Source organism: Tenrec ecaudatus, chromosome 3 (assembly GCF_050624435.1).
Source record: "Tenrec ecaudatus isolate mTenEca1 chromosome 3, mTenEca1.hap1, whole genome shotgun sequence".
Lineage (NCBI taxonomy): Eukaryota > Metazoa > Chordata > Mammalia > Afrosoricida > Tenrecidae > Tenrec > Tenrec ecaudatus.
Window position 1 is genome coordinate 148,825,956 of NC_134532.1, and position 144,179 is coordinate 148,970,134.

Sequence of the window (144,179 nt, forward strand, 5' to 3'; positions counted from 1 at the left end):
AAAAGAATTTTGGAGGCAGATAATATTTTTTTAAGGAGGCAGATAATCTTAAATTTACGTTTTTCATCATGTAATTTTCCACACTTAATCATTTTTAAATGAGATAGGGTGGTAGGGAGAATGTGTACACATAGCAGGCCCTCAGTAAGTTGTTCGTGTTAGTGATTCATTTGCATTTGTGCTGGTCACCTACCCTGCGTATAGTCTCAGCATGTCTGTCTGGATCATTTTAGCCACGTGGGAGTTCTAAATTAACATTGCAGCTCCTGAAAACTGTATTTTCACTTTTCAAGTGGCAGGTGTGTATACCTGACTTAAATGAAGGTCTTTTTCTGGCCTTATTTCCTTGCTTTGTTTAGCTTAGTGTTGCATCTTCTCCTTCTACATGTATCCATTTTACAGGCCGTAAATCTTGTTTGTGTTACCTCTGATTAACTTCCAGTGGCTTATTGAAGTAATTCATTTAATATCATTACACTTTTACATTATTGTAGGTACTGTTAAAAAGAATATGTTCCCCTGCTCTCGGAAACGTTAAACAAGGGCCCAAAGCCCTATAAAAGGAAGTGAGTTTGTTTGTTTTTAAGGAGCTGTGAGCAGGCCAGCAGGGGCTCTTCCAGCCTCATTTGGTCTGTACCACAAGCAATTGAAAGGTCTTGAGTTTGAGTAGGGAATGCACAGCATCGGCAAGATACCTGTTTGGAATTGTTACTAGCTACAAATTAAATTTGAGAATAAGAATTGGGAGTTAACCATATAAAAAGGATGTTGCAGTATTTCATTCAAGAACTATGATGAACTTAGATTTCCATGGTGGTGGTGCTAGGAATCTTTAAAAAATGGTCACCCACTAGACTGCAGGTGATCCAGAAGAGTCTATTCCCATAAGTCAACCCATAGATGATTCTTAGAAGTTCCTCCGTGTGTGGGGGTGTGTGTCCAATGTTCTTAGTTTTTTAGTTATTTGTGGTACTATGATAGATGAATGAGAGATGAGGTCTGTTCATAAAAAGATTTAAAATTGCAGACACTCTGTGTAGATTTACAGCCTCTGGAATAAGACTTCGTCTCAGACACGACATCATCAGGAGACTCCACTATCATCCTTGCCAAAGTGGAGGGCCAGTGGAAAATGAAGACCCTCCAGATGTCTAGAGAACAGTGGGTGCAACAATGGGTTCGGGCATTACACTGACACTAGTGTAGGACAGGACAGTATTTCTGTTACAGAGACAAACGGTCACTAAGGTTTGGACCTGACTTAACATGAGTCAGAGTCAACTTGATTGCCGTGACATTTAATCAGGAAGTAAGTTGGGAGCTATAGATAGAATGCTAACTCACAGGATTATATCGGCCTACCTTGAAGGAAATACAGTCAATGCAACTATTTAAATTGATGCACCAACCACAAAAGCTAGTGAGGAAAAAATTGTATTCACACGTCTTCAGTTAGAAATTAGTCAAACATGCAATCAAGATGCGTAGATGCATTGATAACTATTGGTGATTGACATGGAAAAGTTGGAAACAGAGTAAAGAGCAGGAGTTTGAAAATATGGATGTGGCCAAATGATCATCGGACAGAATTTGTAAGATTAATGACATTCACAGCCAGTACAGTTTTTCAACCCAAGGCAAGTACACAGATGGACTTCTCCAGAAGGGAATACACAAAAATCAAATGGACTTCATCTGTGGGAAGAGATGGTGGAGAAGCTTAATGTTGGCAGCTAAAACCAGCGGCTTTACTGTGGAACAGACCGTTAATTGCTCATATTCGCAGGAGTACCAGAAAAACCAACTTTTTTCAAAGCTTTTTTTTTAAATTTTACAAAACCATATTATCACCTTCAAAGTACTCCCCATTACAATTAATACATTTGTCAAATCAGTGATTCCATTCTTGGAAACATTTTTCAAACTCATGATGGCTGATAGCACAGCCCTCGTTTTTTTCTTCACCTCTTCTACATAAATCACTGTCCTTTATGTCCCTCTGCACTTATGGAAGTGAAGTCACAAGGAGTGAGGTCAGGTGAGTAAGGTGCGTAGGGCAAGAGAAGCATGCTTTTTTTTTTTGCCAAAATCTGCTGCACTGAGATGGCTGCTTGAGCAGGTGCATTATTGTGGTGGCAAAACTAGGCCCCCGTCTGCCACAAATTAGCCCTTTTTTGTTGCACAGGTACACAATTTTCGGAACCTCTAAATAGAAATCGATTAACAGTCTGACCTGGTGAAACAAACTAAATGCACTACCAGTTGGCAATTCTTCCATTCAGGAAGTTGAAAGACATCCAGAACATGGTTTGTCATCAATCAGCATTTCACTTTTTTGAAAGGAGAAAAGCACACATACACTCGCGTTTTCTCCATAGTGCTGTCCTTGTAAGCTGTGCTGCTTAACATCACAACAGTTTCTGTGGCATATTTTTCCTGAGCAGGAAACAAAATTTCACAGCTACATACATGCAGTTCTCTTACATCGGCCATCACACACAAAAAAATGAGGTTTGAAGAGAAACTGCTTTTATGAAAAAAAGTACTGTAACCAGAGAGAACCTTCCCAGCCAATGCCACTGGGTGCATTAACTCAGAGTGAGTTGCAGGATGCTCTCTTGGTAGGGAAAATGCATACTAGGAAACTCGGTGCAATTGCTCGGCGCGATTCTGGTTTGGGAGGGACAACCCCCTTGTTCAGGTTAAAGCTGAAAATTAAGACGTTGAGCCTGTCTTGCTTGAATTTTGAGAGCATCTTCAAGAATATTAGAGTTGACACAGTAAACACTAATGATAGAGGACCCGAGGAGTTGTCAGAGGACAAAAACTTCATAAAATGTGGATGTCAGAAGAGACTCAAACTTGACCTTATTCCTAGAGTAGCAAAAGCAAGTAGAAGAAATGAAGTCAAAGATCCAAATGGAAAATCTCAAAGGGCAGCTTGAGAAGACAAAATATTACAGTGGCATATGCAGAGACCTAGAATTAGAAAACTATAAAGGAAGGGGACGCTATATCCTGAAGAACAAGAAAAACTCAAGCTTCAAATAGCAGTATTGAAAGATTGTGTGGGTAAAATATTAAATGGTGCAGGAAGCATCAAAAGCTGAACACAGAATCACTGTACCCGAACGTCAACATCCCATTTCAGGCAGCAGATAAGCAAGAACCAATGGTGCTGAATGAAGAAGTTCAAGCTGCCCTGAAGGTAATAGCCAAAAAACAAGACTCCAGGAACTGATAGGATAACCATTGAAATGTTTCAGCAAGCTGATGAAGTACTGAAAGCACTCACATGCCTATGCCAGGAAATTTGGAAGAATATGGCCAACTGACTGGAAGAAATTTATATTCCAAAGAAAGATGGCTCAACAGAATTTTCAAAGTAAAGAACAATATCAAATTTTGCTGAAGACCATGAACAACAGTTGCAGCAGTACATTGACAGAGCTGCCAGTGGTTCTGGCTGGGTTCAGGAGTGCTAACCTCAAATGGAGCTTGGCCCAAAGCAGAGAATACCAGGAAAATGTTTGTGTTTTATTCACTTCACAAAGGCATCTGTGTGGATCATAACAAACTGGATATCCTTGAGAAGACATTAGTTCATTATGCTTATGAGGAACTGGTACATGGTTCAAGAGAGTTTAAACAGAACAAGGGAATACTGCATGGTTTGAAATCAGACAGGGTTGGATCCTCTAACCATACTTACTCGGTCTAGCAAGTAATCAGAGGCTGGCTTATATGAAAAGCAATGCAGCAGTTTAACTATTGAAAAAGTAAGGCTGTTACTTTGGCACTAAATAGGCAGGTGCACTTGATCCAAGTGATGGTTTGGTTTGGTTTTGAACTAGATCTATGTGTGGGAACTGCGCAAAGCCAAGACAATGGTATTTTCAATTGCCTCGTGCAAGTGAAAGTTGGACATTGAATAAGGAGGACTGAAGAATCAATGCATTTGAATTGTAGTGCTGGCAAAGAATGTTGCAGGTGTGGACTGCTAAATGGACAGACATCTGTTTTGAAAGAAGTATAGCCAGTATGTACACTGTGAACATATTGTCAGAAGAGACTAGTCCTTGGAGAAAGACATCATGCTTGGTAAAGTAGAGGGGCATCAAAAGAGAGGAAGATCCTCAGGGGGATGGACGGCCACAATGAGCTCAGGCACAGCTGGTAACCCGGTGCATTTTGTTCTGTTAGGCATAGGGTCACTATAGGTCAGAACTAACTCCATGGTACCTAACAATTAGGAAGCAAGCTCTAAATAAGGCACAGTTTGATACTCAGGAAAAATGAAATAGCATTTGAATAGTGGGAGTATACAAATTGAGAAAATGTTGTCTTGCTATTTTATAAGAAATACCTTTTAATCTGATAACCCTATTAAATATGTCTTGTCGCTTTAAAAATATATATATCGCTTAAAAGATGGAACGGAAATGCACATGCTCCCAGATTTGTAATAGTGGTTGTGGAAGTAAACAGATGTCATAAATTTCCATGGAAAGTGAATTGTTAAGTAGAAAGATGTTTCATGAGACATGTGAGCAGAAGGTGACTTATTAGCAAATAGGGTTGTTTTAAAGTAGAGAATACTAGTAGATTGAAGGTGCTCCTTTAGTTTGGATTTTACTCTTGTAATAGGACTATAGAGACCTCAACGGCAAAGTGATATCTGAATTTGGGCAGAGATGTTCAGTAACAGCGATGGCGGCTTAGACTGGTGAAAAGGTGAGCAGCAGTGGTCAGATAGTACACATTTGGAAGATAAAACAAAACTTGCTTTTATATTGGATTTGGAGTGTGATGGACACACTCAAGGATGACTTTAGCATTTTTATGCAATTTGGATGGAAGGCGGTAGATATCCTTTAAGAGGAAAGGATTGAGTATGGAGGAAAGTACATTGTTTTAGGTATGTCAAGGCTAAACATGAAAAACAAGTTAAATGTCTGGGATTTCTAGGGAGCACTCATTGCTGTGAGTGGTGAGTATAGATAGTTCTTTATAGCTATTGGAGTAGGTGAGACTGTACAGAAGAGAGACTGAAGACTGAGTTCTCAGATACTTCCAACATTTAATATTCTGGAACAGAAAAACATGACAAACCTGGCAAATACTGGTGTCATGTGAAAGATAAGTTTCAAGTCTGCAGAAAACAATAGGCATGCCAGATGTGGGCAGAATAAAACTGCCCCTATGAGTTTCCCAGAATGTAACTCTTTAGGGGAGTAGAAAGCCTCATCTTTCTTCCCCAGAACAGCGGGTGGATTTGAACTGCTGACCTTGGGGTTAGCAGTCCAACTCGAAATCACTTTGCCAGCAGGGCTCCTTATTAGTCATTTAGGACTCCAAATATGGAGGCTCAACTGTCAACGCATGGATTCAAGATCACGTTGGTGTTAACTGTAAAGGAAAGAGAGCATGGGGTCTTGAGCAGGAGATTTTTATAAACCAGGAATGCGAATGGTACACATTCTCATAGTCCATTGGTTTAAAGTCAGTCATCTGATCACCCCTAGCTATAATAGAGGTTGCAAAAAGAAAGTCATGCATGCATTCAGGAAGGAGGAAAAGATCCAGCTTACGACGAGCAGATGGCAATCTACCACAGATGGCTTTGGCAGATGTGGTCATAGTTGCTTCTGGCAAAATGTTAAATTGAATGATTTAAGACTGAAAGCTCATGAGAGGTCTGGAGATAAGAAAAAGGACTATTGAATATAGACTTTTCTGTAGTTTTGCTATCAAGATGAATTGGGAAATGTGGAGGTTGAGGGTGCTGAGAAACTGCAGAAAGGTTTTAATAAGTGGCATGCTACCTGTACCAAAAACATAGAATATTTTGTTTTCAAGATTTGAGTACAATGTTCACACCATCCTGATATAGATGTAAGAAAAAATAGAAACTGCCACCATGTCAATTCTGACTCAGAGCAACCCTATTGGACAGTGTAGAACTTCCCCTATTGGTTTAGGTAACTAACTCTTTACAGGAATAGAAAGCGTCGTTTTTCAGATGTTGACCTTCAGTATAAGTGGGATATTGTGATTTATTGTTAGACGCCATCAAGTCTGTTTCAATCCATGGCGATTTTATGCACAACAGAACAAAACCCTGTCTGGTCCTATGAAATACACTTGTTCTTATGCTTGAGCCCATTGTTGCAGCTATCGGGTTAATGCATTTTGAGGGCCTCTCTCTATTCTCAGACCCTCTGCTTTACCAAACACAATGTCCTTCTCCAGAGACTGGCCTCTCCTGACAACATGGCCAAAGTATATACGATGAATTCTCACCATCCTTGCCTCGAAGGAGCGCTCTGGCCATGCTTCTTCCAGGATAGATCAGTTTGTCCTCTTAGCAGGCCATAGTACTTTCAATATTCTTCTCCAGCATAACAATTCAAATGCATCCATTCTTCTACAGTCTTCCTTATTCAGTGTCCAACTTTCACTTGCATATGAGGCAATGGAAAATACTGTGGCTTGGGTCAGACCCTTCTTAGTCCTCAAAATAACATCTTTGCTTTTCAATACTCTAAATAGATCTTGTGCCATAGATTTACCTAACACAATCTCTTTTGATCTCTTGACTGCTGCTTCCATGAGGATTGATTGTGGATCCGAGTAAGACAGAATCCTTGACAACATCACCCTTTTCTCCATTTATCATGATGCTATCGATTGATGTAGTTGTGAGGATTTTGTAGTTCTCTATACTGAGTTGTAATCCATACTGTAGACTGCAATTCTTGATTTTCATCAACAAGAGCTTCAAGCCCTCCTCCCTTTCACCACGCAAGGTTGTGTCATCTGCATATCTCAGGTTGTTAGTAAGCCTTCCTTCGGTCTTGATGCCACATTCTTCTTTATATAAATCAGCTTCTCTGATGATTTGCTCAGCATACGGATTAAGTAAGCATGGTGAGAAGACAACTCTGTCAGACAAGTTTTCTGATTTAATCTTATTTATTTTTAAGTATTCTGATTTTAAACCATGCAGTTAGAACAACTGCAGTTTGATCCATTTTCAAGTTCCACATGAGCACAATAAAGTGCTCTGGAAATGTCCCAGAATTCCCATTCTTCGCAAGGTTATCCATAATTTGTATGATCCACACAATCACCTTGGCATAGTCAATAAAACACAAACAAATACAAACATAAATAAAACTAAAACATCTTTCTGGTATTCTCTGCTTTCAGCCAAGATCCATCTGACATCAGCAATAATATCCATTGTTCCACATCCTCTCTGAATTAAATTGTAGTTTAGGTTTCCAAATTGTTACTGTCCAGCGGTATGAACCTGCAGTGAGTGATGACCTGCAGAAAAAGAGTGGCCAGTGAACTGATGATCCGAAAGCAAATTTTATTTCCAAAGTACAGTTTTATATATAATAAGGCAAGGGTACATAGCTTTCACAGTGTGATAATAACATTGTGATAAAACTGCTCTAAGATAGGCTGGATGAACAATCAGGAGGAGAAAACGGGACCAACAGTTCCAGGGGGTCATGGGGGAAGTGAGGGGGAAAGTAGTGGTGTTAACAAACCCAGGGACAAGGGAACAACAAGTGATCCAAATTGGTGGTGAGGGGGGTGTAGGAGGCCTGGTAGGCACGATCAAGGGCAATGTAACCAAGAGGAATTACTGAAACCCAAATGAAGACTGAGCATGATAGGGGACAAGAGAAAAGTCAAAGGAAATAGAGGAAAGAGGAGGAAGAGGGCATTTATAGAGGTCTAAATAAAGGCATGCACATATGTAAAATATATATATGAGGATGGGGAAATAGATCTATGTGCATATATTTATAGGTTTATTATTAAGGTAGCAGATGGACATTGGGCCTCCGCTCAAGTACTTCCTCCATGCAAGAATACTTTCTTCTATTAAATTGGCATTCTATGATGCTCACCTTCCTGACACAATCACTGAAGACAAAGTGGGTGAATAAGCAAATGTGAAGAAAGCTGATGGTGCCCAACTACCAAAAGATATAGCATCTGGGGTCTTAAAGGCTTGAAAGTAAACAAGTATCTATCTAGCTCAGAATCAACAAAGCCAACATGGAAGAAGGACGCCAGCCTGCATGATCACGAAGTGCCAAAGGGACCACAAAGTGCCAAAGGCTTCAAAAGAACAAAAAATCATCATTGTGTGCTCACCTCCCTGATACGATCACTTGAGACAAATGGGTGCATTAGCAAATATGGAGAAGAAAGCTGATGGTGCCTGGCTATCAAAAGATATAGTTTCCGGGGTCTTCAAGGTTTTAAGGTAAACAAGTGGCCACCTAACTCAGAAGTCCACATGGAAGAAGCACACCAGCCTGTGTGATCATGAGGTGTCAAAGGAATCAGGTATCAGGCATCATCAGAACAAAAAAATCATATCACTGTGAATGAAGGGGGAGTGCGGAGTGGAGACCCAAAGCCCATTTGTAGGCCACTGGACATCCCCTTACAGATGGGTGTCCAGGAGGAGACGAGCCAGTCAGGGTGCGATGTAGCAACGATGAAAAACACAACTTTCCTCTAGTTCCTAAATGTTCCCTCCCCCCGCTACTCTCATGATCCCAATTCTCCCTCGCAAGTCTGGCTGGACCAGAGGATGTCCACTGGTACAGCTAGGAACTGGAAACAGGGAATCCAGGGCGGATGACCACTTCAGGGCCAGTGGTGTGAGTGTAGATACTGGGAGGGTGGAGGGAAGGTGAGATGAAAAGAGGGAACTGATTACAGGTATCTACATATAACCTCCTCCCTGGGGGACGGACAACAGAAAAGTGGGTGAAGGGTTCATGAGGGAGGGGAAAATGAGCTGATGCCAGGGGCTTGGGTGGAGAGCAAATGTTTTGAGAATGATGAGGGCAATGAATGTACAAGTGTGATTTACACAATTGATGTCTGTATGGATTGTGATGAGAGTTGTATGAGCCCCTAATAAAATGATTTTAAAAAAACTGCTCTAAGCACAATTCCTTGCAACTAATCTTAACAAATGCATCTGTGTTTTCAGTTTACTCATTGCATCTTGGAATTTTGGAAAACATCCTAAGGACACAGTGTCTTTAAGCACCCCAGAGGTCACCACTACACTTAAGATTCAGTGATTATAATTCCCCATTAAAAAATTTATAGTTAATGCCGAAGAGCTAAAAAAGCAGCTATTTGCTGAAGCTGTGGTTTTTCTAAAAAGCTGCAGGGTACAGAGCAGAACTTTTGGCTAAGCTGAACTTTTGGCAAACTTGGGATCATCCCACTCATCCCACCCTCTTCTGCCCTTATTACAAACCTATAACAATTTCACCCCGAACAATTCTAACATCTTTATCACCTAAACAATGGTTCTCAACCTGTGGGTCGCGACCCCTGAGGGGGTTGAACGACCTGTTCACAGGGGTCGCCAGATTCATAACAATAGCAAAATTACAGTTATGAAGTAGCCACAAAAATAATTTCATGGTTGGGCTCTCCACAACATGAGGAACTGTATGAAAGGGTCATGGCATTAGGAAGGTTGAGAACCACTGACCTAGAACAATTCCAACTTCCTTATCACCTTCTTCATCACACCATCATCACATCCTGATCACATTTCTTATCACATTCCTTATCTTTCTTCACTGGTTTGGGGAGCATACTGAGTTTTCTGACTCAGTTTGACTTGCTCGTGCACAAACTTTAACTCCTTCCTTCTGCGTGGGTCTGCCTAACAATTCCAGTTTTGTTTGCATCAAACCAACAGTCTTCCTCTAGGGCTACATAGAAACCACGTTGTCAGTCTGTAACAGGCGGAGGCGCCAAGGGCTGAGGATTCCGTCACTCTTAGAGCTACTAAAAGGGGCACTAACATGGGAGTGGTTCTGCGAGATAGGGCGCTTCCAGCGACTGCCCAGGTGTTCTCTTCCTTCTGTCTCCCTAAATAGGTGCACTTGGGGGGTTATCAGAACTAATATGCACAGCTCAGAGTACTTGTTTGGGTTGAAAATAGGGACATGCAGACAAGGGGTGAGCCCTGAGGTGCAAGCAAACCAGGTAGTAGTGGGACTTTAAATGGGGAAAGGCAGGAGAGCCACCCACCCAGCGCTGGCCTCTAGCGTTAATTTAGCTAGTCTCCTTTATGGTCTGATTCATCCTTTCAACTTGCCCAGATCTCTGAGGGTGATGGGCACTGTGTAATTTCCAATTTGTGCCTACAATTTTCCTTAATGTTTGTCTAGTTTTAGCAACAAATCCGGGTCCACTGTCTGACCTCCTACCTGAGCAGTCACTTTTCTTGGCGGGGAATACTTCTTACCCTGGAAAAAGTGTCTACAAAAACTGACAAATACCTATAATTCCATTGTCCTGGTTTAATCTATTAAATTCTACTTTCCAGTGCTTTCCTACCTCACATCCTCATTTTCTGGTCCCAACAGGGTTTGGAGACTAGGCAGGTCAAGCGTTTACTTGCAGGCAACTTGACAGGCACTCTCACCACTTCTGCTGTCTTGACGAGCTGGGGGTGGGGAGCGAAATAATCTAATTGGACTATTCCTGCCAGTGTGCTACAGTCTAGATGAGTATAGGTGTGCAGGTGCTTCTTGAGCCTTTTACTTTCCCTTTCTGGGAAACTGTCTGTAGTCAGGCAGCCAGGACCAGGTCCATTCTTAAAGCTGTAGCTCAGGCTGCTTCATCTGCCTTTCAGTTGCCTAGGGCCACTGGGTCTGTTCCTCTTTGAGGTCCATGGCAATGCATACAGACACGTACCCAGGTGGCTTCTAAGAGCTGCAAAATTTCTCCTTTATTTTTAATTTCAGTCCTGTCTGCGGTCAGTAAGCGTCTTTCCTTAACTTTTAAAGGGACAGGGTACTGATGGATTGCCGCTGGGCTTGCTCCGGGGTTTAGCTGAACCAAAACTGGAGCATGTGGGCTGCAAGCCCAGTGGAGTTATCTTCTCCAAACTCCAGGGACTTCAGCCAATAGTCTTCCCTCATATGCTCCAGAGGAAGGCTCGGTGACTGTCAAGAGGTAACTGTCTTTCAAGGGAAGAGTCAGAGTCTCCCCAGGGAGCTTCTTCTTTGGGCCCACCCAGTGCTATTTGGGGATGATCTGCCTGAAAGCCGATCACTCCCGTAAACTTAGTCCAAGAGAAAGTTTCTAATTTGCCTGTTGCTCCTTGAATGGTAGCCTTCTTTTTGCTGATGGAGCCTGCTGCTTCGTGGAGGACCGAGTAGGTGCCCTGTGTCGACAAGGAACGTGACAGGCCCGTGCCCCATGGACTTCATGGGGACAGTGGTGCTCCGACCTCCTCATTCCGGTTCTAAGACTGGCATGGGTAGACTCTCCATCCAGCAGGGCTGATTTCTGCTCTGAGGTCATTTTGAGCAGTTGGACTCCCAGTGTTCCTCTTTTCAATTAGCACGTTGGTTCTTGCCTAGTGGTTTTCATGTATTCTGTCTGTTCTGCCTGCCTGGCCCTATATGGGGGTCTAGTCTCCCTATAATCATGGCGAGGATCCTGGCCATTGCTTTGGCTTGCCTCTTTTCTGCTGGGTTTCTATGGTTATAAGTCTTCCTGCTATTTCTAATATTTCCTCCTGCAAACCCTTCTAGTTTCTATAACTTTTTCCTGATGTTTGGTGAGGCTTGGGACACAAAAGCTACTTAATGGCCTTGCGATTATCTGGTACTTCCGGGTCTAGAGGGGGCTAGCCGGTAGGTAGGCATCGAACAACCTCTCTAAATAAGATGTTGGGCTCTCATCCTTGCCGTGGATTTTACTAGTTACTTTGGACAAGTGGGACGGCATGTTGCCTCTCGGAGACCACTCATCAGAGTCCAGCGGCAGGCGAGGAGGCATTCCCTACCTTGAGGGTGGTTTGGGTCCCAATGAGGACTGCGCAAGGGGAAAGCAGATTCCATCTGCTGGGCTCAGTCTCGGTCGCCCGTCTGCTCCCATGACCTGTTAGTGGCTCTCCCTGTGAATGCGACCGTGCTCCTCGGCTGCAAGGAGAGTTTGGAGTAGTTGTTGACGATCATCCCACGTTGGCTGGGGGATTTTTGACTCCACAAGATCATAGCACAGGGTGATGTCGATGAGTTGGTCTGGATGTTAGGCTTTTCCACGTTTTTAACCTAAAATGAAAGCTCGAACCGGGCGACAGAGAGAGATGAAAAGTTCCTCCAGAGGACCAGGTCAAAGAATGGTCAATCATAACAGGGGACCATGATTAACTTTCTCTCCACAAGAGGCAGCCCTTTCTTTTCTTACGAGGCCAGTGGGCCAGCATGAGATTGAATGGGGTGGACTGATGTTTTCCTTGGGTCGATCCCATACCTACAGCAGAAAAAAATGATGGCCACAAGAGACACTAAAACACAGAAGAGAAAGTGTACGGACAAACAGCACAGGCGCCTCAGAGCCCTTTAGCTGCTTTCCACGGGTCTTCTAGTGCACGTGTAGACGCCCCGCACTAGTATGGATAGCTTTCTGTTCTTCTGCCGAGTCGACGCCCGCAAAGGCTTAGTTACAGCATCTGCTGCAGTACTGCCTGTGGCCAAAGGTCTCGGGAGGCCTGAATGGGCCGAGATGTGGGTGATAAGCAGGAGGCGGTGATGCTGGCGCAATAGCATTGCAGATATGATTCCGAATGGAAAACAGGCTTGTCCTGGGACCCTTTCAACACAGAAGTACTAAGTCAAGTTACAGCATACAGACAATTGGACAATATGTAAAGCAAAAGGATTATTATTTAAAATGACTCCCGGGGATAGGTGGTAAAGGCTGAGGGAATAATCTCACTCAAATTCTTATGCCTTCATTTTTCAAGTTCACATAATCTATTTCATATTCATGTAGAGAAAGAAGCACAAGCCTTTCTCAATATTTTATTTAGTTCTAACTCAAGTTTCGTCATCAAGGGTGCCTTCATCTGGAAACCAGGCATTAAACTGTCGGATTACTTCCATACAGTCAATAATCCTATTTCTAGAAACAGACCTCCCTGGTTTTTTAACATATGGTAGATAAGTCCGGGAAAAGCCCCAATCTTTCCTTGGGAATTCTTCACGGAGTCACTGCGCCACAACCTTCCCCCCCTTAGGGACGCCATCACTCCTTAATGCAATTCCAGGCGGCTGATGGCCCCGTCAGGTTCCTGTTTTAGGGGCCAGGTCGTTACTGTCCAGCAGTATGGACCTGCAGCGAGTGATAACCTGCAGAAAAAGAGTGGCCAGTGAACTGATGATCCAAAGGCAAATTTCATTTCCAAAGTACAGTTTTATAGATTCATGAGGCAAGGGTGCATGGCATGCATAGTGTAGCAATAACATCGTGATAAAATTGCTCTAAGCACAAACAATTCCTTGGGACTAATCTTAACAAATGCAGCTGTGTTCTCAGTTTACTCACTGCATCTCAGAGTTTGGGAAAGTATTCTAAGGACACAGTGTCTTTAAGTACCCCAGAGAATCACCAATACACTTCAGTTAAAAGCAAAAACAAAAAACCCAGTTTTAATGTATTAATGAAGTTTTGAAATTAACTGTTGGGAACAGAATTAATACTCCTATGGCAAGGACCTTGCCATCAAAGAGGCAGACTTCAACATGAGTCAGGTCAGCCTGCTCTTCCTGAAGCTTCTGCCACCATGAATCACTACCTGGGCAGCTCTGGTCAACTGGCTTGTGTTCTAGCAACTGATCTTCTTAGGCACACCTGGAATCGTGAGATTGATTGGTAGACTTCTCAAGTACCCCGTGGGAGTCCTGGGTTCACTTTATCAGTCAGTAGAGGCTTGTGTGTTGCTATGATGATGAACAGGTTCCAGCGGAGCTTTCAGACGAAGATGGACTAGGAAGAAAGACCTGGCGATCTGTCGGAGAAGCAGCCAATCAAAATCTTATGAATCACAACAGTCCAATCTGCAACTGATCTAGGGACCTGTTTTTCCCATGATGAAAGATGCCTGGCCAGGAAGTGTTTGCCTTAGCTGTGCACAGGCCATCTCAATGGCAGATAACAACAGCAACTCCAACAACCAAACTCGCTGCAATCGAGCCGATGCTGCCTCTTAGCCACCCTCTAAGTTATGGTAGAACTGCCCCCTGTGAATTTCCGGCACTTTACCTCTTTATGGGAGTAGAAAGTCTCATCTTTCTCCCTTGGAGTGGCTGGTGGTTTCCAAATGCTGACCCTGCAGCCTAATGTAAAAACACTACACCACTAGCAACAAGGGATATAAATCCAATATTTGTAGCTCTTAGGAGCCCTGGTGGCACAGTAGGTAACACATTAGGCTGCTTACCAAAGTGAGCCGTTCTATACCAGCCACTGTGCAAAAGGAAGAGGAGGCTTTCTGTCTCCATAAGGACTTAGAATCTCACAAACCCAAAGGGGCAGTTCTACTTGGTCCTATAGGTCTGCTCCAAGTCAAAAACATTATCACTGGGTAGGCACTGGTAACAAAGAGCAGCCTGAATGTGATGAAGATTTGGATGATGTTGAAGTAATAGAAGAAGAAATGCTCGTTTTTATAAAAAGCATATTGGCTGGCTGTTAGGTGAGAACAATCCTTGGATTCTTGCAATCCTCAGGAAAGACTTGATGATCAGAAAGAGACACTGAAAGGATACGTTTAAAGCTAGCCCATGGTAGTTAATAGACAACCAGATGTTCAAGTTAAATGTGTACCGATAGGAGATTTCATCCAAAGTGGCTGATTAGGTACACACACTACCCAGCCCCTCTATAACAAGGATGGTAGAGACCAAATGAAACACGGATGATGATTCTGGGTCCCTGAGCTTTAGAGAAAAAGAAAAGTGAAGTGAATACTGACTGGGAGAATAAGCAGAACAAAAATGGCAAGAGAGGAGACAGATGGAGCAGGCAAGTTGTCAGGCGTCCTGACAATGGGGTCATTCTGAACTTGGCCAGCAGTGTGTGATCAGGACAGCAATCTGAATGATAATTAGCTCCACTCATCCAAGACAACACAAGTGCCCTCAGCCTGGCGACCAGAAAGTTTGAGCCCACACCTGTTGCCCACACCTTCTTGGTGACCAGAAGCATGGCCAACCCCACCCTCGTCCATCCATGGCTGGTGGCCACCTAAACCAGCCTCCCCAACCCACCCCGGCCACACCACACTCACAGTCCCAAGGTGTGCCCTTATGGATTGGGCGCTAGGTGTATGCGACACTCACATCTGGAAGCAAATGAACTGTCTAATCAGAACAGCAGAATGCACAGTACCACATGGGTGACCTGTCCCCAGTCACCCTGAGCAGGCAAAAGTTCCGTAATTACCCACCCTACTGCTCCCTGGGCCCAAAATAGTTCATTCCAGGAACAGGCACTCTGACCCTAGTCACCCTCTGAGCTGGCACGAATTCTGATCTCCTTCAAGATCTGGTGCCCTGACAGGAGCACCGTCTAGGACTGAGTGTCCTCCCTCTTCACCCTCCCTCATCCCCACTTGTAATCTCCTTGGTTGGCAGAGCCAGTCCAATATCCTGACCCCACGGTAGGGGCGTACAGAGAAAACTGGTGGGGACAGGGTCAGCACCCTCTGCCAAACCTGTATTCTCCTTCTTAATTTTTCCCTTTCCTTACTTCCCATTCCCACCCCACCCCCATTTCCTGCTCTGCTTCCTTTTTCCTTTCCTTTTAGTGTCTTTTTCATGTGTCCCTTTTTTCTCTTAGTTTTTTTTCTCTATTATTTCTCTTCCTCTTTCCTAGTTTTATTTTCTTATTTCCTTTTTCTCTTCTCTTGTTCTTGTTTCTTCTCCATTGTTTTTTCTTTTTGGTTACTGTGTTAGGCAAGGCTCTCTAGAGAAGAAAAACCAGTGATACTTGTAGGAGATTTATATTAAGAAAGGGCTCACACCGTTGTAGAGTGGCTAAGTCCAGTCCAGGCCATGTCTGTGGGTCAGGTGTAAACTGAAGACTTATCCTGACTCCTGAAGCTACAGGGGCTAAGGAACAGGAAGCAAGAAAATAAAGCAGAAAGACCACACAGGCTGAGGGATGCCGAGCTGAATGAATCAGTTCCGCTGAATAAAGCCAAGTGCAGCAGTCAATGGCTCTTTGATTGGCAGGCCACATAACAGGAAGTTGGTGAACCAGATGCTGGATCGGGATCCAGCAATAGAAGTGAGGTACCTTCTGCATGCTTTCAATCTTCTGCTAAGAGTAGGCCACACCCTGAATCAAACCTCCAATTGTATTGAATAAAACCTCCTTCAACTGTGACCAGATTAACAGTTTGGCTGCTTCACAGAAGATGCCCCTGTAGAGTTGACCACATTATGGTAGATTCTATCATGGGAGAATTCTGGCCCACCCAAGTTGACATAAAGCCTAACTATCACACACCATGCCTTGTCAAGGTAGCAAATGTACACATCTCCTTAAACCACACTTAGTCTCTAATTAAAGGCATTAATAAAGTCGTGCTTGGACCTAACATGATACAACTAATACACATACAACCAAAGATACACCAACGTCATTTCCATTATATTTTATATATGAATAAAACAAAAATATCTGATGAATGCATACAAGTAGGAATTACTTCTTTCTTTCTTTTTTTTTACATTTTATTAGGGGCTCATACAACTCTTATCATAATCCATACATATACATACATCAATTGTATAAAGCACATCCGTACATTCTTTGCCCTAATCATTTTCAAAGCATCTGCTCTCCACCCAAGCCCTTTGCATCAGGTCCTCTTTTTTTTTCCCCCTCCCTACCCTTTCCCCCCTCCCTCATGTGCCCTTGGTAATTTATACCTCGTTATTTTGTCATATCTTGCCCTATCCGGCGTCTCCCTTCCCCCTCTTCTCTGCCGTCCATCTCCCAGGGAGGAGGTCACATGTGGATCCTTGTAATCAGTTCCCCCTTGCCAACCCACTCTCCCTCCAGGAATTACTTCTAACAATCACAGTCCTCATGTCTGCAGCTGGTCAGGCGGCTGTAGCTGCTATTTAGAACTAACTTCTTCCACTACCCATCCATATTCCCTTTGCCCTCAGCAAGGACCTTGATTGGTCATGGTTCTTTCCCTGGTGGGGTGACCCCAACTTTATTCCCAAAGAGTCTGGGCCATTAATAATAAATAGAATTATGTTCCTATAGTTTAACATTCACTTTAATCACAGAACATCTCAAGAATTCCAGACATGTTCTACTTTTAAAAAAATCACGTTATTGGGGCTCGTACAGCTCTTATCACAATCCATACATCTATCCATGTGTCGAGCACATTTATACATTTATTGCCATTATCATTGTCAAAATATTTTCTTTCTACTTGAGCCCTTAGTATCAGCTCCTCATTTCCCCCCTCCCTCCCATTCCTCACTTCCCCTCCCCCCTTCAAGAACCCTTGAAATTTAACCTTTTTTTTTTTCATGTCTTACACTGACAGATGTCTCCCTCCACCCACTTTTCTGTTGTCCATTCCCCTGGGAGGGGGTTATAGATAGATCATTGTTATCAGTTCCTCCAATCTCCCCCCACCTTTCCCTTACCCTCCTGGTATGGTTCTTCTCAATATTGGTCCTGAGGAGTTTATCTGTCCTAGATTCCCTGTGTTTCCAGGTCTTATCTGTTCCCTGTGTACATGCTCTAGTCTAGCCAGATTTGTAAGGTAGAATTGAGGTCATGATAGGAGGGGGGGGAGGGGGAAGAGGAAGCATTAAAGAACTAGAGGAAAGTTGTATGTTTCATCGGTGCTATACTGCACCCTGACTGGATTGTCTCTTCCTTGTGACCCTTCTATAAAGGGATGTCCAATTACCTACAAATAGACTTTGGGTCTCCACTCTGCACTTTCCCTTATTCACATAAATATGATTTTTTTGTTCTGGGTCTCCTGATGCCTGATATCTGATCCTATTGACACCTCGTGGTCACACAGGCTGGTGTGCTTCTTCCATATGGGCTTTATTGCTTCTCAGTTAGATAGCCGCTTGTTTATCTTCAAGCCTTTAAGACCCCAGATGCTGTGTCTTTTGATAGCTGGGTACCATCAGCCTTCTTCACCACATTTGCTTATGTACCCACTTTGTCTTCAATGATCGTGCCAGGAAGGTGAGCATCATGGAATGCCAGGTTAATAGAACAAAATGTTCTTGCATTGAGGGAGTACTTGAGTAGAGGCCCAGTGTCCAACTATTACCTTAACATTCTTACTTACCTCCATTAGACAACACCAATCCAGTTTTCCCTTGGTAACAGTACCAATCAAATCACTCAACACAGTACCATCTTTCTTTACCTGTTGATCCAGTGGCATGAGAAGTCCACAGTGACCAGGAGGCAGTCTTAACTTCCAGTTCAATAGAATCAGGGCTGTGTTTCCATGCAGGACTATTACTCTCTTTGAAAGTAAGGTCTTGACTGTAGCATAGGGTTGCAGGGACAGGAAGCAAAAATGTTGAGAGTGGATCATTAGGAGTAATAGTGATGTCACTCCAATTTCCACCCCTTGGTTTCTAGACCCATGGATTCTAGATACTAGAGAAGTAGCACCATAGATTGGACATTGGCTTAGAGAATATACAGCCTCCTGGAAAGACTGCAAGGTCACAACCATGCAAGGTGTTGCCACCTAGTTTGTGTCATAATTGTGTTGTTGGAAGTTCTTTCTATCTTTCTATTAACCTAGATGCTTCAGAATGATGGGGAACGTGGTGTGGTGGTTGCATAATCTGGTGTCAACTTGTTGAGGGGTGGAATCTAGCCTGTCAATCAGGTTGCAGCTTTATGACCTTATTTGGAGACACTTAAGAGAAAAATAGCTCACTGGAGGTAGGACACAGGGAGTAGCTGGGAAAAGACATTCCTGTGGAGAAGACCCATGGAGCTATGCTAGAGCCTTGGAGCTGCAGGAGCCACGTGGAGACTCCTGCCAGCACTGAGGTGCTTCCACTGCCACTGGATCCACAAGAATTTCCACCCACTGACCTGTGATCTTCCTGCATTTGGTGTCATTACATTTGTTGCATGAGTCTGAAGAGGAATTTATAGATTGGTATCGGTCATATGGGCTAATATCAGACATGAATTTGATCTGGGCTGGGTTGTTTTCTCAATATTCAATTGCTTTTATATATAAAGCCCTTTCTTATACCCATATGAGTGTCTATGAATTTGTTTCTCTAGTCTACCTGGACTAACATACGTGGTAACATCAGTGGATTTCATGGTTATGGCCCGATTGCTACACTTCATTTGCTATGAGGTGTGTCCCTTGATTTGAGGCAATGTTGTTCATGATACCATTTCGGCAGATGAGACTTTCTGTAAGTTCACACATGGCAGAAGCATTGCATGCAGGAAAGGCAAATCCATATTGTGTTACACAGGGTTCTCTATAGAGACAAAACCAGATGATCTCACATATCAAGATTAAGTGTCTATTCCATTAAGAACAAAATACTGACCTTCCCTGATGGAAGTGGTCCTATGTAATCCAGTTGTTGGTTGATCTCCCCAAGGAATAGTCTCAAATCTTGGACTCAGTTTTGGTCTCTGCAGTGGCAGTAGCCATTTCAGTCTTGGTGAGTGGAAACTGAGTACATGCATAACCTCTAACCCTGCCACACTGGCCACATGCACCCATTGGGCAACGATAAGAGTGGCTGGGAAAAGAGAATCACTGTTTTCTACCCAACACATCATCCTGCCCATTTAACTGTAAAGACATTCCTTCTGCAGAGGTAACTCTTTGGAGCATTCACATGACACAAATATCTTCACTTTTTTGGGACCCATTCAGAGAAATCTATCTATATATCTCTTATCTGCACCTCCTTGTTACCAATTGTCCAAACATGCTCCTTCTAAGTCCCTGAACATCTTGCTAAACCACTGGCCACAGCCCAGGAATCTATATTCAAGCTCCACATTCAGCCATTTCTCCTCCCAAACAAGTTGAATGACCTCAAAGTGTACTGCTCAAAGTTCTGCCAATAGGGAAGATTTCCATTCACTACTGTTGTTCAGGGAGGTCATATCATATCATGCAGAACCATTAGCAAACCAAGCACAAGTTTTCTCTTACTCATTTACTGGATCATAAGGAACTCCCCCGAGACCATAGGTACAGACTAGGAGAAAGATGGTGCTGTGATAGAATTGGAGACCAAGGGCATTTGAGCCACTTTCTCATGCAGCTTACTTGTATCTACAGGTCCTGCTCTAGCCTGATTTCATATATACATCCAACTTTATGACTTTGTAGGTCAGGCAACACCCAGTTCATAATGGGCAGCTCAGGCCACGTGGTGAACTGAAGTGGCTCATGGTGAGGTGTTCAGTAGCAAGCCAAAAGTGGATTTTCAAAGGAAGAATAGCCTTCAGAGCATGGCAGAGCTTTGCTCCCAAATCCCAAGGGCCTGTGCTGTGATTCACCAGTAGGGGCCTACCAGACTTTAAACTGCATCTCTACCTGCCATGGATGTCTTAAACACCATTGCGTCAGCTAGATCATATGGCCCAAGTGGAAGAGCTGCTTGCAGGGCAGTCTAGACCTGTTGAAGAACCTTCTCTTCTTCTGGGCCCCACTCAAAACTGACAGCTTTTGAAGTGACTTGACAAATAGACTGGAGTAGCACACCCAAATGAGGTATTTGTTACCTTCAAAATTCAAAGAGGCCCACTAGGCATTGTGCCTTCTTTTTAGTTGTGGGAGGGGCCAGACGCAATAACTTAACCTTCACTTTTGTAGCAATATCTCAACATGTCTGTGGTAGCTACATAATCTGATGTCAACTTGAGACTCAGAGTGAAGGTGTAGAGTTTAGCCTGTCCATCAGGTTGCAACTTTATCTCATTTGGAGAAGCTAAGGAGAAAATAGCCCACTGGAGGCCAGACCCAGACACTCTGCTTTGTCATCCTATTAATGAGCCACATGGAGACATGCTGATGGAGCCCAGAACCCTGGCGTTGGAGGAGCCACATGGAGCCACAGTGCTGAGATGCTTTCACCACCACTGGATCCACAAGACTTTCCACCCACTAGCCTGTGATCATCCTGTATTCTGTGTCATTGCATGTGTTGTGTAAATCTGAAGCGGAATTTACAGACTAGTATTGAACATATTGGCTAATATTGGACTTATGGATTTGATCTGGATTGGGATGGGATGTTTTCATAATATACAATTGCTCTTTGATATAAAGTTCTTTCCTATACATATGTGAATCTCTTTAGATTCGCTTCTCTAGTCTACCCAGACTTAACACAATGTCCCACACCTCTAGACCGCTAGAAATTTCACTGACGTGGAAGGTACTTAATTTTTTGTCAGGTTAATTTCCTGTCTTCTTACACGCAGATGTTTTACCAATACATCTAAAGTAATTGAATTATCTTCCTTATTGAGTCTAATAAGTTTAATGCTATCTATGTAATGGACCTGTGTGGCGTCTTGTGGAAGGGATCAAGGGTCCTGCAGACTGAAGTGTGACTTGGGCTAGAGAATTAATGCAACCCTGAGGGAGAGTTGTGAAAGTATATTGTTGCATTTGTCAGGTAAGGACAAACTACTTCAGGTTGTCCTTTGGGACGTGAATTGAGAAAATGGCATCAGACAGATCAATAGTTGATACCGTTAGGCAGATAGGCAGGGATGGGATGTCCATTGACACATGCCCAGGAGAGCTAAGCATAGAACAAAAGCCTAGGTTTTCCCACTGGTGGGCATGGATGGGCATTAAACCTGGATCAGCCCACCTGGACCAGGTGATTGCAATTCAGCCAATGGGGTCGTCCACCATGCCTCCCCCTGCAATCCTTGAAAAGGCAGGAGCCAGGGGGGGAGAGAGAGAGAGGAAACAAAAGGAACTGGGGAGAGAACTTGAGAGAGAACTAGAGATGGACTTTTTGGAGGAAAACTTGGGAGAGAGATCTTTGCGTGACCCCGAGCAGTCTCTGCCAGGCCGCATGGTCGAAAGGAATCCTATGGGTGCCGCGTAAAACCTGAAGCTTCTTTTAACTCTCATTAAGTTCACGTGGATCACAAGCCAGGCTTCAGCGTGAATTCTTTCTCCTGCGGAGCCAAGGACCGAGGTGTAACTCTAGCCTGGAGAGAGAGATCTTACAATACCAGGTATCAGGAAAAACATTACTTTGCTCAAACAACAAAACTTCATCTGGAACCATTGGAGTCAGCACTTGATTTAGTTTATGATAATCTACTGTCATTCTCCAAGATCCATCACATTTTTTGCACTGGCCGAATAGGAGAGTTAAATGGGGATGTAATGAGAATCACCACCACCCCTGCATTCTTCAAATTCTTGATGATGGCACTAATCCCTGCAATCCCCTCAGGAATGCAGTATTGCGTTTGACTCATTATTCTCCCAAATAGAGTCAGTCTATCTAATAATGCATTATAAAACTGGAGACACTATTACAGTGTGGTTGCCCACTGTGATACAAACTTGAGCTCATACTACATGAATAACTTGACCTCCATACACTCCCACTCTGACTGTTGGGCCTTCAAAATGTTTGAGTCTCCTGCAATTAGTGTCAATGCAGAACCATTGTTCAGTAATCCCGCCTAAATCTGATTATTTCCTTTTCTTCAATGAACAGTCACACCTGTGAAAAGCCACAAATCTATTTGGGCAAGACTAAGACAGTATAGTGGTGGTCTAATGAGGCATAGTGGGGGTTCTTCAAAGGAATCCAGCCTCCTCTCCATTCAAGGGGTGGTGGATCCCTAAATTAGCTTAAATCTGGAAATTGAGTGAGGGGTTGTGACTATCAGTTCTGGCAATTTGAGTGAGACTGCCATTCGCCTGATCTGGAATTATCCTGCTTATATAGATCAAGTAACTCTTTAGTAGGTTTACCATCTGTTTAATTCATACGGTCACCTTACCTAAGTAGCCAACACCATAGGTTCACATGAGCCAGGGCTATTCTATTACTACTTTGACTCTGCTGTCCATTACAAGAACCATGCCCACCTTGTGCTGCCACTTGGCGCCTATTCCCCTAGGTTCCAATTAGCTCCATATCAGGCAAGTGTCTTAATTCAATTAGGGTAGTTTTCACCCTCAAGCCTGGCTGAGATAAAATAGTGATCACAAGAGTCTTCAGAAATGTTGAGGCTCCCCTGACAAATTTGCTTATTACTGTTTTGGTAAAAGCTCTGTTCTTAGGGCACTCCATTTGTGGGTCTATGGGTTTATCCTGAAAATTCATTCTAATATGCAAATTTTCCTATACTTTTAGATACCTTCTATAGTATACTAAGGTAGGTCTGGTACTTCAACTTGACTTAATGTAGGCCATTTCATAATCTAGGCTTCAGTAAAACAACCAAATGAAGTATTAGATCCTCTCCTGTTGAAATACTGAATGAGGAATCTGTGCATAGTAGGGCCATATCAATAAACTCAGATTTATCTAAGCTTATATTCCTTGCACTATTATCCCACACTCTTAGTAACCATTCCCATACATAGTTAACATGTATCTATACATATTAGAAGACACTAGCAGTTCTTTAGGGGTATAGTGCACCTGGGCCACCATCTTTACCTTTGGGGACTCACTGTGACTTAAGTTTAGTTATATGTCTAGAAGCAATAGTGGGTGGTAAGGATGTTTCCTGAGAACTTGCAGCAATATCTTATAAGGCAATGGTTCTCAACCTTCCTAATGCTGAGACCCTTTAATACAGTTCCTCATGTTGTGGTGACCCACCAACCATAAAATTATTTTCTTTTTTCCCCCATAAAATTATTTTCGTTGCTACTTCACAACTGTAATTTTGCTACTATTATGAATCGGGCAACCCCTGTGAAAGGGTTGTTTGCCAAAGGGGTCGCAATTCACAGGTTACAAACCGCTGTTATAAGGCATCTGCCTCAAGGCAGTGCTCCACATGCAGCTTCTGATATCCTATTAATAGGAATAGTTGTGTTCATAGCGCGTGTGGGTAGGTGGGGGAATAATGGTTTTATTGACAATGGATTAATCTTTTCAGATGGGTGGTGTGGCACTGGTGGCTAAAGTAGCTCAAGGGAACCTAGGGACTCAGTATCTCCATCTTCAGCCCATATTTACAATTATTCATTAGGGAAATAACATGTTATATACAATTCAGGACCTGAAACGCTCAGGATGACACAGCTCTCTTCAGGCAGGACAGTCTCTTCTAATCCATGTCTAGAGGTAGGTCTATTTCATGTCATTGGCCTCTCAGCCACACGGGCCTTTGGCCTCTGCCCTCCTCCGATAATGTTACAAAGCTCTTTTAAGGATGCCACTCTGCCACAAGCCTCAGCCTGAAGTACCTGAAGGTATTCAGTTCTAGCTCTATAGGACAGCAAACCTAGCCCCTCTTTCTACTGCACAGTGCCTGGTGGGTTTGAACTGCTGACTTTGTGATTAGCAGTCCATCACTTAACCACGATGCCACCATAGTGCTAATACTATAGCCTATCGGTGTAACAAAATGAGGTATGGCCCCTTCCAACTTGATCATAGTTAAGGCTATAGTCTAAATGCTATATCAAGACCTCAATCTTGGATTGGCAAAATAATTTTATTCTTTACATACCCGGATTCTAAGTTTGGTCTTCAATATTACAGATTAAGGAACTAGATTTTAAGCAATTTGGACAAGGTGACCCATCATTGGAAAATGAATTCATGGTAACTAAACTCACAAAAGATTATAAACCAGAATGTTTATTTCTTGGTATTGGGGAAGGAATTAATCCCTTGACCTTTTGGATTTCCGCAAATCTTTACCGTTGCTGAAAGCCTCATCTTTCTCTCATGGAGGGGCTGGTTGTTTCTAGCTGTTGATCCTGGGGTTGGCATCCCCATGCGCATCCATCCGCGTTGCCATTAAAGCTCTTGGTCACATGTAAAGCAAGCTTTAAAACTTGAACTCCCTAACCTCACCTCACTCTATTTTGCTGTCATCCTTCAGTATCACACATCTCATCGAGTTCCCTAATGGTCTGACTTCCTTTCTCACTTCACTGGTGCCCTCTCAAGTTGTGGGCTGCTAACCACAAGGTCAGCAGTTCGAAACAGCCAGCCGTTCTGCGGTAGAAAGATGAGGTTTTCTACTCCCCTGAAGAGTTAGAGTCTGGGAAACTATAGGGGCAGTTTTATCCGGCCCTATAGGGTCACTGTGAATGGAAACGACTTGATTTTTGATAGCAGTGAGTTTTCCCCTTAGCTATACCCAAAAGTGATTCTTTACTATCAGCGTCCAGGCTGTTTCCCATGTCCTCCACCTATCTCCGTTCACACGTTCTCACCTGCAAATCATCGCCTAGACTGTCACCCTACTTTCCTCTCTGGCCTTTACAGACTTCACCGCCCAGACAGAAAAGGGAGTGTGGAATCTGAGTCAGGCTGGGAAGTTCTCCGGTCGGGGAGCCCGGGGTCCATCCTCCACTCCAGCGGGGAAGTTGTGAGGACTCTCCTTCACGTATTTGCATCATCGTCCCCTCTCCTTTGCTTCCAGCGCAAGGAAATCACCACCATCTTCCCCTCCTCGGGAGGGCCACAATCCCGGGGACTTCTCCCCGAGAATTCTTCCTTACTTGAGGAGGGGAGTGCGTGCGGATGCCGCAGTCGGCTCTGTCAGGGCTCTGTCGCGAAGCGCAACCGGGACGGAACTCCAGGTGAAGGGGGCGGAGTGGTTGGCGCTAAGCCAATCCTAGCCCCTGACAACAGGGTCCAGCCAATCAGAACAAAGAAGGCCTGGCACCCGAGGGGCGGGCCCTGGCGGGCTAAGACCCGCCCTCTTGCAGCTCGGTGGCCAACGCCTTCGCCGTGGCTGGCTGGCGCGCGCTGGTTCCCGGACTCCCAGGACTGGGCACCTTGCGGCCCGGGAGGCAGTGCCCTCGGCCCTCAGCTGATCTCTCTCCAGGCCCAGCCTTCCCAGGTGTTGGCGCCTGCCGCGGGGCTGGGTCTCTCTCCAGAGACTTTTGTGCCTATGGTTGCAGACGGAGGGCGGCCGTTGCCTTGACGACGACAGCATGCGGCCCGCGGTCCTCGGAAGTGAGAGCCTGCGGGGGGCCGAGGCCCCTCGGCGTCCCAGTCCGCTTCACCCGGGACCCGCGACTGTGCCCGCCCAGGAGACCACCACAGCTCTGGCACAGCGAGTTGGCTAGTCAGCATCTTTCAGGCCAGCGTGCGAGATGCACTCACCTCAAATGTATTTCCAAGTTGAAAACCTTTGGGTCTTTCCAGAAGAATTTTAAAGAAACAGTAAGTAGCGTACGCTTGTGCGTTTTTTACCTTGTAAAAAGCTTCCATCATCTCCATGCGTTCTCTATTTCGATTTGAATCTATGCCTAACAAAATAAGAAAAGAACCATTTCCCATGTCGATTGTCAAGTCACTCTTGCTGACTGGACCCCATGCTGCGGCTTCTATGGTTTCCAAAAGTGGCACGTTTCCAATTGGCCGGGCCCCTTCTTCGTTGACATTGGCCATCTTGGCTTTCCAGAGTAGAGGGCATGGAAAGTTCGAGTTGATGAGTAACTGTCTCAGGAAGCCAGGGCCTTGTGGACTGTGAGATGTGGGAGGCATTGGTGGCCTGTGGCCCTGGAAATGGCAGGTGTGTGTCATGTGAGTCCTGCTGTGCAGTTGCCAACTGGCTTGATGCAAGTTTGTCTTATACTTCCGAACACCTGAGACATGCTCAAGGTTCATTTTGTATTTTCACATATTGAGGGCACTCCTATAAATGGTTTTAAATGACCCCCATAAAGATCCCATTATTTTTGCCCATAGGATGATCAGTGACGTGGAATCAGTTGGGACTGCTGATGTTTCCGGTTAGCGACCAAATGCTCAATCACTGAGCCATTTGGACTCCTGATCTAGATTAGGTCTTCTCACCACCATGAAGTCAGTGCTGGCCTGTATCAGTCTGAGAATGTTTGCAGGAGTAGAAAGCTCAGTCTTTCTCCCACGGAGAAAGGTGCTGGTGGTTTTGAACTACCGACCATGTGCATCATAGCCCAACACATAACCACTACATCATCAGGGCTCCTTCAGTTAGAGCCTAGTCCTTGTTGAAACCAACAGTCCAAATGGAAGTGGGTGGGGGAGGAGAGAGGAAAGGGAAATTAGAATTATATTGATTTTTAATACAAATTTTTATTAAAAATATAATGGCAGAAGTTAAAATATAAAATATATGGAAAGTTAGTGTTGGAGGACACCATTCTGAAAACAAGCCAGATTCGAACCTTATATAAAACTAGTAGTAAAATCTGAAATGGTTTAATTTCCCTTTTTTCCTACCGAGTCAGTCTTCTAGTTCTCCATGTGTATCTATATGCATAAATAAAAATAGAGTACAAGTGTTGAAATATGTATGGAATACATTAGGTTATCATGGTTTGCTAGAACAAAGAATTTGTTTTGTGTTTGCCAACCATGTGCCTATAGGGAAGGCAAATAAAACATAACAATCTGAGTAAACTATTTTCAGGTTACCATAAGTACCATGTTAATAGGCAAAACATTTCTTCTTTCCTAGTTTTGTGAATGAGTGTTTTTACAATTCAACTATGACTCATCATTTGACTATATAGTATCAACAGACTGACATTTCCCCACTCAAAACCTTTAAAACCATATGGAATTAATAGCAATTATTTTTTTCTTGCAAAAGTCAATTTCAAAATCAGAAATTATGAATGAAGGTGAAGTTTAATGCCTTTAATATAGTATGGCAATAAAATTTTATAAATTAAAATCTTTATTTGGACTGAAATAATTATTTTATCAAAACATAGAGCAAAAAGATTGCTTACTCTCCATCAATCATTAGTAAAGCAAAAAGATTCTATTAGGGTTACTTTTGTTCAAGAAGTGCCACCTGATGGAATAATTTTAAACAAAATTAAAATGGTTATATTTATTGTGAGCAATCATTAACAGGATTTTTGTATTTAGTAATACTTATATTTAATTTTAATAATCTGTTTATATTTTTATGGTAGTATCACTGCTATATTGTAAGTTATATAGCAATTCAATTATTTATCATCTTAAGGAAAGTAGAACTTATGTAATCAAGGATTCTAAGTGTAAGTTGGTAAGTGATAATTTTATGGATAAATATTTTCCTCCATTGAGTAAAAAAATGTATAAAAATGTTCAACTTTAATTTACATCTGGTATTAAAAATTAAATTAAATTTCATTAAGGTAAAATTCAACTGGGCCTTTTTTTTACCTTTGAGTGAACAGGGATTATGCTTTACTAATGTTAACTGTAATGATTTCATATTGATAATTTAATAATTGAGTGTTTCTTTATCTTAATTAAAATAAAAATTTATTAATATAACCTTTAATAATGCAAATGCAAAGTTAATTACTTCAATTACATTTCCCTTTTTTATTAAATGTGCATAAATATTTTTTAAATGTTGGTTTGAAAAGAGAATAAGGAATTGTAAGTCACCAGTAAATAGCGATTGTTCTTAAAATGGAAAACAAACAAGAAATAATTTGCTGGAAGAATCGAGGGAATTAATATACCCAACCTTGTTAACCTTGTGTTTTAGTTTTCACAGTAAGAAAAATTTCTACTGGTTTTGATTTAAAATGGAAAAATATGAGAACCTAGGATTGGTTGGAGAAGGGAGCTATGGAATGGTGATGAAGTGTAGGAATAAAGATACTGGAAGAATCGTGGCCATCAAAAAGTTCTTAGAAAGTGATGATGACAAAATGGTTAAAAAAATTGCTATGCGAGAAATCAAGTTATTAAAGGTAAGTAAATGCATACATCGAGTTGAAAATATTAGTGGTTTCTTGATCAAGAGTGTCAGTTTTATTTTCATAACAAGGTATAGATTTATTTTTCAGCAATAAGGAGATATAAAATGTCCATGTGTGTGTATTTATTTCTTGAGAGTAAACATGACCATAAAAGTTACTATGTGTCTGGGTTGGGAGTCACAATAAGACCAACCCCGTGTTCAGTAATTGCCTAGTAGGACTCGTAAAACTCCATATCTGGTTGTACTTATGGCTATTACTTATTATATTGGAATATGTAAAGGAAGATCTGAGGAAACGACATAAACCTTTCAGAGTCTTGTCTTTGTGGCGTCACACAGGATGAATTTAATTACCCCAGATATTAAGTGAGATGTTGTGTACCAAGGAAACTCATGGGCATTAGGCGTTCAGGGTTTTTGTCATGAGTTGGTCACATAGGCACCTTGTGTCTGTTGTTTTGGGCTCTCAATTGATTCTGACTGAGAGATCCTATGCACAGCAAAACATGGCCCAGTCCTGTGCCATCTTACAATTGTTGTTAAGCTTGAGCACATTATTACAGCCACTGTGTCAATGCATCTGGTTGAGAGCCTTCCTTTGTGTGCTGCTCTCCCTCCCCTTGTCCTGTCCCAGGAACTGAGCTCTGCTGACAGTATGTCCAAATTCTTAGGTCTTCCTTCTTCAGTGCCCAGCTTTCACATGCATCTGAGGGAACTGAAAGTACTTTGGCTTAGGCCATGCACGCCTTAGTCCTCAAAAGGACACCTTCATGTTTTAGCACTTTAAAGAAGTCTTGTGCAACAGGTTTGCCAACTGCAATATGCCTTTTGATTTTCTGTCTGCTGCTTCTGTGAGCATTGATGGAGGATCCAAGCAAAATGAGATCCTACGAAACTTCAGTCTTTCCATTTATCTTGTTGCTGTCTATCCGTCCAATTGTGAGGAGTTTGGTTTTCTTCACACTGAATTGCATCCTAACGATTACAGCCTTTGATTTTCCTCAACAAGTACTTCAAGTCCTCTTCATTTTTCAGCAAGGTGTGTCATTTGCATGTCGATGGTTGTTTATAGACTTTCCTCTAATCCTGATACCATTCTATTTCTTTGCTTATTTGTTCAACATGCAGACTGAATAGGTATGTTGAAAGGATACAACCCTGACCTAGAATCCTGATTTTAAATCACCCAACATTCCCTTGTTCCATTGTCATTCTAATACAGGTTCTTTATGAGCACAATTAAGTATTCGGAAACTCCCATTCTTAATGCTATCCATAGTTTGTTATTATCCACACAATTGAATGTCTTTGCATAGTCAATAAAATACAAGTAAACAGATTCTCTGCTTTAAGGTAAGTTCCATCTGACATCAGCAGTGATATATCCCTCATTCCGTTACTTCTTTTGAATTTCTGACAGTTCCCTGTTGATGTACTGCTATATACATTTTTAAAGTATCTTCAACAAAATTTTATTTGCATGTGTTATTAAAGATATTATTAGATAATTTCTGTATTCTTTTGAGTCACTTTTTTTTTGAATAGGCACAGATACGGATCTCTTCCAGTTGGCTTGGTAGCTACCTTCCAGGCATAGATGAGTGACTGCTTGCTTCTGGGCTTTATCAACTTGTTGAAACATTTAAATGGATATTCTTTCGGTTCCTGGATGCTTGTTTTTTACTAATGCCTTCAGTACAGCTGGGATTTATTTACATTGGTTCTGCACCACATGCTTGCTCCCTTTTGAAATAATTGCTTGCCAACCAATTATTTTTAGTAGAGCGACCTTGTGTATTCCTTCCATCATCTTTGATGCTTCCATAAACATTCAGTATTTGCCCATAGAATCCTTGAATGTTGAAACATGAGGCTTGAATTTTTTCTTTATTTCTGTCAGCTTGAGATATGCTAAGTGTGTTCTTCCTTTGTGCTACAGATCATTGCACATTTCATAATAATACTTGGTCTTCTTTAGTTGCCTTCTGAAATATTGTTCAGCTCCTTTACTTCCTCATTTCTTCCAATATCTTTAGCTACTGTACTTTCAAGAGCAAGTTTCAGAGTCATATCAGACATCCACTTTGGTCTTTGCTTTATTTTCTGTCATTTTAATGACCTTTTGCTTTTTTCATGTGTTACATTCCTAATGTCATTGCACAACTCACAGGTAGGTCTTCAGTCATTAGTGTTCATTATGCTTGAGATGTTCTCCAAATTCAGGTGAGATATATTCCAGGTTGTAATTAGACCCTTGTAATTGGATTTGTTTTAATTTTCTTCACCTTCAACTTGAACTTGTGTATAAGCAATTGATGGTTTGTTTCACAGTTGACTCCTGGCCTGGTTTTGGCTGGTAATATTGAGATTTTGTGTGTGTCTTCCCACAGATGTAGTTAATTTGATTCCTGTATTCCATCTGGTGAAGTCCATGTATGTAATTGCTGTTTATGTTGCTGGAAAAAATGTATTCACAATGAAAAAGTCTTGCAAAATTCCGTCATATAATCTCCAGCTTTGTTTCAATTCACCAAGACCATATTTTCCAACTACTGATCCTTTCTCTGTTTCCAACTTTTGCATTTCAATTGCCAGTGATTATCAATGCCTCCTGAATGCAAGTTTGATCAATTTCAGACTGGAGAAGTTGGCAGAATCCTTCAATTTGTCCAGCATTGACTTTAGTGGTTGATACTTAAAACTGTATTAGCTGAACTTTCTTGTAGGTATATATTATCCTATTGCAGATAGCATTGTACTTTAAGACAGATCTTAAAATATTCTCTTTGATGATTAATGTGACACCATTCCTCTTGAATTTGTCCCACCTTCAATCTAGAATCTATCTAAACTCCAGACTGTTCGAAGGAAAACAAGTGTTCAGCATTCATCAGATTGTTTGAACAAAGAACCGGTCTTTTCTGTTTTGGGAATGACAAGAATGCCCACGAAATCTAGGTTTCACTTTGCTATCAGGTTGTTCTTAATATTCTAGTCGCAAGCCTACCATGCCAACTTCTCTCTCTCTCATCAGTTTCACCAGAAGTTCTATCAATGCTGCTTATCTTTAGTTATACTAATAATGTTTGGCTCTTTGGTTCTTCTCTTTTGTATATTTGTTCTCTAATTTCTTAATTGTGTTATTTTTCCCCCAGCTTACTTTGGGTAGACTTATTTTGCTGTTCTTTTCCCTAATTTGTTGGCATGATACTAATTTTAATAATTTACAATTTCTCCTCCCCTCCTATATATGCATTTAAGGCTATATCTATATATATTTCCCTCTAAAAACCAGGAATTTTTATATTTGGTTTAAAATATGTTCACATTTCCATAATATTTTTTTAAATTCCTAGGTTATTTTAAAGTATCTTTCTTAATTTCCAAAGACATGAAATTGTCTAGTTATTCCTCCCTTGTTTCTTTATTTGTAATGAGTATATACTGTGTAAAATTTTATTTATTTAAATTTTTTGGAAACTTATTTTTTTGGTTTAGTGGATAGTCAATTAAAAAAAATGTCCTGAATGATTGAAAAGTGTCTATGGATGTTCACTCAGTCAGGATTGTCAATTGTGTTGTAAAAATCTTATAAATTGTTTATTTTTTAACCTAGTTAATTTTTAGTGATATTTTTAATGCTTATTCTATCCAGTACTGAGAAGCAATATGTGGAAATCTTCCACGGTGATTACGATTTTGTTTACGTTCATCTTACACTGAATGTTTAATTGTACAGATACTCGCTCACTGCCATTGAACTAACTGACAGCGATCCTGTAGGACAGGGTGAAACTGCCTTGTGAGTTTCTGAGTCTGTTACACCTTGTGGAAGTCGAAAGGCCCACATTTCTTCCTAGAAGCAGTTGGTGGTTTTGAACTACCTACCTTGTGGTTAGCAGCCCAACTCAGAACTGCTACGCCACTAGGGCTCCTTTAACTTTTTATGTAACAAGGCCATCTTATTAATATATTTAGCATGATTATAGTTTCCTATATAATCAAACATTTTATCATCTTACAATAATCCTTTTTATCATATAATTTTTTTAGTCTTAACGTCTTTTTTTGTCAAAAACAAATAAGGCTGCATCGGTTTTCATTTTGTTTAATAGTTACATGATATATATTTTCTAATTATTTTATTTTCAAGTTTTCTGACTCCTTATTTAAAAGTGTCTTTAATGCGAATCATGTATTGATTTTTTTTATTAGAATACTTCATTCACTTTAATGTAATTTCTTATGTATTTGTATTTAAATCTTCTATCTTAATATGGATACTGTATTTTTTTAAAAAAGGAGCTGATCTCAAGGGCTCAATGGAAAGTAAATGTCCAGAAAAGTGATGGAATATACGTATGAATATGTTGGATATAATTGATGTATGGATTGTAACAAGAGTTCGAAGAGCCCCCAATAATATGATTATAAATTTAAAAATACATATATATTTATAGATACCATATATACTCGAGTGAGTATAAGCTGACCCGAATATCAGCCGAGGTACCTAATTTTACTACAAAAACTGCATAAGAATGTGCTGAAAACTCAGCTTATACATGAGAATATAGGGTGAGGAGCCCTGGTGGTGTAGTGACTATGTGCTGGGCTGTGATATGCATAGGTCAGCAGTTTGAAACCACCAGCAGCCCAGTGGGAGAAAGACTGGTCTTTCTACTCCTGTAACAGTTCCAGTCTTGGAAACCCACAGAGGGTAACTATGCGTCAGCACTGACTCGATGACAGTTTGGTTTGGGTTTATCTTAATATATGCTGTTTGTTTTACTGGTTTTGTATTTTTCTCTTACTCACTTTGGATTGGTTACATTTTTTGTTCATTTATTTCTCAACAATATTTTAGAAATTATGACTGTATAAATAAACATTGTAAATCTTTTTAGTGATTTTTCTAGAAATATGTTAATATCTATTATTATTCAATGCTTGTATCCTTCTCTAAAATAATTGAAAGGCTTCTAATACTTTAACTGTTATCTCTTTATATGCTGAAATTGTCATGTATTAACCACAGATAGACATATATATATAAATTTGTATGTGCAGGTATAATTTACATTTTTTATTTTCTACCTTCTTTGTTCTCCACTCATTTCTGCAGCTCAGGCCATTTGTTTGGCATCTATTTAGTTCTTTTTGAAGCCTATCATCCAGAATTTCCTTTTATGATGTTCTACCATAGATACAACTTTTAGTTTGTGTGAAGGTATCCGTATATTTCTGTCACTCCTGAAAGATATATATTTTTTTCTCAGAATAATGAGGGCTTCTTGAGGAGCCAAGTCTTTGTCCAATTGGTGCTTTCCTTTAAATCGAGTCAAGTTTGGTCTCATATGTTTGGGGGGCTTTGTAGTTAGGTGCCTATATGTTTATAATTAAAAAAAAAACATTTTATTGAGGCTATGTTTATAATTATTACATCATCTTGCTGGATGTAGCTTTCCAACAATAATATATATTGTCCTTCTTTGTATATTGTAATTCTTTTTCCATAGACAGTCTATCTTTTTCAGATAAGAAAATAGCTACTCCACCTCTGTTTTGATATTCTTTTGCATGGACTATCTTTTTCCATTTTACGATCTAAAGTTAATCTCTTGTCATCAGGATAAAGTTGAATAAAGTTGTGATCAGGATAAAATTGAATAAAGTTGTGATAATAATTTATCACAAAATACATTTTTATATATTGTGTGCCAATTAATCTAAAATTATAATATTTACTTATACATTTAGTTGTGGCAAAGTCTTTATAAGTTGTGCTGCTAACTGCAGGGTTAGCAGTTCAAAACCACCAGCCAGCAATTTGAGGTTTTCTGTTCTCACAAAGAATTACAGTCTTGAAAAATGAGGAGCTGATGCCAGGGGCTTATGCGGAGAACTGTTTTGAGAATGATGAGGGCAATGAATGTACAAATGTGCTTTACACGATTGATGTATGTATGGATTGTGATAAGAATTGTATGAGCCCCCAACAAAATAATTAAAAAAAAATAAAACTGTTACAATTTTTCCAACAACAAAAAAGAATTACGGTCTTGGTAACTCACAGGGACAATTCTGTGCTCTCCTGTGGCATTGCTATGAGTCAGAAATAGCACTGTGGCAGTGAGTAAACAATATATATCTCAAAACTACAATAACACTGCCTTTTTATTACCTGTGTATTTTTCTTTCCCAGTGTTCTTTATTTCTTCTTATGACTTTTAAGTTGACATTTAGGGTCTTTTTATTTCAGAATCCTTGGGTAGTGCCAATAGTTAATGCACTTGGCTGTTTCCTGAAAGGTTGGAAGCTTGAGTTCACCCAGAGGTACCTTGGAAAAATGACCTGCTAATCTATTTCAGAAAAATCAACCATTGAAAACTATCGAGCATAATCCTACTGTGGACACCCTAAGTCAATTAAAAGTCAATTGACTCTATAGCAACTTACCTTTTAATTTCATCCTCATAACACCTCCTTTAGTATTTTTTAATTGGGCAGATCTACTGATAACTAACTCCCTTAGCTTTGTTTATATGACAATTAGTTAATTTCCCCTTCATCCTTAAAGGATGGTTTTGCCAGATAGAGAATTCTTAGTTAACAGTCTGTTTTTCTTTTAGCATATTAAATATGTTATTTCACTGCTTCTTGATTTAATTATTTCTAATGAGAAATAAGCTGTAAATCTTATTGAGGATTCCTTGTATGATATGATTTGCTTTTCTCTTTGTCTTTGGTTTTCAACAATTTAACTGTAATATGATTTTGTGAGGATACCTTTCCATTTAGAATTTTGCTTGGAGTTTGTTCAGCTTCTTGTTTGTGTTTTTTTATATTTTTAATCAAATTACTATTTGGGAAGTTTTCGACTATTATTTTTTTAAATATTTTACACTAATTTCTCCCTCTTTTCCTCTCTCCTTTCTCCTTTCCACCCTTTGATTCTCCCTCCCTCTCTTCCTGCCTCCATATCTCCCTCCTTCTTCTCTGCCCCTTCCATCTGATACGAAAGTGATGCATATGCTGATAGACTTACTTCTGCACACAAATCTTTCAGAAAAAGACAGAGATCACAATTTCTGGTTCCTAATACTGAACCTACCAGTTATTGCTGTATTACTTTGGATAAGTTACTCCACCTCAATGTGTTTTAGTTTTATGATCTGTAAAATAGGATAATAATTATACCTACTTCATATAGTTTTTGTGCTTTGAATAATACCTGGAATATAGTAAGAACTTTTTAAGTATTAGCTATTATTACTTATAATATCATGCTATTTTATTGCTCCTTTAAAATATTTTTCTATATAATCGATATTAGGTAATTTTATAAGGTTTTAATTTTTCTACTATTGGTTACTCTTATATGGTAACATGAAATATTCTCTAACTTTCATAATTATGAAATTTTTATTTTCTTGTTACTCTTATTCATCTACTACCTGATTTTAACCTGTCTCACAGGGTTTCCAAGGCTGTAATCTTTACAGAAGCATATTGCTACATCTTTCTATCACAGAGTAGCTGGTGGAAACCACAAGCCTATTGATTGAGACAATTGCTTAAACCATTGGACCACCATGGGTCTTTACTTATCTTGGTGTATACCATTAAATTCTAAATGCAGTTAGACCTTGATTATTTGAATTTTCAGTTCAAAAGATATTATTTGACAAGGAAATCACCACATACACACTTACCCTGTTTGTCTATTTTCTTCCTTTTTCTATATTTGTTAAAGATCATTTGTACATTGTTGGGCTTAAAGTACACCTACTACTCCCTTATCAACGTGATTGGTTTTAAAATTCAGACTGTTAAGTGAAAATTGGCATTATGCAAACATGAAGGGGACCATACATGGCCACAAACTAGAGGGTGATTACATCATTATATGACTGACAAATCATCCCATTACATAATGGCCAAATTTCATCGTTACAGAACTACCAAACGTCATCATTATAGAGCTGCTAACTCTCATCATTACAGAACTGTAAATTTTCATCTTTATAGACCTGTCATATCACACCATTATGTAACTGCCAAATGGCATTGTATAGATCTGCTAAATTTCATCTAGCTGCGAAGGCACAGAGAATCATGGCCCAGCCAAGTTAACCAGTACCCTTATCCATCTCAGTCAATGCTATTCTTGTCTCACGCTTTGGTGCTGTTACTGCCAGACATGTCATTAATGTGCAACATAGTCAGATAGTAGATTTTTTATTATTATCATGACTGCAAAATGTCAGCTAATAAGAGAGTTGATAAGTTAGAAATCTGTGTATTCACTTTTTATTTTGTAACCATGGTGATTATTTACGTATAAGACTTAGTCCTACATTAAATGTCCTTCCCTACTTAGGCCAAATTTTTTTTCTGTGTTGCATATTAGTTGAATGGAAATTTGTTTGGGTGTAAAGTTTTTGGACCATAATTTCTTCCCTTGTAGATTTTAAATATTATATTCTACTGGTTTCTTTCCCTTTAAAAGTGGCAACAATTTGTTTTCTTTTCTGATGTGTGTCCATCTGCCATCTTTTTTCTATTACTTTCTTACGCTTGTATCTTTGTGTAGATCCAGGGCTGGTTTAACTATCTGTATATTTCTTACTGTCTAACAAAGCGAGCCCCTCCCGGACCAGAGAATCTTGTCCTGGGGCTCGCAAGAATATACTGTGGCTCACAGTAATGTTCCTTAGATCGCAAGCCTGAGTATGGGCTGCATCGTGCTAGCCTTCATTTCTCTGAGACTTGTACTTGCAGGTTTGTTCCTTCCACTCCGCCTCACTGACATTTAATTTCTGGACGATCACTAAATTCAGCCCTTAGTCCTTTGTTGTCCCTTGGCAAGTGGTAGGCATACTTGCACTGGTGGACCATGAATCTTGTTTCCATTATATCAAACAAGGTTCACTTCCCTAGGCCCTTTTAAGGGTATGTCACCAACTTTGGAGGTCTATGCTCTACCAGCTTTGTAGCCACCAGTGATCTCTTGGTATCTTCCAATTTGACCATGACTTATATTTGGCAGCCCCACTTTAAAAAAATAATTTTATTAGGGGCTCTTACAATTCATACATACATACATTGTGTCAAGGACATTTGTACATTTGTTGCCATCATTGTTCTCAAAACATTTTCTTCCTACTTTGGTTTGAGCTCCTCATTTCCCCTCCCCCCCACCCTTAATAATTTATAAATTATTATTTTTTTATGTCTTACACTGTCGGATATCATCTACTTTTCTGTTGTCCATCCCCCAGGGAGGGAATTATATGTAGATCATTGTCATCATTTCCCATTTCTCCCCCACATTACCTTTACCCTCCTGGTATCTCCATTCTCATTATTGGTCTTGATGGGTTTATCAGTCCTGGATTCCCTATGTTTCCAGCTCTGATCTGTACTAGTGTACATCCTCTGGTCTAACTGGATTTGTAATGTCGAATTGGCATCATTATAGGGGAGGAAGCATTAAAGAACTAGAGGAAAGTTGTATGTTTCTTTGGTGCTATACTGCACCCTGACTGACTCGTCCCCTCCCAGTGTGACCCTACTGTAAGGGGATGTCCAGTTGCTTTGGGTCTCCACTCTGCACTTCCCCTCATTCACAATGATTTGAATTTTGTTCTTTGATGCCTGATACCTGATCCCTTCGACACCTTATGATCACACAGGCTGGCGTGCTTCCATGTGGGCTTTGTTGCTTCTCAGCTAGACGTCTGCTTGTTTATCTTCAAGCCTTTAAGACCCCAGACACTGTATCTTTTGATAGCTGGGCACCATTGGCTTCTTCACCACATTTGCTTATGTACCCGCTTTGTCTTCAGCAATCATGTCAGAAAGGTGAGCATCATGGAATGCCAGGTTAATAGAACAAAGTATTCTTGCATTGAGGGAGTACTTGAGTAGAGGCCCAATGTCCATCTGCTACATTAATACTAAACCTATAAATATATGCACATAGATCTATTTCCCCATCCATATATATATATATTTACATATGTACATACCTGTATTTAAACCTCTATAAATGTCCTTTGCCTCCTAGTTCTTTCCTGTATTTCCTTTTCCTTTCCTCTTGTCCCTCTATCATGTTCAGCCTTCATTTGGGTTTCAGTAATTCCTCCCAGTTACATTGCCCTTGATCAAGCCCTACCAGGCCTCCTACATCCTCCTCACTATCGATGTTGGATCACTTGTTGTTCTCTTGTCCCTGGGGTTGTTAACAGTCACTTCCTTTCCCCCCACCACCCTCTCTTCCATGTCCTCCTGGAACCATCGGCCCTGTTGTTTTCTCCTCCAGATTGTTTATCCTGCCTATCTTATCTAGATAGAACTTCAGAGATAATAATATGCACAAAAAATATGACAGAGCAAAACAAAGCGACAAAAGAAAACAAGGACGCACACAAAAAATTAAGAAAGAAAGAAAAGAAATGCTTGTAAATAGTTCAAGGTCTGTTTGTTGACCTTTTAGGAGTGTTTGCTGGTAGAGTCTGATGGGGTGCCATGCCCAGGCCCCACAGTCTATTTTTGGTATTTCCTGGGGTCTTCATTGCTCTGTTCCCCTTGCTGTTGTGTTGCACACCCTTAGTGTTTTGCCTCAATGTGGTGAGCTCAGCTCTGGCGCAATTTCCACACTGTGTCTCCAGTATTGTCCTCCTTGGTGCTATGGGTCAGTGAGGGGCGTCATGTTTCATAGTGAGGCTGGCCCTATGGTCCTCTCTGTGCATTGGCTGCTCTGAGCAGGAATATCGTCCTCAGGGCGTGGTGGGCCATGATGTGTTCCACTATCTCTTCCCCTCCCTTCATTTGCTCCTGTGTACTCTGATCAGACATGTCCCTCTCTCTGAGCCGTAGCTTCAGTGCTGTCCTCTGATTGAATTCTTCTGCAGGGAAGGTGTTCTGTCCACGTAGTTGAGTTTGGGGCCGGCCCCTCAGACCTCTCTATTGGTTCCCTGCTTCATGCTGGTATGTTGCATTCATGTCTTGGAGCACCTGGTTGAAGTTTGGTCCCTCTTTCCCTGTGGAGATATAAACAATACCCTTCCCCTTGGGTGGGTTAGTGCCCTGTGCCCCACTATGCAAGTCTTTTTTTTTTCTTTTTTTGCTCCCCTCCTTTTTAGTTGGCTACCATATTTATCCCTGGATTTGGTCTGGCCCCTGCCATACTACCTGAGCCTCACCCCAGGAATGTTTGTATACAGTAGCTTTCCCCCTATGACTCTTTTGCATTTTTAAGCTTACCTCAGTGGACTCATGTTGTACTTATCCTTTTGTGCTTGGCTTACTTTGGTTAGCAAAATTTCCTCTAGTTCTTCCCATGCAGTGATGTGCTTCATGCATTCATCATAGCTTTTTAGGGACGCGTAGTTCTCTGTTGTATGTATGTACTACCATTTTTTAATCAGTTCGTCTGTTGATATAAATTTGGGTTGTTTTCAACTCCTTGCTATTGTGAACTGTGCCGCGATGAACATTGGAGCACAGATGTCTGGCCGTGGCTTATTTCTTGCGTCTTCTGGGTATATGTCCAGTAGGGGGATTGCTGGGTCATATGGAAGCTCAATTTCCTTCTGTTTCGCCAGATTGATCTCCATCGTGGCTGTACATACTACAGGTCCACCAGCAGTGGATGAGAGTTCCTATCTCACCACAGCCCCTCCAACACTTGTTGCTTTCTGTTGTTTTGAATTGGGCTCTCTTTGAGGGTGTTAGGTGGTATCTCATTGTTGCTTCAATTTGAATATCTCTTATGGTTAAGATGTTTATTGGCCATTCGGATTGGGCAGCCCCACTTTTTATATTGTGGGTAGGGTTTTAGATTCCTCGTAGTTTCATTAAAGATGGAGTTACATTTCCTCTTCTCGTTCTTTTGGTTTGATTATGGTTTCTGAGAGCATAAATGAGTATTATGGTCTCTCAGTTGCTTTTGTTGATGGTGCATAATAGATTGGATTGATTGGATTTCTTTGAAGATGCATAGATATAATCCTAAAAGAGGTATCCTTGTGCTTCAAGATATATTTGGAAATGTCCTTTTTTGACAATGAGCCACAAAAGCTAATGGTGAAAAATTGAAGAATCCTACCATCTTCAGTCAGAAATTGATCAAATGGGAAATAAAAATTTACTGATAATTATTGATGATTGCAATGCAAAAGAGGAAGGAATAGTAGTTGGAAAATATGGCCTTAGTGTTATAAATGAAGGTGGAGATTTCATGATAGAATTTTGCAAGGCCAACAACTTATTCATAGAAAATACCTGTTTTCAATAGCAGAAAATACACATGGACTCCTCCAGATGACATACACAAAAATTAAACTGACTACATTTGGGGGAAGAGATGTTGGAGCAACTCAATGTCAGTAGCTAAAACCAGACAAGTGACTGACTGTGGAACAGATTATCAATTACTCATATGTAAGTTCAGGATAAAACAGGAAAAAAAAAAAAAGAAAACAACCACTAGAGCCAAAATGTGACCTTGAGTCTATTCTATGTGAATTTTATGAACATTTCAAGAACATATTTGATGCCTTAAACACTAAAAGAAGACGTGGTGAACTGTGGGAGAACATTAAGAACATCAATCATGACGAAAACAAAAAGTCATTAGAAAGAAAGAAAAAATCAAAGTGGATGTCAGAAGTGACTCTGACATCATAGACTAGCTAAAGCAAATGCGATAAATGATGGCGTCATAGAGCTGAATAGAAAATTTCAAAGGTCAGCTCAAAAAGACAAAGTAAAATATTATAGTGAAATGTGCAAAGACTTAGAGTTAGAAAACAAACAAACACCCCCACCCACCCACCCAGCGTCCTCCAGGACTTACCCAACAGGCAACGCTTCGCTCTTGGCTCAATATGGCCGGCACGTTCACCATTGCAGCCTCAGGCCGGTGGCTGGATGGCATTTGAAAATGATACTACAACGCTGTGGGGCTCAATAAACTCGGGTTAATGCGAGATGACACAATATATGAGACCGAAGATGTGATAGAAGCCATAAAAAGGCTTCCTGAAAACCTGTATCATGACCGGATGCTTCGCATTAAGAGAGCCTTGGACCTGAGTATGAGGCAATAGATCTTGCCTAAAAAGCAGTGGACAAAATATGAGGACTTGGGGGCATATCTGAAAGAGGTGATTCGGGAGAGAAAAGAGAGAGAAGAATGGGCCAAGAAGTGATCATGTCATTGAAATCTGTGGAGGTAGCTGTCTGGAGAGTACTTTTATGAAGTTGGTTCAACCTGAAGTGTTTAATTTAAAACCTATCCTAGGCTGCAAATGTATTACTTTAAATAAATATGTATTATAATCTTAAAACAAACAAACAAAAGAATAATATGGTTAGCATATCTTAAACTGAAAGAACACAAGAAAAATTTTCTTAAAGAATTTATGGGCATCAGGTCCTCTTTTTTTTCCCCCTCCCTCCCCTTTCCCCCCTCCCTCATGTGCCCTTGGTAATTTATACCTCGTTATTTTGTCATATCTTGCCCTATCCGGAGTCTCCCTTCCCCCCTTCTCTGCTCTCCCTCTCCGAGGGAAGAGGTCACATGTGGATCCTTGTAAAAAAGAGGACCTGATGCAAGGGGCTTAAGTGGAGAGCAAATGCCTTGAGAATGATTGGGGCAGGGAATGTATGGATGTGCTTTATACAATTGATGTATGTATATGTATGGATGGTGATAAGAGTTGTATGAGTCCCTAATAAAATATAAAAAAAGAAAAGAGAAAAAAATGATTAGGGCAAAGACTGTACAGATGTGCTTTATACAATTGATGTATGTATATGTATGAACTGTGATAAGAATTGTTTGAGCCCCTAATAAATTGTTAAAATTAAAAAAAAAAGAATTTATGGGCAATATACTGAATGATGCAGGAAGCATCAAAAGACGATGGAAAGAATACACAGTCACTGTACCAAAAAGAACTGACCAACATTCAACTATTTCAGGAGGTAACCTGAACTAGAACCAATGGTGCTTAAGGAAAAGTTCAAGCTGTACCAAAAGCATTATCCAAAAACAAGGCTTCATGAATTGATGGAATACCAATTGCAATGTTTCAACGAGTTGACTAACCACTGAAGCACTCATTCATCTAAGCTAGGGATTTAGAAGACATCTACTTGGCTAACTGACTGGAAGAGATTCATATTTGTATCCATTCCAAAGAAAGATGCCCCAACAGGAGCTCTGCTCAATTATAGAAAACATCATTGATATCACATGCAGGTAAAATTTTGCTGAAGATCATCTAACAATGGTTTAGGTAGTATATCGGCAGGAAGCTGCCAGAGTTTCAGGCCTGATTTAGAAGAGGAGGTGGAACAAGTAGCATCATTGCTGATGTTAGATGGATCTTGGCTGAAAGCAGAGAATACCAGAAAGACGTTTACTTGTGTTTTATTGACTATAATAAACTATGGATAACCTTGAGAAGAATGAGAATTCCAAAATACTTCAATGTGCTCATGCGGAACTTGTACATGGATCAAGGCAGTTCTAACAGAAGAAGGGAATGTGACATGGTTTAAAATCAGAAAAGGTGTGCAGCAGAGTTGGGTCTTCTCACCATGCTTGCTTTGTCAGAGAAGCAGATTTGTATGAAGAGGATGTGGCATCAGGATGGGAGGAAGGCTTATTAAGACCTGAGATATGCAGACAACACAACTTTGGTTGCTGAGAGAGAGGAGGACTTGGAGCACTTGCTGATGAAAATCAAGAATTGCAGTCTTCAGTGTGAATTACAACTCAATATTAAGAAGATCGATAAATGGAGAAAAGTTTGAAATTGTCAAGGGTTTTATCTTGCTTGGATCCATAATCAATGCATTAGGAAATTCTACTGTACAAGACCTCTTCAGAGTATTGAAAAGCAAGGATGTTACTTTGAGAATCAGGCTGCACCTGATCCAAGCCATGGCATTTTCCATGGCCTCTTATGCACGTGAAAGTTGGACATTGAATAAGGAAGACCGAATAAGAGTTGATGTATTTGAACTGTGGTGCTGGAGAAGAATATTGACAGTACTAGACTGCTGAAAGAACACACCTATCTCAGAAGAAACATGGCCAGAATGCTTCTTACAGGCAAGGACGGCAACACTTCATCTACATAGTTTGGACATACTGCCAGAAGAGATCAGTCCCCAGAGGCACATCATTTTTGTTAGAGAGGCAGAGAAAAGAAGGCCTTAATGAAATGAATTGAAACAGTGGCTGCAGCAATGTACAGGGACAATTATGAAGATGACTGCAGTGTTTTGGTCTGTTGTGCACAAGGTGCTATGGGTCAGAATCGACTGACTCTCTGGCACCTAACAACAGCATGGTCTCTTAATTATCTTCTAGAAGTCATACATGTGGATTTACAATGTATGCTCTTAGGCATTTGCCTTTTTCTATGCTGAGATCTATTTTGGATTGTCACTAATTGTTTGATTGTACAAAAATAATTTTTCTTTTTCTTTTTTCCATAACAGCAACTGAGGCATGAAAATCTGGTGAATCTATTGGAAGTGTGTAAGAAAAAAAAACGATGGTACCTTGTTTTTGAATTTGTTGACCACACAATTCTTGATGACTTGGAACTCTTTCCAAATGGGCTAGACCATGAAACAGTTAAAAAATATTTGTTTCAGATTATTAATGGAATCGGATTTTGTCACAGTCATAATGTAAGTATTTGGTTTAAATGGTTGTTTTGCCAATCTGACTCTCTAGATATCTGTTAATTAATTTAATGAGACTCTCTTGTTTAAAGTTTTGACAGGAAAATAAAACTATTTAATATTGCCAATCTGCAAATGCCAATGTATATTTATTCTCTCCTCAAAACATTTTTTCATTTTTCCCTATTTTTTCAAAACATTTTATTATGAAACTCTTAAGGCATGCCAAAAATTTAAAAGAATATACAATGAGCAGTTCATTAATTAATTTCTATACTTGTTAATGCTTTGGTATTTTTGTTTCAAATTTATTGATCCATTCTTTCATTCATCTATTAATCAGATTTATATATGCTGTGTGTATTGCACACACACACACACATGTAAATGTTAAGTAAATTAGATTTTAGCCCAGTGTGCTTAACGCAGTAAGTAGACACTGATATTTTTCTTATTAGGTAATATTTACTGGGTGAACACACGAATTAAAAAAATTCCTTTTTATTGTGAGTTAGGTTCACATTCCAAGTCGTCATTTTTGTTTTCAACAATTTAAACAGCTTATTAAGCCTCCCAAGAACTTCTCGTGTCCTGCTTTTCCCATCTCCATCTGGTAGAATAGTACCCCCTTCACCCTACTTGCTAGCATCCCGCCTGCTGTTCTCCCTTCCCTTCTTCTCCTTCCCACACCTAGTAACCATGAAGTCTGTTTCTTTTGCTATGAAAAACCTTTATCTTTCTCTTTTATCACAATGGCCTCACACAATATTTTCATTTTGTGATTGACAAACCTTACTTAGTATAATGCCTTCTAAATCCATCTGTATAATGAGATGTTTCACAGTTTGATCATTCTTTTTTGTTCTTTTAAAAATCATCTTATTGGGGACTCATCACAATCCATCCACACATCCATTGTGTCAAGCACAATTGTACATGTGTTGTCATTGTCATTCTCAAAACATTTTCTTTCTACTTGAGCCCTTGATATCAGGGGAAAAACGAGGAGCTTGATCTTTATTCTTTATGGGTGTACAGTATCTCGTGTGTATCTACCAAAGTTTTTGATCCATTCTTTTACTGTTGGCTAACTGAGTTGCTTCCATTTTCTTGCTATCGTGAACAATGCTGCAATAAACAGGAGTGTGCCCATATCTGTTTGTGCTATGTCTCTTTTTACTTCAGAGTATGTACCAAGTGCAGGGATTGCTAGGTCATGTGGTTATTTCTGGTCCCAGTTATTTGAGGAGGATGTGCCGTATCAATTTCCACAGTGGGTGCACAGTTTTATAGTCCCACTAGCAGTGGATGAGGCTCCAGGCTCTCGGCACCCTCGCCAGCATTTATTATTGGCTGGTTTTAAAACATTGCTCTCAGTGCCAGGGTTGGGTGGTGTCTCATCCTTGTTTTGATTTGGAGATGTACTAATTAAAAATATTTTGTCTATTTAAAAATAACATACCAACTCAACCATTTCTCCGTATACCATTCAGGAACAATGATCATATTCTTCGAGTCGTGCACCCATTCTTACCCTCCTTTTCTGAGTGGTTCCTCCTCCATTTACGTAAACTCACTGCCTTTAGATTTCCTGTCTACTCTTTGGAGTTACTGTTGTCAGTTTGAGCCCATCTAGGTAGATCTTAAAGGAGCATAATACTGTAGGCTAGTGGCTCTCAACCTTCCTCACGCCGAGACCCTTTCATACAGTTCCTCGTGTTATGGTGACCCCCCCAGCCACAAAATTATTTTTGTTGCTATTCATAACTGTAAGTTTGCTTCTGTTATGAATCATCATGTAAATATCTGATATGAAGGCTGTATTTTCATTGTTACAAATTGAACATAATTAAAGCATAGTGATTAATCATAAAAACTATGTGATTATAAATTGTGAAATATTTATTTTTAATTCTAAATAAATGAAATTTTGTCTTGAAGCATGGTGTAGCATGAGTAGCAGTCAGGCACACGTTCGTGGGTGTATCTGCATGTGGGCGGATCTACTGGAGGCAGATAGAGGAGTGCTGTCTCCATTCCCAAAGCCATCGGAAATATGTGTTTTCCAGTGGTCTTAGGCAATGCCTGAGACAAGGTTGTTGGACCCCTAAAGGGGTCGTGACCCACAGGTTGAGAACTGCTGCTCTAGGCAGACATTCTTTTCTATTTAAGCTAAATTACTATATATTCGTTTTCTATTCAATAACTTACATACATTTTATATGTATTTATACACATTTTGTTTCACTCCATGGGTTGCAATTTTATAAATCTAACAGCATTTTCTCCACTTCCTCACTGGGTTCTACTTTTCCAATTATCCTTCTTTTTTGTCCCTTCCTGCCTTCTGAGTTTTGTTTTTGGGCAAATGCTGCTCTTTTGTTCTTATATGGCTGATTATACATAGGAGTGCGTTTTTCACTGGTGTTATTATTCATCTTATCAGTCTGTCTCCCTTGATTTATGGTTTACCAAAAATAAAGCACTTTCAGCATTTCGCTTTTAAAAAAATCAGTTGTTTTCCTTTTTAAAATCTGTTCTTTTCCTGCTTTTGGTAGGTGTACTGTGGTTTTGTTTACAAGGGCTACTTGGTTTTGACTATTTCTTCAAGAGAAGCCAATTTTGTTTCTTCTGCCACCAATCCTTTTTCAGTCTTCCATCTTAGGAGAAGGATGAACCTTTCTACTCCCGAGAAGAGTTCAGTGTCAGAAACACAGTTTTGAGTTCTGTCCTGTGTTCTGGGGCCTCTGTGAGTCAGAATTGACTTGCCAGGGAGTATGGTTTGTCTGAAAGTTGATCCCTGAGGGTAGGCTCAGCTCTAGGCTTGCAGAATGTCTAAAGGCCACAGCCTCTAGTGCTCCACCCACCTCTGTCAGACCAGTAAGTCTGGTCTTTTTTCTGATTTTGAATTTTGTTCTACATTTCTTTTCTCCACTGTGACCTCTTATTATGATCCTGATTAGAGCTGTTGGTAGTTGTAGCAAGGCAAACATGTATTTCTTTGGGTCTCAGGGTATTGAAGGCTACCGTTTGCAAGGCGCACAGACCCTTAGACTGATTCTTTCCTCGAGTCTTTTGTTTTCTTCATTCTTCTTTTTCTTCGGATAAGGAGAAACCAATTGCTGCATCTTAGATGACTAGCTTTTACTACTCCAGTTACTACTCACCAAAATGGGATGTAGAACATTATCTTTGTGTACTGTAGGATGCCAATTGACCTATATGTCCTTCAAGACTGTGATGTCAAATTTTCCAATCTAGTGACACAGTCTCAGAAAGGAGAAAAAAAAACCCTGTGGATCTAGTACAATATAAATTTTAGCCTTGCAAAGCCTATGAGGAAGTCTTACCCTTTCATATAGCTTTGGTTTTGAATTGACCCAACAATACACACAAGCCAACACGGTATGACAAACTGACATCAAGAACACAAGAACAGTTTATTAAAGTAGACTGATAATTCTGGTATAGGTGGGAACAATCAACACACGTGTGTGTGTCTCTGTGTATATAAATGCAAATAAACACATACATGAAATATTTGCCTTTTAGAAAATGAAATTAATTTGTTTTCACATGTATTAGTCATCTGTGTATATTTCTTTCTATATATGTGTAAACACTTGAAGGTGATTTAAAAAACTTTTATTGTGAATTAGGTGGGAGTTTACCTATCAGATCATCATTTTTGCATTCAATATCCTGAACAATTTCCAGTCTTCCCCATTTCTTGCCCTAGTCCCTCCCTCACCCCTGTCTTCCCCATCTCCCTCTTTTAGGATACTGTGTTCCACTTCATTCATGATGATTTTTAAAAAATATGAATTATGGTGTCAACACAGACTATTGAAAGTACCGTGAAATACCAAAAAAACAATCAAATCTGTCTTGGAAGAAAGACAGCCAGAATGCTCCTTAGGAGTGAGGATGGTAAGACTTCATCCCATGTACTTTTGCCATGTTGTCAGGGGAGACCGGTCCTGGTAAAGGACATCCTGCCTGGCAAATATGAGAGCAACAAAAAGGAGAAAGACCCCAGAGAGGTGGACTGACACAGCGGTTGCAACAGTGGACTCAAATATAGCCATTGCAACCTGTTTGTGAGCTAGGCTGAGTGAACATATTTAAAAACATATTTGTTTATTTACTGACTTGCTTACTTATGGATGTATGTATTTATTTATCTATCTATTTATTTATTTTGAAGCAACCCAAATCACAGAAGTTTATTTATATAAAATAACCTCAAGAATAACTGGGCCCTAGGCTGACTTCTCCGTATAAAATATTACAGGCAGAGAACTTCGGATAATACTTGGGTCGAACACTTACATATTACAAACTTTGGTCTCTCTGTCTACAATCAATTCCCCCATCCAGTAATTAACAGGCTCTCAGTAGACCCAGCATAAAATATTGACCCTATATTTAACATATGCCTTTCTGTGTTATATAAAAAATATGGAATAAAGGAATTTTGTAAGCAAGCATATACTACCTAGTTCAACAGGAAAAAAATAGTCTCTTTTAAAAAGCTAGTAATTTATTTTAAAATTCCTCAAAATTGATATTTTGCTTTTAAATCTTTGCTCTTTGTTTTCAATCAACTCATGTGCATATGATGACTAGAACATAGAGGGGTCGTTGACAGTTATACAGAGATATAAGATTTATATTTTATTTTATTTTTATTTATTTATTTATTTTTATTTTTTTTTAAGATTTATATTTTAAAATATAATTTCTTACCAATTAGCTTCCAAAGATCTACTTGCCTATATAAAAACATATTTAATGGGACTGTTGTCAATTTAAGTATCACCCAAATAGTATAGGGCATTATTAAGTATTTTAAACCTGTAAACAAGTTTTTACTGAAGTTACTCAGTGTCACCATCTAATTAGGTCATGTTGTTGTTGCTGTTGTTGGGTGCCCTCAATGAGTTCCTATTCAGAGCAATCCTGTGTACAATGAGAGAAACACACCCTAGTCCCCTGTCATCTTCACAGTTGTTTTTATGTTTGAGCCTATGTGGTAACCCTGTGTCAATCATCTCTTTAAGATTCTTCCTCTTTTTTTTTTACCAAGCCTGAGATCCTTTTCTAGGGACCGGTTTCTACTGATGACACGTACGTGAGACAAAGTCACACCAACCTCACTTCTAAGGAACAGTCTAGCTCTACTTCTTCTAAGACAGATGTGTTTCTTCTGAGAGCCTGCCGGACTTTCAGTATCTGTGTCAACAGCATAATTTAAACACTCAAATTCCTCTGCTGTATCCCTTATTCATTGTCCAACTTTCACATGCACGTAAGGCGAATGAAAATACCATGGCTTGGGTCAGGCACAACTTAGCCCCCAAAGTGACATCCTGGCTCTTCAACACTTTGAAGAGGTGTTGTGCAGCAGATTTGTCCAATGCGATGTGTCACTTGTTTCTTGACTCCTGCTTCCATAAGTATTGGTTGGAGATCCCAACAAAGTTTAATCCTTGATAACTTCAATTATTTCTATTTATCATGATGTCTGTTGGTCCAGTGGTGAGGATTTTTGCTTTATTTATACTGAGTCATAATCTATACTGAATGCAGTGATCCTACATCTTCATCAGCAAGCGTTTCAAATCCTCCTCGCTTTCAGTAAACAAGGCTTATCATTTGCATATAGCAGGTTGTTAATTTAATACCCAGTATTAAATGCCCTTTTCAGAGCCTCCTCTTTCCATAAAACATACCCTAGAATCCCAGTCTGTGTTCAGGGATAGCTTGTAGTGGATACCATCTTGGTTATGCTTAGGTGGGATAGTTTTTACTCTGAAGCTAGAGAGTGTTAGAGTAGGAGGGAGATCATGAGCTTCAATCCCCTTTTTGAGCGTGAGAAAGCAGACTCAGAAAGGTGAAGTTGCCTATGACTACACTGAACACTGAAATCTAGAGCCTAGGGCTCCCAGCTCTCAGTTCAACTCTATCTGCTTTGTGATAAAGCAAACAAAAAACCAAAAATACTCCAAACAAACTCAACCCCCTATCAGTATATTTACAGGAGTGGAAAGACCAGTTTTTCTCTCAGGGAACTGCTGGTGGTTTTGAATGGTTGACTATGTGAATCACAACCCAATTGCACAACCACCAGGGCTCCCTCCTCATAAATGATCTGGAATCTTGTCTTCACCACTGATGTCTAGAGTAATGACCAATTGCTACATTGGATATTGGTGCTTTGAAAGGGCTTAAATATATATTTTAAGATTTTTCAAAATACAGTTTAATTCTGTTAGAGAATTAGGTCTAATAATTTGCCTCGCCTTGGTATTTAAACTTTAATATTAATCCCAATATCCTGTTTCATTTTTCCATAGTTTCTCCAGTAGCAATCTCTTTTATCCTGTTTCTTTTATGATGCCTGATCTGATGCATGCCTCCACTCAGTGCTCTGCACTCTAACTCATGGCCCAAGCGACTAAAACGAAACTGATCTCCAAGCAAAAGTAACCTTTCCTAGACTTTTCAATCTTAAATAAAGGAAATGTAATTTTTTAATATTCTCAGCTTTAAATAAAGCTATTGTTGCTTGTAAGTGAAGGAGAGTGCGTCCAACTCACAGCAGCGCCGTGACAGGAGACTAGCATGGCCCCGAAGGGTTCTTGCTGTAACGTTTACAGAGGCCGATCGATCACCAGGTCTTTGTAAGATGAAACTGCTGGGTGGGCTTGAACCTCCGTCCAACAGCTAGTGACCAGGTGTCCTTTTAAATAAAGTGTCTGGTGACCAGGGCTCTTTTTAAACAGAGCATCTGAGCTTATTTTGTTATTGTCGACTGTTGACTTAATGCATTTCTAGGCTGCACCTCTTCGTTTCCTTTCTGTGACCTGTCCTGTGCTAGTGTTTCATCACCATGCAGTTTCCCTTTCCTTGCTTCCAGTTCCTCTCACTGATTTACCTTATTATGGCCAGCTTTTCCTCAAATACCATGTCGATCATAGATAGCACTTCCGTGAGTTCCAAGGGCCTTGGCACAAGCTCAGAATTCCCAGACTTTCCCTCCCCTCCCCTTTTCTTACTACACAGTTTCTACTTAGAAAAATATTTCCCACAGACTTATGAGCTAAACCCATCTTTACTCCTTTGGTCTCTATGGTACATTTACTTGGATTGTTGTTCTCTTTTTTTCATTTATCCAGTTTACACCTGGTATTAAAGCCCATGTCCATTTTAGAGCCCACCCTTTTTATAAAAAGTTTTCCTGAATCATTTCTAGTCTTCAGCAGTCATTTTTTTCAACCTTGAGCTCAGTGATTAACCAAACAATTAATCTGGTAATTAATAACTTGTGATCTTTTTATCCAATATTTTCAGTTATTTAGACAAAATTTCAAGCATAAATGTTCTTTCTTGCCGGTAAGGCTCAAGTCTTTAACACTAGCAAAAACTTAGTGTGCTTTCTGCTTCTACTCTTCAGACTAATAGAAACAGTGTCCTGCACCTGACAGGCATACACAAATAATTATGTTTGCTTAATTTGATGTGTGTCAGACTCTGGGTTTTGTTTCTCTAAATCGTAGATCATACACAGAGATATAAAACCAGAGAATATATTAGTCTCCCAGTCTGGTGTTGTCAAGTTATGTGATTTTGGATTTGCCCGCACACTGGCCGCTCCTGGAGAGGTTTACACTGATTATGTGGCAACCCGATGGTACAGAGCTCCAGAACTCTTGGTTGGTGATGTCAAGTATGGCAAGTAAGAAATCTGAAGTTGGGTAGGGGTGGGGAATTAACGCCTTCTTTTTGATAAAATGGCTTTGAATATTTTGAATGGTCCTTCTAATGCTCAAAGGAAGGCTTGATTTGAGAGCACTTTATAAAATGATTTGTAATTATTTTAGGTATTCCCCCTGTAAACATTCTTGTGAAACAAATTATGGTAGATATACTTACTAAAAAGGCGGGAAATCAAATTGGTCTTTAAAAAAATGGGCTGGGAATATATATATATATATAATTTTACTTGGATCCCACAGTCAATGACCATGCAAGCAAACCAAAAATCCAACCTCACTTCCATCAAGTTGATTTTGACTCATCGCATCCTTGTAGAACATCCCTATAGAACAGAGTAGAACTGCCTTGCAGGTTTTCAAGGTTGTAAATCTTTACAGGAACAGAAAGCCTCCTCTTTCTCCCTTGGTGCATCTGGTGATTTTGAATGACTGACCTTGAATAAATTCTGTTAAATAATTTAAATAATGGTTTTTAAAAAGCCATTACTTTGTATAAGTGAATTCTCCAGAAAGCCTTGCAATTTTTACTGCTTTTAATAGAAATCTTTCTAAAGTTTTTCTATAATTTCTGTGTTTTCAGAGTCCACTAAACCTTATTTACTATTTTCTTGACTTCTGTGTATTCCGTTTATTACCAAAATGTAATTTTTATAGCATTTTAGAATTCAGAAATGCCCTGAAGAAATATCAAAGTACGTGTCCCTATGGTAAATGACTCTCCAATGTTCTTTTAGTTTTTTTTTCTTTTAGTTCTTATAACTGATTTTTAACATAGTTTTTCTATTTGGTTTTAGTTCTCTCAGTATTGACCACCAACAACCACCTCTGTTTTTGGTATGCATTTTTAGCATTATGCGCAAACAAAGAATGAATAGTTTCTGAAGGAAAGCCTAAGAGACTTATTTCTAGAATAAAACACACACACGCTTGCGATAACTTTTGGCTATTGAGATATCTTTTCCTGTTTATGTCACATAATTGAAGTTTCTGGAAATTCAACTTGTATAAAATTGGGATTTAATATGTTAGTTTATAGTAAAAATTTTATGGGTAATTTAAGATACACTACTACTATTCTCAATAACAAGAATATCAAATAGTAATGTGAAAAACAGAGTTAGTCCTCATGATTTTTATTAAGTAAACTTATTAAGAAGCCAAAGCTACTTTACACCGTGTTGTTTTTCTTCAGGGCTGTTGATGTGTGGGCCGTTGGCTGTCTGGTAACTGAAATGCTTATGGGAGAACCACTATTTCCTGGAGACTCTGATATTGATCAGTTATACCACATTATGACTTGTTTGGGTAAGATTGTATACTTGCATTTTATAAAGTGTGAAGGTTTTCCCATGGGTCTTTATTGTTTTGGTATTGATATTTTCATTTTAGAAATTATTGCTGTATTAAAGATTAAGTTTTAAGTGGAGACATCAGTTAAGCGCTCAACTGCTAACCAAAAGGTTAGTAGTTTTATTTTTAATTTCTTATTTTTTAAAAGTTTCATTGGCATATAATTCACAAATCATGCAATTTAATAGTTCAAACATTTAGAAGGATTTTACAGTCATCACCACAATCAATTTTAGAACATTTTCTTTGTTCTTTTTTCCCTTCATTTTCTTCATTCTTGTACTCATTGTTATGAACTCGCCATTTCTCCACAACTCCCTTGCCATACTCCTAAGGAACCATTAATCCAGTTAATGTCTCTGTAAGTTTACCTGTAAACGAGTAGTGGGAACCCACCATCCACCCCCTGGGTGCAGATGAGTCCATCTGCTTTTGTCAAGATTGGAAACCTTTGGAGCAGTTCTGCTCTGTCCTGAGGGGTTTCCGCGAGTAAGAATTGACTCAATGGCAATGAACTTTTTGTTTGATCAACTATTCTAAATGAGTATGTTGAGACAGGAATATTGACTTTCTTGAATTGACTCATATGTCCTGTGCTATCACAATGGAAACAGTATCTTAATTTTATGTGCAGAGAGAACCTCAAATTCCATAAACCTCGTTTCACTCTCCACCTGCTTCTTTGCCTTTACAGTTGAGTTGCATGATGACATAAGAGTGTTTGCTTTCACTTCCAGGTAATTTGATTCCAAGACATCAGGAGCTATTTTATAAAAATCCTGTGTTTGCTGGCGTAAGGTTGCCTGAAATCAAGGAAATTGAACCTCTTGAAAGACGCTATCCCAAACTCTCTGAAGTAGTGATAGATTTAGCAAAGGTAATCATCATACTTTTCTTTTACTTACTGAAAAGGGAATTGCATGATGGAGACGTGGTTTTCCCTAGTTTTTTGTCATTGAATTAATCTTAAGGTCAGCAGCTGGGAGTTTTGAACTGCTGACCTTGCAGTTAGCAGCCTATGACACTAAGGGTCCTAGTCCATGCAGGCAGCATTTAAGAATTCAAAGTACTTAAGATCAATAAGTTCCTGTGAAGATATTAATCTTTGTATATTAAGAAAGAGCGGTACACTTGTAAAAAGTTGAATTGGAAAAAATGGAATGATAGATATTTTTGCAACAATGATGAAAAAAATAAAGAGTAGTTGATGTGTTTAGGTGTATATCCAAATACCTGAGGATATTTGGTTCATTGATTTGGAGGTTTAGAATCGTGGTTTCATGTTACATCCCAGTTGATTTGTCTAATAACCTGTTTAGTGCTTATGCTCTAACTCCTAATTTTTCTGTGTAGTGTCCAGGGTTTTAAAGCATACAGGCAGCCATCCAAAGCACAGTAGTTAGTCTTTATTCACTTGGAGCAACAGAGGAAGAAGGGAGGAGGATGTGGAATCTGTGACTAATTGTTTCTATGAACAACTGCCTCCTTTGCTATGAGAACAGGAAATGGTTGGTGCCCAGCTACCATTACTAAATATTGTGACTTAAGATTTCATAGAAGAGTTCTGATCAAAAAGGGGGGAAAATACATAACAGAATTTTAAGTGCTCAATCTGGAGGAGAAAACAACAGGACTGACAGTTCTGGGGGAACATGGGAGAGGGGGAGGTGGGGGGAAAAGTAGTGATAATAACAAACCCAGGGACAAGGGAACAACAAGTGATCCAAATTGGTGGTTAGGAGGGTGTAGGAGGCCTGGTAGGCCTGATCAAGGGTAATGTAACCAAGAGGAATTACTGAAACCCAAATGAAGACTGAACATGATAGTGAGACAAGAGGAAAGTCAAAGGAAATAGAGGAAAGAGCTAGGAGGCAAAGGGCATTTATAGAGGTTTAAATACAGGTATGTACATATGTAAATATATTTAAATATGAGAATGGGGAAATAGATCTATGTGCATATATTTATAGGTTTAGTATTAAGGTAGCTGATGGACATTGGGCCTCCACTGAAGTACTCCCTCAATGCAAGAATACTGTGTTCTAATAAATTGGCATTCCATGATGCTCACCTTCCTGACATAATCACTGAAGACAAAGCGGGTGAATAAGCAAATGTGGTGAAGAAAGCTGATGGTGCCCAGCTATCAAAAGATACAGCGTCTGAGGTCTTAAAGGCTTGAAGGTAAACAAGCATCCATCTAGCTCAGAAGCAACAACACCCACATGGTAGAAGTACACCAGCCTGTGTGATCACGAGGTGCCAAAGGGATCAGTTATCAGGCATCAAAGAACAAAAAAATCATATCATTGTGTGCTCACCTCCCTGATATGATCGCTGAAGACAAATGGGTGCATACGCAAATGTGGTGAAGAAAGCTGATGGTGTCCGGCTATCAAAAGAGATAGTGTCTGGGGTCTTAAAGGCTTGAAGGTAAACAAGCAGCCATCTAGCTGAGAAACAACTAATAAGCCCATATGGAAGAAACACACTAGCCTGTGCGATCACGAGGTGTTGAAGGGATCAGGTATCGGGCATCATCAGAACAGAAAGTCATATCATAGTCAATGAGGGTGGGGAGTGCAGAGTGGAGACCCAAAGTCCATTTGTAGGCCACTGGACATCCCATTACAGAAGGGTCTCGGGGAGGAGACCAGCCAGTCAGGGTGCCATGAAATGTACAACTGTCCTCTAGTTCCTAAATGCTTCCTCCTCCCCTACTATCATGATCCCAATTCTACCTTACAAATATGGCTACACTAGAGGATGTACACTGGTACAGATAGGAACTGGAGACAGGTAATACAGGGCAGATGATCCCTTCAGGACCAGTGGTGTGAGTGGCGATACTGGGAGGGTGGAGGGAAGGTGGGTTGGAAAGGGGGCACCAATTACAAGAATCTACATGTGACCTCCTCCCTGGGGGACAGACAACAGAAAAGTGGGTGACGTGAGACATTGGATAGTGCAAGATATGACAAAATAATTTATAAATTATCAAGGGTTCATGAGGGAGGAGAGAGCAGGTAGGGAGGGGCAAAATGAGGAGCCGATGCCAGGGGCTTAGGTGGAGAGAATTTCAGGTTCTCTTTGACTCTAGATTTTTTGTAGTCATGATGGTAGTTGAACATCTGAAACTATTGCCCTGAGATAATCTTTAAACCTTAAACCAAATTTTTGAAACTGAACCATGGTTTAGCTTAAATTAGTTTAAAAATGTCTGTCTTGAGCATTATGGTCTTTTAAGAACTGTCTATAACCTCGGAACCATGGGTCTCATTGCCATCTCCTTGGGATTGCTTATCGTATGTTATAAAGATAGATACCAAAAGTAAAAACAAGAGAGAGAGACCCTAAAATTAGCTCCAAGTCCAACTGTTGTCCTGACCCGCAGTAGATGAATATCCCTTTGTTACATAGCGAGCAGGCCTGATAGAATCCATCATTCCATTTCACTTTTCTTTGAGGGATCCATATCCCAGGACCTACTTACCTAACAGCACTTAGGAGAGAAGGAGGCAGGGGGAGGGAGCGATGAGCCAATAATGCCAGGGACAGGGGAACAGCAAGGGACCTAAACCTCACAATGAGGAACAGGTAGCATTCTTGGTTGTTTGATCAATTGAAATGTATCCGAGAAGGATTACTGAGAAGTGAACAGTGGGTAAACAAAATAGTGGGAAGGGGGAAAGGAAAAAGAAAAAGAGGAAAGAACAAGAAGCAAAGTTATGTAGAGGGATAAATATATTTTATTGTAAATATATAACTATAGGCATTTGTATAACAAGGAAGCAGATAGACTTTGGGTCTCTACTTAAATCTTACCTCAGTACAAGAATGGTTAATTAAAAAAAATCATTTTATTGGGGGCTCATACAACTTTTATCGCAATCCATACATACATCAGCTGTGTAAAGCACATTTGTACATTTATTACCCTCATCATTCTCAAAACATTTGCTCTCCACTTAAGCCCCTGGCATCAGCTCCTCATTTTTCCCCCTCCCGACCCACTCCCTCTCCCTCACGAACCCTTGATAATTTATAAACTATTATTTTTTCATATCTTACACTGTCCAATGTCTCTCTTCACTCACTTTTCTGTTGCCCGTCCCCCAGGGAAGAGGTTATTTGTAGAACCCTGTAATCGGTTCCCCCTTTTCAACCCACCCTCCCTCTACCCTCCAGGTATAGCCACTCTCACCACTAGTCCTGAAGGGATCATTCGTCCCAGATTCCCTGTGTTTCCAGTTCCTATCTGTACCAGTGTATATCCTCTGGTCTAGCCAGATGTGTAAGGTCGAATTGGAATCATGATAGTGGGGGGAGAGGGGAAGCATTTAGGAATTAGAGGAAAGTTGTATGTTTCATTGGTGCTACACTGCACCCTGACTCGCTCGTCTCCTCCCCGCGACCCTTCTGTAAGGGGATGTCCAGTTGCCTACAGATGGGCTTTGGGTCCCTACTCCACACTCCTCCTCATTCACAATGGTATAACTTTTTGTTCTTTGATGCCTGATACCCAATCCCTTCAACACCTTGTGATTGCACGGGCTGGTGGTGTTCTTCCATGTGGGCTTTGTTGCTGCTCAGCTAGATGGCCGCTTGTTTATACTTGTTCAAGCCTTTAAGACCCTAGATGCTATCTCTTTTGATAGCCAGGCACCATCGGTTTTCTTCATCATATTCGCGTATGCACCCATTTGTCTTCAGCGATCATATCGGGGAGGTGAGCACACAATGATAAGACTTTTTGTTTTTTGATGCCTAATAACTGATCCCTTTGGCACTTCATGATCACACAGGCTGTGTACTTCTTCCATGTGGGCTTTGTTGCTTCTGAGCTAGATGGCTGCTTGTTTGCCTTCAAGCCTTTCAGACCCCAGATGCTATATCTTTTGATAGCCAGACACCATCAGCTTTCTTTACCATATTTTCTTATTCACCCGCTTTGTCTTCAGTGATTGTGTTGCGAAGGTGAGCATCATAGAATGCCAATTTAGTAGAACAAAGTATTCTTGCATTGAGGGAGTACTTCAGTGGAGGCCCAATGTCCATCTGCTACCTTAATACTAGACCTGTAAATATATGCACATAGATCTATTTCCCCATCCTCATACATAAAGATATTTATATTTGTACATGCCTTTGTTTAGACTTCTATGAATGTCCTTTGCCTCCTAGCTCTTTTCTCTGTTTCCTTTTACTTTCCTCTTGTCTCACTATCATGCTCAGCCTTCATTTGGGTTTCAGTAATTCCTCTTGGTTACATTGCCCTTGATCAAGCCCTACCTGGCCTCCTATACCCTCCACTGATTTTGATCTCTTGTTCCCTTGTCCCTGGGTTTGTGATCACAACTTCCTTTACCCCTTCTTCTCCCTCTCCCATGTCCCCCCAGAACTGTTGGTCCCCATTGTTTTCTCCTCCAGATTGTTCATCCAGCCTATCTTATTTAGACAGACCTGAACAGTGTATTCTAATAATGTGGCAATGTATAATATTCACCTTTCTGACATGATTGCTGAAGATGAAATGGTTGCAGAGGCAGATGTGGTGAAGGCAGCTAATGGTGCCCAGCTATTATTAGATATTGTATCTGGAGTCTTTTAAAGGCTTAAAGATTACCAAGCAGCCAGCTAGCAGGGAAGCATCAAGGCCCACATGGTAGAAGCACACCAGCCTGTGTGATCATGAGAGGTGATGGGAATATGTATCAGAAGTTCAAATATAAGCAATTAAATCGATGTGAAGGAACATAGGCAAAGTGGAGATCCAAAACCCACCTGTAAGATAATTGGACCATCCCTCACAGAAGGGCCACATGGAAGGGATGATATCTTCAGGATGCAGTATAGCACTGATGAAACACCTGACTATCCTCTAGTTCTTTAATATATCCTTCCCTTACTATTATGGACTTAGCTTTACCTCATTAATCTTGTGAGACCTGCATGTGTTCATTTGTATAATTAAGATTTTTAAATGCATGAAATCCAAGGTAGATAAACCCTTCAGAAATAGTAATGGGAGTAATGATTCCTTGAGGGTGTGGAAAGAGGGGGCAGGGAACTGATAGTAACGATGACTATATAACCCCACTCAGCCCCAGTCGAGAACGAATAACAGATTGGTAGGTGAACGGATACATTGGCTGGTGTAAGATAGGGCAAAAAAATTAAAATATAAACATTATTACCCTGGGGGTAGGGTGGCGGACACAGGGCATAAAGGGGAGCTGATATTAAAGAGTTCAAGAAGAAAGAAATGTTTTGAAAATAATGGTGTCAGCAATTGTGCAATTATGCTTGATCTAATCAAACTATGGATTGTTATAATATCTGCAAGAGCTCCCAATTTAATGTAAAGGAAAAAAATGTGTATCTGGGATCAGACTGATAACACTAACTCAAAAGGTTAGATAGGCACCTTAGGGAGCAGTGAGTTTGTGTCAGTGAGGAAGGGAAACTTAGCAAGAGGAGTAAGAATGGTTGTGCTACTTAAAGAATGTCAGCAATGGAAGAAAGTCACTGAAACTGTTAAATTGATTTATGTTTTGTGTCTGTCCTCAATGACAAAGTAAATAAAATTTCAGAAAAAGAAAGTTTAAGTATTTAGGGATAAAGATAAATATTTAGGGTTATAGATAAAGGCTCGAAATGTATTCTTATGTTTAAACTCTTTTTTAAAAAAACATTTTATTAGGGGCTCATACAACTCTTATCACAGTCCATACATATACATACATCAATTGTATAAAGCACATCCATACATTCCCTGCCCCAATCATTCTCAAAGCATTGCTCTCCACTTAAGCCCCTTGCATCAGGTCCTCTTTTTTTTTTCCCCTCCCTCCCCGCTCTCCCGCCTTGGTAATTTATACATTGTTATTTATGTTTAAACTCTTTAAGAAAACATTTAGTGTTACCTAGCACTACTGATATCAGATCGATACTGCCTAAGAGCTGAGAATACCAGAGAGATGTTTGCTTATGTTTCATTGTCTATGCAAAGGCACAGTCAAGTATGGATTATAACAGATTATGGATACAGAAAGGCAATTCCAGACACTTAGTTGTGCCCTTGTGGAACTTGCATAAAAGGCCAAGAGGCAATTGTTCAAACAAAACAAGTAGATACTGCATGACTTATAGTCCTTTCACTATACGAATTCAGTCTGTAGACTGAGCAAATGATTTGAAGAAGAACCCGGCGTCTGGACTGGAGGGAGGCTCATTAATAGCTTGTGATATGTAGGTGATACCACCTTCTTGCTGAAAGTGAAGAGGACTTGAAACACTTACTGATGAAGGTAGAAAACAATAGCTTTCACTATGGATTATATCTCCTCATAAAGAAAACAAAAATCCCACAACTGAACCAACAAGCAAGATCATAATAAGAGATAAAATATGTAATTTGATTTGGATCTACATCAGTGCTCTTGGAAGCAGCAATCTGGAAATAGCAATCAGGAAATCAAACAATGAATTGTACAAGATCTCTTCGAAATATTAAAAAGCAAAGATGTCTTTGCTTTGAGACTTTGAAGACTAAAGTGCACCCAATCTAAGGCATGGTAATTTTAATTGTCTCATATACATGTGCAAGCTGGATAATGAAGAAAGAAGACCAAGGAAGAATTGATGCCCTTTAATTGTGGCATTGCTGAAGAATATTAAATATACCATAGACTGTCAGAGAATGAATAACTCTACCTTGGAGGAAATGCAGCCAGAATGTTCCTTAGAGGTGAGGATGGTGAAATTTTGTCTTATGCACTTTGGGCACGTTATCAAGAGGGACTAATCTTGGAAAAGGACATCATGCTTGGGAAAGTAGAGGGTCAGCAAAAACCAGAAAGACTAAATTAATAGATTGGCATAGTGGCTGACACATTGATCTCAAACATAGCAATGACCGTGATAATGTACACCACTGAGCAGTGTTTTGTTCTGTTGTATATATGGTCAGTATGACTCAGGACTGACTTGATGACACTTACCAACCACCACAAGAGCATAATTTAACGTGAACATATCCTTATAGCTATATATTTGTAATGTTTAACATTTAAAACCAATATCTATATGACTAGAATGGAGAAGAAAAATCCAAAAGAAAATAGAAGAGTAGAGAGGAAAATATAAAAATTTACAGCAGACTGGTAAAATAGCACATTTCTATATTTCTATATAATCCATGGCAGATACAAATGATTTTCGGTTATGATTAACCTTAATGATCAATCCCTAAATGGTTATACAGAGAATAATGATAAATTCTTGTCTAACTTCCTTTTAACAGTAGAATCATACACCTTTGTATGCTTTTTAAGTATTGAAAATTTGAAATATGTATAAGAAAATAGTACTGCATATACTCCTGTATAAGCCTAGGTGGGTTTTTTTAATATGTAAAATTTATTTCTTGAGTTTATAAGTAGGGCTTAATATATAGGATTCCAAGATGAAGATTAAAGCTAAATATGTAATTAGCTTAAATTCAAACTCTGCTTTAAAAAAAAAATCATTTTATTGGGGGCTCATACATCTCATCACAATCCATACATACATTCATTGTGTCAAGCACATTTTTACATTTGTTGCCATCATCATTCTCAAAACATTTCCTTTCTACTTGAGACCGTGGTATCAGCTCCTCATTTTCCTCCTACCATCCCTCCCTCATAAACCCTTGATAATTTATAAATTACTATTTTTTTATGTCTCACACTGTCTGATGTCTCCCTTCACCCACTTTTCTGTTGTCCATCCCCCAGGGAGGGCGTTATATGTAGATCATTGGGTTTGGTTCCCCTTTCTCCCCCACCATCCCCTTACCCTCTTGGTACTCTATTCTCATTATTGGTCCTGAGGGGTTTATCAGTCCTGGATTCCCTGTGTTTCCAGCTCTGATCTGTACCAGTGTACATCCTCTGGTCTAGCCAGATTTGTAAGGTAGAATTAGGATCATGATAGTGGAGGGAGGAAGCACTAAAGAACTAGAGGAAAGTTGGATGTTCCATCATTGCTATACTACATCATGAATAGCTCGTTTCCTCCCTGAGACCCTACTGTAAGGGATGTCCAGTTGCCTACAGGTGGGTTTTGGGTACCCACTCCACACTTCCCCTCATTCACAATGATATGATTTTTTGTTCTGATGATGCCTGATATCTGATCCCTTTGATACCTTGTGATCAGACAGGCTGGTGTGCTTCTTTCATGTGGGCCTTGTTGCTTCTGAGCTAGATGGCTGCTTGTGTACCTTCAAGCCTTTAAAAACCCAGATGCTGTATCTTTTTATCCCCGTGTGCCCTCCCCCTCCCTCCTCTTCTCACTGGAGGGGAGAGATGTCAGGTTCCCTCCATTGAGACCACCTCCATCCCTTGGTGGACTGGGTCACTTCTGTCCCTGCCCCCACAACGATGCGCAGAGACCCCAAGTGTAGCACCAAGGAGCCCGAGGTACAGCTCCCTGATGACCTCTAGACTTACCTGCTGGATGGGGACAGGGCCTCGTTTGGGGAGGGAGACACTACTTTTCAGCGGCAGCAACCACTACAATGAAGGCTGAGGATCCAACCGCTGCAGGCGAAGCATCAATGCTGTAGCTTTTGATAGCCAGGCACCATCAGCTTTCTTCACTACATTTACTTATGCACCCATTTTGTCTTCAGCATTTATGTCAGGAAGGTGAGCATCATGGAATGCCAGTTTAATAGAACAAAGTATTTTTGCATTGAGGAAGTACTTGAGTTGAGGCCCAATGTCCATCTGCTACCTTAATACTAGACCTATAAATATATGCACATAGATCTATTTCCCCATCCTCAAATATAAATATATTTACATATCTACATGCCTGTATTTCTAAGTCTATAAATGCACTCTGCCTCCTAGTTCTTTCCTTTTACTTTCCTCTTGTCCCACTATCATGCTCAGCCTTCATTTGGGTTTCAGTAACTCCTCTCAATTACATTGCCCTCAATCCCTACCAGGCCTCTGACACCCTCCTTGCCACTGATGTTGGGTCACTTGTTGTTCCCGTGTCCCTGAGTTTGTGAACACCACTTCCTTTCCTCCCACATCCCCCTATCCCATGTCCCCGCATCGGTTGTTTTCTCTTCCAGGTTGTTTATCCAGCCTATCTTATCTAGATAGACCTGCAGAGATAATAACATACACACAAAAAACAAGACAGAGCAAAACAAAGCGACAAAAGAAAACAGAACAAGGACAACAACAATAAAAACAATGACAAAAAAAGGGAGAAAAGCCTGTAAATAGTTCAAGGTCCGTTTGTTGACCTTTAGGAGTGTTTTCTAATTTAGTCTGATGGAGTGCCATGCCCTGGCCCCAAAGTCTGTTTTTGGTATGCCCTCGGGACTTCTTTGCTCTGTTCCCCTTGCTGTTCTGTTGCACACCCTTAGTGTTTTGCCTCAGTGTGGTGGAGTTAGATTGAGCACAATGTTCCCTGTAAGGCTGTGGGTCAGTGAGAGATATTGTGTCTCATAGTGGGGCCGGCCATATGGTTGTCTCTACGTTGGCTGCTCTGAGCAGGGATATTGTCAACGTTTGGTGGGCCAGGATGTGCTCCACTCTCTCTTCCACCTCTTTCATTTTCTCCTGTGTGCTCTGATCAGACATGTCCCTCTTCCTGAGCCATAGCTTCAGTGCTGTCCTCTGAAGTAAATTCTTCTAGGGAGAGGGGCTGCTTTCTGAGTAGTTGGGATTGGGGCCGGCCCCTCAGACCTCTCTACTGGTTCCCTGCTTCATGCAGGTATGTTGCATTCACATCTTGGAGCACCAGGTGGAAGTCTGGTCCCTCTTTCCCTGTGGAGAGATAAATAATACCATCTCCTTGGGTGCGTTAGTGCCCTGTGCCCCCGCTACCCATTTCTCTCTCTTTTTTTATAAGCTGAATTTTCAGCACATTAAAAAAAACCCAACATTTTATTGGGGGTCCTACAGCTCTTATCATGATATACACATCCATCCATGTGTCAAGCACATTTTTACATTTGTTCCAGTCATCATTTTCAAAACATTTTCTTTCTACTCGAGCCCTTGATATCAGTTCTTCATTTCCTCCCCTCCCTCAGGAACCCTTGATTATTTATTTATTTTAAATAATTTTATTAGGGCCTCATACAACTCTTTTCACAATCCGTACATACATCATTTGTGTCCAGCACATTCGTACATATGTTGCCATCATTATTCTCAAAACACCTGCTTTCTACTTGAGCCCTTGGAATCAGCACCTCATTTTTCCCATCCCTCCCCCTGAATATTAATTGATAATTTATAAATAATTTTTATTTTATCCTATCTTACACCATCCGACATCTCCCTCACCCAGTTCTCCACTGTCCGTCCTCCAGGGGGGAGGTTACATGTAGACCTTGTGATCTGTTTCCCGTTTCTCCCTCACCCTTACTCCAGCTTCCCGATATAGCCACTCTCACCACTGTTCCTGAGGGGCTCATCTGTCCTGAATTCCCCGTATTTCCAGTTCCTATCTGTCTTAGCACATTTTTAATGCAGTTTTTGTGGTAAAATTAGGTGCCTCGGCTGATATTTGGGTTGGCTTATAATTGAGTATATACAGTAATATAGTATATTCATATTCTTACAGCTGTTGTCAGTCTGTTCCATCTAGTCCTGTGCCTGCCTCCTCAACTTTTTAGGGAGGAGTATTTTGAAGCAAATCCTTGATATTACATCACTTAATTTATAAATAACTCAATTCCTAATATAACTTAAAATTTTCAAATATATTTTATTGAATTCCTTCTTTTTAAACTGGCATTTACAGATTTCAATTAGAAGATGTTACATTAAAGTAAAAAAAAATAAAAGATCTCTGTAAAGTGCTGGACTGCTAGCCTTTAAGTCAATGGTTCCAACCCACCAGATAGAAGGAGAACGTTGAGGCTGTCTGCTCTCATAAAGATTTATAGCCTTAGAAACCCTACATAGAGTTGTTATCAGTAGGCATTGATGTAATGGCAGTGGTTTTTTTATGTAATGCTTGTAACACAGTAAGAATCACAGAATAAGTCCCTTTCTCATATTCTGCAGACTTTAAAAATTCATAGTAATTCATAATACCATAACACTGCTAATCAGTCTCAATTTCTTTTTATCGTTTGAATTGGGACCCATATGAAGTCTATAATTGCAATTGGTTGATAGGTCTTTTAAGAACCTTTTAATTTATAATCTCCTCTTCATAACTTTCATCTTATTATTTATTCGTTGAAGAAACTAAGGTGTTTGTCCCTTAGAATTTCCTACATAGTATAGTTTAATCTATTTCTCCATGCACTATATTTCTTATCAACGTACAGGGTACCTGGACTTTCATCAAAATCAGGTGTGATGAAAGACTGCTCCATAGGAGGTTTACATATTTCCACCTAGAGGTGCTGAATGTCTGATGGTCTGTATGCTTCGCATGTTAGCTGCCATTGATAGTCCTTGTCTAAATTTCTGCTTTCTTCCTTTTCAAGTAATACTCTGTTGCATTAATTTTTTTCTTTAGTAGATTATAAAAGTTACAATTCAATAAAGATAAAGTAGAATTTTCCAAAACCTGTAGGCAGCTTTTCTTTGATGTGAACTCTGTGTTCTTTGATTTTTCAGAAATGCTTGCATATTGACCCAGACAAAAGGCCCTTCTGTGCGGAGCTCCTGAACCATGACTTCTTTCATGTGGATGGGTTTGCTGAGAGGTATAGTACTGACCCATGTTTTCCAGGCCACATTAACCTAGGGTTAAAGTAAGGTCATCATAACAGTAACAAATATTCTTTCTTTTATTTGGTTCGCTCCTATCTTTGCAAGATTTCAAATGTTTGCCATCCTACTCCCATTCACCCTCAGCAGTGATACAAATCCTGGGGGTGCGTCCCTACATTCACTTAATTAGTGCTCCTGGTTTTCATGAAGCATTCACTTCATGCTTTCCGTCTGTCTCCCTGTGGTGACAGCCACTACGCTGGTCACTGATTCTGTGTTGGGATCAGCTGTGTGATGCCAGCCTCCTGGGTGCTGATGTTTTTGCCAAGGTGCCATCTGTGCTGGGAACTCATACTATGTTCAGTCCTGCGATCCAGCTGACACCGCTGATATGCTGGGGACCTTGATGTGCCAAACAGTGGGTGCCCGAGCTGCTGGCATGGTCTCTTCTGCTGCTCCAGCTGCTGGCAGCAGTACCTCTGGCAGCTTGCATTTTCAATGTCCTGAGGCTTCTTATTTTCCATCTTCCCATAATGCTCCCTTTCTGATGTGTAAAACTCGGGCCAGAAACTGGAGCAGACTAGGTGAAAGATTTTGTGTTATATCCAGACTATCTCCTGTCTAATTTTAGGTAATTTTATCTAGATCAGACTTGCTTATTGTGCATCACTTCTTGGAAGTTGAATTATTTCCCAGATGGCTGCTGAAAACCTTAGGTAAACAAGGTCTTGAAGGACAGCTATGAGCTGGAATTTAGTTCAGTGTTTTTCCAAATGAAAGTAACTCTTTTAAAGGAAGAGGAATTCTTGAGTACTCTTTATTTGAGGTACTTAAGAGACATAGTTTAACGACATATTTTATCCTTTAGAAATGTTTTTCAATTGTAATTTATTGCCCCAAAAGATACACCTTAAAACCAATGACATAAAATAAAATAAAAACACAAACACAAAAATAAGATAATTTTACAGGGCTCATTTATGTAGTGGAAGGTCAGAGCTGGTCAAATACTTGAGAGAAAATAACCTCATCTTATCTGACTCATAGAAGTGGACTTCCTATCTGCTACAGTAGTCCTAAAGGGCTGCTAACTGGAAGGTTGATGGTTTAAATCCATCTGTCATTCCAAAAGAGCCAGATGACACAGTCTGCTTTTGCAAGGGTCCTTCCGGGTTGCTATGACTCAGAACCAACTTGCCCATAGTGGGTACAGTAGCACTATAGTCAGAGTCATTTAAAGCTATCGCAAGTGCTGCCTTTATCTTTTATCAATGAATCTAGAGCAGGCAACTGGAAGTAGTAGATGCTCAGCAAATATTTATCCTGCTCTTTCCTCTCAGGCAAAGAACCTTGCTATATGGACTATATTTTACCTTATATGATTTTTGGAATGAAAATCAGTCCTGATTGATGAATTGAAAGAAATACCAATAAATCTTATCTGAAAATTTCTAGTGCTAATACTATTATATGTCAGTGCCTTTTTTTAAAACATCAAAATAATATAATGTAGTGAATCTCTGCCTGTATATGTAGCACAGCTATTTCTAAACATGTAGACAATGTTTACTCGAGGGACTGTGTTAGTTAAGATACTTTAGGAAGTTGACATCAAGTTAAATTTAGAATGCAAGAGATTTATTTAGAGAAATATGAATGATAAGGAAAGAGGGAGCAGGAGCAGGTACAGATAACAATGCACTTAGGACATTGGTGGAAAGATAGGAGAAGACTCAGGTTGTCTAGGGAAGGTTGTAGCCAAGCCTATGGACAGCTCCAGTGCAAAGATTGCCCATTATAAAAGCTCCATGGTGGACAAGAATGGCCTGCGCTCAGAGGTGTAACTGGTGTAACTGGGGGTGTGTATGGTCTTGGTATAACCACTGCTGTGGACCCTGAAAGTACATAGTTGTAAGCTGTTAACTAGCTGCGTTTTTTGGGTAGCAAGTTCTCTATTGAATGGAGAAAGCTGCATGGGTTCCCTCTGCCTTCCTTTCTGGGCCCTTTGCATATTTACCGCATCTCTTGGAGGACTGATAGTCTCAATCTAATGCCTCTGGAGAAGAAGAGTGATCTGAAAAAACTAGTTCATAATAAGGTATCATGTGCTTTTGTAAAAATGTGACTATAAGGAGAATATAGTTGACACACACAAAAGAATTAGATTTATATGGAAATATTATGAGTACTTATAGCAAACTGGGAGGGGAGATAATTGTGGATCAACAGAATGAATACCGAATGAATGTCTTTTACATCACACCACCTAGGTTACCCCATTTATGTGACAGGCTTACTCCGAGAATCATGATAGAAAGGGAAGAGAAAACAATGCTAATTGGGGTCATTACAGTCTTATACATCACCTTGTTCACACTGTCATAGAGAGCATCCCACCAAAACCCGCCATGGAGGAGCTGTAGAAGCACGTGGGAAGCCTGCTTAGTAGAACTAACAACATTTATTAAGTTGAGAGAAATATCAGTGAATATATCTGGAAGTTTCTACAGTTAATATGGCTTTATTTCATCTTCCATTTTAATGTCAAAATAATGCAGGTATAAGTAATCACTATATACACACACACACGAGGGGGTACCCCCCCTAAAAATCCCAGAATTTTTATTTCAAAGCTATATTTTTAAATTTGAAAAACAGCCATATCACCATCAAAGTACTCTCCATGACACGTAATACATTTTGATGTCAATTCTGCAGTTCCATACTTGGAAATATTTTTCAAACTCATCTGTTGGGATAGCTCCCTCATTTTTTTCTTCACCTCTTCTGTATCATCAATCACTGCCCTTTCATGTCCCTCTGCATTTGTAGAAACAAAAAGAAGTCTCATGGAATGAGGAGGTCATGTGATTCAGGTGCGTGGGGCAAGAGAGGCATGCTATTTTTTTGCCCGAAACTGGCGCACTGAGAGGGCTGCGTGAGCAGGTGCAATGTCGTGCTGGCAGAACCAGTCCCATTTCCACAGAGCAGACCTGTTTTGGTCCCACACTGCTGTGCAATCTTTTCAGAACCTCTAAATAGAAAGCTTGATTAACAGTCTAACCTGGTGGAGTGAACTCCAAATGCACTATCCTCTTCACATAAAAAACAAACAAAGCGGGGGTTTGCGAAGAAAGATGGCGGCCGCCTGGGGGTTATCCCTGGCGGCCGCTGCCCTGAGAGAGGTCACTCGCTGGCCGAGGTACAGGCTCCCCGCGGCCTTCCCCTGGCCTTAGGTGCGTCGGGAAACGTCGTTCTCCAGCCCCCAGGCCAATGAGTGGCACATCCACCTCACCGACAGCTGTGTCCAGAGGCTTTTGGAAATCACCGAAGGGCCGGAATTCCTCAGACTGCAGGTGGAGGGAGGAGGATGCTCCGGATTCCAATACAAATTTTCACTGGATACAGTTGTCAACCCGGACGATAGGGTGTTTGAACAGGGTGGGGCAAGAGTGGTGGTTGACTCTGATAGCCTGGCCTTCGTCAAACGGGCCCAGGTGGATTTCAGCCAAGAACTTATCCGAAGCTCCTTTCAAGTGGTGAACAATCCCCAAGCACAGCAAGGCTGCTCCTGTGGGTCCTCGTTCTCCGTCAAAGTCTGAGGTGAGGAGGAGGGACCCAGACATGGCCACCGCTTCAACCACCTGGAGGAACCTGGCATTCATAGGACCCTCACGGTCTGTCTCCTAATCATGGTCCTTTCTCAGACTTCCCTCAGCCCACCAGTGCAATGTTCTGTCACTCCAGTTTTCAAAATGTGAAATTTGTACTCCTAATTCCATCCCAGCCCCCGGCCCCCAGCCCTTCATTTCTAAGTTCCTGTCTCTAGAGCTGTCTCTTCAGATTGAATCACTGGTGGAAACCCAGTATAATGTACAGAGCCTCCCAGGCTCCAAAATTTGGAGTTACTGTTCTGGCCTTCAGAGCTGCTTGTACATATGTGGACTGCTATGTATTATATAAAAGCTATCTTTAGAAAGGAAAAAAAAACAAAAACAAAAACAAAACAAAGCATCATCTTGATCTTTGATTTCACTTGATGAGCTTTTTTTGGGGGTGAAGTGACAATGGCCTCTTCCACTGGCTTGATTGATGCTTGGTTTTGGGATGGTTAGAATGGCACCATGTCTCATCATCAGGAATGACCTTGGAGAAAAGTCTGGGTCACTTTGGAATTGTTCTTTCAAAGCACGGCATGTTTCCAGTTGAAGTTCTTTTTGCTGGTCAGTCAGAACTGAAGGCACAAATGTTGCAGCGGCCCTTCGCATTCCCAAATCTTTTGTTAGAATTTGCCAAACTGAGCTTCAAGATAGTCAGATGACTTCCCCATCTCTTCAGTGGTTCATCGTTGGTCTTTGCGCATAGGTGCAGAAATTTTGTCTATATATATATATATATATATATATATATATATATATATATATATATATATATATATATATATATATATCTTTTTTGGGGGGTTAGGGAAGTTGCAGATGTCCAGAATGAGAATTGTCATTATTAATCAACATTTCACCTTTTTTGAAATGATAAAAACACTTGAGTTTTCCCCGTAGCGCTGTCCTTGTAAGCTGTGTTCAACATCACAACAGATTCTGTGGCATATTTCCCAAGCAGGAAACAAAATTTCACAGCTGTGGTTCTCTCAAATTGGCATCACAAAAAAAACGAGGTTTGAGCAAAACTGCTTTTATGAAAAAATTCACTGTGACTAGAGAGAACCTTCTCTGACTATACCACTGGGTGTACTAACTCGGAGTGAACTGCTGGATGCTAGCCTAGCAGGAAAAATGTGTACTAAGAAATCTTAGCCCAGTGGAGATTTTTACCGTTTTTTTTTTTTGGGGGGGGTACTCCCTGGTATATAGTACCACTATCCTTAAGCAAAAAGAGACTTGGTGAGGTAGAGGGTCAGTTACATGATAGGCTGCTCACAGCAAGCTCAATAGTTCAAACTCACCAGTCTCTTTCTGCACCCCTAACAATTTACACCCTCAGAAACCCACACAGTTGGACAGTTCTACTGTGTCCTGTAGGGTCGCCTTGTGTTGCAGTCAACTTGATGGCAGTGACTTTGTTTGTTGTAGTGGTTCTTAACTGTGGGCAGACTGAGGACTGTGGTGAACCGCTCTGATATGCATGGCGTGAGCGAGTTTGGAGACAGCAGTGAGAAGAAAAATTAGAGAAAGCTTTACATTATACCTTTGCTGCTCCCTTGCACTGCTTGGGGACAATCCTGCCTGTACCCTTCACTACAGATATAGTAAGCACCAACTCTGGAAACTGGTTTTTGCAGATTCTTATCAAAGCAGCACAAAAGAAAATACTGGGAGAGGCAGTAAACCCAGGTGCCCATGGGCATTGCCCTCTTCCTTCCCTCTTTTTACAGCCTAAAGAGACAAGCAGTGCTTTCAGACTAAGGAAAGAATAGCTTTGACCTTATAACCCCACAAAAAGCTCTCAGGGGCCACTCTATGGGGACTGGCCAGGATTTTGCTCATTTAAAATTATATAGTGTAGTTGAAAAACTCAGTTTTCACTTTGATTTTTTCAATAGGTTTATTGATATAAAATACATAAATTCAGTTTTAAAAACTAACATCTTTAATATAATTTTTTTCTAGTAATCTGTCTCATACAACTTGTTTATTAACACGTATTTTTTAATGTAGGTTTTCTCAGGAACTACAATTAAAAGTACAGAAAGATGGGAGAAATATTTCTTTATCTAAAAGATCCCAACATAGGAAGAAGGACAAGGAAAAAGATGATTCCCTAGGGGAAGAAAGAAGAACACTTACGGTGCAGGTAAACATCTCTGCCTTAAACATTGTTTTAAGCTAACTTACCGAATTGTCCTTTTAGGAACCCTAGAGGCGAGATGGGTTACACGTTGGGATTACTAAAGATACGATCAGCTGTTCAATTTCACTCGCTGTTCCTCGGGTGAAAGTGAGACTTTCTATTCCCATAAAAAATTACAGGCTTGGAAACCCACAGGGGTAGTTCTAGTCTGTCCGATAGGCTCACAATGAGTAGGAATAGACTAAATGGGCTTCAATTTGGGAATTATCCTTTAAGGAGCCTTGGTGACGCAGTTTGTTAAGCATGGGCTACTAACCATAAGGTTGACAATTCAAACCCACCAGGCACAACTTGGGAGAAAAATGAGACTGTCTGCCCCCATAATGATGTGTAGTCTCAGAAGCCCTAAGGAGAAGTCCTACGCTGTCTCACAGGTGGTTCTCAGTCAAGATTGATTTGATGGGTTTGAATTACCCCCTTTTTTTTTTTTTTTAGTTACCCTTTTTGGGTAAGTTTTTTGAGTGGTGAGCAAGTTGTTAACCTTTAACTTTGTTATGAAAAAGTATCTTTACTAGAAATTTCATATTTTAAATCCTAACTTGAAATGCATTCAGTGCTTACTGTACAATAAGATTTTTCAGGAAATCACATTCATCTAGGGATAACTACATATATGGTCATATTTGCACACATATATATGGACACAAAAATATACACATGCTTTCTTCCTTGAAACCATGAGAGAAAAATATTATTTCATGATTTTAAATAAAATATTTTAAAATTAAGAATTAGATAAAATTAGAATTAGAAACAAATTTAATTTATTTTAAATTTACTTTTCCTGCTAAGTTATCTAAGATCTGTTCTTGATAAGGCCTATCAAATCTACTACACACATATGCCCATTTTCTTTATTCCCTGGCTGAATATGTAAGAAGAAAAGTATGCATCTTTTTTTCCCCTCAAGTAGTCATTCTTGGTTACTCTGTTTCCCTGCCCCCTCAGGTGGGAATGTATACAAGTATAAAACATAAGTATGCTACTAGGTTTCTAGTCATACATGTATGAGTGTATTCCAAACACAATGTGTTTCAGCCTGTCTCTGTGATTAGTAGATGGGTGCAGATTAAGTTCCTCCGTAATATACTTCTCAGAGTCTCATTAGGATGCCTTCAACAAAAGGTCCAATTCAAACAGTAGCTTCTGAGATCTGCTGGCCTACTTACATTCAAGGTTATGACAGCTGTTTTGGAGATTCCCTCGGAGTAATTGTGACAGGCCATTCTGAAGAATACAAGGCAAACATGAAGGCATATTCCATTTAAATGGAATACTGCATTGGTAAGAAAAGTGCCAGGAAATTGCACTGAGGAACTTTTCCCATGATGCATGATGGGAAGTGAGCTGGCACTCATTCTTCAAGGGTAGCAAGGGTGTCCAAGGAGAACCTCATCGGGAAACCTTACTGCATTAACCCTACAGCCCTGATCTTGCCCCTTCAGACTTTGTTTTGTTCCTAGAACTCAAACGACATTGAAAAGGAATGTGATTTGAGCTCCCTGAGGATGCCACAGCCACTCCTAGAAAGACGGTGTAAATGAAAGACCACAGAATTTGGTGGGAAAGGGTTAGAGACATGGAAACACTTGTCAGAAGTGTATAGACCAGAGATTCTCCACCTTCCTAATCTCACGGCCCTTTCTTACAGTCCCACATGTTGTGGTGACTCCCCCCAACCATACAATTATTTTTGTTGCTACTTCATAACAGTAATTTTGCTACTGTTATAAATCAGGCAACCGCTGTGAAAGGGTCCTTCGACCCCCCCCCCCCAAGTGGTCACGACCCACAGGTTGAGAACTGCTGGTATAGACCTAGGTGGTGGATATATTGGAAAACAATAGCTTTATATTAATTATTTTTGTTCCTTTGACTTGTAGCAATGCTTTTTGACATGTATATGTGTGTATAGTGCTAGAGTAGATATGACTTATATCGCCATTCTTTTTGCATTTTCATAGTAAATGTCTGCCCAAGAATTGCAGGATTAATTTTAGTTCCTTAGAGAGACTCATGAAAACAGGGCACAACAGGTGTTACCTATGGAACTCTGATCTAGTTGACCAGGACTTTGTAAGAAGAGGTGATTTTTTTCATTCTTACACACTTAACCTTATTAATATTTTTGTTAATCATTAGGATACCAATACTGATCCCAAAATTAAGGATTCTAAAGTATTTAAAATAAAAGGGTCCAAAACGGATGGAGACAAAGTTGAAAAAGGCACTCGAGGGTCAAATGTCAGCTGTCTCCATGAGAGTGGGACAAGCCACATCAAAGCAGTGCCTTCGACAAGCCTCAGAGACTGCAGCAATGGCAGTGTGGATCACCCAAGGAACCCAGGCATGGCCATCCCTCCACTTACGCACAATCTTTCTACCATGGCTTCTGATGTTAACTCTGGAATGGGAACTATCCCAGGAGTACAGAATTACAGGTATGAATTAGCAAAGTAAGAGAAAACTAAACAAAAAACACATCTGCTTAAAATGTATCTGCAGCTTGCTAGTGTTTGTCAGTTCAGCCACTTAAACTCAGGTTTCATTCAGGTCAGATTGCTCTTTGAAGAGATTTTTTTGGCCTACATGATGATAATTATTAGCATTAAAGTGAAAAAAAGAAAGATGCACTTGAACCTGCCACGAATTTAGGGCTATCTTGTTTAAAGTAATCTATAGCGATTTTGTTTAATGGGCTATCATAATAAAGACATCATTGAGTTTTGTGGCTCTGCTGCTGCATAGTGAGGCTGTGAGCTTTTAGTGGGACAAAGAAGTACATGGGAAGCTGGTTTGCTGAACTAGAGAATGTATTTAGTAAGAGGAGTCCATGTTGTAGGTGCCGTCCAGTCCGTTTCGACTCAGAAGGACCCTATGTGCAGCAGAGTGAAGCATTTCCAAGCCGGTGCCGTGTGCACAGATGTGATGTTGGAACCCGTCGGTGTGGTCACTGTCTCAGTCCTTCTTGTTACGGCCTTCCGCCTTTCCGGCTGGCCCTCACTGTACAAAGTATGATATTTCTAGGTAGTGCAAATAGTTAATGCACTTGACTGCTAGCCAAAAGGTTTGAATCCACCAAGAGGTACTTATAAAGAAAAACCCAAAAATATTTTGGAAAAAAAATCAGCCTTTGGAAGCCCTGTGGAGTGCTGTTCTACTCTGATGTACATGGGTCACCATGAGCGGGGATTGACTCATAGTAAGTGAGTAACAGTTGAGGGCAGAAGGGCAGGCATGAAGGCAATGGTACAGGGCAGAATGTGTCACCAGATCCCCGTGCATTATATGTTGGAGAATAGGTAGTGTGTTCTCATCATATTTTAAGGCACTTGATAATGTGTCTTTTGATTTTGTGCTTGAAAAAATAATCATTGTTGACTTTAACATAATTTTTTAACAGAGTGGATGAGAAAACCAAGAAATATTACATTCCATTTGTTAAACCAAGTAAACATTCTCCATCAGGCGTTTTTAACATTAACGTGGCCACATCAGTAAGTGATTTTTGTGTGGGGTGGGGTGGGGTGGGGAGTGCATGTTTGTATTTTATAATCCTGGTTTGTTTTGGAAGATGAGTTGATCAGCAGGTTTTCCCAAGTAGCTGGCTCAGTGCCGTTTTGCTGGAATTCATGTCAGCTGCTTTAGGTATTGCATAATCAAGGCTGGGTGGTAATTCTAGATCCTGCTTCTGTTGCTCCTGCCTTAGAAGAGACAAGCCAGAAAGAGGGAACGAGTCAGTGAGGAAACGACCCACTGGAGTCTTTGAGAGATGAATAAATACATTGTCAAAAACATCTATGAATTTTACTATTCAATTTTTGGGTGACAAATATACAAATCTGATAGTTTGAATGAGCTATTTTATTTTGAAAAATATTTTTCAACTAATTATTTTGTAGCTGATTTTGAGCCCCAAGCCCAAGCATTTGTTCTGTTAAAAGAGCAAACAGAAACATGCTGTAAGACTCTTTAGGAGTCTCTCTGGGAGGTAGAAAGACACAATGCAAGGCCTTTTCAATGGCTCGGTGTCCTTTGTTAGGTCACTCCCATATTCTGAGAGAGAACCGAAAATAAGCTGGATTGGCAGAGAGAGAGCGAAATCTCTCCTGAGAGATTTATTTGCCTGTCATTTGGGCATTGTGTACTTGGAGGACAATTTGTAAAGTTTTCAAGTTTTAGTTAAATAAATGGAGTTCAATATAAAATTATTACTTTGAGGGATTTTGCTTCATCATATAATTGCAGATTGTCAAACACCAGACAGCAGTACCTGCTGGTGGTACTTTCTTACCACTCACTGTCTAGGGATATGCACGTTTAAGCAGAACAGGAGAGCTTGGGCAGGAAGTACTGTGTCAGAACTTGAAAGACAATGTCAAATCTTAGTACTTCCACCAATCACACATTTATTATTGAGGGTAACAGGCGCTAGGTAAATTGTAAGTGGTTCCCAGTTCTGGAGTCATAAATATCTGCCATTGATGGAATGGGACAAACCTGATTTCTACCTATCCTGTGCCCTCGATTTCTTGGTCTCATTCTATGTCTTAGTCTCCTTTACTATATATGCAGACTGAGTTTGGTGGGAATAATTCCGGCAAGGCTAGGTTGACCTTAAACTGCCTCAAAGGGCACAGAAAGGAAAATGTAGAGGGAAAAGATGCTGAAGATCAGCAGAATATGTTACAAAGACTTCTTTCATGTGCTACAAATGCATTTATCAGGTATTTATATGGGAACATGTTTTTTTTTAATTCAGGTAGGATAGACCTAAAGTCGTATTTTGGCTCTCGTGGACTTGTTTTAATTTTTTTCAGCTTTATTCTGAACTTACCATATAAACAATTGATGATCTGTCCCACAGTCAGCCCTGGTCTGATTTTAGCTGCTGATATTGAGCTTCTCAGTTGTGTCTTCCCATATATATAGTCAGTTTGATTTCTGTGTATTTCATTTTGGGAAGGCCATGTGTATTGCTGAAAAAACTATTTGCTATGAACAAGTCATTGATTTGGCAAAATTCATGTGCTCTCCAGCTTCATTTCTATCAACAAGACCTTATTTCCCAACTACTATTTCTCCCTCTTTGTTTACAACTTTTGCATTCCAATCTCCAGTAATTATAATGCACCTTGATTGCATGTTTAATAAATTTCAGACTGAAGACATTGAAGACAAGGTGACCCTAATTGTATATGTTAAAATAGTAATTACTGATGATTTTTTCTCTCGATGGTTGTAGGAGTAAAACAAGTTCTTGGCTGAAATATGACCCCAAAAAAACTTGTTTGAAAAGTCTCCATAATGCTTCAGTAACAACCAAAAAAAGTCCATGAGTTAGGTGGGTCTTGGGCAGCTCCCCAACAAGTGCCTTCTTATCTTTTAGCCAGCACAACTCTAATGAATATGTGTCTGCCTCCCAGAAGAGAGCAGACTCTGTCTGCATTTACAGAGTTTACTCCTGTCATTCTGTTAGAGGAGCTAGTGTAATTAAAGTAGACTGTCAGTATTTTAAATTTATTTAATTAATTAAAATATTATAGAAAAATAATTGTCTCCCTTTAAACTATTCTTATTAGAGGGGGAAATAAAATAAAATACATGTAAAGGATATGTGAAAGTAGAAATAAGAGTATAATGAACCTGCCTTACTCTACCATCCAGGTTTAACAATGATCAACTTATGATCAGTTAGTTAATCTATACTCACATTTGCTAAGGCATCTACTCCACCCAGATATTTTAAACCAAAACATGGACATCATTTCAGATATAAAGAAAAGACTTTCTATTCACTATTCTATTATTACCAACTTTTAAACAGATTTATTGGTATATATTATTACCAAGTCTCAATTATTGAGGGCTTGAAGAGATTTAGAAGACTTTTTGCTCCCCCTTGTAGATTTTTTGTTTTGTTTTGCTTGGTTGTACATAGAGGGCAATTAGGTTGGAGACTCATTAACTTAGAAGGGTTTGGGGAGGTAAAGAATTGTGGGAGGCAGTCAGAGACAGGAGTAAAATAAAGCAGTGAACTAGAATGGTTTTTGAGAAGGAGCTAAGTTTGATGTCCAGGAAGACAGTATCATATGGCTCAGAGGGACCTAACAACACACACATAAGAAAAGGAGTAATGAAGTTACAATGTAAATGTCAGAAACAAATAGGAGGAGAGGTTCTATATAAGTCAAGATGAGCTGTTCAAAATTAAGGTTGATAACAGCAACTTTATGCGAAAGCTGGTTAAGTGTTGTAAGGCCTGATCTTGCTGATACTTATCTTTCACCTTTTGCTGCTTGCTAAGAATGAAGGTTGGCAGAGGGAACTGGGGAAATGCATAGTAACCAAGTTATCTACTTGTTAGGAATTCTCATCAATTTAATGTGGATGAGGTTTTAAACAAGTGGATGAAATAGTTTTGTGTTCTCTTCAACAAGTGGTGCTGGAAAAAATGGATATCTACCTGCAGAAAAAAGAAGCAAGACCCTTACCTCACTCCATGCACAAGAATAAACTCAAGGTGGATCACAGACCTTGAGGTAAAACCCCGAACTATTAGGGCCATCAATGAGGGAATTGGGACAAACCTGAGAACTTTAGTGCAGGGAAAACATAGACTATCAGAAATAGGGAAGGACACAAATACAGATGAGGCACAAATTGACAAGTGGGATATACTGAAGATAAAACACCTGTGCACATCGAAATAATTCACCAAGAGAGTAACAAGAGCCCACAGACTGGAAAAACATCTTTAGTAATCACACATCAGACAAAGGTCTTTTTAAATTCTATAGTGCTCTGCTACCTTACAAAACGAGAAAAACGGATTGTCCACTGAGGAGGTGGGCAAAGGACCTGAACAGAAGTTTCACAAGGGCAGAAATCTGAATGGCCAATAAACATATGAGAAAATATTCCTGATCATTAGCCATAAGAGAAATGCTAATTAAAACAATATGAGATACCATCTAACACCCTCAAAGTTAGCCCAATTCAAACAATCAGAAATTAACAAGTGTTGGAGGGGCTGTGGTGAGATAAGAATTCTCATCCACTGCTGGTGGACCTATAGGTATATACAGCTGTGATGGAAATTGACTTGGTGATATCTAAAACAGATAGAAATTGAGCTACCATACAACCCAGCAATCCCCCTACTGGGCATACACCCATAAGAGGCAAGAAACAAACAACAGCCAGACATCTGTGCTCCCATGTTCATCGCAGCACAGTTCACAATTGCAAGGAGTTGGAAACAACCCAAATTTCCACCAACAGACGAATGGATCAAAAAACGGTGGTACAGTGGAGTACTATGCATCCTTAAAAAGCAGTGATGAACGCATGAAGCACATCGCCGCATGGGAAGAACTGGAGGAAATTATGCTAAGCAAAGTAAGCCAAGAACGAAAGGATAAGTACATGAGTCCACTGAGGTAAGCTTAAAAATGTAAAAGGGGCCTAGGGAAAGCTACTGTATACATATATTCCTGGGGTGGTCCAGGTAATATGGCAGGGCCAGGCCCAATCCAGGGACACATATGGCAGCCAACTAAAAATGAGAGGAAAATGAAAAAAAAAGACATGGGTAGTGGGGGAACAGAGCACTAACCCACCCAATGGGAAGGTGTTGTTTATATCTCCATAGGAGAGGGTCAGAGGAACCAGACTTCAACCTGGTCCACCAAGATATGAATGCAACATACTGGCATGAAGCAGGGAATCAATAGAGAGGTCGGCGGGGCCGGTGCCAATCCCAACTACATGGACACCCCCCCCTCCCAGAAGAATGCACTACAGAGGACAGCACTGAACTACAGCTCAGGGAGAGGGGTGCACACAGGAGCAAATGAAGAGGGAAGGAAAGAGAGTGCAACACATGCTGACCCACCAAGCCCCAAGGACGGTATTCCTGCTCAGAGCACCCAATGCACAGAGAAGATTATAGGGCCAGCCCCATGACAAGATAAGAAGTTCCTCATTGAACCAGATAACTGCAAGGGACACACTGGACACACAGTGCAGGAAATGTGCCCCATCTGACCCCACCACACTGGAGTAAAACACTAAGGACGTGCAACAGAACAGCAGGGGAGCAAAGCAATGAAGTCCCCAGGGAATACCAAAAATAGACTTTGGGGTCAGGGCATGGCACCACATCAGACTCTGCCAGAAAACATGCCTAAATGTCAACAAACAGACCTGGGACTATTTTTAGACGTTTCTTATTTTGTCATTGGTTTCTTTTGTTGTTGTTTGGTTCTTTGGTTTTCTTTTGTTTTGTTTTGCTCTGCCTTGTTTTGTGCTTATTAATGTCTATCTAGATAAGATAGCAGGATAAACAATTTGGAGCAGAAAAAACTGGATATTTAGTTCAACGGTGTGGGGGAATGGGAGAGGGGAGGCGGGGAAAGGAAGTGGGTGTTAACAAACCCAGGGACAAAGGAACAACAAGAGATATAAAATCAATGGTGAGGAGGGCATAGGATGCCTGGTAGGGCTTAATCAAGGGTAATGTAACCAAGAGGAATTACTGAAACCTGAATGGAGGCTGAACATGATAGTGGGACAAGAGAAAAATAAAAGGAAATAGAGGAAAGAACTAGGAGGCAAAGGGCATTTATACAGGTCTAAATATAGGCATGTATATATGTAAATATATTTACACATATGATAGGGTAATAGATCTATTTAAATATATTTACATGTTAAGTATCAAGATAGCAGATGGACACTGGGCCTCTACTCAAGTACTCCCTCAACGCAAGAACATTTTGTTCTAATAACCCATGATGCTCACCTTCCCGACATGATCACTGCAGACAAAGTGGGTGCATAGCAAATGTGGTAAAGAAGGCTGATGGTGCCCGGCTACCAAAAGATACAGTGTCTGGGGTCTTAATGGCTTGAAGACAAACAAGCGGCTATCTAGCTGAAAAGCAACAAAGCCCACATGGACGAAGCACACCAGCTTGTGTGACCATGAGGTGTCAATGGGATCAGGTATCTGGCATCAAAGACCTAGAACAAAATATCATATCAATGTGAATGAGGGGGAGTTCAGAGTGGAGACCCAAAGCCCATCTCTAGACAATTGGACATCCCCTTACAGAAGGGTCACAAGGAAATGACAAGCCAGTTAGGGTGCAGTACAGTACTAATGAAACATACAACTTTCCTCTAGTTCTTTAATGCTTCCTTCCCCACACTATCATGACCCCAATTCTACCTTACAAATTGGGCTAGACTAGAACATGTACATGGGTACAGATATGAGCTGGAAACAGGGAATTCAGGACAGATAAACCCTTCAGGACCAATAATGAGAGTAGCGGTACCAGGAGGGTAAGGGTAAGGTTGGAGAAGAAAGGGGGAACCAATCACAATGATTTACATATAACCTTTTCCCTGGGGGGGGATGGACAACAGAAAAGTGGGTGAAGGTAGACATCAGTCATTGTAAGACATGGGAAAAAATTATCAAGGGTTTGGGACGGAGGGAGGGTGTGTGTGGGGTTGTGAAAAATAAAGAGTTGATACCAAGGGCTCAAATAGAAAGAAAATGTTTTGAAAATGATGATGGCAACAAATATACAAATGTGCTTGATAGATAGATGGATGGATGTACATACTATGATAAGAGATATATGAGCCTCTAATTAAATGACTTAAAAGTACTTTTATGTTTACAATGTTCTCCACGTTTTACATTATTCTAGGCCTTCAGTCTGACAAATTACAAGATTTGAGCATAGTAGTTACAAACAGGAAAGCCTAGCTTACCTTGAGGCTAATTAATTTGTGTTAACCATTCTGACATTCTTAGGTGACTAGTGAAAAGAGCCTCCTTCAGGCAAATAAGAAACGAAAAGAAAAAGAAGGGACCAAGACAGACGTCCGTTTGCCTGAGCTAAATTATAATCATCTTCCTGAACTAAGAGCCTTGGAAGGCATAGGTAACTTTATGATACTTTCACTTTTTTCAGCACTTTTGGTTTATATTACTTAAAATGTATACCAAATAAGCTAACAGAACATTAAAAATTAATAGGTAGTTTACATATTTAAGTGTGCAAACATGTACATGCATGTATAAGTGCATATTGAGAAATGAGGATTTAGAATATGAGTAACTAACAAAAATGTCTAATTTTTTCTCTGTGATTATGGTTATTTTTATCTAGCTCGAAATTCCAGGCTAATAAGGAAAGAGAACAAAATTCTTTCAGAATCACGAATTCCATCTCTGGCTGCTATTGACCTCTACACCCCCAGTGCTGCATTGCATCAGGTACAGACATACTCTTTGAAGGCTGAATAGAACTTAGGTCTCTCACATAAGTCCAAATTAAACCCTGTCATTGAGTTAATTCCAACATATAGTGACCCTACAGGACAGAGTAGAACTATTCCCCCCCCCCCTGTTTATTTACTTTTAAATCATTTTATTGGGGGCTCATACAACTCTTATCACAATCCATATATATATCAGTTGTGTAAAGCACATTTGTACATTCGTTGCTCTCATCATTCTCAAAACATTTGCTCTCCACTCCTCATTTTTGCCCCATCTCTCCCTGCTCCCTTCTCCCTCATGAACCCTTGATAATTTATAAATTATGACTGTCCGACATCTCCTTTCACCCACTTTTCTGTTGTCTGTCCCCAGGGAGGAGGTTAGATGTAGATACCTGTAATCGGTTCCCCCTTTCCACCCCACTCTCTTTCTACCCTCCCGGTATTGCCACTCTCAACACTGCTCCCGAAGGGGTGATCCATCCTGGATTCCCTGTGTTTCCAGTTCCTATCTGTAGCAGTGTACATCCTCTGGTCTAGCCAGATTTGTAAGGTAGAGTTGGGATCATGATAGTGGGGTGGTGGGGTAGGAAGCATTTAGGAACTAGAGGAAAGTTATATGTTTCATCGTTGCTACATCGCACCCTGACAGGCTTGTCTCCTCCCAGAGACCCTTCTGTAAGGGATGTCCAGTTGCCTACAGATGGGCTTCGGGTGCCCACTCCACCCTCCCCCTCATTCACAATGATATGATTTTTTTGTTTTGATGATGCCTGATACCTGATCCCTTTGACACCTCGTGATCACACAGGTTGGTGTGCTTCTTCCATGTGGGCTTTGTTGCTTCTGGAGCTAGATGACCGCTTGTTTACCTTCAATCTTTTAAGTCCCCAGACACTATATTTTTTGATAGCCGGGCACCATCAGCTTTCTTCACCACATTTGCTTATGTACCCATTTGTCTTCAGCGATTGTGTCGGGAAAGTGAGCATCATGCATTGCCAGTTTAATCGAACAAAGTGTTCTTGCATTGAGGGAGTACTTGAGTGGAGGCCCAATGTCCATCTGCTACCTTAATACTAGACCTATAGATATATGCACAAGATCTATTTCCCCATCCTCATATATAAATATATTTACATATGTACATGCCTCTTTTTAGACCTCTGTAAATGTCCTTTGCTTCCTAGCTTTTTCCTCTATTTCCTTTTACTTTCCTCTTGTCCCACTATCATCTCAGCCTTCATTCAGGTTTCAATAATTCCTCTCGGCTACATTACCCTTTTTCATGCCCTACCAGGCCTCCTACACCCTCCCCACCACCGATTTGGATCCCTTGTCCCTGGGTTTGTTAACACCACTTCCTTTCCCCCACTTCCCCATCTCCCATGTCCCTCCGGGAACTGTCGGTCCCGTTGTTTTCTCCTCCAGATTGTTCATCAAGTCTATCTTATTTAGACACACCTGTGGAAATAATAACATGCAAAAAACAAGACAGAGCAAAACCAAACAACAAAAGAAAACAAAAAACAATGACAAAAACAAAACATAATAAAGAACAACAACAACAAAAAAGAAAAGCTTGTAGTTAGTTCAAGGACTATTTTATGTTGGCCTTTAGGAGTGTTTTCCAGTCGAGTCTGATGGGGTGCCAAACCCTGGCCCCCCAAGTCTATTTTTGGCATGCCCTTGGGACTTCATTGCTCTGTTCCCCTTGCTGTTCTGTTGCACACCCTTAATGTTTTTCCTCGGTGTGGTGGGATCAGATCAGGCAGAATTTCCGCACTGTGTCTCCAGTGTTGTCCCCTGTAGGCCTATGGGTCAGTGAGGGATGTCTTGTCTCATAGTGGGGCTGGCCATATGGTCTCTGAGAACTGTCCTTTTGAATTTCTGAGCTATAAATCTGTACAGGAGCAGAGAGCCTTATCTTTCTCCCACTGAGTGCCCGATGGTTTCAAATTGCCGACTTTGCAGTTAGCAGCAGCCCAATGTGAAATTCACTGTGCCATCAGGGGCCCTTGGGCATCTCTCTAATGCTTTGTATTAAATTATTCTAGGGAGAGCTTGCTTTTAAGGGCTTGGTGGGTTTATTGGTGGGACCCATAAAATTTCACTTTATTCACTGCGTTCAGAATCTTTATTACATATATATTCATTTATATAAATATTTCCCAACTTGCAGAAGTCATTTTGAAGGTTTAAAAGTGTGTGTGTACATGCATATATACGTGAATGTAATTCTGTTAAGACCTGAATATTACTATATGTTTTGTGGTAGCTCGTTCACTACATTAACCCTAAAGCTCTACCCATCTTCAATTTATTTTTTTACATGCCTGTAGTTAGATAGTTTTCTGAAACTATCCATTTTTCCATGTTAAGCAAGATATTTTTTCTATATTTTCTCTTAACTCTTCGGAATATATATTTCTGCCACTTTTATATGTACAGCCATATCACTCTTTCACATTAAGAAAATTAGCAGATTTAAAAAATCTTCTTGAGCCTTTCACTACTAAGTACAAGCATTGAATATGGAGCACTAAACTTTTCCTTTATTTTTCCAAACAGATTACTCACCTTTTCTTGAGGCTCAGCAATTTTGTTTTGTAATTTAATTTTCCATCGTTGTTATTATAACATCTCCTTTTGTATAGCATCGTTCCTTCCTTATCCATGTGGATGCTTTTCTATTGTTATTTTCTCATCATTCTATAGTTCTGCAAACAAACTCTGCCACTGAGTCAGTTCCATCTCATAGTGACGCTACAGGACAGCATAGAACTGCTCCACAGCGTTTCCAAGCTGTAATCTTATGGACCCCACCCGCCTCATCTCTCCTGCAGAATAGCTGGTGGTACAGTTAGCTTAGTGGGTGCTTAATTCACCACACTACCAGGGCAGGACTACAAACAAGGAGATTCGTATTGTTGAAAATAGCAAAATCACAGTTGCCCAGAGGAAAGGGCTTATTAACTGTTACTATTTTATTTCATAGTGACCTTGAAGTACAGATTAGAACTGCCACTGTCAGTTTCTAAGACTAACTCTTTATGGGAGTAGAAAACCTGTTCTTTTTCCTACAAAGTGGCTGATAGTTTTGAACTGCTGATTTCGAAGTTAGGAGTCCAGCACGAAACCACCACATTACCAGGATTCCTATGAGTCAGAATCGACTCAGTGGCAGTGAGACATGATTGCTTTACTTATCCCTTTGCCAACAATTTCTGTAGCCATATTTCATCAAAACTGGACAAACTCTTGCATGATGATTAATCCACACATTCTACATTTAGGAGCTACTATTACTCACTACTATCGAGTAGATACCTACTCATGGTGATAGTATAGGACGGGGTAGACCTGCCCCCTGTGGGTTTCTGAGACTGGCGGCTCGTTACAGGAGCAGAAAGTCTCATTTTTCTCCTTCAGAGTGGCTGGAGTTTTCAAATGGCTTACCGTGTGGTTAGCAGCCCAGTGCATAACCATTGCACCACCAAGGCTCTGGTCTTTTAGGAACTGGAGGCTTAATAAACTGCTTGTATACTCCAGACTTTTAATTGGGACTTTACAGCTGTGCTATGATTCGCCTCCTTTGTATTTTATTATTTATTATCCTTGGATCACATAGGCTAGTGCTTCTTCCAGGTGGGCGTAGTTGACGCTTCTCTTAGATTGCTGCTTGTTTGAAGACAAGTCTTTAAGACCCCAGTCCCTTTTTGATAGCTGGGCACCATCTGATTTCTCCACCATGGTTTGCTGTAGCACCATATCTCCGCATATCTTAAACCGAAAGAACTCAAGAAAAAATTCAAGCCTTGGATTGCAATAATGAAAGAACTCAGGGGAAAAATACTGAATGATGCAGGAAGCATCCAAAGAAGATGGAAAGAATATAGAGTCACTGCACCAAAAGGAACTGATTGGCATTCAGTTATTTCAGGAAGAAACATGTGCAAGAATCAATGACACTGGAAGCATTAGCCAAAAACAAGGCTTCAGGAATTAATGAATGACAATTGAAATGTTTCAACCAGCTGGTGAAGCACTGGAAGCACTCACTTGTCTATGCCAAGCCATTTGGAAAACAGCTGAGAGGGATCCTTATTTTTTTCCATTTCAAAGAAAGGTGACCAAACAGAATGCTCGAATTACAGAATAATAACATTGATATCACAAGCAAGTAAATTTTTGCCGAAGATCAACAATGGTTGCAGAGTACATTGAAAGGTTGCTGTCAGGTTGAGGGAGGATTCAGAAGAGATATGGAACAGTGGGCATCCATAGCGTCTGGAAACTGGTTGTTCACATTTTAAGCTCTAATACCATTCCTCCTTCAGATTTGGATTTTATTACTGTATATATTTGTATATAAGCCAAATTGTTTTTTAAAAATACTTTTATTGGGGACTCTTACACCTCTTATCAAAATCCATATATTCCTCCAGTGTGTCAATCATATTTGCATATATGCCACCATCATCATTTTCAAAGCATTCTCTTCCCACTTGAGCCCCTGATGTCGGCTCCCCATTTCCTCCCCCTCCCTCCCTTCTCGCCCTCCCTCCCTCACAAACCCTTGATAAGTTATAGATTATTTTTTCCATATCTTCTATCATCCTCCGTTGTCTCTCACCTACTTTTCCATTATTCATCCCCCTGGGAGGGGGTTCTGGTTGATTTGGATTCCCCCTATCTCCCCCCACCCTCCCCTAATCCTCCTGGTATCTCTACTCTCATTGTTGTCCCTGGGGGTTCATCTATTCTGGATTCCGGCGTTGCGGGACTCTTATCTGTAGCAGTGTGCATGTTCTGGTCTAATCTGATTCGTAAAGTAGGATTGAGGTCATGAGAGTTGGGTGAAGGAAGCAATCAAAGAGCTAGAAGAAAGTTGTGTGCTTCAATAAGCCCACATGGAAGAAGCACACCGGCCAGTGCGATCACGAGGTGCCCAAGGGACCAGGTATAAGGCACCATGCCAAAAAAAAAAAAAAGATATAAGTGTGTGTATGCATGTGTATATATGTGTATATGTATATATGTATGTATATATATGTATATATAGATATATTAAATGAAGGGGGAAGTGCAGAGTGGAGACCCAAGGCCCAAGTGTCGACCAATGGAGATCCCCTCATAGAGGGGTTTAGGAGAGGAGATGGGTTAATTAGGGTGTGAGGTAGTATCGATGAAGAACACAGCTTTCCCCCGGATCCTGGATGCTTCCTCCCCCCAACTACCATGATCCGAATTCTACCTTGCAGGGCTGGATAGGACGGAGGCTGTACACTGGTGCATATGAGGGTTGGAGGTACAGGGAATCCAGAGTGGATGATGCCTTCGGGACCAGGGGTGTGGGGGACGATGCTGGGAGAGTGGAGGGTGAGTGGGTTGGAAAGGGGGAACTGATTACAAGGATCCACATGTGACCTCTTCCCTGGGAGAGGGACAGCAGAGAAGGGGGGAAGGGAGACTCCGGATAGGACAAGATATGACAAAACAATGATGTATAAATTACCAAGGGCATATGAGGGAGGGGGGAATGGGGAGGGAGGGGGGGAAAAAAAGAGGACCTGATGCAAGGGGCTTAAGTGGAGAGCAAATGCCTTGAGAATGATTGGGGCAGGGAATGTATGGATGTGCTTTATACAATTGATGTATGTATATGTATGGATTGTGGTAAGAGTTGTATGAGTCCCTAATAAAATGTAAAAGAAGAAAAGAGAAAAAAAAAAAAGTTGTGTGCTTCATCGGTGCTATACTGTACCCTAAGCTGAGATTTTCAGCACATTTTTAATGCAGTTTTTGTGGTAAAATTTGGTGCCTTGGTTGATATTTGGGTCAGCTTATATTCGAGTATATAGGGTATTTACGATCTTTGGATCATACAGACTGATGAGCTTCTTCCATGTGGAGTTACTTGACACTTTTTACCTTCTTTTGAATGGAATATTTTTAGTATTGGCTTTTTAGAAATCTCTCTTTTTAATGATTGCTCTAGGAATTATAGTATGTATACTTAATCTTTTGTAGTCTAATTATAATTAGTATCATCCCATTTAATATTAAATATAGAGACTTTGTGAGCCTATTTCCCTTTCCCCCAATCTTATTTTTTGTTAAAGTGATCATGTACACTACATCTCCACACACTGGATATCCTACCACAGTACATCATGTTTTTACTTTAAATGATCTTAAATATTTTAAATCATTTATGAAAACCTAGGTCTTTATATTTACCTAGCTACTTACCATTTGTGTTATTATTTCTTTTCTAAAGATTTGAATGTTTCACTGGTTACATTTTTCTTCCATCTGGGAAACTTTCGTTAGACCTTCTTCCATAGTAGGCTTAATAGTAATAACTTCTCTTTGTTATTTTTATTTTGAGAATGATTTTATTTTGCCACACTTTGAGTTAGTTGTTTGTTTCCAGCACTGTAATCTCTGATTTCTGTGGGAAAATTATTAGGCATTTGAATAGTTAATCCCTGTTTCATTTTTGTCTAGCTACATTCAAAATTTAACCTTTTAGTGTTTTTATTAGTTTGAGTATGATGTGGCTAGCCAAAATTTTCTTTGAACTTGTGTTGGGTTTGTTGAGATTCTTGAATCTGTAATTTAAATCTTCTGTCAAACTTGGGAACTTTGGTCATTGTTTCTTCAAATACTTGTTTACTGCAGTACCTTTGTGATCTTCTGAAAATTCAATGATAGACATTTGAGCACTTGAAGCACTTTCCTAAAGGCTTCTCAGGTTCTGTTAACTTTTTGTTAAATTTTTTCCTCTATTCTTCAGATTAGGCAATTTATATTGATGTATTATTTTCAAGTTTTCTGTACTATGTCTATTCTGCCATTAAGCCCATCTAGTTTTCTGGATTTCAGATACTATATATTTTTAGTTCTTAATTTATTATTTTTTTAAGTTTCTGTTTTCTTTATTTTATGTAACATAATATGACTGCTTTAAAAATCTTCGTACGATGGTTGTAATGTCTGGGCCGTAGTAGGATTGATATTTGTGATTATCTTTTCCTGTTGGAATTGGTCACACTTTCCCAGATTTTTTTTAATCTAGTAATTTTGGATGCTATTGTGAACATTTCGTTGTATAGCCTCTGGGCTCCCAATCCTCTAAGGAATGTTTCAGAAGGCAGCCACCCAAGTTGTTGATACACTCTAAGTTCTGCCTTACTGTCTTTGAGAGGTGGTTTATTCATTTATTTTTATTTCAATAAATCATTTTATTGGGGACTCTTACAGCTCTTATAACAATCCATACATCCATTGTATCAAGCACATTTGTACATTTGCTGCCATCATCATTTCCAAAACATTTTCTTTCTACTTGAGTCCTTGGTATCAGCTCCTCTTTCCCCCCTCCCTCCCCTAGCCTCCCACCTTTGTTAACCCTTGATAACATAAATTCTTTTTTTTTTTTTGACAAACCCTTGTGTCGAGGCATAAATTCTTTTTATTTTCATATTTTACACCATCCATTGTCTCCCTGCACCCACGTTCCTGTTGTTCGTTCCCCGGGGCCGGGTGTTGGTATTGTACAGTGATCATTGAGATCAGATCTCCCTTTCTCCCCCTTTTCCCCCTACCTTCCCCCTCCCGTCATGGTATTGCTACTCCCATTATTGGTCCTGAGGGGCTTATCTGTCCTGGAATCCATGTGTCAAGAGCTCTTATCTCTACCAGTGTGCATGCTCCGGTCTAGCCAGATTGGTAAGGTAGAACTGAGGTCATGATAGTGGTGGGGAGGAAACATTAAAGAACTAGGGGAAAGTTATGTGTTTCATCGGTGCTACGCTGCACCCCGGCTGGCTTATCCCTTCTTTGTGACCCTTCTGTGAGGGGATGACCAATTGTCTACAGTTTGGCTTTTCGTCTCCACTCTGACCCCTCTCATTCGCATCAAAATGATTGTTTGCTCTGGGTCTTCTGATGCCTGATAACCTGATCCCCTTTGCACCTTGTGATCACATGGGTTAGTGTGCTTCTTCCATGTGGGCTTTGCTGCTTAACTTCAAGCTTGTAAGACCCAGTTGCTATATCTTGTCATAGACAGGAGCCATCAGGTTTCTTTACCACATTAGCTTACGCACCTATTCTGTCTTCAGTGCTCATGTCAGGAAGGTGAGCATCACAGAATGCTAGGTTATTAGAACAAAGTGTTCTTGCATTGGACTTGAGTCAAGACCCAGTGTTCGTCTGCTACCTTAATACTTAACCTAAACTATATGTACATAGACCTATATCCCTATCTTTATATGTTAATATATTTACATATGTACATGCTTATGTTTATGCCTCTATAAATGTCTTTTGCTTCCTAGTTCTTTCCTCTGTTTCCTTTTACTTTCCTCCTGTCCCACTATCATGTTTGACCTTTATTCGGCTCTCTCTACTTTCTGTTGGCTACATTGCACCAGATCGAACCCTATCATGCATTCTATACCCTCCTTGCCATTCATTTTAAATCTCTTATTATTTTCTTGTTCCTGGGTTTGTTGGCTCCTCCCTCTCCCCCCCTACTCCTCTCCCCTGTTCCCCGCCGAAACCGTTGGTCCCACTGTTTTCTCCTCAGAATTGTTTATCCTGCCTATCTTATATAGATCGACATGAGAAAAACAAAACAAAACAAAAACCGGCCTATGAATAGTTCCAGGTCTGTCTGCTAACCCTTATGAATGTCTTCCAATTGGGCTTGATGCAGTGCCAAGCCCTGCCCCTGGAGTCTGAAGTCTATTTTCTGAATTCCTGGGAGACTTTGTTGCTTTGCTCCCCTTGCTGCTCTGTTGTGCTCTCTTCATGTTATACCCTAGTGTGTGTGTGTGTGGGGGGGGGGGTGTCAGATTGGGCACAATTCCTGCACTGTGTCTCTGGTGCTTCCCACCTCCCACACTCTGCCCTCCCTCCCCCTCGCACAGTGCCGTGGGTCAGTAAGGGGAAGTTGTGTCTCTTGATGAGGCCAACCCTACGGTCCTCTCTGTGCATTAGCTGCTCTGAGCGGGAATGTTCTCCTTGAAGCTTGGTGGGCCAGGATGCTGTCTACTGTCTCTCTCTTTCCCTCTTAATTTGCTCCCTGTGTAGTCTGGATAGACCTGCCACTCTCCCCGGGCTGGAGCTTCCGTGTTGTCCAAAGAGATGGTTTAAATCTCAGTTCCCCAGTGTTTACCATGCTAGTTTTGATCTGTCTGAGGCATGCATAATTCAGGAATTAGACTAAGACTTCAGTGGATTCACAGATAGAATTAAAACATTCCCCTTTGCTGTTATCTCTTTCTGCCAGGATTTTCCCCATACTTTTTACCCTGTAACAGTGGTTTTCAACCTTCCTAATGCCGTGGCCCTTTCATCCAGTTCCTCATGTTGTGGTGGCCCTCCAACCATAAAATTATTTTCGTTGCTACTTAATAACTTTAATTTTGATGCTGTTATGAATTGGGTGACTCACAGGCTGAGAACCGCTGCTCTATAGGAACCCCCTGTTTTGGTTGCTATGGCTAGAAAAGTGGTGTTCCTCTCATAGTTTTAACCACTTAAACTTTCTGCCATTCTGTAACTAGAGTCTGTCCTTAAGGCAATGCCTTAGGAATAAAGAGCAAACAAAACCTTCCATTAGAAAGGGAGAAGGTTTCGGTTTTGTTTAGTTAAGTGGGAAAGATTATGACTTATAGTAGGCTTATACTGCTATTGCAGATCTGAAATACCATTTAATGTGTGTGTAAAATAATAAGTCACAGAATAGTGTCTCCTTATTTTATCCCCTTCTGTATAAGTAACTTGAACTATAAACAGTTCATTCTAACTATCTGATATTTGAGCCACTACAATTGAGCTCTTTAGGGAGTGTGAACTGACGATACTTGGTTTTAAATTCATAGGCAGCAGGGTCTCCCCCGTCAGACACTTCGGAGGCTGACTTCCCTCGAGTGGAACCCCAGCACTGAGGAGTATTGGATTCTGAATTGGGTAGGTCTGATTCTTCATTCTGAAAACCTGTGTAACCTTCATGGGAAATATTTTACAGCTTGCTGAAAACCACCTTCTTTAACTGAAGCCTTCTCTGGGGATTGATTCCATTAAAACCCCTGATAGAGTTATACCATTTAAAAAACAAAAGTAGCATTTTCCTCTGGATGAACTCCTTTTTCATAATGTTTATATCTTTTCCTCTTAAGCTATTCTGTACTTTATTGAATATAGTTGTGTTAGTCTGGGTAGACTGGAGAAACAAATCTGTAGTGACATATGTGGATGAGAGAGAGTTATATAAAGGGTAATTGTACATTAAGAAAGCATTCCAACCCAGTCCAGTCCAATCCCCCAAGTCCAATATTAGCCCATATGTCCGACACCAACCTATAAAGTCCTCTTCAGACTCAAGAACCACATGCAATGACGCCGAACGCAGGATGATCACAGGCCAGTGGGTAGAAAGTCTTTGGATCCAGTGGCGTTGTAAGCATCTCAGCCCTGGCAGGGGTCTCCTCGTGGCTTCTCCAGGTCCAGGGTTCTGGCTGCATCAGGGTTGGTCCACGTGGCTTCTCAGGGATGTCTCACAAGAAGTGAGTGAAGTGTCTCCCCCTCCAAGGAGGAAATACCAGAGTTTGTCCCAGAATCCTCAGGGAAGGCCATGCCCACGGAGGCCTCATTGGCTATGTTCTGATTGACAGGCTAGACTCCACCCCTTCACTCTTAATCCTCAAATTCAGTAATGTGAATTTAGATTAGCAAGGTGTTCCAGAAGAGTATGTATTTATTTCCCTCATCAGTCATTTACCCCATGGTCTTACAAACCGAGACAGAGTAAATGATTGCTTGGCAGGCTTTTTCCCAGTAAAAGAGTGATAGCACTGTCTCCAGGGATTGCCTTCCTTTCCACTGTAGCTTTTTAACACTCAAAGAGAGGAACGCCTTTTGAGTGATGATTTGCCATTCAACATCGGGTAAGTCACTCATAGTTTAATTTTGCAATAATTCTAGGTGAAACATGATGTTAATAAAGTCCCACATTCTCATAACTATATTATTGGAAGTAATCTGTTAACTTCCATAAAGCACTTTGTGCGTCAATGATATTAAAAGCAAATTTTACTGGGAAGCTTATATTTCAACTTAGACTAATCCCTCACTTGTACTGGTTCCTCCCAAGGACCTGGGAAAGTTTTATGAAATACAGTCATATGACCAGATGTTTGTAAAATTTCCCAAATTTCTAAAAGTAAAATATTTAACATCAGTTTTATTGGCATATAATGTACAGATGATATCATTTAATCAGTGTATCATACTCAGAAGAGTTGTGCAGTCATCACCACAATCGATTTCACAACATTTTCATCCTGTACTCGTCATCGTTGGCTCCCCATCCCCCCACAACTTCTCTTGCCATGCTCCTAGGTAATTATCGATTGAGTTACTGCCTCTAGAGATTCACCTCTCTTGGATCTCATACAAAATATAAACAGGAAGCAAACAAACAAAAAACCAACAACGTGACAAAACAAAACAGAACAACCTCAACTGGAAGGAATTAAAAAATATGAAAAATGGAAACAAATCTAAAATGAGTCAAAAAGGAAATCAAATGATAATGTGTTACATTTTAGCTAATGACATTGATCACCATCGGCTTTACAGTGCTCTCTGATAGCGAGGCAGTTCACATCTCAGGACTACGCTCAGAGGGGATTCATGGGAGGCTTAATCCATGTGGGACCCTGCAAATGGCATAGTGTTTACACACTGGGCTGCAATCCAGAAGATCAGCAGTTCGAGACTACCAGCCACTCCACAGGAGAAAAATGGGTCTTTCTACTCCCATACACAGTTAACAGTTCTGGAAACCCACGGGGGGCAGTTCACTCTGCCCTATAGAGTCACTGTGAGTTGGCAGCAACTCATTGGCTGTGAGTCTTGTCATCCATAATCTTCTGCAAACTGGGAGGGAGTTCACGATTTAAACTCTGATACTATTTCCTCCTTCAGGTTTGGATTTTATTATTTATAATACTTGGCTCACACAGGCTATTGTGTTTTATCCATGTGAACTTAGTTGCTCCCTCATTGAGATGACTGCTTGTTTGAAGACAAGTCTTTAAGACCCCAGACACTATTCTTTCTGATAGCTCAGCACTGCACCACCTGATTTTTTCACACACTTTGTGTTAGCACCCATATCTTCAGCCATCTCTTTAGGAGGGAGATTACTGAGTAGGGTCATGTCATTAGAAATAATTATTCTTGGATTGGGGCTGGAATTAAGTGCAAACTCTATGGAGTCTTTTACTGTGAGCTCTGTGAGTTACTTTGTACAAATTAACTAATGTATGAGCTACTGCTTACAAACTGTATGCAGGCCCCCCCAAATTCAGAATCTGTTTTGTCAAAATTAGTCATTATTGAAATAATGATAGTGTGTTTACCTTGCTTATTTTATTAGTAATTATCCTAAAGATTGTTATTAGAATCTTTGTTTTGATGCATATGATTTCAAGTTTTCTTAGACTACCTATTACTGTGTGCAACATGATAAAGCAAGGGCCATTCAATTCCATTTCTAGAGGCTGCTCTAGCGCTGGAGATGACATCCTCGCGCAACGAGAATGCTGACATTGTAGGAGGAGAGATTTGCGGTTCAGTTGCCCTCCTTTGAGCTGCCTGTATTTTCTGAGGAAGACCTTGCAGAAGGAGGAAAGACAAGACTTCCCTTCCAAGTGTTTGGAAAGAAGACGACAAATACCCTCAGCTGCTATCCCGTCACCTTTCAGGTCACCTGGTGTTACTTCGAGATGTGTCCAATGAAAGGATAGTGAGATGGTTCTTGTTACCATGAATGCATATTTGCTGTTATGAGATTGTGTATTTAAAGTTACCAAGATTAAAAGTGAGTAAAAAGAGAGAAGCATATTATAAAAGGTCATGTTTTTACTGCATTGAACTTGGTGTGTTACTTATATAAATGTGTGCATTTATTTAGGAGTGGTTGGTGGGGGCAGGTAGTAAAAGTAGGGCCAGTAAGAGAGAATGTTCCCTTTCCTCTAACTTATCTATAGAATCCCTCCGTAACCGCTCGTTGTTTCCAGCATTAACAGAATCGGTGACTGCTTTCCACGGATAGACTTATGTACTCAGTGTCTGTGATTGGTGCAGCTCTTTGATCACGGTGTTACGGGAATCTGTGCTTGCTGCTCTTCTTCTAAAGACTGCCCGTATGTGTCTCTAACAAAGAACCTTTTCATTCTAATGACCGATGCAACTCTGGCCTTGGAGGGTCCTCTGTGTCGTGGCGTTCTGGTGCCCATGTGTCTTTGTAAAGAGGAAGATGATTTTGTAGGTCTGTGTGGTTGTTGAGTACTGCATTTCTCATTGAAAGAAATACACCCAAGAAGGCTTCAAAAAGCTTGTGGGAAAATGGAAGTAAAAGAGAATCGATGTTTCCTATGAAGTTCTGGAAGGCCCCTTGGTTGTGTCCATGTGTATAAATCAGGAGGTGGGAAGCAGGATCACCTGTTGATCAGGATGGACTGCGCTTCTCTGAAGAAGCTTTGGGGCCAGCAGTCCATTGCTATGGAGAACCAACCACCCCTGTTCGGTCAGGAGAACCCAGATGTCCTTGTCCCACTGCTTCCTCAACAAGCGGGGCCCTTCCAAAATCTTTTCATCACGTTACACAATGACTTAGCCACAGCCCACACATCTTTTCTGATGCGCTGGGCGACAATTTAATAGTGAGAGGGTTAAACCAATTTGGGTCCAGGCTCTTTGTTCTGGGATCCTAGTTGCCCTCTGCTTTTATCACATTCCGGAGTGGTTGTGAAGGGGACGCGAATTTGTGGGATCTTTTGCCTTAACCCATTAGCAATGTCTTGTTTTTCTAAAGGTCAGTAACCAGGACTTAGAACAAACATGTAACTACTCCTTTTTCTATATCACTCCAGAGTCCTTAATTAATATTGAATTCTAACCTTAGACACATGGGCCTTAAGAGACTAGGTACATTCAGGAGGAAACAAAACAGGGTAGTTCCAGTGTTGTGTGTGTGTTGTATGTGACTTGCACAGCCCCTAGGGCAGAGTAGAACTGCCCTTTAGGGTTCCGTGGTGGACATTGTTAGTTACGAGAGCAGATTGCCAAAACTTTTCTTCTGAGGAGCCAGTGCGTGGGTTTGAACCACTAACCTTTCAGTTAGCAGCTGATCACTTAACATCTGCCCCACCAGAGCGCCTTGTACAACTCTACCAGTGGTTAACCTAAAATTTGGTCTTGATTTTAAAGCTCTATTTTTAACCTCTGCCTAGGATTTTGATTACATTGATATGGCTAACATGTTGAGAAAATTAGCATATAAATATTGATAGATTTTGCATGAAAATATGATTGTTATTGGTTTGATTGTGAGAAATATTGCCAATAGATCAGTGTGAAGATAGAACCAGTTAGCCTCTCATTTCCTACACATAATTTAGGTATATTTTGCTTATTCAAGTATTTTGTGAACCTTAGAATTAAGGATTAAAACTAATTGACCACTGACTTGAGGAACATATCTCATCAGAACCTTGGCAGATTTAATAGGAAAAGAGGATTTTTAAAATTGTGGCTATAGATGCTTAATCAAAATAATACATTTTTTAAATCAAAGGTTTAGTCTCTCTTTACAACAGTTTGATTTAGTCACCCACTAATAGGATGTATACTGATGGTGGAAATTGGGCTTGCTGTGTGTATGTATGCTTGTTTTAAAATTAATAAATATATCTTACTTAGCTTCATAGATGGTTTTTATTTGGATTTGTTAAATTAAGAGACTATCAATAATGTATGTACTACCGTATGATGTGTATCCAATAAATATGAAACAAGCTTTACAGTCTTTCTTTGGACACTGTGGATATAAACGTGGTGACTGAAACCAGCCGTGTGGAGGTAACGCTGGCTCATGGTGGCCTCGTGTGTGTCAGGGGAGAACCGTGCTTCCTTGGAGCTTTTCAGTGGCTGATTGCTCAGAAATAGATCACCATGTCTTTCTGTCCAGTTGCCTGTGGGTAGACGTGCTCTTGAAACTGAGTATCCAGGTGGTATTAAGTAATTAACATGCCGGACTGAGAGCACCCAAATTAGGGGCTTTGAATCCATCCCAAGAAAGGTCATTGGGTACCTCAAGAAAGGCGTGGTGGTCTACTTTCAAAAATGCCAACCATTGAAAACTCCTAGGATGCCCAGTTCTGCTCTGACACGTACATGGGGTCACCATTGACACAAATGAGCAGCTATGGGCGGTTGGTGACAAGTTAGTTTTCTTTTATAGCTAGTGATACAACCAGCATGCTTGGTCATAAAGTGTCTTGTAATTGTTACTTGGTAGAAATTGGGACAGATTCATGCTTAGAATTTAGTTCTCCCAATTCAGAATCATTTGTTGAATATCTGACCTCCCAGTGAAATGGGACCATAGAAGATGTGTTTTCTGATGTGGCTCTCACATTACTGCTTCCTTTATTTTAACTGTTGGCCACAGTATAAAGATGGATCTGTACTAAGCTGTCAGATGATATTGAAAAATGTGATTGACTTCATTCCTAGGGCCTCCTCTCTATTCTAAATACCTGGCAGAGAACTAGAGAAACAGCGAGGGCAATATCCTAATGCAGGAAGCCATTGTTGTTAGGTGTTGTCAACTCAGTCTCAATGCATAGTGACCCTATGCACAACAGAACAGAACACTGTCTGGTCATGTCCCTCTCCAGGGACAAGCCTCTCCTGACAACACACCCCAAGTGTATGTGTAGAAGTCTTGCTATCTTGTAAGGCTCCCTACCTTTAGTGAGTTGGACCAAATGGATTTTTCTGTATGGTTTTGTGTTAAGCTTATTATATTAGAGAAGGAGGTCTTAGTACTCATTAAGGTGACTGGAAAACCCGCTTTCCACAGTGCTTTCTAAAGAATCTTATTTTTTCATTTGACAACTCCAAACTCGAAACTCTAGTTAACATACAGCTTATCTGTCTCATCATGCCCTTCTGAAAAGCACCTTACTACAAATCTTGAAGTCATTTGTAAATAACCTGTGATTTCAGAGCTTTGTGTTTACAGATGTGTTTGGATATCTGATATTGAATGTACTATACCCAGAGGAGTGTTAACTAAATAAAAGCCCATCCATAAAATGGCATTTTTCTTTGTTTTCAGAAAAAGTCCTACACCCAATGCTAGCTTTATTCATATTAGACCTTGGACCGTGGCAAACAGGGTAATTTCCTGTTTATGTGAGGACAGTTGTAGTATAGTTTTATAACCGATATTGTGTATCCACATGACATAATATAATAATGAACAAGTGAAATGAAAACAACCTCTCAGTTCTGTGTGTCTTCTTGTCTCTACACCAGGGTAGGACCCTGTCTCAATCAGGTTTTGATGTCAGTTCCCTCCAAGCAGCCAACCCCAATGCCCTAAGACCTAGAAAGCTTTCCCCTCAGTCTTGGAATTTTAAACGATCCCTCCACCCTGTGACAACATTGCTTCAACTGGTTATGTCTTTCCTCAGTCTGTTTTTAGCAGTTTTCTGTGGAGCATCACTGCTTTTGTTTATACATATATACACCTGTCTGTCTCCCTCTTGATTTTTTATTTTTATGCAGGAAAGCAAGTTTGGGAAAAGTGTTCACTTGTTCCCAAACTCTCCAGGAGAGACAGTTTCAGATTCTGAATGCACACAGGCAAGAACAGTACCCAGTGTCCTTGCCCTGACTAAGTTTGAAGCCTCACCAAAGACTGGGGGCTGTTCCTTATGTATCTGTCTGCCTCACACTGCCTAGTAGAGAGGTATTTCTGTGATAGTACTAACAATAAGCACAGGAGGTAGAAATGCTACCCTTTAATGTTAAAGGATTAGCAAGTTTAAAGAATTTATTCACTACCACTTAATAAATGATAGAACCACAAGAGTTGGATGAAATAAATACATGGTCCTGATTGCACCCATCTAGAATACAGTTGGTTTGTTTAGACAATACAAACTTTGAGCGCTTAGACTGCAGGAGTGGCATCTTTATCATCCAATGCAGAAGATAAGCAAGTGGTCCCCAGACATCACACACAGCTTTACGTTACTCTTGTTAGCTGCCACCAAGTCAGCCTTAGACTCATGGCAATGCTGTACAATGGGGACACACTGTCTAGCCCTGGGCCATTCCCGTGATGAGCAGCGGCTCCAACCACTGGGATCCATAGCGTTTCACTGAGCCAGCCTTTTACATTGCTAGCCCATTTGAGTCCAGAAGTTGCATATCTTGGTGAAAAGTAATCCCAGAAAATACCTCTCATGGATTCTCCACCATGTTCAGCACAATACTGTCAACCCTGGATCCGTACCACAGGCCATGATGGTGCTGGAGGCGCTCCCAAGAAGCAGAGAAGTCGTGACACTGTAAGGTGGGCTGCTTGATAGCTACTATAGCTTGAAGTCTGTGGTTGCCGGTTCATTTAAAGATGAACGAATCCGCATAAAGGGCACTGTAAAGCCCCATGCAGCAGCCACTGCAGCGATGAAGACTGCACTTTTAGTGAAATACCTCTCCATCTCACACTGAAAATGCAGCTTTTCTGTGGGTACTGTACACAATACATATCACATCCAATATGTTAATCGGTTATGTTATCAGTAAGGCTTCTGGTCAGTGGTTACATTTTTAAAAACCAACCTGCCACTGAGTTGATGCTGACTCATAGTGACTCTCTAGCACAAGATGGAACTGCCCCTTTGAGTTTCTGAGACTGTAAATGTATATGGGAGTAAAAGGCCCTGCCTTTTTTCTGAGGAGCAGCTGGTAGTTTCGAATTGCTGACTTTGAGGATCACAACCCAACACATAACCACTGAGCTACCCGGGTTAAGTTTTTAATAAGTCAAAAAATTATACACAAATTTTTGACTGTGCAGGGCTGGGTGTGGGGCCATGTGGCCAGTGTACATTCCCAGCAACAATGTATGAGAAGATTTATTTCCCAACACTCCCACTTCATTAGATTTTATTAATCCCACTTTGATCCATCAGATTGTGAAAATGATTTTTTCCAATTTACATGTCCCTGATTAATACTGGGGTTGCATGTCATGAGGGCACATATTTTCCACCCAATTATGTTATGAGATAATACAGATATATCATTCCATAGTTCAATTGCATCAAGCAGTATTGTACAACTGCTACTACAACCAGGTTCAAAACATCCTCTTCCTTCTTGCACTCCTTGGTATCGGTTCCCCTTCCACCACTGTACCCCAGGAACCTTTATCCTACTTGCTGCCTCTATAGGTTCATCAATCCTGGGCATATGAAACCCAGGAGTAATGAGCCTATAGGTTTTTCTACTTATTTTTCATATGTTTGTCGGCCATTTAAATTTCTTCTGTGAATAAAGGCTCTCTCTAGTTACTTGCCATTGCATTGAATCTGACTCATGGTAACCTTATGTATAACAGATCAAAATTCGCTCAGTCCGGCAACATTTTCCAGCTCAGTGGTGCATCAAAGTGCATTGCTGCTGCTGTTGTTGAGTGCCCTCTCACCTTGGGGGTTCATCTGCTAGTGCTTTGTTGGACAGTGATCTGCTGTTCTCTATAACGTTTTCATTGGCTAACTTTTTGAAGCAGGTCGTGAGACCTCTGTTCCTAAGCTATCTTAGTTAGGAAGATCTGTGGAAACCTGTCTACCATAGGGGACCCTGGTATTTGAAATCCTAGTGGCATGGCTTCTAGAATCATAGCAGTATGCAAGCTACCATAGTATGACAAACTCACAAGTGCTGCAAAGAATAGTGAAAGTCTTAAAAAAAATAAAACCTTTCACTGCCATTGAGTCAATACTGACTCAGTGATTCTATAGGACAGGCTAGAACTGCCCTGTGAGTGTCTGAGACTAATTCTTTACAGGTGTAGAAAGCCTCATCTGTCTCCTGTGGAGCAGCTGGTGGTTTCAAACAGCTGACCTTGCAGTTAGCCCAATGAGGACCACTACACCACCAGGGCTCTTAGCTTGAGTGTGTTAGCTTGGGTTCTCCATGGAAGCAAAATCAGTGACACTTGTATGTGTTGCATTTATAAAGAGATTTATACAAAAAAAATGGCTAACATAGTAGTAAAAATCAGTAAGTCCAGTCCTGTCCAGTTCAAGTCAGACTTCTCCTGACTCATGAAAGCTGATGACCAGGAAGCAGGATGATGGAGCAGAGACATCAGGGGGTACATGCTGGTGGATGCCGAGGTCTGCAGTTGGCTGAATGGATCCATCACTGGTAGCCCACTGATGGCTCCTGGGACCAGCCTGTGATGCCAGAGAAGACCGAGGAACCACACAGGTGATTCAGCTCCAGCAGAAGCTACGAGGCCAAAGAGGATTCTGCTCTGCTCTATCTTCTACAAAAAGGCTTATGACACTAAGGAGGTGCCATCAGGTGGCAATCAAGTGGATAGGTTGGGTTTTGCCTCTCCTCTTCCTTAGGAGTTTCTGATTAGCACCATCCCTAGCCATCACACTGAGTATTAGGGGTTTTCAGAAATAACCTAGATTATATGAAGAAGAATGTGACAGAAGGATTGGAGATTTATTAACAAACTGATATGTAGATGACACAACCTTACTTGCTAAAAGCAAGGAGCGCTTGAAACACATGCTGATGAAAATCAGACTGTAGCCTTCAATATGGATTAAAACTCAATGTGAAGAAATCAAATTCCTCATAACTGGACCAATATATACCATAATAAAGGTGGGGAAATGATGTAATTCAGGGTTTTATTTTGCTCAGAACCACAACCAGTGCTCATGGAAGCAGCAATCAAGAAATCAAACTAGTTATTGCATTGGGCCAATCTGCTGGACAAGTTCTCTTTAAAATGTCAAGGAACGAGGAGGTCACTTTGCGGACTAAGTTGCACCTGCCCCGAGCCATGGCATTTGCAGTCGCTTTGTATGCATATGAAAGCTGAACAATGAATAAGGAAAACCAAAGAAGAACTCGTGCACTTAAACTGGGTTGCTGGTGAAGAATTTTGAAAGTCCTACAGACTGCCAGAAGAGAACAAATCTTTTTTTGGAAGAAATATAGCCAGTACGGATGATAGCGAGAGGGTGAAATCCATTCAAGAATCCCCACGGGATTCAATGTCCATTGAATTCCTCTGGACCATTGGTCAATGGCCTTGACCTCAGGCTGAGTGCATCAGAAAGTGAATTAATGTAGACATAGGTTACATTTTAACATCTAATTCTTTGTTTTCCCTTTGACCCGTTTTTAATTTGTTCTAGTTTTTAGTATTTTCTTCTTTCTTTTGGATTGAGATCCCTGTGTTTTATTTTGGTATTGTTGGGGGTTGGTATGATTTGGCATCGAATCCAGGCTATGTCAGCAAGGACAAGGGTGAGAATAAGAGTGGGAGGTGAGATCACGAGGCCACCTCTGCGTCAGGTGGTTTCGGCTCTTTTCCTTCGCTGTGTCAGAGATCCTGGTGTTGCCACGGGCTGCTGATGACCAGTTTTGCATCTTTGACCTAGGTCAGAGGAAAGCAAAGGCAGGTGAGTTCCCGTCTGGGGCCATATAGTGTCGGCTGAATGTGATTAGCTGTCCCCAGAGGACCTTTAGGCTGCCCGCATCTGCACCAACTAGTATGCGGGGAAAGTTGTGGCAACAATGACTTTCCCAGCAGAGTTTGCGTCATCGCTTCAATGGGATCTTGTCCTGCGCTGGGGCTGACGAGCTCCAGGCCAGAATGTGAGGTGCTGTGGAGAACAGCAAACCACTGTGATTTGCTCTTCATTGGCCCAGTCACCCTGCCATCCGCTCCCAGTTTCAAATCAAGGAGCATGTGACTTCGACCTTACACAGGGCCAGGCTCAAGTTCTGGGACTCTAGAAAATCCACATCCCCAAGAAGTGGTGCTTCGCCAAGTTTAATGCTGATGTGTTGAAGACATGGTAGTTGAGAAGTGCCTGATCCCAGAGGGTTATGGAGTCAAACAGATTCCAAGTGGCTGGCCCTGCATCCATGAAGGATTTGGTAGCTCCTTGCCTTGCCTTGCCTGACCTGTGCCTACCAATAAATTGAACTTTCAGGCAAGACAAAAAAAAAAGGCTTCTGATGAAATAGTGTGTGACCTCCCTTCTATACAAGTCATTAAATTCACCAATTTCTACTTACTATACATTTCCAAAATTGAAATGGAGAGTATTTCTGTTTGAGAGATGTATGCTGGTTAATTTATGTGTCAGCTTGACTAGGCTCCGATCCCTAGTGCTTTGCTATTCCACAATCAAATACGATGGACTGTAAAGCTATTCTCTGTCAGCATGTGATCGAATGGACAGTTCTTCAGGGCGTGGACTCCCTCAAGACTATAAGACATGCTGTGTCCCAAGGCAGGCATTCTCTCCTCCACACTCTTCCCGTCACGTGACCCACGGGTCTTGGAAGGCAAAACTGCAGAAGTTCCCAGCCTCTCACCTGACCTACATATTTTGAACTTGCCAGCTCCCAACATTACACGAGCCAAATAATGCTCGGTGTGTGTGTCCACGGGGCAAATAGAAAACCATTGCTACTAGGTTCTGGCTCCTACACGCACAGGCTACTTCCAAACAAGAGTCATTGGTGGATGACTGCAGCCAAGTTTCCCCGGAATGCACTTGTTTTAGTCTAAATAGGGCATCTTGAAAAATCAGTGTGGGTGGGGGCTACCCAAAGAGCACTGCTCAAGGTGGGACAGCTCGCAGTGCTAATCTTGCCATCAGTCTTTTAAGCAAAAGGGAAGGCAATGAAGAGAATTTTATGGAGTGAACCACACCTGGGAATTCACCAATCAGAGCCAGAGATCAAGGCTCAGTTAAATTCAAGAAAGAGTTGCTAGCTCAGAAGATTATGACTCCTGTTTTATCATGGGATTTCGTGGTGGTTTTCTCAAAGGATCCAGGGCGATTATGAGGACTTGTTAAGAAAATTCATTGATGTAGGTTCAGTGACACCAAGTCTGAAATCAGTTGCTAACTTAAAGGTTGGTGGTTTGAATCTACACGGCACCTCTGTGGGAAGAAGCCCTGGCCATCATCTGCTTCCATCAGCTCACCACCCTTGGGAGCCCTAGAATGTGGTTCTACACCAAGGGGCAGTAGAGACACGGGCATTCTAGGGATGGTTGTCTGGGGAAGAAAAATATTAAACCATCATTCTGTGTTTCCTTGCTATATTAAAAGATAAAAGAACCCCTTTAAAATCATTTTATTGAGGGTTCATACAACTCATCACAACCCATACATGCTTCCATTGTGTCAAGCACATTTGTGCATTTGTTGCCATTATCATTCTCAAAACATTTTCTTTCTACTTGAGCCCTTGGTATCAGCTCATTTTATCCCCTTCCTCTCCCCACCCTCCTTCCCTCATGAACCCTTGATAATTTATAAGTTATTATTTTGTCATGGCTTACACTGACTGATCTCTCCCTTCACCCATTTCCTGTTGTCTGTCCCCCTGGGATGGGGGGTTATATATAGATCCTTGTGGTTGGTGCCAGCCATCATCACATTAGTGGTGAGTTAATTTAGTGTTTGACTAGTGTGGACCTCAAATGATGTTATAAATATCCCAATAGCCCTTGGCAGAAAAAAGGCTTCCCACCCCTGCCCAAGATACAAAATAAATATGATGATGACAACCAGGTCTATTGGTCAAATGACGATTGGTGGAAATCCCCCCCAGGACCATGACCCATCCTTCAAGCCTGGAACTGAATACATCCCCAAGGTTCAACTTTTAGCCAAGCAATCAAAAGGCCTATAATGTGAATAATAACACAGGGAGGTCCATACTCCTTCGAATAATCAACCATAAGAGATCCAAGGGCAGTCTTTGGTCTCAGATAAGCCTCTGACGGCAGGAATGGGTAGGAGAGGGGCAAACGGAAGAAGACACAGGGGGGAGCAGGGAAGTGTGCTGTGAGCCTGTGGGAACTTCCAGGGGGTGTTGTAAGGCTGACAGTTGAAACCCACCAGGCTCTCTGGGGACAAAGAAGGGCGGTCTTTCCAGCCCCGGAACCCTGAAGAAGTCCACTGTGAGTCGGAATGGTCTAGATGGCAGGGCTTTGTTTTTTTGGTTATTTGTGGGTTTGTTTTTTTTGTGGGGGGGGGGCGTGTTTTTTTTTTACCAGGCAAACTAACAAATTTGTGTTGGAAGAAGTCTCGTCTGAATGTTCTTTTTGAGGATGATGAGTTGACCCGGCGGCTGAATAATGGGCTCAAACGCAGACCCTGTGGAGGAAGGAGGGGAGCCGGCAGCCACGCTGCCTTGTGCGCACAGGCCTGTGAGTTGATCCGACTTGCCAGCATCTAACAGCACCGTGAAGCCAGTAAAGGAAGAAAACGGCTCTTTCCCCTTTTAATGGATCAAGGAGGCACAGTACGACAGTCAGTATTTTTCTCTCCCTAGAGCGCACGGGTCTCTAACGTCCCCCCTTCTCTGCTGGGGAGGAGGGAGGCAATGTTTCAGAGCAGAACTGCATTCTGGGGTCCCCAAAGGGGGTGGTCTGATGGAAGCAGATGGCCGAATGTGTTAGACAGGGTTCTCTAGAGAAACAAAACCAGGATGCTAATAATTATATATATATATATACAGTTAGATAGATATATAACATAAGAAATAAAGTTAATTAATCTATAAAGGAGTACAAATGGCTCAGTGCAACTCACTTCCGTGAGACAGCTGTAAGACACTGGCAGTCCTTCAAGTCTTGAGGGCCGCCAGGTAGTCCTCTGTAGAGCAATTCAGGCTATCCGGGTACAGGCAGCAAACAGCAAGGCAGGTCACCAACAGTCAGCCAGATGACAGGGTCTGACAGTCCCCAGCTCAAGAGATGTAAATTCCAATGGTGTGGCGAAGCAGGTCTTAAAGGAACCTCAAATTACAGCGACACAGTTCACGGGTTAGGTGTCCCACAGGTTGGGTAGCTTGCAAATTGAGGCACAAAACAAGGCAGCTTCACACTGGTCCGATGATCAGAGCAAGAGACAAGAAAGGCGAGGCTCACCAAGCCATTTATCTCTCTGCCCTTCAATTAATCCCACGTGTGTTTATCGGCCAGGTGGGCACAATAAACTAACTACCTCAATCCACCTCTTGCCAACTTGGCACCTGTACACAATTCTTTAGCCATATATAATTACATAATTTCCGGACATTAATGAAATCATACTTATACTTATCATTAAACATCTATCATACATATAAATGAAGACACACTGAGTCCAATTGTATCTGATATACACGAACAAAGGAAAGATATGCAATAAGCACATAAAAAGAAAATACACCGACAATTACAAGCCTCGCTTTTGCAACTGATCACGTGGTCGTAACTCATAGGTAGAACTACTTTCTTCTACTACCCATTCTGTATTACCTTTGCCCTCAGCAAGCACCTCAGCTGGCTGTGGTTTTTTGCCTGGTGGGGTGACCCAGACCTTCATTCCTGAGGGGTCTGGGTCATTTTAAGTCCTGTCAGGATTGGGTTGCTGTAACTTACCATTTACTTTAATCACAGGGCATGGTAGCACTAAGAGTCGGCCTATGGGATCTCCTGGATTCCAGACATATTCCTCTTTACCTCCATTATGTAGCACCAGTCCGATTTCTCCTTGGTAATCAGGATCAATCACACCACTCAGTGTATTTGGCACAATAAACTACATCACCGGGCTTCCTCCCACAGAGGTGCTGTGCTTCAGACCTTAGTTGTCCCTGAATCCACACCAGTGAATTTTCCTTTTGTTTCTGCAGCATCACCAGCAGCAGCAGCATTTACCAATCTCAGGAGCAACAGGTGAAACCACTGACCACACCTGTGAAAGTAAAGCTTCAGTGTGGCCAGCATGCTGAGTGGCCCCAATAGGCCCGGTCTCCAGAGTGACCAAGGAGATGGCGGTGCTTGAACCTGTGGCATTCTGAGCCATGTTGCATGCCAAGAACACCAGGTTCCCATCGCACCCATGGCCGCGGAGTTCATTCTGCCTCTTGAGCTCCTGATACTTTAATTCTTTTACTGTTTCTACAGCTGGATGAGTTTATGAGTAGCTTTTAACCGTGGTGGTGACACAGGTTAGGCTAACCCCAAGTTTGGCCGTTGAATGGTAGAAACATAGGCTGTCAGCTCCTGTAAATATTTACGGTCCTGTACCCAACAAACACATGAAGAAACCCTTGTAGTCACCAGCCACTAGAGCTCCGCAAATCTAAACAGCGATGAGATGGTGTTCCCCTACACAGGCATACATAGCCAAGTTAAAACACACGCAAGCAAACAAACACAAACAAAAGCAGCCCCGAACACAACCAGTGCGTGGAGAGTGGGGCGAAGTTGGGACCCTCGTCCACGGTGGGCGGGACTGTAAAAGGACACATCCCCAGTGTAAATCAGCATGTCACCTTCTCAAAACACTAGGAACAGAAGTCCGTCTGACGCAGCAACCCCTCCGCTTGTGATAGACCCAGGGTGGGAGTCAACTAATTTCACACGGACTCGCCACTCTAAGGACAGTTTTAATTATATTTAAAAGATAGCTTATTACTTCATACAGTTAATACCTAAATAAGAAAATAACCGAGAAACACAAAATTAGATATTATACAAAAAACATTAAAAATATTAATGAAAAATATTAAATAATACCTGCCTCTAAGAATAAAACTTTCAGTAAAAAAAGAAAAGATCTACAGTCTCATAGTATCAGGCGGTTGTGAGTTTGAATCTATTCCAGGACCGTGAGTGTTTGGTTTTGGTTTTTAAGACAGGTGATTGAGACAGAAGCCAGGCACTGACTTCAGTTAGCATCCCGATGACAACAATAGGAGACTCAGTGAGAAACCTCTGGAGGTAATTTGCATTAGTGGCAGAAACAGTTCCCATTCAAATACATGTAGATAGTACAGTGAGAGAACAGTGTTATCTGGGCTAGGTCATCCAGTCTTGGGGAGTCTTTGGATGGCATCCAAGATTACGTGCTGGACTCCTACTGAGCAAGTTCAGTTCAAGTTCACTCAGAGGCAACACAGAAGTCATGCCTGGCCATCTGCTTCTGGATGGACAGTCACAGCCTTGCAAACCCCGTGGAGCAGTTCCAGCTACTCGCTCTGCTTTGGAACGGAGCCGACGGCAGCGAGCCTCCACAAGAATTCAGCCGAAGTTCTCAAGTCCTCACAATGTTGCTTTACTGCAGTTTTCATCGTTTGTTTGGAAGTTCACTCCTCCCCCCCCCCGTAGAGTTCACTTTGTAAGGCACCTTATTCTGTACATTTTCCAATGAGCATAAAAGCATGCATTCACATCTTCATTTGTTTCTATCAATCTCTATTTTAAGGTGCTTCATTTCAATTTGGAAGGAGGGATGAATTCTTCTGGCATCTTGATGTGGGTACTAATGATCAAAACCATCCATTTTAAGATTTTATTTGTAGATATATACTGTAAACATATATATTTTTAAGTTGGGGATGAGAATAATGTAGAGCGGTAGTTACATAATCTGATGCCAACTTGAGACTATTAAGAGTGAAGGGGTGGAGTTTAGCCTGTCAATCAGATCACAGCTTGATACCTTATTTGGAGATGTTAAGCAGATAAAATGCTCAATGGAGGTGGGACACACTCACTCTCTGTTTGGTATTCCTGATGACAAGACATATGGAGCTACACTAGTGTCCTGGAGCTGGAGGAGCCACGTGGAGACCCCTGGCAGCGCTCAGATGCTTACGCCGCCACTGGATTCACAAGACTTTCCAGCCCACTGGTCTGTCTTCATTCAGCATCATTGCATGTGTTTCGTGAGTCTGAGGAAGACTTTACTTTATAGATTAGTATTGGACATATAGGCTATTATTAGATTTATGGACTTGATCTGGACTGGGCTGAGAGGTTTTCCTCCATATTCAGTTGTTCTTGTATATAAAGCTCTTTCTTATACACCTATGAGTGTCTCTGACTTTGTCTCTGGCTTTGTCTCTGGACTAACCCGTGTACCCACTGTCACTGTGCTGCCAAACAAGGAGAAGGTCCCATTTTCTTGAACCTGGCATCTTTGTCCCACCAAGTCCAATCCATACAGTGGTGGACAGTGCCTGACAAAGCCAAAATGCCAAGATATCAATTTAACAACTACCCAACCTCCTCCTAAGGGCCAGAGGCTGGAAGTGGCTTCCTTCTTCCCCTAACAGGGAGGCTGAGTGGAGTTTGGGAAAGTGTAGGCTTCCCAGGATGCAGCGGTCGAGCTGGCTGGCCTGCAGGGGGATACCATGCCAGGGGACCAGTCCCTGGGACCCCCAGGGGACACTGAAGGCTGGCATGTTGCTGGCTGTCTCAGGCCATCCTCACCACCTCTGCCATTGAACTTCAGGACTGGCCGCTGTAGGCTACAGACAGAAACAGGGACTCTTCTGCCCCCTGCCCAGGTTGTCCCCAAAGTTGCCTCTGTCTTTAGATTGGACAGAGTCCCAAGCGTGTGTCTGTCACCCCATTCTGAGTATAAAGATCACATAAGCAGCTCTCTAGTACTTGTCTGTTCACAGCACCCCAATTTCTCTCCAGAAAACTCCCCTCCCGGTTCCTCAGCCACCTTCACCCGGGGTGGTTTTAAGTCAATGAGTGCATCCTGTCCCGGCCACGAGACACAAAGAGGTGCTTACTGGCTCTGGGGAAGGGATCGCTGGTACCTTCATGGGGAACACTTTCACTTTCATGGGTTAACTTTTGGGGGGATGCTGGCTAGTCTTGGTAGAAAAGTCTCTTTCTGGACATTTGGAAAATGGAGCCAAAGATGGCCTATTCTTTCTTTCTTATTTATTTTTTTCTTTCTTTTATTATTATTTATAATTTTATTTGGTGCTCTTACAGCTCTTATAACATTCCATAAATCAGTTGTATCAAACATATTTGTACATATGTTGGCGTCATAATTTTTGAAACATTTACTTTGTATTTGAGCCCTTGATATCAGTTCCTCTTTTTTCTCTCCTTCCATCCCTCTTCACATCCTCATGACCCCTTGATAAATGATAAATTATTATTATTTTCGTATCAAGATGTCCCATTCCTGATGAAAACCCATTAGAATTTTGATACCTGTCCTGATTGTTTGCTTTTGCAAGTCAGGCTCCCCTCTCCCATTCCCACTGCAGCTACTGGGCCTTGGTCTTCTCATCTGTGCAGTGGGAGCACTAGGAGGTCAGAGGAAGGAGAGGACCTGCAGACAGAGGCCAGGAAGCTTCTCTGGGGATGCCCGGCTCCAGCTTGGACACTGCTCACTTTCTGGGCCTTGTCTCTCAGCCCACATGTGAGCAGACTGCTCAGCCTGGGCTTTCCCAGGAAGGGTGGTATCTGGAGCCAGGCCTGTTTGGTCACGTAAGCCTTGCTGCGGCCTGCTGCGGCCAGCCAACGCTCCTCTAGCACTTCACAATCAGCCACCCCACCCCTGGCCTCGGAGGGCTCAAGTTAAAAACCAGGGTTCGTTTCCATACCTCACAGCCTCTAAGAGCCTTTATCCATTAGGAGAGCCTTATATTTTACAGAGTTTTGAAGCTGGAACGATGAGGAAACAAAACGAAACACTCTCTGGGCCCTGACCAAGGTTCTCTGGTGGCACAGTGGGTATGTGTAGAGCTGCCTGCTGTCATGTCAGACGTTAGAAACCACCAGCAGCTCTGCAGGGGAAAGATGAGGCTCTCTATTCCCATAGAGCAGTGGTTCTCAACCGGGGGTCGAGAGGTCACCTGATTCATAACAGTAACAAAATGACAGTTATGAAGTAGTAACGAAAGTCATGTTATGGTTGGGGTGGGGGGTCACCACAACATGAGGAACTGTATGAAAGGGTGGCACCATTAGGAAGGCTGAGACCCACTGCCCTAGAGGGTTACAGTCTCAGAAACCCACCGAGACTCTCCTACCCTTGCCTACAGGGGCCGGGCATCAGGATGGACTCGCTGGCAGTGAACTGGGTTTTTTGAGTTGGGTCTGGAACCACTTGGCAAAAACAAATGCTCTGTGGCCTCTCCCCAAAGCAGGCTCACACATGCAGGTTCAAAGGGAAGGAACAAAACAACACACACACACACACACACACACACACACGCACCCCCCAGGCTTGTTCTGTCATGTTAGTTTGCTCGTGTCATCAGTCTGCAGCCACCTGTGCCTGGCCTCCATTGTCAGCAAGCAGGTGGACAGGATCCAGATGATTCTTAGTGCATGGTGGGGCTGAAGCCCTCCATAGTCCAGTCCCTCCCTGCGGGGCCCTTGTGGAGGCTCCACAGGGGGGCTGCTCTGGACCTCAGAGGGCATTTAGAACCGTGACATGCACTTCAAGGATTCAACAGTTCTCAAGGCTACTCCAACACCAAGGGAAACGGAAAGCAGAAATGAGCTCACACATTCTCTGCAGAGATGCCCACACCTGCTAAGGTGGCAGAATGCCAGCCAAAAAAACATGCCCTCGGGGACCCACAACTATTCTCAGTCCTGAAGAAGTCTGAGTCCCTCCACCCAGGCCCTCTGGTTCGAAGTGCACATGGCCTCAGGCCAGTGTGGCGGGAATCCCTGGTTGTCTGTCCCGAACACACCACTTTGCCTGACTCTGAGCCATGGTCCTACACTCACAGGGACATGCTGGGGTTCGCTAGCACTGCCACAATGGAAACACCACAGGTGGAGGCTTTCAGGGACAGAAAGGTGTTTCCCCACCCCATTCTGGAAGTCAGAAGTCCCGATTAGGACCCTGGCTGTGTTAACCCCTCTCCTGAGACTGGGGTCTGCAAGCCATCCTACATCAGGCCCTTGGCATCTGTCTCCCTCCATATGCCGCTTTGACCTGAGCTCATTAGTATGGCCAAAAAAAAGAACCCTTACTCCAAACAGGACTCACCCCCCGGGCAGGAGTCAGAATGGCAGCACCTTCTGAGAGGAAGCCATTGAGTGCAGAACTGAGCACAGCCTCTCCCAGCGGGTCGCTGTCAGCATTCAAACTCATGCCATCGAGTGCATGCTGTCTGATTCACGGGCACTTTGATTTTAGAGAACACGGGATTTCCTCTAAGAAGCAGGACTACTCTTCGGCTTTAGTTTCTTTCCCAGCCTGCCCGATGGCCCCTGCCAGTGACCCAGCCTCCCACCACAATCCAGAACCACCACCTGCAGGCAGCCCTGAACCCAGCTGCAAACGCCCCCCTCCCTGACTGCCCTGCCACGATATTTCCAGGCGCTGCTTATGCTTGTGAAAGTTGGCCATAGGAAGAACAAAGGAGCATCCATGCGTTGGAATCACGGCGCTGGTGAAGAAGCGGGAAAGTACCAAGAACTGCCAAACCAACCCACAAGTCTGTCTCGGAAGGACAGCCAGCATGCTCCTTGGAGGCAAGGAAGGCACGTGGACATGTTGTCAGGAAAAACCAGTCCCTTCTGGTGTTTTGGTCTCTTGTCCACAGGGTTTATGACTTGATGGCACTTACCCAGCACAGCAGACCCTCGGGCAGCTCGAGTCCGCATCGACTCGCTGGTAGTGAGGTTTTTGGCTTTCTATCTTCAAGTTGATTGGGACTCACAGGGGCCCTGGAAGTCAGAAGGGAACTGCCCCATATGTTTTCTGGGCCTATAGAAGCAGACTGCTGTGTGCTGGTGGTCCCTCAGAGCTGCTAGTGGGTTTGAACTGCTGACCTCCAGTGAACATAACTCACATTGCTTGGATAGGCAGTGGGAAACAAAATTGTAAGACTCTCTTTATTGCACTTTTAGCTGGACTACAGTGGTTTGGAATCAGACCTGCAGGATCTTCAAGGTCATACACTAGAAAAACCTAGTTCCCTTCCATGGAGAGAATTCAGACTCATCGTGACCCGAGAGGACAGAGAAGAACTCTCCTATGAGTTTTCCAGAGTGCGATTCTTTACAGGAGTAGAAAACCTTGCTCCTCTCCTACTGGTCTTGCAGCGAAGCGGCTGGTGGTTTCACACCGCTAACTTTTGAATTAACGCAACATGCCACGGGGTGGCCCTACACAGTTATCTAGTTAAATCTCACGCCCTTCTGTTGGGAAAGAGACCTATTGTGCAGGGATGGCTAAGTGGGAAAGGGCACCGGATACTTTCACTACAGTGAAATTTGTCACAAGAGGGAAACTTGAGAAGACTCTTAGAAAAGGATGGGGGACAGTAGCATGAGCGGAACTGTCTTAAACAAGGCCGTCGACAGAAAGACTAGGAACTCCAAGTTGTGCTAAGGCGTTATTAGAGAGTAGGGGCCTGCAGCAGAGACCAACAGGGGAGCTGCAATAGATAAGGGGTCCTGACCCTTCCAGGCCCCTGGGCCAGGGGCCCTCTCAGTTTTGTTCCTGGAAGCCTGGAAGACAGTGCATTTGCCCATGAAGGTTTGACACCTCTTTTCATCCGGATTGAAGAAAGCATTACCTCCAAGTGGGGACCCCTTTCCCTGCATGAATTTGGCCTGATCAATTCTCACTCCAAGGGGAAAAGATAACTGAGTTTATTACAAGGCATTTCCCAGATGGCAAATGCACAAAGTTGTTATACGTGGTTTTCCTCTACCCTGGTGGTGTAGTGGGTTAAGCACTTGGCTGCTCACCACAGGTCAGCCATTCAAAACCACTAGCTGTTCCGTGGGACATGGAAGTGGCTGTCTACGCTTACGAAGAGTCACCGTCTTGGGAACCCGCAGGGGCAGTTCTACTCTGTCTATAGGGTCACCATGTGTCCGAGGGGATTCCGTGGCAGTGAGTCTGGTTATGTCACAATTTCCGAGTAATAAGGAAGTGCTGCAGGGGAGCGGGGTACATGCAACTGTCTCCTTTTTGAGTCAAAATGCGGTCTCCCTCTCCCCACTAATCAAAGGATCTACTTCCTTGTGTTAAGCACTTCAAAAACCTCGGGAGCACAGAGCTACTTAGGAGGCTAATTGGCATAGAAAGGCGGCTCTTCCCCAATCAGGAACCACACAAAACCCACTGCCTTCCAGTGGCTTCCAATCCATAGCCACCCTTAGAGACTGAACTCAAACCCAAAAATCACGGTCACCGTGTCCATTCCGATTCGATTCGTACCAGCCCTGCAGAAGAGGGAGAGGGTGCACCTGAGGGGTCCGAGACTAACTCTTCACAGAAGTGGAAAAACCTCCGCATGCTCCTTCCCAGCTATGGTGGTTTGACCTGCTGACTCTGAGCTTGGCAGCCCACACGGTGACCCCTGCGCCACGACGTTGTTGTTGTTGTTGTTGTTGTTAGGTGCTGCGAAGTCGGCTCTGACTCGCAGCGACCAACGGAATGAAACCCTGCGCAGTCCTGCTCCAGTGCTCCCCGTTGTTCTTATGTTTGAGCCCCACCACGCGCCACGCCGCCAGTGCATCTTGTGCAGGGTCGCCTCCTTGTCCTGCCCCTCCACGTCACCCGGCTTGATGTCCTTCTCCAGGAACTGGTCCCTCCTGACAGCAGGGCCAAAGGACGTGAGATGAAGTCTGTTCGATTCCGAGGCTTAGCCGCTGAGAACCTCGTTGGCAGACTCCACACGCCGCCGCTATAGCATCGGTAAATCACGGATTCTGGTTTCAGCCAAAGTTGGCAGACCTGTTAATCTGGGTAGAGTGTTGTTGGGTGCCATCGAGCCAGCTTTGATCCACAGCGACCCCATCACAACAGAACGAGATACTGTCCAGACCTGCGCCATCTTCACTAGGGCCCATTGTGCAGCCACTGTGCCAATCACCTCGTTGACAGCCTTCCTCTCTTTGGCTGCCCCTCTGCTTGATTGAGCAAGACGTTCTTCTCCAGGGACGGGTCTCTCCTGATAGCATGTCCAAAGTATATGAGATGAAGTCTCTCCATATTTGCCTCTAAGGAGCATTCTGGCTGTACTTCTTTCACGACAGGTCAGTTTGTCCTTTTGGCAGTCCTTGATACTTTCAATTCTTCACCAGCACTATGATTCAAATGCCTCGGTTCTTCTTCGGTCTACCTTCATCAGTGTCCAACTTTCACTTGCATATGCGGCAATGGAAATAACCCTGGCTTGGGTCAGATACACGTTAGTCCTTAAAGTAACATCCTTGCTTTTCTTTGTCTTTCTTTCTTTTTTAATTAATCAATTTTGGGGTACTCTTACAAATCTTATAACAATCCATCATTCAATTGTATTAAGCGCACTTATACTTATGTTGCCATAAACATTTTCTCTCTAGTTGAGCCCTTGGTATCAGCTCTTTCCCCCACTCCCTCCACCATCCTCCCACCGTCATGAATTCTTGATCAATTAGATATTATTATTTCGCGGCTTACACTGTCAGTCGTCTCCTTTCACCCACATTTCTGTTATTCGTTCCCCTCAGGGGGTGGGCTATATATTCAACCTTGTGATGGGTTTCCCCTTTCTTCCCCCCCCCTCTCCCATGGGCATCCTTGCTTTTCAATACTCTAAAGAATTCGTGTACAGGTTTATTGACTGCAACTCATCATTTCATCAAGCAAGGGTGTATCATCTGCATATTACAGATTGTTAATAAGCCTTCCTTCAGTGCTGGTGCCACATTCTTCTTCCTATAAGCCAGCTTCTTTGGTGATTGCCCAGCATGGGGTTGAACACGCATGGTGGGAGGATATAACTCGGATACATGCCTTTCCTGATTTTAAACCATGCCGCATTTCCTTGGCCTCTTCTGACAATTGCCTCGTGGTCCACGTACAAGGAAGTGTTCTGTCGTTCTCATTCTTCTCAAGATTATCCGTAGTTTATTATGGTCCACACAGTTCAATGCCTCAGCCTAGTTAATGAATCACAAGCAAACATATCTCTGGTATGTATACTGGTATGTAAACTCATATATAAGAGAGAGTATTATATGAAGGTTAAGTGCACATCAAGAAAACATCCCAACCCAGTGCTGCCCAAGCCCACAAGTCCAAAATAACCCATTAACCCATCCATATGTCTGACACCAATCCACAAAGTTCTCCCCATGTGACAAAAAAGATGCAATGACGCCAACTGTAGGAGGAAAGCCGAATCAGTGAGCGTGTAAGCTTCTCAGCGCTGGCAGGGGTAGGACAAATCCATGAAACATTGTGACATAGCGGCAAGAACCCTGGGCCAAGATTCATCAGGATGTAACTCATGGGTCATCGTGAGTTGGTGTCCATGACAATGGCTGTGCTGCTGTGTTTCGTTTGTTCTAAGGGCGAGAGGTTTTAATACATACCCTCATATATGGCACTTTACCCCTAGTGTTCAATAATGTGCTCAATCAATAATAATAATATGTTCCATTAAAAATTGGCTTTGTCTTCTTGAGCTGCCCCTTGAAATTATCTAGTCAGCTCTTTGACTTCATCACTTCTTCCATTTGCTTTAAGGACTGTACAATTAAGAACAAGTTTCAGAGTCTCTTTTGACATCTACTTTCATCTTTCCTTTCTCTCCTGTTTTTTTTTTTTTTAGTGATCTTTTGCTTTCTTTAGGAATGATGCTCTTGATTCTTCTCACAGCTCATCGGCCTCTTGTCACTAGTGTCCAATGTATCAAATCTGTTCTTGAAATTCAGGTGCAATAGACTCAAGGTCATATTTTAGTGTTCATGGATTTGTTTTAATTTTCTTCAGCTCTATCCTGAACTTACAGATAAGCAATTGATGGCCTGGTCCACAGTCAGCTTCTGGGCTGATTTTAGCTGTAGATATTGAGCTTCTCCATTGTGTTTTCCCACAGATGTAGTAAATTTGATTTCTGTCTGTTCCATCTGGAGAAGTCCATGGGTAGAGTCACCTATTGTGTTGTTGGAAAAAGGTATTGGCTATAAACAAGTCACTGGTCTTGCAAAATTCTACTAGGCAATCTGCAGCTTTGTGTCTATCACCATATCCATATTTTCCAACTACTGTTCTCTCCTTTTATTTCCAACTTTTGCATTCCAATCGCCAATAATTATCCATGCATCTTGATTGGATGCTTGAACAATTTCCAACTGATGTCATTGGTAGAAGTCTTCAATTTCTCCATCACTAGCTTTTGTGGTTGGTGTATGAATTTGAATTATAGCTATATGGATTGGATCTCTTTGAAGGCAGATAGATATAATCCCATCACAGACAGCATTGTACTTTATGATGGATTTTGCAATGTCCTTTCTGATAATGAATGCCATTTCATTCCATTCTTCTTGATTGTGCTATTCCCAGCATAGTAAAGAGTAAGATTGCCCATGTCAAAATAGACAACATCGGTCCATTTCAACTCACAAACGCCTAAGATATGGATCTTTATGCATTCCATTTCATTTTTTATCACTTCTGACTTTTCCAGTTTTATACTTTGCACTTTCCAGGTTCTGGTCATTAGCAGATTGTTGCAGTTGTTTCTCTTTACCTGGAGTCATGCCCCATCAGCAAATGGACATCCCAAAGGCTCCACTTCCACCAGCTTTATCCAACTCATGTCGCCATAGTTGTTTCAATTCTGAGAAACCAGGGCCTCCTTAGTGCTATTTGGAGTGCCCTCCAACCAGAGGGCCCAGCCCCTGGCACGCTTTCCAATGATGTCCTGCTTTCATTCAGGGGCCTTCCGTATCGGACAATGTTTCAAAGCCATACGAAAGTTTTCATCCGCTCCTCCTCCTGAAGTGGGGAGTTGAGTCCTTCTTCATTGTCTGTTCCTGGTCTGGCAGCTCTGCTGAAACCTGTTCACTCTGGGCGACCCTAGGGGCATTTGAAACACCAGTGACAAACCTGCCAGCACCACAGCAACACGTAAGCCACCAGATACACCACACTAACAGACAAGTGGTGGAGTCTGGATAGATAGAGTGGGCTTATGGACAGTGGCTTAGATTTATGGGTTTTTTTTGTTGTTGTTTTAAAACATCATTTTGTTGGGGGCTCATACAGCTCTTATCACAATCCATACATACATCTGTTGTGTCAAGCACATTTGTACATTTGTTGCCATCATCATTCTCAAAACATTTGCTTTCTATTTGAGCCCTTGGTATCAGCTCCTCATTTCCCCCCTCCCTCCCCGCACCCCCTCCCTCATGAACTCTTGATAATATACAAATTATTATTTTGTCATTATTTTACACTGTCCGACATCTCCCTTCATTCACTTTTCTATTGTCTATCCCCCAGGGAGGGGGTTATATGTAGATCCTTATGATTGGTTCCCCCTTTCTACTCCACCTTTCCAGTATCACCACTCTGATCATTGGTCCTGAGGGGTTCATCTGTCCTGGATTCCCTGTGTTTTCACTTCCTATCTGTACCAGTGTGCTTCCTGTGGTCTAGCTGGATTTGTAAGGTAGGATTGGGATCATGATAGTGGGGGGCGGGGGTGGCGAGGAAGCATTTAAGAACTAGAGGAAAGCTGTATGCCTCATCATTGCTACACTGCACCCTGGCTGACTCATCTCCTCTCTGTGACCCTTCTGTAAGGGGATGTTCAGTTGCCTACAGATGGGCTTTGGGCCTCCACTCCACATTCCCCCCCACATTCACTATGATTTTTTGTTGTTGTTGTTCCTTGATGCCTGATCCCATTGACACCTCGTGATCACACAGGCTGGTATGCTACTTCCATGTGGGCTTTGTTGCTTCTCAGCTAGAAGGCTGCTTGTTTATCTTCAAGCCTTTAAGACCCCAAGAAACTATATCTTTTGATAGCCAGGTACCATCAGCTTTCATCACTACATTTGCTTATGCACCCACTTTGTCTTCAGTGATCATGTCAAGAAGGTGTGTATCATGGAATGGCATTTTAATAGAACAAAGTGTTCTTGCATTGAAGGAGTACTTGTCCATCTGTTATCTTAATATTAAACCTATAAATATATACATGTAGATTTCTCCATCATCATATATAAATATATTTACATATGTTCATGCCTGTATTTAGACCTCTATAAATGCCCTTTGCCTCCTAGTTCTTTCCTCTTTTTCTTTTTCCTTTCCTATTGTCCCACTATCACGCTCAGCCTTCGTTTGGATTTCAGTAATTCCTCTCGGTTACATTGCCCTCGATCAAACCTTACAAGGACTCCTATACCCTCCTCACCACCAATTTTGGATCACTTGTTATTCCTTTGTCCCTGGGTTTGTTAACACCCACTTCCTTTCCCCCACCTCTCTGTCTCCCATGTCCCCCCAGAACCTTAAGTACCATTGTTTTCTCCTCCAGATTGTTTATCCAGCCTATCTTATCTAGACAGACCTACAGAGATAATAATATGCACAACACCAAGACAGGGTAAAACAAAGCAATAAAAGAAAGCAAAACAACAACAAACAATGATTAAAAAAAAGAAAATCCTGCAAATAGTTCAAGGTCTGTTTATTGACCTTTAGGAGTGTTTTCTGGTCGAGTATGATGGGGTGCCAGCCCTGGCCCCAAAGGCTACTTTTGGTATTCACTGGGGACTTCCTTGCTCTGCTCCCCTTGCTGTTCTGTTGCACGCCCTTAGTGTTTTGCCTCGGTGTGGTGGGATCAGATCAGGCAGAATTTCCACACTGTGTCTCCAGTGTTGTCCCCTGTAGGGCTGTGGGTCAATGAGGGATGTCATGTCTCATAGTGGAGCCAGCCATATGGTCCTCTCTGTGCATTGGCTGCTCTGAGCAGGGATATCATCCTCAAGGTTTGGTGGGCCAGGATGTGCTCTACTCTCTCTTCCACCTCCTTCGTTTGCTCCTGTGTGCTCTGATCAGATATGTCCCTCTCTCTGAGCTGTAGCTTCAGTGCTGTCCTCTGAAGTAAGTTCTTCTGGGGGATAGATTTATGGTTTTTGACTCTTACCCTCTGCCATCATTAAGTCAATTGTCACTCATAGCGACCATATGGGGCAGAGTAGAACTGTCCTTGTGGGTTTCCAAGGCTGTAACTTGAGACTGTACCAGATTAGAAAGCCTCATTTTTCTTCCCACTAAGCAGCTGGTGGTTTTGAACTACTGGCCTTGAGGTTAGCGGTTCAATGTGTAACCCTTTACTGAAGCATTAAACACACACACACACACACACGAAAAAAGGGGGGGGGGAAAGAATGCTTTTTTCCCCCTGAGCAGTAGGCAGTACTATTCAGGCCACTGGACACCATCCCCATCCGGCATCTCCCTTCCTCCACCTCACTGGGGTACCTGTTCTGATCTGGAGTGCCCAGCTGAACCCAGGCCCCCCACCCACTACTCTGTACCGTGGCTAATTTTCTCCGAAGCTGGGTTACTTTTATTATTATTATTATTATTATTATTATTATTATTATTATTATTATTAAACTACCAGAGGAATAAGTTCAGGGGCTTCTTCATGGCCCTCTGACTGCGGACCAGTGAAGGGAAGGGCCTTGCTCTCCAAGTACATGGTAGAGTGGGTCACTGCAGGGCTGTGATGGCAAGGTAGCCCCTCGATGGTGGTGAGTTTTGTTAATTCTAAAAGATATTGAAATTGTAAAAAAAGAAATACACGTATATATTAAAAAGAGTTGAAGTAACATAAATCGTTTGTGACTGTAAACCAGGATCCTTGTTCTGCTAGGTAGGCACTGTGACGGTGCCAGTCTGGAGACATGGCAGGAAGAAAAGCTGTACCCTGGAGAAATCTGGGGGTTGGCAGCTCCTCCAAGAGGGAGGAGGGAGGGAGCCAGATATCACCTTATCTCTGACTTTCTGAGCAAAACTGACCTTGGAAGAAACTGTTAATGTGTTAAGCCTTGTCTGGCTACAGCTCAAACCTGAAATCTCCTAAGCTGCTACTTTTCTGTGATTCATTTGTTTCCACTTACTTCACCAAGCAGCTGCAATGAAATCAGTTCCACAGTCAAGTTCCAAGTTCAGCTACCCAGGACGGAATATACCAGGAACTGAGAAGCCAGTGTCTATTCTTCCGAATCCGGAGAGAAGTCAAAGATAATCACTCCCCCTCCCGCTGTGAAGACCTTGTTATACCAGCAACAGATACATAATTGGCAACATGTCTTTCTCTAAGGCTCTTTAGAAAAAGTCTCTTCCCTGTATCTACATCTTCTTACCTGGTCAGGTCAACTAATGCTTTTTCTCTTCTCCCCACGATGCTTTGGACTGATTTTTGAAAACAGTCTTATGGACTTATAATTCACATGTCATACTTTTGAATGGTTCCATCATATTCAACAGAGTTTTGTAATGACCACTGCAGACAATGTTAGAACATTTCTACTTCCTTGCCTGCTTCATCTTTGTTAGCTTCTCATATCCCACCAACCTCCCCTGCCAGGCCCCTAGGAAACGATTTTTTAACCTTAAAAATTATGTATTTATTTTTAATAAATAATTTTATTGGTTACTCTTATAGCTCTTAAAAAATCATTTTATTGGGGCCTCATACACCCATTTGTACATTTGTTGTCATCATTGTTTTCAAAACATTTTCTTTCTATTTGAGCCCTTGGGATCAGTGCTTCTTTCCCCCCTCCTTCCTCCACCCTCCCGCCTTCATAATTCTTTGATAATTTATAAATTATTATTTTTAATGTCTTACACTGACCAATGTCTCCCTTCACCCACCCTTCTGTTGTCCGTCTCCCTGGGAGGAGGTTATATGTAGATCCTTATAATCTGTTCTCCCTCTCTCCCTTATCTGCCTTCCACCCTCCCTGTATTGCCACTCTCACCACTGGTCCTGAGGGGCTCATCTGTCCTGGATTCCCTGTGTTTACAGTTCCTACCTGTACCAGTGCACATCCTCTGGTCTAGCCTGATTTATAAGATAGGATTGGGATCATGATAGTGGCGGGTGGTGGTGGTGGAGGAAGCATTTAAGAACTAGGGGAAAGTTGTATGTTTCAATTTTTGGCTGTATCTTACCCCATCCAATATATTCATTCACCTACAATTCCGTTATTCACTCCCCTGGAGTGGAGTTATATAGTCATCCTTGCTTTCAGCTCCTCCTTCCCTCCCTCTCCCCTGCTTCTCATGACCAGGGGGCCTAGTGGCTGAGGTGATGGACTGCTAGATTTAACTTTGTTATACATCTGGAATGGAATTTTCTGTAACAATATGCACCAGTAAACCCCCACCCCCACCCCTTTGCTGTAAAAATTCTTTTGAGCTTAACCAGAAGGGATAGTCTGCTAATATAAGAAATACAGTAAACAAGGCCATTAAGCTAGGCAGCTCAGCTGAAATATCTCTCTGCTCAGGTGAGCACTGGAGCCTGGCGACCCAGAGGATGGTGGTCTCCTAAATGTTGAATGCCTAATAAACATAAACCTTGGGAACCACGTATAAATTAGTCTCTTTCATCCTTACAAAAATTGTTTTTTTGTCACCTCATTTGGGTTTGGGATTTATAGCCTGCTTGATTTTCACTGGATTCTCAAAGCTGTTTTGGAGGTAGTAAACTGCACCGTTGTGGACTTACGGACCACACAGAGAGCTCCTTGTCTCCACCTGGTCTCCGTCCTTGGTGGCAACAGTGATACACAGTGCTGGATTCCTGCTCCAGCACCAGGCTCACCTGCGAGGAGACCCAGGAATGAGGAAACATAGGAAAGACAAATTATCCTCTTAAAAAGACCGTGGCCAAACTTTGCCAGTACACACACACACACACACACACACACACGGATTCAGGTGTTGCCTCTTGCCCTGCTCTATCTCCAGGTGGCTCCCCAAAGTGAACTCAAACGGAGTCCCTCTGAGACTGGGCATCAGAAACCTTTCCCGGTGACAGCAGGCTGGTAATTTTCCTTTAGAAGAATCTAAGAAGTTTGTGTAAAACATTCTCAAGTTTTGTCTCTAGTGCATAATCTCACCCTCCCTAGAGCTTCCTCTGCTCCGACGGGTTCTCAGCACAACATCCAGCCTGGGAATTGGTTCCTGTTGAAAACCTGCAATACCCCCAAAAGGGTCGAGACCCACAGGTGGAGAACCGCTGCTCTGGACTCTCACAGTTGCCCTTGAATGCTCTTGAAAGAGATTTTGACCTCTCCGTTCCTGAGGAATATGAGGCCCACAGTCCATTTCTTATGTCAGCAATGACCATGGAGCTAAGCGTGGAAGTCAGTCCTTCGGTTGTGCTCTGGGGAAAGCTTTCGTTGGATGCAGCCTCCCAGCGACGACTGCCCTTCAGCGAAGAGCTCGGGAGCGTAGGGGAGCAGGGCTGGAAAACGGAGCTGCCGCCCACTCGGCTGCTCAGGAACAACCATGGGTGTGAAAAACGTAAGAGAACTGGCTGTGTTCGCCTTTTTGACAATGCTCAGTGGATAGAAGAAAAAAATAATGATGTTCATAAGGTCGTAGAAGAAATCATCCAGAGAGAAGGCTGTTCTTGTTTGTTTCTAAAATGCATCTAGAGATGATTGTCGATTGCACAGTCAACAATTCCTACGTGTGTCGTGCCCGTCACTGAAATCCCCTCAGTGAGGCAGTTCCTGTCCCACTTCTAAGGACCATTGTCTTGGAAACCTGATCTTTCTTGATTTTGAGTTTTGCTCTACATTTTTCCTCTCTCTCTGCAGGGCCCCTTCCATGGCATTGGCAGTGGTGACCATGTACTATCCAGTTCTTCTTTCTCGTCATGGCTCCTGCTGTTCACGAGGCCCAGCGAGCCACTCTAGTTCGTTGTTTCCACGTGTCTTGCATTTTCATCTCTCTTCTTTCCTCTGAACAGGGAGAGACCGATTGCACCTTGGGTGGACATTCAGCCACTGTTAAGAGCCCAGTCTTTTTTATTTTTCCACATACAGTCAGAAGTTTGCTGGCTTTGCCACAGCGGTCGTTCCACCGTGTCATAGAGGGTCGCTGTGAGTCAGATATTCACACAATAGCAGTGAGTTTGAGTGTTTGTGTTTTTTTTTTTTTACCTCAGTCTAAGGGTTTATTTGAACTCCTATGTCCTGAACTGATCAACCCTATCACGCTTTCCCCTCTTCTGATCAGCTTTTCCTCATTCTAAGCACTTGACTGAGAAACTCTTGTACCTGACATACTAAACTCAATTGAACAATATGTCTCCACTAGATGCCTGATTCTCACACGTCCTGAAGAATGAATCCTTTTTGAGAATCCAAGAAATAAAGACTCTTTTCCAATAGAAAAAAAAAATAGATCTAAAGAAACTGTTTATGGTTGGCAGATTTTGGATGGGTATGTGGGCTCTTGATAGGAGTCTTGTTCATTATAATTTTCAGTGTAATCACATGCTGTTGTAGCCAGTTTGCCCCTGTTTGTCATTCTTGCTGTTCCTCTGCTTTAACATCAGTCAACACTTCCTTTGACTGGAAGCGTCACGCTGTCAATCAGCATTTGTATTTTCCTCTCAAGCAGATCTCATATATAGGAGAGAATGTACACAGGCAGTGGGAAGGACGGAGGGGGGCTGAAAAAGTTAGTCTGCCGTTAACAAAAAGTACCAGAAATGTAACACTGGTTAAGATTTAGTTTGTTGGGAATCCAAGATGGAGTTTTCTGTAGCTCCCTCCCCTGCAGTAAAAATTCCCTTTAAGTTTAGTTAGTACAGATAGTCTTCTAACTTAGGGATTTGGTAAACCATTAAGCCAATTAGCCAGGCATGAGGCATGCCCATTTAGATCAACAGTGGAGCATGATGTTCTGAGGGATGGCCCTGGGGAAAATGTTGAACTTATTATAAATGTAGCCTCAGAAAAATGTATGACTAGATCATGGTAAGACACCTTTTTTGTCACATAATTTGCGGTATATGCTTGATTTTCGTGGCAGTTTGGAGGTATCAAACCCCATTATCTCCTTCTGTCTTGTATTTGCAGAATTACAAATCAATCTGATCCCTGCTTTGAATGAGGCAGTGACAGGCAACCCCTAACCCTTGTTCCCAGTAACACTGGCAGTTGCCACAAAACAGAGCCGCATCCCTCAGGGTAGCTGGCAGCATCCAATTGATGCTTCTAGAATCTCTTAGACCTGCTTTTTGCTGTCATACCACTTTAACATCATTAAAGTCTGATTTCCATCAAGGTATGGTTAGGTAGCCAGAATTAGGGACTGGGGTTGTCCCATGTCTGCAAAGGCCCCTATAAACGAGGTTGGGAAGAACTCAGGTGACCATTACATACCTATGAAAACCCAAACTGGGCATGCCCAAATTCTAGCCCCCAGCCTGGGTGGCTCAAACTAGGCCCAGGCCTGTGGCATCACCCAGCTGGGGTCAATCAACCATGCCTCCTCAGCTCAGTCGCTGGGCACGTGTTGGTGTGCTGGTCCACGAGGCTGCTCGTGACCAGGTGTGAGCCCCAGAGTGGCTTCCGTGTGGCCCGGCATGCTTCCCTGAAATAGTGTGTGTTCTTTCAAGACTGTAAAGCCTAAAACTCTTCCTGTCCTTCATAAAAACCCACTTGGATTACAAAATGGGCTTCGGTGTGAATTCTTCCTCGTGCGAAGCCAAGAGCTAAGGCAGTACCCACTTGAGAACCCCTACAGTATTACTCCTGTCTTTACTAGCCAATGCACAGGACTAGTTAACTGGACCAGTGGCGGGAGGAAGGAGCATCCATATCTTAGGAAGTCCAGAAACACCTGTGATTCCTTTTCCTTAAGGGAGTGGAATAGGCTCTAACCTAATCAATCACAACCTCAAGGACCACCTGTGAGATATTCATCCCTGGCTTAGTGGGGCTTGCGGTGGGCTGCTGATCACAAGGTCAGCAGTTTGAAACTTACCCTGGAGAAAGAGGAGGCTTTCTACTCCCATAATGAGTTACAGTCTTGGAAAACCATAGGGGCAGGTCTGCCCAGGCCATCTAGGGTTGTTATGAGTCAGAATCAACTTGATGGCAGTGAGTTTTTAATGAGTGATCGTGTGGCGGCCACTGGGCATGGGATGGGCTGAGCCAAGCCTTCTGAGCAGGTCCCCTGGCCCTGGGCAGAGGCAGCGTATGGCAAACTATGCTTATGTAGACTTGAGGATCGAGCAGATATTTTCTCAGAATATGAGCAAAGTGATTTGTAGCACTCCAAGGATCTCAGCTGGCAGAATATATTGCTATTGTTTTGTGCTTTTTTTAAAATTGAGTTTTTCAAGTGAAAATTAGTATTTTGAAAAACTTATTGAGAGTGTTCAAGCCCCAAAGAGGGATCCAACCCCTATATGTAGGTGCTGAGAGATCAGAGCCAGTCTGAGAGACAGTATTATATCGGAAGCAGCTTATAAAGAGACAAAGATCAGGACTGCTTTTCCCAGCTAGAGGGGGCGATTTCTGCTGAGGGTGTCATTCTGGGGCTCCAGTGAGTCGGGCAATTGAAACCACTAAAACTGTGCTGCCAGCGTATCTGAAACTCAGGTAAGGGGTGCAGGCCAGAGCATTCTTTCATGGTGCCTCTGGATGTCGGTTCTTCTGCGTCCTTATTACATTAAATAAGGGAGCTTTATGTATCTTCCTGTGTTTCACAAGAAGGTTAGCTCACTGAAGTTGTTACCTTATCATCCCAAACTGCCCTATAAACACAGGTGGGGTTAATTGAAAGGCGGCGGGATCCGTGGCTTGGTGAGCCTCGCTTTGCAAGTTCTCCGGTCTCTTGCTTTGTGAACCTCAGTCCGGTTTGAAGATGCCTTAGCCAGTTAACTGCTTCTGTGTCCAAGGATAACTTCCTGCAAGGCATCTCTGAGCAGAAACCACTTGGACATACTGTGAAACAGCCTTGGTTGCTGGACAGCCCTCTGGAGACCCCCACCAATCTGGAGATTATTTCCCTACAACTGACTAGGCATCCCATGCAGTTGGCCTCATTTCGTGTCTTTTGTGAGATGGTGGAAGACTTTGTGGATTATTGGCGCACATAGGAGATAATTTTGGCCTTGTGAGCTTGGGCAGCTATGGGTAAGGTGGTTTTCTTCATGTGCACTTTGAATTTACATATGTATCATTCAGGTGCGCAGGAAGACACACGGGGAACGGCTGCTTAGCTCCAGTGGCCTGTTTGGAGAGTCAACTAGAGTCTCTCTGTGGGAAACTAACACTGAGGGAAATAGCATGAGGACTATGTCCCCTAACTTATAACAGAGGGAATCTGGAAAGCTAGTGTTCCACGGTAGGATAGTCTTCACTTTGGTAAATTAGAGGTCAAGTCCAAGTACTGCTATAAATGTAGTTCCCCCAGATTCTCCCCCAACAACCATGCTGCCTTAGTGAGCACATGGTTGGGTCTATCTCCCTGCAGAGGCAGACATCCTGCTGGTCTCTCTTCCCGCTGTCCAAGCCCCCCCCCCCCCCCCCCCCGCCCATTGTACCTTCCCCCAATGCAGGTATTAGGTTTCCTCACCTGTAAGCTCAGGGACCTTAATGTAGATACCACCCACGTTGTTAGGCAAGTAACTACTGAATATGCATGTCTTATTGCTACTATAAATGTCCCAAGATAGTAAAGGTTCACTCTCACTTCTCCCAGTTCCATGTGGTCCATCAAGAGGCGCTGAGGTGAGCGTGCTACCTCCCATAAATGTGTCTGACGCCTGCATTTTATTCTCTCCTATCTCCCCTAGTCTGTATGCCTTCCCTACAATCTTTATATATTACCGCCATGCAATTGCGCCTACGGGCCCTTGGGCGGTGGAAGGCTGGTTTCCTCTGACGTCTCTACCCTTGCATTCCACAGCCCGAGCTTCGTAGGTAAAGATTTTCCCGATGAGATTGCTGCGTATATAATTCACGGAAATCTTGGGGGGGGGGGGGGAGTCAGATGGCGCTGAGCCCGGGGAGGAAAGGAATGAGAACCCTATGCTGGGGATGAAAAATTCACCCGCAAAAAGACTCCAAAGAAGCGGGGCCTACCTGCCATCTTCTCCCTCAGCATCCAGGCCAGCGCTCAAGTCATGAGACCTGTGGGGCCCAAGGCCATCGCTGGGGAGGGCACGTGAGGGTCTGTCTGGCCCACGGAGAGAGACCCTGGGATGGGACAGGTCCTGTGCAGCCACTGGGACCACCAGGTCCCGGTCCGCGCTCCCTCAGCCCCGGTCTCCATCAGGATGACAGCACGCACTCCCACTGAGCTGCATGGCTGCCCTGCCCTGGATTGAGCCAGACCAGGCACTGCAGCTGCTCTGCTGGGAAAGAAGTGGATGTGGTTGTGCTCCTACCCTAGCGGCTCGCCGGAGTCCCAGCCTGCTGTCCATCAGGCCGCCATCCTGCCCTTGCTTACGTTTTCTTACCCTGACCCCTGCATCCCATTGACAGGGACCCTGCCTGGCTTGCTGTCCTCAACCCCCTGCCTTGGGCAGAGGCTGCCCCCACCGAGCCCAGGGCAGCAGTCTCCAGGCTCAGAGGCAGTGCACCTGCTTCTAGGTAAAAGCTGACAGTGGTGGCCGAGTCCTGTACATTTGACCCACGCACAGGGCCCAAAGGAGTTCCTGGATGGAGGGTAAAGGGGTCTCTAGTAATCATCAGTACGTGTCTGGTGCAGAAGGCAGGTTCCCGTGTGCTTTCCAAAATCCTATTTAACCTACCGCCTTCTTTTGAATTCATATATATACATATATATATACATATATACATATACACATATACATACACACACACACACACACACACACACACACACACACACACACACACATATATATATATATATATATATTCTTTAGGGCTTACAAACAGTATCCTTGCCTCTGAGGAGCATTCGGGCCTGACTTCTCTCAAGACAGCCTTGCTTGTGCTGTTGGCAGTCCAGGGTGCTCGCAGCCCCGCAGCAGGAATGCAGATGCAAACGCATCGCCGGCTCCTCTGGGGTCCTCCTTATTCCCTGTCCAACTTTCACAGGCTAGGAGGCGACTGGGAAGACCAGGGCTTGTGTCAGGCCCACCTTAGTCCTCTAAGGAACATCCTTGCTTTTCACCACTCGGAAGAGGGTCGGTGTAAAACCACCCTTCGCCAGGTTGATCCGGACACGAAATGGGGTGGGAAGGAGGGGGGCAGGGGATCTCCTTGCTCCCCCCCCCCACACCCCTCTTCTTTCTCCAGTGTGGCAGCCTTCTTCTCTTTTACCTTCTTCCTCTCCGTCACGGGAGCGTCCTTGCGAAGGATAGGAAGGTATGGCCGTCCCAGCTCCACGGAGCCAACAAGTGCAAGGCCATCGCCGCGCCCTGCGCGGGAGGGAGGACGGTGGGGGCTGACAGACAGACAGGCAGGCAGGCAGACAGACAGACAGACAGACAGACAGACAGACAGAAGACAGCGTACAGAAAGCTGAGACCAGGTGCGGGGTGCGGGAGAAGTAGGCGGAGCGACTCCAGCAAGTTTACTTATAGCCTCAAGACGTCCTGAGGCGTGTTATCCCAAGCTCGAGGGGAGGACGACGGCCGGGGCACGATGTGCAGCCGATCTTCTGCGGAACGCTGGGTGTGCTTCCTCGGTCTCCCGGGGACCCCGAGGGGGAAGTCACACCTTGGGCGCAGGTCACACCTTCCAGTGCGTGGGCTCCTTGGGCTGAGCTGCCAGCACCTTCCCACCCGGCCTTGCATCAACCGTGGAAGGTGAGGGTCCCGTGGGTCCCGTCCTCCCCGTCGGAGGAGGAAGTTTGGTCTCCAGCAGACCCCTCCTCCCGCCCCGCGGCGGGCTGCGGCCACGTCCCCTATAGAAAAGTCCACACGTGGACAGCGCTGTCACCTCCAGAGGACGGACAGCGTCGCCCCGCCTGCAGGACCGCGTGCCTCCAAGGCAGAACCCTCTAGGCAGCCAGCCGGCCGCCGCGGGTCCCAGGTCTGTTCTCCGATTTCCCGCGGGCAGCCTTTCGGCCTTCTGTCCATCCAGTCCAGCCGCGCCGCCCCCCCGAGTCCCGGCTGGAGATGGCGCCCCCAGCGTCCGCGCCGCCCCTCCGTCGCTGCGCAGCCGGCCGGCCGCAGGGAGTGCGGGGCTTCAGTGGCAGCCCTCTGGCCAGTCGCGGTGCAGGCTCCTCTGTCTCCTCTGGCATCGCGACTGGGGACTGCGCTTCTCCGCTTGGCGTCCCCTCGCCCCGCTCTCCAGGATCCCCGTCTGTGCGCGCCACCCTCGGGGGATTCCTGGATTGGTAACGTTTCTTAGAACATCATTGCCTTCATTCTGCGTTTGCAGTGTGAACAAAAAGTGGGCCTTTTTGAGCCTCTGATCCCCCTTCCCTGATGAATTTTCTCCTTCTGTTTGATGCCTGGGGAGAGACGATTAGCCTGGCTCTTCATCAGAAGGATTCCCAGGGGATACTAATGAGTGAAGCCCGCAATTGACCATATGCTGTCAACCATCTGCCCAGGAATAACTCAACAACACTTACTGCCCAAGAGTCTATTTAGACCCAGAGCGACCCTGTAGGACAAAGTAGAACTGCCCCTGTGGGCAGCAGAGACGAGGAATATAAAGCCTCATCTCCTCAATTTTCTCCAGTGAAGTTGCTAGTGGTTTTGAACTTCTGACCTTGTGGTTAACAGCCCAACGTGGAATCCCTGTGTCACCAGGGCTGGCTCTTTTGCACAGTTATAAAGGCTGTAAAATGAAGGAACCTAAATGCTAAGCCAGTACAAGAGCCCCGCTGTTTAGTTTTGGAGGTTTTGTTTCGGAGGAAGTGAACATTGCTTCAGGAGAGTGGACTATTTTCAGCGAGTTAAAACTAGCCCCTGCAATTCTGGTTTTCAGAAAGGCTACGGGTGGCCATGGGAGCCCACAATACATTAGCAGGATCCACATATGGAGTAAGCCCTAGACCATAAGTGAGGGATGGGAATAACCTGGCTATCAGACGCCAGAGTATGGGACACATGATCATAGCAGATTAAAACAGTATCGCTGAAAAACAAAAACAAAACGAGTCTCTCTCGGCACCCCAGAGTAATCCATTATACCTTGATGTTAGCTTTAAAACAAAGTGAGCATCAATGAATAGATAACCCTCTTATTTCTGCGATCCTGGAGATTGGTAAACTTGTTGGAATTCATCTCTAGTCTCCAAACAATATAATGTGAAGGACTCCTTCAGCTCAGTCACTGCCCAGACAAAGTAGCATTTGGAGTGGAGCCCCCGCTCAGAGGCTGAGATTTTCAGCAGCGCCAGGACCCCTAACACTCAGCAGCCAGGAAGGTTTTGGGTTCACTGGGCAATGCCCAACCCAGGCTACAAGCTCCCCAAGATCACGGAGAATCAGGGGCAGGGCAGGGCCTCTGTGAGTTTATGAGGCACTCAGGAGTCTCAGGTTAGGGCCTGCCTGAATGCTCCAAGCAGCGGTTCTCAACCTGTGGGTCGCGACCCCTTGGGGGTTGTCGAACGATGCTTTCACAGGGGTTGCCTGATTCATAACAGCAGCAAAATTATAGTTATGAAGTAGCAATGAAAATAATTTTATGGTTGGGGTGTCACTACAACATGAGGAACTGTATTAAAGGGTCGTGGCATTAGGAAGGTTGAGAGCCACTGCTCCAAGCCCATGGTCAGGAGAGGTGTCTCAAGAGGAGGAGCTGGTGGAGGGAGAAAGCAACATGATCTCCCCCCTCCGACTCTTCTATCTGTAGCAAAGGCCTGCAGAGTCTGGATTCAGGAAGGGTATTTTGATCTGAATGAACTATAGCAGTGACTGTAGGCCCAGTAAAGCCCAGACCTGTGGATCATTATCCTTTTTTAAATGATTTTTTATTAAGTCATTTTATTGGGGGCTCATACAACTCTTATCACAATCCATACATGCATCCATTGCGTCAAGCACATTTGTACATTTGTTGTTCTCATCATTCTCAAAATGTTTGCCTCCCACCTGAGCCTTTGGTATCAGCCTATTTTCCCCCTCCCTTTTCACTCTCCCCTCCCCCATAAACCCTGGACAATTTGTAAATTGTTATTATTTTGTCTTATCCTACACTGTCCAATGTCTCCCTTCAGCCACCCTTCTGTTGTCCGTCCCCCAGGGAGGAGGCCATATATAGATCCTTGTAGTCAATCCCCCCTTTCTATCTCACCTTCCCTCCACCCTCCCAGTATCACCACTCTCAGCACTGGTCCTGAAGGCATCATCTGTCCTGAATTCCCTGTGTTTTCAGAATACATCATCTGGTCTAGCCGGACTTGTAAGGTAGAATTGGGATTATGATAGTTGGAGGTGGGGGTGGGGAGGAAGCATTTAAGAACTAGAGGAAAGCTGTATGTCTCATTGTTGCTACACTGCACCCTGACTGGATCATCTCCTCCCTGTGACCCTTCTGTAAGGGTGTGTTAGTCTGGGTACTTTAGAGAAACAAAGCCACAGAACCTCATGTATAAGAGAGAGTTTTATATAAAGGTTAAGTACGCATCAAGAAAACATCCCAACCCAGTGCTGCCCAAGGCCACAGTCAAACATTAACCCATATGTCTGACACCAATCCACAAAGCCCTCCTCCATCTCACGAAACAGATGCAATGATGCCGACTGCAGGAGGAAAGCTGAGTCAGTGAATGTGTAAGCATCTCAGCGCTGGCAGGTATCTCCACACGGGTGTTCCAGTACACAGGGCTGCATCGGGGTAGGTCTATGCGGCTTCTCTTCAGGGATGTCTTGCAGGAAGTGAGCTTTGCCAGCTAAAGCAGGGAACTGGCTAAGGCAGCTGCACCCTGGTCTGACCATAAGAAAACAAGAGACCCGAGAACTAGAAAGGTGAGGCTCACTGAGCCATTTATCTCTCCGCCCTTCAATTAACCCCACATGTGTTTATTGGCCAGGTTGGTACAATAAACTAACTACCTCAAAGGGGATGTCCAGTTGCCTACAGATGGGCTTTGGATTCCCTACCTGTCCTCCCCCTGACTCACAATGATATAATTGTTTGTTCTTTGATGCCTGATACTTGATCCCTTCAACATCTCGTGTTCGCACAGGCTGGTGTGCTTCTTCCATGTGGGCTTTGTTGCTTCTGAGTTAGATGGCCACTTGTTACCTTCAAGCCTTTAAAACCCCAGATGCTATATCTTTTGATAGCCAGGCACCATCAGCTTTCTTCAGGATCATTATCTTGAAAGTAGGATTAATTCCACCCTACAACCAGATGTCAGAGAGGGATTACTCACAGAATACACTGATCTGCACAGACAATTCCTCATGCCAACCCCTGAACCTGTGTGTAGATCCCCCGCCTCCCAGGGTGACCCTCTGTACCATCAGGTTGGTGGGGTGAGTGGGGGAGAAGTAATACTGTCTTGTGACCCGTGTAGGCAGCCCCTTAGAGAGTTTTCAAGATGATCAACCAAAGGCTACCATGTGATGCTTGGGGGTCTGAGCTTTCTTCGTGAAGCCAGTTGTAGGGGACAGCCTCTACTTCGGGAGAATTGTGGAGAAGAACGGCCTCTCCTTCAGCAGTCACGAACGGCACAGGCTCAGCAGTGGCCTGGGTTGTGAAAGCAGATCCCAGAATGCTGAAAGGGAGACTGGGAGGGAAGAGAGAGAAAGTGGTCAATATTGGGACAATTGTATTGGGATGGAAAGTTGAGTCCCTTGAGCCTGAGCAGGTCTTGTTCAGCCCTTGGGCCTGGGGTGTTATGTCTGTGCTCCCCAAAGTCAGCAATGCCCGGAGCCTCTGAGTCTGGTCTTGCTAATCCTCCCCACCCAGGTCTACTCCACAGCTCTCTCACTCAGTGCCCTTGGGTACCTGTTGGTCACCAGCAGCCTCTGTGGGCATTGCCTTCCCTGATACCTCATCTCCAGACCTTCTGTCCTCATGGTCTGACCTTTCCCTGCTCTGGGGCCTCCATGTGGCTTATCAACCCCTGACATCACAAATTGATTAGCTTGTCTCCTCCCCTCTCTCCTAGCTGTCATGGAAGGTTCCCAGGACCTTTCCACGTGCCAGAGGTTATTAGTCTCTTGCTGGGATCAGCAGGCTAGGACAATGTGTAGTGAACCCTGTTAAGACTCTTCCTAGACATCATGTTGTAACAACGTTGTTTTAATGCTGTCAATTAAAAAAAAAGCATTGTTTAGGGGTGATTAATTTGAAAAAACGCTCAGTAATAGCGGTTTGACTCCGCCCCGACATCCTACCAATTCTTGTTCAATGAACATTTCCTGTAGCTGGCCCCCCTCCCCCCTTTTAGGTCCTCTCTCCTGGAGTTCTAAGGGAGCTTTCTGTCACCTCCTAAGCCTTTGACACCCCCTTCCCCCCCCCCCCAAGGAGACCCAAGCCAGTCTCTGTTCTCTCATCCTTCCCCACCCTAAAGAAACATCTCCATTTACCTGGGTGCAGTGCGCCCCCTGCCCTTTGGCTGTCGGTGACCTGCTGCTTCTGTGGAGAAAACTCAGTTTCAGAAACACTCAGAAGTGTGTGTGGCCCAGATGGGTCTGGTTGGCTGTGCTGCCTTCCTCTTAACATCAAACCCTGCCCTGCGGTGGGAGGCCCCGGGGAGCTCAGCCCCTCTGAGATGGAAGGTAAGGGGGATGCCGCTTAATCCTGCTCCCATTCTGCTCTGTGAAACCCCTCGGCCCCAACACTCTTTGGGTCTGGTGACTTGGTTCAGGGAACTTGAATGAGCAATGGCCCCTGGACATTAGTGGGTGCTGGCTGCATCCTCCCGTGTTACCCTGTGTCCAGGTGGAGTGTGGGCTAACCTCCACCAGCCTGTGCTGTGCCCTTCTCCATGAACGTTGACATGCAGCGCACTGGTCTGACATGCATGAATCTGAATAGGAATTTACAGACTGGTATCAGACATATGGGCTGGGATTTATGGATTTGATCTGGATTGGGCTGGGATGTTTTCTTAATATACAATTACTCTTTATATAAAGCTCTTTCTTATGCACATATGAGTGTCTATGAATTTGTTTCTCTAGTCAACCTGGACCAACACACCCTGGACAAGGTGGGCTTGCATCTCCAGGCAGACAGTCATCCCTGGATCCTGTTCACTGAGGGTGTGCAGGCTGCCTTGACTCCACTGAAGTGCAGGGCGAGCCTGAGGGGAGGGCGGAAGCTGTTCAGAGGACCCCCCTGGTTCCAAGTGGATGTGCAGCCCAAGAGGAGCTTTCTGTCCTCAGGGTTTTAAGGGGAGGTTTGGGTGAGGTGTTTGAGGCTGCAGAGTGGTCACTGACCTGGGAGGCCAGTCTCTCCATCACAGTTGGAAGGTGGTATACCCAATAAGTATCAACGATGTAAGTCAGCACAAGTCAGGTGGTGCTTACCTTCTTATTGGGTCACCTGCCCCTACATCAAGGTCATCTGTGTCCTATTCTGTCATCCACCCAAGTCCTTACCACAAAGTTCAGCTACTTGCTCCCATCTGGGACTGGGATCCTGCCAGCTTCCTGTAGGGACCCACCTCCCCCAGGGTGCTCAGTGCCTCTGCGAAGAGAGCAAAGTCAGACCTTGAGTAGTTTGGTCCCTATCCGTCTAGTAGAGGATGCTGCCCTCATCCCCAGTGCCCTTGGGGCTGGTGAGCCTGTGTAGGGAAACAGAGCGAGGTGTGTCCATAGAGCAGGGGGCCTTTGGGGCTGAGGAGCAGCCTACTGGCTTACTGGGGTCAGGCTGGGGCTCAGCCCTCTCTGGGATCTCTGTTCAAGAGTTTGGTGGAGGTCAGGTCTCTGCAGGAGGAGGAAAGACAGGGTCTCCCAGCCAGGATAGGTAATCAGTCACAAGGTAAGAGTTTGGGGGGAGGGAGCATGTGTCCGTTATCTGAGAGTCATTCGGGTTCTGACCTTTCACTGATAGGAGTCCCCGCTGTCCCTTCTGGTACTCTTAGTGGTACCACGTCTTAGGGGTGACGACCTCACATCTGTGAGGCAGCGGTGGGCACCTGCCAGCCTCCTCCCATGCAGACTCCAGGTGTCAACAGGGAGGTGAGGCAAATGCGATTCCTCTTTTGCCATGTAACAAGTATTCATTGAATACCTGCTTTGTGTCAGGCCACGGCTAGACGTGGGGATTCTGTGGTGTTGGGAATGAAGGAGGTCGTTATGGTGGAGAGCGGGGCCAGGAAAGGCAAGTATGTGGAGTACCTGAGCTAACTCGGGGATCCCAGGGAGCGCCCCGAGGACGCGATCTTTGGCTCCATCCAGTGAAGGACAGAGGATGGGAAGGGGAGACGCCAGGGGCAAGAGGGTGGCTGGATGGGGGAACCCACAGAGTCGCTCAAGCGGAAGGAGGATTGAGCCCTGAAGTGAAGGGCTGGGGGCGGTGCTGCGTGCCCCCCCCCCCACCAGTTCTGCTGCGCCCTGCTGGGAGCCCGGAAGGGTGGCAGCTTCAGGCGTCAGAGAGGCTCTGCTGCCCTCGGGTGGGCACTCAGGAAAGTAGACAAGGACGAGTGCCAGAGCCAAGTAGGTGTGCTTTTATTAAACGTGAAGTTCACACCACATCAAATTAACCATTTTAACTAGACCGATACGTTTTGATTCCACACGATCCGTCGTTTATGTCTCTCCTGTCCGCCTGGTAGGGGCTCCGGCGATGTGGGGATTCCGCGTTGGGCTCCGGCGCACACTGGGGAACCACCCGCGGCTACTGTGGAGAAAGAGGAGGCTTTCTACTCCGTTGAAAAGCGATTGTCTCAGAAAATCACTGCGCCAGTTCTACTCTGTCCTCTGGGGACACTCCGAGTCGGAGTGGACTCGATGGCAGTGAGTTTGTGTCCTCTGCATGGGCCGTTCCTGGAGGCCAGGGACCTGCTGTCCACTCCAGATCCTCATCAGGCGATGAGAACCACAATCTGCCCCACCTGGTGCGGACGCAGCAGCCAGGCACGTTCTTCTTTGGGGGCCTATGGTATCTGGGAGGGCCGGAAGGTTCTGGAGGCTCCTCTCTGCTGAGACTCAGTGGTGTCGGCGTTGGGCGGCAGGGGTCAGGGGCTCAAAGAGGGCCTGGCTGCGGGTTCTCAGAACCCATGGCTGAAGGTAAAGAAGCGTTTAAGTGCTTTGGCAGCACATTTGATAGAAGCACCGGCATGCAGGGAATCATATGGGCCAGGTCCCGCTTTGCTTCCGTGTTCCTGACATAACCTGACATAACCACTTTTGATGGCTGCTGTGAATCCTTCCATGGCGTTTTCTTTCTTTGTTTGCTGAATATTATTGCTTACTGTGGTATTTGCATAATCTCCTGTCAACTTGAGCAAAGGGATAGAGTCTAGCCTGTCAATCAGGTCATGGCCAATGATGCCTCTGTGTGAGCATGGACTTTCCCTGAGGATTCTGGGAACTCCAGAATGTGAGGTGGGACAAGTACTCTCTCTCTCTCTGCTTGACAGTCCTGTGGACAAGCCACATGGGGCTACACTGATGGCATCCAGCGCCCTGGAGCTGGAGGAGCCACGAGGAGACCCACACTGGCACTGATATGCTTCCACCGCCACTGGATCCACCACTGGCCTGTGATCCTCCTGCATTCAGCATCAGTACATGTGTTAAATGAGTCTCAAGAGGAATTTATGGGCTAGTATAACAATAAGGGCTAATATCGCATTTATGGACTTGATCTGGACTGGGCTGGGAGGTTTTCTCAATATGCAATTGCTCCTTGATATAATGCTATCTCTTACACACATATGGGTATCACTGGATTTGTTTCTCTGGTCAACCTGCACTAACACAATTACTTCCTCACATTCTTTCAGAGCGAAGCATATGTTTAGGGCACACTATTGTCAGTCCGTTCCAGCAGCTCCCATTGTTTATTGCATGGGGACACTGGGATGCCTTATCCACACGCTGTGCCTGATGGGAGACTCATCCCCACTTTGCCTACTCACCTGTGAGCTGAACATCCTCCTGCAGGCGCCCGCTCTGTGTGTGAGCATTCTTCTCTCATTCCTGCAGCGAGTGTTTGTGAAGCACCTGTGTGCCCGGCTGTGTGCTCCTCCTGGTCTCAGCAGAGAGCAGGCCAGGCCCCATTCCGCCTTCCCCTTCCGAGAGGGTTCTTAGAATTAGGATCCTGGTCAGAGGGTTTGCAAGCTCTCCTGAGGAAATGTACAGATTGATTTGCATAAATGTTGTACATGACTCATTTCTGTCACAGGCCGCAGTGAGGAAGCCCCAGCAGCGGGATCACACACTGTGGTGACCAAGGTGTCCACTTTCAGGGGTCCATGAGAGATGGACAAGGACGACAGTGGGCTGCAGAATCAGGATGGAGAGGATGATGGTGACCATTCAAATGGGAGAAGCGAGGTATCCTCTTTCCCCATCCACGAGCACCCAGGCCACCGGTGTCCAGGACATCCTGAGTGGGGTGTGTAAAGATCACAGGGAGTTGGGTGAGTCGGACCTGAGCGCCCAGAAAAGCAGGGCCAAGTCTGTAGGGATCCAATTTGCCTCTGTGGGTGGGCTCTGGATGGGGAGGAGGAGGCTGTGTGGGCCTGGGAAGGACCTGAGTCAGCTCCTCTCCCTCTGTGTCATAGGCAACGTGAAACTCTGCCAACTCATAGAGTCCCTACACGACAGTATGGAATTCCTCTGTGAGCTTCTGAGACTGTAACTGTGGAAATAGAAAGGTAGAGCGGCTGGTGGTTTCTGCCCAGCAAATGGATCACAGCCCAGCTCTGAACCAGGACGCCTCCAGGGCGCCTACAGGCTGAGTGATAGATGCTAAGTCCTAGGCTGGGAACTAAATCCCTCGGAGACATAATTCTTTTGCTGAGAAGGATCAGACACGGACTTCTGAAACCAGCAGGAGGCTCACACTGGAGAACTGGGGAGGGCAGCCCAGGGCTCAGCCCATCCTGGCCCAGGAGCAGCCCCAGAGGCAGAGGCAGGGCTCAGGGAACAGGGTTCTGAGCTCAGGGCCGCTCCGCTCCAGGCTGGCTGGTGGGTTGTGGTCCTACAGTCAGGGACTGGGCTCGGAAGTGGGTCAGGAAACGTCTCCCCATGCTGCACTCAGCCTGTCAGGCTGGGAGGCTCCAACAGGTTGTACGCCACTCTAAGGTGACACTCATCTTGACGGGCAGGAGGCTGCCAGGGAGGTGGTGGTCTTGAGTTACTCTTGTGTGTGTGTGTGTGTGTGTGTGTGTGTGTTCTGAATCCCTGCGAATTAAGAAGGAAGAGGAGGAGAAGGGGTGGAGGAGCACTTGGGGTCACCATTTCCATCATTCAGAAGCAGGGTGGGTGCTGCGGGATTGTCATGGAGGCCTAGAATGGTCAAGTGCACGCACATGCTGCCTGCACATGGTTTGTGGTGATAACGACGCTAAAAAGACCGTGACGCAGGTAGGTTTTTACCAATTCACTGCACAGTGCATGTTCCCTAAGGAGTCCTCTAGGACTCCATCATGGCGGGGTACTGCAATATGCTGAGAAAATCTGACAGGGTGGCGTTGGAGGATCAGGGTAAACCGTCGCACCCCCATAGGCACGGTTACAAACCTTTATGATGTAACGGTAAACTGGATGACAATAAAGAGCAGAGTTTATCAAAAGCCAGCTCCAAACACATCCCTTGATGCATCGTGGGCAGGGAAGAAAAGGGGTCTGAGCCTGGGGTTTATGTAGGATTTCCTGCAGAGGTGGTTGTGCTGACGAGTGCCAGGAGAAGAAGACAGGTGGAAAGCAAGGTGCTGGCGTTCAGGCACAACTGACCTGGTCTTCCTGTGACCAGGAAAGTGCCCCCTTTCAGATGTAAACCCCATGGCGATCCTGTGGCCAGAAGGCATCGCCATCTTCTCCTATCGATACGAGATGAACTAGGCAAGACTGCATTTTCTGATGGAAAACTTGATCGCGGAGGCATGTTCTTTGATGTTGCCATAGTTACGGTACTCATGGAGACCGCAGCGCTGTCAGGTGCCACTTTGTGCTGCACTGGAACAAGAGATCGCTCAGAGCAGGGAGGAAGGCTTTCTGACAAAGAGGAAGGAGCGAGCGAGACAGAGAGAGAGGATTGAAATTGTGAGAGAGATTTTTCTCTTGGTGTAATTAGATGGTAATTTGTGTGTCGGTTTGACTAGGCTGTGCTTTGCTGTTCCCTAATGCAGTGTAATGGATGTCTGTGTGATCACCTTCCACAGTGAGAGCGCACGTAATCCATCCATCCACTGAAATGGAAGATTATTTAAGATGCGGTCTGCCTCAAGATTACAAAGATATTTTTGTAGAGTCTGAACGTGTGCATGCTCTCCCTCCTCTTTCTGTCCCCCCTCCCCCTGTCCCTCCCTTTATACCTTTCTCCTCTGTACTCTTCCCATCATCTGACCTATGGGCCTTTGGGTCTTGGAATACAAACCTGCAGGAATTTCCAGCACACCACCAGACCTATATATTTGAACTGGCTGTGATCCAATCACTTGAGTGAATCTCTCTAGATGCATACATGAGGTTAATGTAGACATATTGCTACCGAAGGCCACTGCTGACAGTGGAAGCCCAAGCTCCATTTGTAGTGTCCACACATGGATTAAGCTTCTGGGGAATCTCCTCCAGTCACAGTTGATGGGTGTGAGTAGACCAGTTAACAGTCAGAGAGCATTGCAAAGCCAATTATGGCAGATGTGTTAGGTCAAACATGTGGATTAGCCCTCTGGTGCCTCCCCTCTGACCATGGACCAGGGATGGGAATAGCCTTCCTAGCTGCAGGCTGCGTCAGGAAATGGATTGTTCCACATTTTAATTCCAAAGAAAGGGGACCCAAGAGAATGCTCCAATTATATAACAATATTGCTAATATCAGAGGCAAGCAAAATTTTGCTGAAGATCATCCAATGAAGTTGCATGGTGTAAATGTGCTACCTGAAACCTGTTCAGAGTGCAGAAAAGTCAGGGGGTTAGGGATGCTAGGGATGGCAAGAAGTAAAGTGCACTGACACAAGCCAGGGCATTTCAATCTCCTCATATGCAGGTGAAAGTTGGACACTGAATAAGGGAAACTGAAGAATAATTGACATGCTTTTTGAATTAAGGTGCTGGCAATGAGTATTGAAAATATTATGGACTGCCAAAAGAACAAACAAATCTGTTTAGGAAGAAGTACAGCCTGAATAATCCTTAGTGGCAAAGATGGCAAGATTTTCATCTCATGTACTTTGGACATGTTGTCAGGAGAGACTAGTCCCTGGAGAAGAAGATCATGCTTCGGAAAGTAGAGGGGCAGCAAAATAGAGGCAGGTTTCCCACCACAAGGATTGACATGGGGCTGCCCTAATGGGCTCAACCTAAGAACATGTGTAAGGATGGCCTCCTGACACCATGGGACATAACAACAATATACATAGTCAAGGGGGAGCAATGACACAATCTTTCCTAGAATTATTTTGAAAAAAGGCGTTTATAGGAATACCCTTGTTTGTTTGATGGGTGCAGTGATTAGTGTATTCTGGCTGTTGTCTGCCTTTGGTTTACCTGTTTACCTGAGATTGACGTATCACTGGGCAAGATTTCAGAACCGTCAAGCATTGGATGGCAAAAGTTCCAGTGTTTCAGGAAGAAGGCCAGGCTGGTTGTGGGCAGTGGGGCACCATGAGGACACCGAGTACATAGGTAACATGCCAGAATCAAGGGGGGAAGGTGTAGAAAAGGAGATGAGAGTCAAGTAAAAATCTTTATCTATCTTCAAATTGGCCCTAGGCACAAAATAATGCTAATAATAGTTAAAAGACTAGGCTTACTGGTATTGTTAGGTTTCTCATTGGGGCACCTCGGTTCTTGCTTCATAACGCTGAAAGAATTCACGTGGCCGAAGCATGTTTTGTTATTTACGTGACTCTTATGAGGAAAGGGAAGTTCCTGGTATGCCGGTCTCAAAAAGCACATGCCCGCCCAGAACCAGGAATTCCTGGAAGGGGGGGGGGCGGGGGCGCAGGCAACAGAGAGGCCTGAGTGGGAGCTCCAGTGCGTCCGGGAGCCCCCCTCCGACTTTCAAGGGAACACCCAACAAGAGATTGGAGAGTAAAAGGGGGCAGTGGCCCGCCCGAGGCCAGCTTTTATCCCACTGGCCAGGAGGCGTGGTTGAGGGTATTGGCTGATCTTATTGACTGATTTTAAGCGCACCTGGGTGATGTAATATTGCTGGTGCCTAGTCTGTGTGCCAAGGTGGATCTTCCACCTGGGCCTAGGGGACTTGGCTCCCCACTCATGCTTAGTTCTGGATTTTCCGGTAGGCGTCTAATGGGTGCCTGATTTCCCTATAGCCCCTTTATTGTGGCCTGAGGCAGGCATTTGGAAAGACAGCTTCCCCATCCCCCCGGTTTCTTCCTGTTTCTGGCTACCTAGCAATATGACAAACACTGGTCACTGGTGGAGTCCCCCAAGAATCTGGCCCTTAGTCATTCTTGAGACTCATCCCTGAATTCACCGGAAGGCTCAACTTTTAGCCAAACAGCCGGCAGGCCTATAATGTGAACAATAACATGGGAAGGTCCATACTCCTTCGAATATGAGATCTAAGGGCAGCATTTGGTCTCAGATAAGCCTCTGACGGCAGGAATGGGTAGGAGAGGGGCAAACGGAAGAAGACACAGGGGGGAGCAGGGAAGTGTGCTGGGAGCCTGTGGGGACTGCCATCATGTCAGGAAACACAGTGTGCACAAATTCCCGAATGTAACACCAATTTGTTGGGAAACCTTCACTCCAATCACAATCAAAAGGGTTTTAAAAAGTTTGCCTAAGGTTTTCTGGCTATGTCCCCGCCAACTTAAAATGCGAACAGACCAGGCTTAATACCAAATGCAGAGATTCTTGATAAGGATTTCAAGTACGTTTTAACTTACCCCTCTACTTTGGAAGCAAATAGCTGTTCTTATAATAAAAACTTGTTCTGAAGCAAATAAAGGAAACTTTCTTTTCAAAGCTGTCACCTGGGGGATGAAGGTGTGCTTCATCCCGGCCTCATATGCCTTGACTAAGGAAGGCCAGCGGAGTGGAAGACCTTGAAGGACGGTATGGTGAAGAAAGCCGGACATGTCATGCACGGCCAGGGGGTGCTGTAAGGCTGACAGTTGAGACCCACCAGGCTCTCTGGGGACAAAGAAGGGCGGTCTTTCCAGCCCCGGAACCCTGTAGAGGGAATGGTCTAGATGGTAGGGTTTGTTGTTGTTGTTTTTTTGACCAGGCAAACTAACAAATTTGTGTCAGAAGAAGTCTCGTCCCAATGTTGAGGACGATGAGTTGACCCAGCGGCTGCAACAATGGGCTCAAACGCAGACCCCGTGGAGGAAGGAGGGGAGCCACAGGCCGCGCTGCCTTGTGCGCACAGGCCTGTGAGTTGATCCGACTTGCCGGCATCTAACAGCACCGTGAAGCCGGTAGAGGAAGAAAACGGCTCTTTCCCCTTTTAATGGATCAAGGAGGCACAGCACGACAGCCAGTATTTTTCTCTCGCAGACAACCCTCCCTAGAACGCGTGGGTCTCTAAGGTCCCTCCTTCTCCGCTGGGGAGGAAGGAGGCAATGTTTCGGAGCAGAACTGCATTCTGGGGTTCCCAAAGGGGGTGGTCTGATGGAAGCAGATGGCCGGGCTTCCTCCCACAGAGGTGCTGTGCAGATTCAAAGCACCAACCTTTAAGTTCGTGACTCCTTTCAGACCTTAGGTGTCCCTGATTTCAGGAGCAACAGGTGTAGCCACTGACCACACCTGCAAAATGCAAGCTCCTGTGTGGCCAGCACACGGAGTG

General features: G+C 42.8%; 1 protein-coding gene and 2 pseudogenes across 3 annotated transcripts; all 3 read left to right on the forward strand.

Moving 5' to 3' along the window:
• The first annotated feature begins 25,816 nt into the window (after window positions 1-25,816).
• Window positions 25,817-98,758, forward strand: CDKL2 (cyclin dependent kinase like 2). 3 transcript variants are annotated; one of them, XM_075544194.1, is made up of 15 exons: window positions 25,817-26,273; window positions 28,591-28,798; window positions 44,335-44,529; window positions 52,086-52,264; window positions 53,497-53,609; window positions 54,392-54,531; window positions 66,305-66,393; window positions 72,076-72,211; window positions 74,411-74,709; window positions 75,672-75,765; window positions 78,709-78,810; window positions 82,101-82,230; window positions 82,459-82,565; window positions 92,470-92,557; window positions 95,152-98,758. In XM_075544194.1, the coding sequence occupies exons 2-14, from the start codon at window positions 28,631-28,633 to the stop codon at window positions 92,533-92,535; spliced, it is 1,818 nt and encodes a 605-aa protein (XP_075400309.1). In that variant the 5' UTR covers window positions 25,817-26,273; window positions 28,591-28,630; the 3' UTR covers window positions 92,536-92,557; window positions 95,152-98,758. The 3 variants fall into 3 exon arrangements, with proteins under 3 accessions (XP_075400309.1, XP_075400310.1, XP_075400311.1); XM_075544195.1 differs by lacking the exon at window positions 92,470-92,557; XM_075544196.1 differs by lacking the exon at window positions 78,709-78,810.
• Window positions 41,706-42,043, forward strand: LOC142443608 (cytochrome b-c1 complex subunit 7 pseudogene; annotated as a pseudogene).
• On the forward strand, window positions 69,538-70,078 carry LOC142443609 (iron-sulfur cluster assembly 2 homolog, mitochondrial pseudogene; annotated as a pseudogene).
• Window positions 98,759-144,179: the final 45,421 nt, after the last annotated feature.

Coding starts and splice junctions, on each gene's coding strand:
- CDKL2 (XM_075544194.1), top strand. CDS start 28,631: ATGGAAAAATATGAGAACCTAGGATTGGTTGGAGAAGGGAGCTATGGA. Junction 75,766..78,708: donor ACATTAACGTGGCCACATCA/GTAAGTGATTTT, acceptor CTCTTCAACAAG/TGGTGCTGGAAAAAATGGAT. Junction 82,231..82,458: donor AAGAGCCTTGGAAGGCATAG/GTAACTTTATGA, acceptor ATTTTTATCTAG/CTCGAAATTCCAGGCTAATA.